Source organism: Sminthopsis crassicaudata, chromosome 2 (assembly GCF_048593235.1).
Source record: "Sminthopsis crassicaudata isolate SCR6 chromosome 2, ASM4859323v1, whole genome shotgun sequence".
Lineage (NCBI taxonomy): Eukaryota > Metazoa > Chordata > Mammalia > Dasyuromorphia > Dasyuridae > Sminthopsis > Sminthopsis crassicaudata.
In genome coordinates, this window is record NC_133618.1 from 596,504,827 (window position 1) to 596,649,005 (window position 144,179).

The 144,179-nt window shown below is 36.0% G+C and overlaps 1 protein-coding gene and 1 long non-coding RNA gene across 4 annotated transcripts; one reads left to right on the plus strand and one right to left on the minus strand.

Moving 5' to 3' along the window:
* Positions 1-16,810: 16,810 nt before the first annotated feature.
* LOC141558473 (CDK2-associated and cullin domain-containing protein 1-like) lies at positions 16,811-103,509 on the minus strand. 3 transcript variants are annotated; one of them, XM_074295729.1, is made up of 10 exons: positions 103,143-103,509; positions 90,969-91,095; positions 87,151-87,253; positions 53,917-54,012; positions 43,367-43,469; positions 36,740-36,829; positions 31,566-31,704; positions 19,877-19,920; positions 19,728-19,779; positions 16,811-19,428 (listed from the first exon to the last, which is right to left on the minus strand). In XM_074295729.1, the coding sequence occupies exons 1-9, from the start codon at positions 103,507-103,509 to the stop codon at positions 19,751-19,753; spliced, it is 1,098 nt and encodes a 365-aa protein (XP_074151830.1). In that variant the 3' UTR covers positions 16,811-19,428; positions 19,728-19,750. The 3 variants fall into 3 exon arrangements, with proteins under 3 accessions (XP_074151830.1, XP_074151832.1, XP_074151831.1); XM_074295731.1 differs by lacking the exon at positions 53,917-54,012; XM_074295730.1 differs by lacking the exons at positions 16,811-19,428; positions 19,728-19,779; positions 19,877-19,920 and adding an exon at positions 29,986-30,134.
* A 22,466-nt stretch (positions 103,510-125,975) lies between these two features.
* LOC141553756 (uncharacterized) lies at positions 125,976-127,955 on the plus strand. The gene is made up of 3 exons (XR_012485628.1): positions 125,976-126,497; positions 126,890-126,987; positions 127,181-127,955. It is a non-coding gene; the product is annotated as an uncharacterized LOC141553756 (long non-coding RNA).
* The last annotated feature ends 16,224 nt before the right edge of the window (positions 127,956-144,179 follow it).

The window sequence follows — 144,179 nt, forward strand, 5'->3', positions numbered from 1 at the left end:
CTTTAAAAAATTGTTGGTTAGTAAATCTGAAGGACATTGACAGAAAAAAAAAAAGAACTTGTATTTTTATGCAGCTCTTTCTGGAACGTACTGTATGAACTCAAGGACAGAAAGGCAGGCAATCTCAATGTAATTGCTAATGACAATACTAGCTAACAATTATATGGTGCTTATTATGTACCAGGCACTGTGCCAAGCACTTTACAATTATCTCATTTCAATCAATCAATAAACATTTGTATTCACTCGCTTTTTCTGGCTACCTGCTTCACAAATAATTCATTTCAGCCTCACAACCACCCTAGAAGCCACCTAAGTATTGTTATCCCCATTTTACAGTTGAGAAAGTAGAGGGAAAAAGTAAAATAACTTGGCCAGGGTCACACAGTAAGTGTCTGAGGCTGGCTCTGAATTCAGGTCTTCCTGATCCTAGGCTCAATATTCTAACCACTGCACTACCTAGCTACCCTCTCTGACAATTCAATCACAAGGTTTTCACCAACCCGTTCAGGGCAGGTCTCAGGCTCATGCTGTAGATGCCATGGAACTACAATCCATTTTAAATGTGCATCCATCAACAAGATGATGGCTGCAGTAAATAACTGTCTTGATTTTTTTTTTTGGGGGGGGGGGGTTGTATAGAGACCCAAGATTGTAAAGCAATTTACCCATGATCATATAGGCCATGGGTCAGAGGTGGTATTTAAACCCAGAACTCAACTCAATTTACTCTGCAATGATACCTGAAGTATCTCGCCCCCCTCCCCATGCTTTACTTCTTGCTCACCATCTCAGACCCACTATGTGGGAGAATCATAGAACAAAGTGCTAAAAGAAAAGTCATGGATGCTCAACTTCCAGAAGCAGCTAGGCAGCTCCATTGGGGCTGGACCAGGAAGACCCGAGTTGAAATTGTGTCTCAAACACTTTCTAATGGCGTGACTGGGCAAATCGCTTCGCTTCTTTGAGACGGTTTCCTCTCAATTCTGATGGAAGTGGCTCTCTTCGGCCATGAGAGGATCCAATTCAGTTCCAACTGATCAGTAATGAACACAATCAGCTACACCCAGAGAAAGCACACTGGGAAATGAGTGTGGACTGCCCCCATTTTTGTGTTTCTGCCCCAGGTTATTTTTACCTTTCTAAATCAGATTTTTCTTATGCAACGAGAACTGTACAAATATGTACACATATATTGTATTTAAGATATACTTTAACATGTTTAACATGTATTGGACTACCTGCCATCTAGGGGAGGGGGTGGAGGGAGGGAAGGAGAGGAAAGGTTGGAACAGAAGTGCGTGCAAGGGACAGTGTTGGAAAAGTACCCATGCATAAGTTCTGTCAATAAAAGGTTATAATAATGACTTTTAAAAAGACTTTCCTCAGCTGTAAAATGGAACAAAACCTCACAGAGAGGTTGTGACCATCAGATGAGGAGATCAGCCTTTAGTCCTGAAAGCTCTACTAAAATGCTACGCATTATTATACCGCAGAGAGCACTGCTGGCCTGACCTGATCTCAAGTAACAGGTGGGCTTCTTGGAACCTCAGGCTCACCTTTAAGGCCCCACTCTCTCATCACCAGGTAGTTGTAAGGATCAAATGAGACGTTTTGTGATCACAAAGCATTATATGTAAGTGACAGCAACCATTAACTGCAATGAAGGATCCAGGGCAAACAAAGTAAAATGACCTACAGCTCATACACCAAGCTAGGGAAAGAAGAGGTCCTAGGTCTCTGTGTGCCCACCTGGACTCATGTGAACAAGAGGCATACATAAAGTGCATAATTTGTGCCTGGCATTCTTATGCTCTCCACAACACGACGACGTGGGCTCCCCACAGAAATCTTGAAATGGAAGTTCTGCTCACTTTCCACCTGCAAGAACAGTGGGGAGTGAGATAAAGCCACAAGCCCGCCCACAATGGGAGCAGCCAGAACTACCAATGCGGGGTCCCTTTCCCTTTTCTCAAAGCCAACGTATGAGACCTCATTATAGTACTGTCAGTGCAGTGCCTGGTTCATACCTAGCAAGCTGTTCAGACCCCCTCCCGGGAGGGCTACAAAACGGCCAAGCTGCCCACAATGAGCGAGCTTGTACAAGCCTGCGCAGGGGAGATCAGTCATCCCTTTCGGAGCCACGAAGGATCAGACATCTTCCTCCTCCAAGTCTCCTTTTGACCCAATGGAATCGAACCCCTTTGGGGCCTAGAAGTAATTTACTTGTACCTTGCTCATCCCCTTCCTTCCCACAGGCAAGAACTTGGCTCCCAAAGAGCACTGAACTCTACAGATGCTGGTACTCTGCTTGTTAATGAGTGCTGCTGGCACGTTAGCAAAGGTGCTAATTAGTAATGCAATTTAGGTGCTTATGGAGTCCCAGAGATAATTCTATTATCAATTGCTCAAACTGCAGAAAATGGTAACTGCGTGTGCACAATCACCTTACTCCTTCCACTGAGCTTTTCTCCCAAGGTGATCTAGGGCTTCCCCTTTTCTAGCTCTCAAAAAGGTTCTCACAACTTCTCTCTCCACAGAGGTGGGGTGGGGTCCAGAAGCAGATGTTAGTCAGGAGGGGTGACTTCCTCCTAATTTGTTCTAAGCTTGATAGCTATACCCCTTTCCCTTCCTAACTAGTGGACTTATACCATTCCTTATACACCAGGTAAATAGTTAATGTTCTCTGTTCAATACTCATTCAATATTATTCAGATCTTTGCAGCTACCTCCTCCCCCCCCCATATGGTGATGGTGGGTTACTCAAGCGTGGGGACTGCACCCATACCTCACTCTTTTATCATAGATATGAGCGTAAGGCCAATCCTACCCTTCCTCCTTCGTGAAACTGGTTACAGCCACATGGCAGTGGGTGGAAGCAGAGATGATTGTCTCCCCTACCTTTCTAACAAAAGTAGGGAGCTGCTTTCAAAATTCTCTTTTCCAAAGCCAAATGATCATTATGACTCCGCAGCTTTTGGCTTTAGCATTTCATATTACCGTAGTGATTATGTATATTGTTCTTCTGGCTCTGTTTCAGTCTTCGTTGGTTCATAAACTTCTCATGTGTCCCCGAGTTCATTTATGGTTTTGTGGTACAATATTCCATCACACTTCATTATCGCAATTTGTTCAGCCATTCCCCAACTGATGGGCAATTTCCACTTTGGCAAGTAGTTTTGTACTGGGTTTTTTCCCCTAACATAAAAAGTTTTACTGTGAATATTCTGGTATTTTTTTTTCTTTTTTGGTTTTAGGGTAGGTTTTTTTGCCTTTGATCTACCAAGTATTTCCTTCTGTCTCCTTTGCTGGATCATGCCCTCTCTGGTCTCAGGGTTCTATCCCAATTCTTTTCCTTTTCCCACTTCATTCTTTATTTGGTGATCTCATCAGCTTTCATGATTTACCAACTCCATGCTAATTATATCTACCTCTGCCTCTCCAATCTCACACCTCCAACTGCCTTTTAGACACCTTGTAAACATCTTAAACTTAATTACGCCCCAGTCAGAACTAAATTTGTTCCTAACCCCACCTCCCCCATTACTGTAAAGAACAGTACAATCCTCCCAGTTCTGCAGGTTCACAATCTAGAAGTCATGCCGGACTCCTCACTGTCTCTTACTACCCCTTCATCCCCTCTTAATCTGTTAAGACCAAATAATTTCACTTTTGCAGTCTCTCTCTAACAGCGGCATCCCCTCACACATGGATTACTGTAAAAGCCTGCTTGGGGTAGGAGGGGGTGGGGATGGGGGCTGCCTGTGTCTCCCTCCAATGCAATCCATGCTTCAACCAGCCACCAGAGCAATTTTACTAAAGTGAAGGTCCAATCATGTCAACATCTGCCCACTAAACTCTACTGGCTTCCTCTTGCTCCAAGAGTAAATAAAAAAAATTTAAAAACCCTCCTTATAACCCTTTATAATCGAGGTTACAAAAAGCCCTTTATACCCTATTCCCCTCCTGCTTTTGCAGGACTCTCACACGACTCCCCCATACATACTCTTTAATCTTGCGACCGTAGTCTCCTGCCCGTCCAGGAACAAATTCCATTTCTCATATTCTGGGCATTCTGTGGCTATTCCCCACGTTCCATGTGCCCTGCTTTGTCTACTGCAACTACTGACCTCCTGGGCTTCCTTTAAATCCCAACTAAAATTACATCTTCTACAGGAAACCTTCCTCAATCTCTCTTAATATGCCTTCTCCTCTATATAGCTTGCTTTATATTTGTTTGCACAATCCTTTCCATTAGACTGCAAGTTCCTTGAGGGAAAAAGATGGTCTTTGCCTTTTATTTGTTTTTGTGTCTCCAGCACTTAGTATAGTACCAGCACACTGCCGGTATTATTAGCACAGAACAGGCACATTGTAGGTATTAATATTTATTGACATCTGAATTCTCTGGCTCTAACAATATAAACTAGGAATTGTACAAGAAAATTACTAAATTCTTTGCTAGTGTGGCTACACAACTACGACTTGAACTAATGGTCATTTTGGTTAGCAGACTTATGTCATGTCCACCAAACACACGGATGACCCAAACAAAGCTACTGAATAACAAAATCACAACATTCGTGACAAAGATTCCCAAAATGATGGGGATGGGGAGGGAGGTTGTATTAGGCAACCTCTAATGTCCCTTGCAGTTTTTTTTCCTGGGATTTTATAAACAGTGATCTAAAAAGATCTTGGCAAAAGAAATTGTTAGCTTTTTATACTTTATCTGATAGGCATAAGAGTAGTCTTTAAAAAAAGTACACAAGCAAAGGATGGAAAATAAGACCAAAATTCTTATTAAGATCCTAGAAATGTTAGTATACTGCATGACAGCCAATCCCCAATAAGAAATTGCCATTCCTTTGACCATAATATATTATCATTCCATTTCTCCCTATCCTCCATCTTCCTAACCAGTTATTTGCTTTCATTGTGGCTTCTAGTAACTTTTACCCCTCAGGTCATATTCTTACTCCATCTTCAACTCCTCCTCCTATTTCAACTCTACACCACCCTCTGCTCTGGAATCCCTAGTCCCCTTATCCTATTATCACATCTTCTCTTGCCAAGGCCTAGTTCTGAATTACTCCACCATCTGGCTGTTCTGTTTCTACTCATGAGACACTGTATAAAGCTCACAATTGTGCATTACAAATTCACAGTATCCAATCTCAACTGGGCCCTTTGCTGAAAGGCAGCCCTTTTATTTCTCCCTAATTCATTCCCTATCACCCTGCTCAATCTATCCTAATCCTTCCATCTTTAATTTCCCTCCTTTGCTTTCCTCTTAACTGAACTTGCCTCTTATTTTACTGAGGGGGAAAAAAGGCCTTTTGATGTGATCATTCTCTTCATCTAAAAAGTCCTTGACATCATCTTTCACTTTTTTTATCACACTCATGACAAAGATGGAGCCTTTCTCCTTGTCAAGGCTAATTCTTCAGGTGCCCGTGTTCTTCTCCAGCAGACTGTACCCTCAATCATCCCTCTCTTCTCCTGAATCTTCAATCTCTCCCCATCAAGGGCTTCTTTCCCTTCCTTCAAATATGCTCCACTCTGAAAAAAACAAAAACAAAACCCCATCCCCTCAAACCATCACCCTACATTTCTCATCTCATTCTTCAGCCAAACTCATTTTAAAAAGCAGTCTGCATTTCCTTCATTATCTGTTATCACTTTCCAACTTCATCTTAACTGACAACCGCTCTCAGATTACCAATAATGATCCGTTATTTGCCAAATTTAACAGTTTTCTGCATTTGACATTATTATCTGTACCTGCTGGATAATCTCTTCTGATTTGCCTTCTGACAATCCTTCAGAGTCTCTTCCATCCATCATCCACATCATGCTCCATAAATGCAGGTGTTCCCAATCTTTTATACTCACTTCATCAGCTCCCATGGGTTTAATTATCAACTCTATGCAGATCCATCGACTCATCTCCAGTCTTTCTTCTGAGCTTCAGTCTTACATCATCAAATGCCAATGGGATATTTCACACTGCTTGTTCCAGAGATCTTACATATGGAGCACTGAATTGACTCTTTACCCCATTTCCTTCTTTCAAACTTCCAATTTTTGTCAGGGGGCGTTATCTTTCAGATGTAATGTTGCCGTTATCCTAAACCCCTCATTGGCCCTTCTATTCCAGCTGAGATTTTTAAGGCCCACTGTTAATACACAAAGCTAATGGAAAATTCTTGCCATCGTCTACCTGAGAGCCAGGGTGACTTCGGAAGGGGCCGAGGAACAGCCCCTAGGGTGTTTGCTAACCAACAACTAAGGAGAAACGCTGAGTGAGCAGAAGCCCGTGCAGAGCATTGGTAGGTCTGAGCAAGGCCTTTGCTCCTGGCAGTCGCGAGGGCTGATGGGAAGTCCAAATCTGGTTGCCCAGAGAAGGGCACTAGCAGAGCACGTCCATTTCTAGACAACGGACGATGCTCTGGGACTTTCCCAGTCAACAATGGAGCCAAACAAGACTGGGCGCTCACTGCCGTGCTCTTTAGCAGATTTTCAGCCATGTTGTCAGACACCTTCGACGAGAACACGGCATCAAAGCCAGCTGCCGCATGAGGGAGAACTCTTCCACCTGAAAAGGCTACAGGCCACACCAGAAGAGGAGGAAGTGGTGGGCAAGACTTTTTGTCTTCAGACTGATTGTGGACTCAATGCGGCCTCCAAAGCGGAGATGCGCAAAGTATGGATCAACTCCCTGCTGCTGCTGCTGCGAATTCTGGCCTAACAATGAACACCAGGGAACGCAGGTCCTCCCTCCCACAGGTGTGGGGCCTTGTTACAGCGGACAGAGAAGCTGAGTGCTCTCCCGGAGGACACTTCCCTGAGATGTCCACACTGATGAGCCTGGCGCCCACGTTGACAGAGCTAGCTCAGTGTTTGGGAGGCTTCCCAGGCGAGTGTAGCAGAGGCAGGGTAGTAGACCGACTACCAAACGGTAGGCCCAAGAGCCCTCGGGCTGACCTCATCGTTGTGTGCTCGTGACACCTGGCCCACCCCACCAGACACGGAGTCCTGCCAGCCTCAGACTCTTCCTGCTGGGCTGGCCACACTGTCTAAATGCCCAAGATAAGCTTGCTGGGAAGACTTCTTTTATGGAGAACTCACACAAGCCAAGTCCTCACCTGTTGGTTAGAAAAAGGTCTCAAGAACTTTAGAATTGCTTATACCACACAGGGAGGCACTGGCCCAGCCAGCACGGCGCGCCCTCGGGGGAGCTGGCCTCTATGAGCAAAGAGAAATGGAATTAGGCCAGAAGCAGCATGAGGCAGTGCCACTCCCCCCCCCCCCCCATGGTCCCAGGGGCTCTCTGGGCACAGCTTATGCCCCAGCATCAGACCTCCTCCAGATCGGCCAGTCAGACTAACCTGACTCTAACATAGTGACGTCATCTTGGCCCTCTTCAAGAAAGACAGAGGAATACCAACCAACCACACCCCTCTAAGGGTAGCTAAATCCTACTCTTTCTAGTTTCCCAGTGGCTTCCGCCTCTGACTACTTTACTATAGCTGTCTATAACTCAAGCCCTGAGTTTCTCACCTACATTACTGCAATAAACTCCTTCCTCTGCTTCATTTCTCCCCAACCAAGCTCATTTTCTATAGCAGTGTCAAAACAATTCTCCTTAAACACTCCTCTACTCAAGTAATTTTACCTTATTGCCTCTAAAATCAAATACAAATGTCAATTAGTTTTTGAAGTCTTGGATAACCTGGTCCTAATCTTTCTTGTACAACTAGACGTGACTTTCTCCTGAACTTCACTATGCTGCCAAAATGGCCTTTTTCCCATAACTTTCATCTCCCATCTTTATATTTTTGCAATTCTATCTGAATTTAATGTAGTCCCCCTTCCAAGTCTCTTTTCAAGATACCCTTCAAGCACCATCTTCTAAATGAAGCTCTTCCAAATTCCCATAACTGCTAGTGTCTTGCCCTTCCCAAAATATTATTTAACTTTTATTCATTTACATTATTTATGCTACATACACACACACATTTTAAAATATACTATCTCCATTAAAATGCAGATTTCTAAGCAGGGATTGTTTTATTCTTTGTAATTATACTCCCAGCATCTAGCACAGAACCTAGTATATAACAGCTGCTTGATCCAATAACTTTTTTAAAATGGGGCTATTTAGCCTAAAGACAAAGTAGACAGAACACCCTTCTTCACTGCTTTGTAGAATCATGTCTGCCTATTACTCGTGGTAAGTGGGACACAGGAGTACTAAGTACTTATTTCCTCACTTGAATATCACTGTTTCTTCTTGGGGGAGAAGTACATTGACTGCAAATTGCTGTCTACTCCTGTCTCATCATTTCAGCATGCTCCCAAGAAAGCCTTCTAAGTTTTCTCTTTCTATAACACCAGCCTATGATTTCAAAAAAATTTAAGTGCAAACTACCAAGATTTTCCTATGGCCTTTTGTCAAATTCTAGCAAAGCCTGCTGCTTCTGAGTCATTTTCTCCCTTTCTCTTTTTTCCAAATCATAACCGATTCAAGAGTTATGGCTCTTGTTAGTCTTCTAGGATTTTTTTCCTCCTGGTGGAGGAGAAAAATATGAATCAATTGTCCTCTCTTGCCAGAGCTAGTTTCCAGGAGCACACTGAGGAGAAATTATCTCTGACCCAAAAAATAATATAGTTTCCTACCTCACCCTCCCTAGATAATATTCCCACTATATCAAGGCCTTGAAAGCAATCATGTAGGGCCCTAAATTAATGTGAAATCTGCAGGGTTCCTTACATATAGTGTTGCCACCCTTGACTCTTTCCCACCCTGGCAACAGCATGATGAAAAGAGATGAGGTTTAAAGCAAAGCATTACAGGGCCCATTTCAGTGTGAAGAGGAATCATGTGGAAACTCCCATGGCATTTTACTTTTCTTTGTAATGGATGCTATCAATATGAATTAACTGATATATTAAGACATTTAAATGCAGTCCCATCTCATGTAATGGCTTTGAAGTAAAGTATCAATCGTATTGTTAAAAAAAAAAAATCAATCATACAAGCCATTTTCCAATTGATAAATGGTCAAAGGATAGGAACAATTTTCAGATAAAATTAAAACAATTTCTAATCATTATGAAAAAATGCTCTAAATCACTGTTGAGCAGAGAAATGCAACTTTGAGGTACCACTATACACCTCTCAGACTAAGATGACAAGACAACAAATTTTGGAAGGGATGTGGGAAAGCCAGGCACTGATGCATTTTGGTGGATTTGTGAACTAATTCATCCATTCTGGAGAGCAAAGAGCTGTCAAATTGTGCATACCCTTTGATCCAGCATTGTGTCTCTACTGGGCTTGTATCACAAACATAACATTTTAAAAAAGGGAAAAGGACCCACATGTGCAAAAAAGGACTCACATGGGAGCCCTAACTGTAGTGGCAAGGAACTGGAAACTGAGGGGATGCCCATCAGTTGGAGAATGACAGAATAAGTTATGGTATATGAATTTAATGGAATGTTATTGTTCTATAAGAAATGATCAGCAGGATGATTTCAGAAAGGCCTGGAGAGACCTACAGAAGCTGATGCTGAATAAAGTAAGCAACAAGATTACGTGATGATCAATTCTGATGGACATGGCTCAGGCCAATTTCAATGGTCTTGTAATGGGAAGAGCCATCTACACCCAGAGAGGGGTCTGTGGGGACTGAGTGTGGAACACAACATAGTATTTTTCACCATTCTTGTTCTTTTTTTTTTTTCCCTCATTTTTTTCCTTTTTAATTTGTGTGTGTGTGTGCGCGCGCAACATATGGAAATATGTATAGAATTGCACATTCAACATATATATATTGGATTGTTTGCTGTCTAGGGGAGGAGTGGAGAGAAGGGAGGGAGGGAGAAAAATTTGGAACACAATGTTTTGCAAGAGTGAATGTTGAAAATTATTTTTACATTATTTAAAAAAAAAAAAAAGGTGTTGTCAAAAAAAAAATTGTTTTCAGCATCCCTAGTGATCAAACAAAAGTTTAGGATAGAAGGATATTTAAAAAAAAAAAATGGAAGCTCAAGATAGGAGAAAAAGATTTGCCTAAAGATCACATGAATAATGGCATGGTTGGATATGAATGTATGTTATAAAATGTCTTGTTTTAGACACTAATGCACTGTTAGTGATAATAACTGATTCGTTACCATAGATGCCCAAAGGGGGCATTATTGTGCATACCCTTTGACCTACCACTAGGTCTGTATCCCAGAGATTTAAAAAGAGAAAAAGAACCTATCTGTACAAAAATATTTCTTCTAGATCTTTTTTGTGGTGGCAAAGAGTTGGAAATTAGGGGGATGATCTTCAGTTGGGGGAATAGTCAAAGAAGTTATGGTACATGAATATCATGGTGAATGGCTTCCTACACAGAATACTGCCTTGTACTACAAATATGGCAAGTACAGGGGACTTAAGGATGAAAAGTAAAACATCAAAATTTGAGTGTAACTATGAAATAGGCCAAATGTGCTGGATTACATACAGTTCAGATTTTTTTTTTAAATGCAAGTTTAGGTTGAGAAAGTATAAATGGAATGAAGATTAGTGTAAAAATTCAAAAGGCTTTGTTTGGTTTATTGGAAAGTAGGTCAGTAGAGACTAAACAACACTTTTTGATCAAAAGAAAGGCAAAGTTATACCTAATCAAAACATGATGTGGGCTCAATGGAAATACTAAATGGGAAGGGCAAAAACTTCTTTAAAAACACAGAGAAGTGTAACAGAAAAGCTTAAAAGTTGAAGAAGGAAAGGTAGGCTAAACAAAGTTAGACCAAATAAAAAGTAATCAAGTCCCTTCTCAATATTTAGAAACAGAAAACTGGATATGATGAAACTGAAAAGGAATTAATCCAGGTGTGAAGAGCTTTAAGGAATTGGCACTCTGAGAACATACCAGGCAGTTACAAAGAAAGCAAGGGAGAGAGAGAGAGAGGGAGAGGAGAGAGGGAGAGGAGAGAGGGAGAGAGGAGAGAGGAGAGAGGAGAGAGGAGAGAGGAGAGAGGAGAGAGGAGAGAGGGAGAGGGAGAGGGAGAGGGAGAGGGAGAGGGAGAGGGAGAGGGAGAGGGAGAGGGAGAGGGAGAGGGAGAGGGAGAGGGAGAGGGAGAGGGAGAGGGAGAGGGAGAGGGAGAGGGAGAGGGAGAGGGAGAGGGAGAGGGAGAGGGAGAGGGAGAGGGAGAGGGAGAGGGAGAGGGAGAGGGAGAGGGAGAGGGAGAGGGAGAGGGAGAGGGAGAGGGAGAGGGAGAGGGAGAGGGAGAGGGAGAGGAGAGGGAGAGGGAGAGGGAGAGGGAGAGGGAGAGGGAGAGGGAGAGGGAGAGGGAGAGGGAGAGGGAGAGGGAGAGGGAGAGGGAGAGGGAGAGGGAGAGGGAGAGGGAGAGGGAGAGGGAGAGGGAGAGGGAGAGGGAGAGGGAGAGGGAGAGGGAGAGGGAGAGGGAGAGGGAGAGGGAGAGGGAGAGGGAGAGGGAGAGGGAGAGGGAGAGGGAGAGGGAGAGGGAGAGGAGGGAGAGGGAGAGGGAGAGGGAGAGGGAGAGGGAGAGGGAGAGGGAGAGGGAGAGGGAGAGGGAGAGGGAGAGGGAGAGGGAGAGGGAGAGGAGAGGGAGAGGGAGAGGGAGAGGGAGAGGGAGAGGGAGAGGGAGAGGAGAGGGAGAGGGAGAGGGAGAGGGAGAGGGGAGGAGAGGGAGAGGGAGAGGGAGAGGGAGAGGGAGAGGGAGAGGGAGAGGGAGAGGGAGAGGGAGAGGGAGAGGGGAGAGGGGAGAGGGGAGAGGGGGAGAGAGGGGGAGAGGGGAGAGAGGGGAGAGGGGAGAGAGGGGAGAGGGGGAGAGGGGAGAGGGGAGAGGGGAGAGGGGAGAGGGGAGAGAGGGGAGAGGGGAGAGGGGGGAGAGGGGAGAGGGGGGAGAGGGGAGAGGGGAGAGAGGGGAGAGGGGAGAGGGAGGGGGGAGAGGGGAGAGGGGAGAGGGGAGAGGGGAGAGGGGAGAGAGGGGAGAGGGGGAGAGGGGAGAGGGGGAGGGGGAGAGGGGAGAGGGGGAGAGGGTGAGGGGGTGAGGGGAGAGGGGAGAGGGGAGAGAGGGGGAGAGGGGAGAGGGGAGAGGGGAGAGGGGAGAGGGGAGAGGGGGAGAGGGGAGAGAGGGAGAGGGGAGAGAGGGGAGAGGGGAGAGGGGAGAGGGGAGAGAGGGGAGAGGGGAGAGAGGGGAGACGGGAGAGGGGAGAGAGGGGAGAGAGGGGAGAGGGGGGAGAGGGGAGAGGGGAGAGGGGGGAGAGGGGAGAGGGAGAGGGAAGAGGGGAGAGAGGGGAGTGAGGGGAGAGAGGGGAGAGGGGAGAGGGGGGAGGGAGAGGGGAGAGGGAAGAGGGAAGAGGGGAGAGAGGGGAGAGGGGAGAGGGGGGAGAGGGGAGAGGGAAGAGGGGAGAGAGGGGAGAGGGGAGAGGGGAGGGAGGGGAGAACAGGTAAGATTGAAGAATAGCAAAAGAAAAAAGATAGGAAGATGAAGTAGAAAAGAAGTAGAATTTATAATTCTGATTATCAGGAGACAAGAAAAAAACATCATACATTATAGGCTAATTTGTCTGTTAGGTGTTGACCAAATGAAGTACTTGATATATGAACCATATCATGTCTGTCATATCAATATAGGACGACTCAAAACAGCTTTACAAGCTTTATTTCATCAATAGGAAAATACATGAGAAAAGCATAATTTCCTGATAGAGAAATAATTAAGGACTTACTCTGAAGTAAAAGGTCACAGCCAAGGTTTTGGCATGAAGACAAACTAGAATATAACAGGGTTTCTTCTGAATGCCAGGCAAAGTATCAGATATATTAAGATTTTTTTAAAAAAGAAAAAAACACTATATAAGATCCTACAATATCTCTGTAATTCAGCAGGTAAATAACAGAAACCTCTTGCACAGTTATCCAAGTGAGGCCTGTATCATTCAATATAGAGTGGTTAGACATGTTGGGGATGAGCTAGTCCAATCTTCATATTTTACAGATGAAAAAACTGAAATCCAGATTTGATTTATTCAAAGGCACAGAGGTAGATCCAGCTTGTGCAGAGGGTATTATTCAAGTGCACTTCCTCATTCTCAACTATAGTTCTCTGCAACTGCATTTCTAATTTCCTCAGAATACCATGGTTGAAACAGTAATAGGCCAAACAATAAAAGCCACCAAATCACCAACTAATTTGAATTTAGTACGTACTTCTAAAAGAATGTCCAGAGGATTACATTAAAGTAACATGTGAGAAGTAATTTTTTTAAAATTATTAACCTCAGATCTATAATATATCTCAGAATTGTAAGCAACTATAATTGTTTTATTTAAAAGTCTGAGCAAAAAAAGATTAGTGTCATTTCAAAACAACATAAGTGCAATATTGAAAGAGTAAGTGTTGTATAAATAAAAATATGTACTCTTAATGTGGCATTTTCTTTAATAACCCTCTAACAATCGTCCAATAAAAATATAGATTGGTTATAAGTATTTACTGTCCTCCAAGGACAGATACAAAGACTTAACTATAGATTAGAGCCCCACAATATCATATAGCAAATCTCTTCTTGGGGGTGGAAAGGTTAAGTGTTGCTGTGTTTTTTAAGTGAGAACCATTGAAATAATTAATTTACCTTCAAAAAAATGAGAATGCAAGACAGAAGTTGATGCATCATTTTTCAATCAACAGAGTATATTAAAAAAGGATTCTGAAGGTTTTTAAAAATTCTAAACAGGGAGAGAAGAGGAAATAGAGAGGATAACTCTTTTATATAGGTAGCAGTTAGGTGAGGCTAGAACAAAGAAAATTTTTTTAAAGCTGTTTTCCCATGAGCTCTAATTCCTCCTACAATTATTAGAAATCTTATTTTTTCAACAGCCTTTTATTTTCAATATACATGCAAAGATAGTTTTCAACATTCATCCTTGCAAAACTGTGTTCAAAATTATTTTTCCCTTCCTTCCCCCCCCCCCTCTCCTAGACAGCAAGTAATCTGTTAAACATGTGCAATTCTTAAGTACATAATTCTACAATTATCATGCTGCACAAGAAAAATCAGATCAAAAAGGAAAAACAATTAAAAAGAAAACAAAAAGCAAGCAAACAACAACAAAAAGTGAGAATGCTATGTTGTGATCCACATTCAGTTCTCACAATCCTCTCTCTGGGTGTAGATGGCTCTCATCATCACAAGATCATTGGAACTGGACTGAATCACCTCGCTATGGAAAAGAGCCACAATCATCAGAATTGATTATCACATATTTTTGTTGTGGTATACAATGTTCTCCTGGTTCTATTCACTTCACTCAGCTTCAATCTGAAATTAATCTGCTGGTCATTTCTCACAGAACAATAATATTCCATAGCATTCATATACCACAATTTATTCAGCTACTCTCCAATAGATGGGCATCCACTCAGTTTCCAGTTTTCTGCCACTACAAAGAGGGCTACCACAAACATTCTTGCACATACAGGTCCTTTTCCCTACTTTAAGATCTCTTTGGGACATAAGCCCAGTAGAAAAACTGCTGGATCAAAGGGTATGCACAGTTTGATAGCCCTTTGGGCATAGTTCCAAATTGCTCTCCAGAAATAGTTGGATCAGTTCACAACTCCATCAACAATGTATTACTGTTCCTGTTTTCCCACATCCCCGCCAACATTTATCAAATTTCCCTGTCATCTTAGCCAATCTGAGAGGTATGTAGTTATATCTCAGAGCTGTCTTAATTTGCATTGAAATTTTCTTTAAAATATACTAATTTAACACTAAAAAGTTCTGTTTTCTCACAGGCTCTAGCCATACATAATATACTTATGTTCAAGCTTGCTATTGAAAGGCTAGATCTCATTAGCTTTTGTTAAACATCAAGCTAAGAGGCTCAAAAAAAGAGAGACCATAAAAATCAGTCCTAAATGTTCCATGTGGATTTTGCTTTCCATTTTAACAATAAGGTTTTTAATATCTTGGATTACCTTTGTACTCATAACCCAACATTTAGAAATATTAATAGTAACTTCACTTAAACAAAATATTTTATTTTTAGCCCTGAGGACAATGCCTCTCCCACAATAACCACTGAAATAATTAATTCCTCTCCAGCAGCGTAAACAAGAGAAGGAAACACCATCAGTCTTACTAACAGCAATAAAATGATGGTGGGGTGGTTTTTTTTTTTTTTTTTTTTTTTTTGTGTGTGTGTGTGTGTGTGTGTGTGTGTGTATGTGTGTGTCACTGATGATATGAGGACAGAAAGTGAAATAGAAGAGTAAAAGACCTAGTTGGAAAAGCTATTCCCTTCACAAGGAAACCAATGGATTTATGTGAAAAGACAAGGAAAGTCTCATTCCCTGTTCAGTTGGTACAAGCTGCTGCTTCATTCATGTGCAAAGTATTTTTGAGTAGTAACAAATACATGCAAAATTACAACAGAAAAGATCCACACATCAGACAATATAGGGAAATTTACATATTGTAACTAAGGCCATATGTTCACACAATATTGTTACAGAAAACCCTATATTACATAAGTATTTATTTTTCCTAATAAACCTACTAAGATCTTAGCACCACAATTCATCCAGGTTCTAGAACTAAAGATCTAAACTTTATTTTCCTTAGAAGGGAAGAGAAACCACCCTTTCCAAGTGATCTTAATATACCTTTCCAAAACCTGTTATGATACAAAGAATAGCTTTGCATTGTGTAAAACTTACTAAAATTAAGTAAGCACCATATAAATATTCTTAAAACTTTTTTTGGTAGAAGCTCATGCCAAGCTCAAGTTTCCTTGACAAGATTTTCACTTTTTATTCCTACAAGAAAAATGAGTAACATTTCCTTCTGGGTAAGGGTAAAGTGGTGAGACAAAACGATAAGATGAAGTTAGTACCAAAGGCAATCTTTAAAATTTAGGACTAATTTTTAAACAAGCAACTTTTATGGGGGAAAAAAATCCATTAATTTCATAAATTTTTATGCGACTGTCTGAAGGTCTTTTGAGGACTTTTACCTTCAATTATTTTTCATCAAGAGCACAAAGTTTAATTTAGGGAGATTTATTAGACATCTGTAGTTAACATGGTGCTGATTAAAAAAAGAAAAAAGAAAAGAAAAGAAAAAAGGAAAGAAAGTGAAAAGTATTTCAAGATCACATTTTCATGGTGACTATTGCCTAGAAAATCAATTGTAGTTGTAGTGAACAGATAAGCCTTAGACTCATGAAATTCTGGACTGGAATAACAACTCTAAAACAGAATGGCTATGAGAAATAGGCCAAGTTCTTTAACTTTTTGATATCAAACATGAAGACCATTGTGTAGCCCAATCCAGATTAAAATATAATTGGAAAATACTTAGCAATATCAATAAAACTACAATAGTTTCATACAAAACTACAATACAAAAAACAAAAAATACAATGTTAAGATGTAGTTTTCAAAGTTAACATGAGGCCCATAGGGATCCCAAGATCTAGTGGCTCATTTCCATTTGAGTGTGCTGCCACTTCTTTAAGAAACTCTCAGGCTCTAAGCAGCAGAGAAGGGACCAACCTGAACTGGCAGAAGTATTTCTTCACCTACCCTTCTACAGCATCAAAGAAAGCCCAAGTCTATTTGTCTCCCAATCCTACCCTTTTCCTACCCCTAGATATTTACTTAAGTCTCATAACAAATTTTTGCCATTACTTAACTTATCTAAACCAGTAAATTACAGATAAAAATACAGTATATAATCTTAAAATTCAAATACCACATTGTTCAACTCAACAGATTAAACAAAAACATTTAATATTAATACAGAAACAAGTTCCAAAGTATAGTTTGTATTTCTGCTACTCATGAATTCATTTCAGGAGTAGACTGGAGATGGGAACAATTGACAAATCAAAGCCAGTTATGTTGTTAGAAGAGTTACCAGTTCTGTCCTACCTTATCCTCATGGCTTTAAAAATACCAGCTCCCAGAAAAGAGTTGGATTTAATCACAGTGTAAAATTTAGAAAACTAAATGTAGACATTATGTTAAAACACACACAGTAATAAAACCATAAAAGACAGTATAAAAATACCTCTGCATTAAGTTCATAATGCAAAAACATACAGAAATTTTAATGCCAATTCACAACATAATACAGTATTTTTTTTTTTTTACAAAGGAAATTTATACATACTGTTGAACAAGCAAGAATACTACATTGTGGAAAAAGGCTTTCACTACTGCTAGGGTGCTTATGCATTCATCTACATTAAGAGGAATGTTCAGTTTTTCCTTCTTGCAGGATATTGAAGTTTACTTCCTAATGAAAATTTGTTATAACCACCTTCTTAGACGTAAGACTTCAGTTCTGTGTACTATATACAATAATATATAAAGCCCAATATCAAACTTTTTATTAAACAAAGTAAAATTCTAACTGCATGATGAAAGAATTCTTTAACACTCTAACTTAGAATGTTACTGATATACATCAATTTCTCAGGTCACATTTTGTTTCTATACGTGTGTGTACATGTGCACATATATATATATATACACACACACACACAGAGATATATCTACATACATACATGTATGTATGTGTATTATGTACAAACACACACACACACACACACACATATATATATATCTTTTTTAAAAAACAATAATTCAGCATCTATTACCACAACGTTGGTAATCCTTGGATGGTAATCTGGACCCTGCTCAAAATACTCCATAAAATTGGAAGGTTCTCTTAACCACTGATCCTAACTGGGAAACTCAAGAGCATCTTCGATTTTTGCTTTCCTAACGAAACAAGTTTTCCCAAAGTGGAGGTTTCCTTTAAAAGGATGCGTTGCTCCCCTGGATCTTTCTTTTCAACCCCGTGCCTAACTCGCCTCCCAAAAAGACAGCTGGAGTTTATGGAGGCTACATAAAGATAAGGCTTCAAAACAGGAGTGAGCAGATGAATCCAAGGTCCCTCTAAAAGGCCTCTTTGCCACTTCTGCAGTTTTTCAGAAGGTAAAAATAACTTTGACATAGCCACATAAAACTGAAGTCTATAACACAAAGCAAAATAGTCTGTTTGGACTTAAGGAAAGAGGAGATACTTTTCCCTGCCACATCTTGCAACCTTCTCCCCCTTTCAAACTGGAATAAACTTTAAAAAGAATTTGGCCAGGAGAGAATATTGTGAGTGTAGAAGAGAAAATGCTCCTTTCCCTCAGCTGGGAAAGGTCCTTGTGACAACAGTCTAACTCCACCTCCACAAAGCCAAGGTGTTTCAGGATGATATGACTACCATAAGCTAGAGTCAAACTGCTTTGTTTTGTCACGTACATTTATCACCCATTTAAAAAAGAAATGGATCAGGAACCCTACACCACTGATTCTTATTTGGATTCAAAAGTAAACTCAGAACTTCAAAAAGTGCTAGTTGTTCTGACGACCCTAGAAACATAGAAGTGGTATCAGTTCTGAGGTTCAAAAATTAACTTACTGCCATCACTGCAGCAGTCAACATATTCATGGTTAAGTGATAAAGGGAATAGAAATTTCTCCAAGAGTTGGTCCCCATTACTAATATGAACATAAATATTTAAAGCAGACAGAATATCTGACCAATCTGCAACAGATTAACAATTCCTCCCCCCTCAATTAGCACCCTGCCAGCTGAGCAGCAGTTAGTGCCTTCCTGGTTTTGTATATGACACCACAGCATCGTCAGGAAGCATCTTTGAATTTGAAATCCATTGTTCCAAAGTGCACAAAGTTCAAGGCACAGAGTGGAAAAAAAAGTGAACCAATGAGAATTCAGAATATTTATGACAAAGCAGTTAAGTAATCTCTTTTAACACACTTTCTAATGCTAAACAAAGGACCAACTCTTGAAAAGGGGTATTGTTTTGTTTTTGGACAAAAAATACTGTATTGTAATGATTTTTTTTAAGTAAAAGATATCTTGACATATGGAACTGATATATACACCAACACACTAAACAGTCCACAAATAAACAAAAAATAAGTGCAAAAAAATATTCTTCTGGTCTTTTGCAGGAAGCTGCTGAATTTGGGCTGCCGATTTTCACTGAGTAATGTTTCTCAAGATACCTGTTCCTCACAGAAGAGGTGTGGATAAAATTTACTGTTGAAAGATTGTCACCTCTCAAAATTATCCCCAGGTCTAGCAGCAACTGACTTTTTAGGAAAAATTAGAAAACCAAGTATGAAGTCCAACCTCCTCTTCCAAGTCTAACTTGGCAACAGAGCCCCTGAGTCTTAGCAGGGCCCAAGTTGGTGCTCTGGATACAATTCCAGCTCCTCCAGGGTCTCCTTTAGGAACGAAAGCACATCCAGGACACATTCACTATCTGTACCCTCTGGAACTGGCACATGCTGCTGAGCCATCTGAAAAAACATTTTAATAGTAAGCAATTGTGTACATAAAATGCCATTCAATACTACTTTAGGGGTTTTTGCTATTCCCCTAGCCCACATGACCTCCTCCCCAAATCCCCATGCTACAAAGAAGGGGTTTTATAAAAATATTCTGGATAAAACTAAATGGCACAATATGTAAGGGTCATGAGAGGTGCAAGACCACCCAGCACATAAAACTGGGTCAACATTTATTCTGGTTAGATTCTGAACAGTGCCAACTTCTTCACAACCACCCACCACCAACTTGACTACCCTATTGCAACTACCTGCAGGACAGTCAGTTTGAACTTCATGAAAAGTTGGTCCTTATGTGGACACCTGTTTCATCAAGAAACACATCAATGTTAAAACACTTCAGAACAAAGACAACATTTTTGACTTTTAAAAATAAAGAATAAAAAATGTTATTACTTACTATAAGCTAATTCTTCTCCAGCTCTCTTACGTGACTGATCACCTCTAGGAAAATAAAAACAAGGGTAAACAGGACTGGTTTACTGGCAGAGGTACAAGGGAAAAAATGTTCTTAATTATGATATACATTATCATAATGCAATGCCATCCATTAGAATATCTAGGTTTTTTAAAAAGATAAGTTGTGCCATCAAGAACATGAGGTCATTGTCAATCCTCCCATCTTCTAGTGACTACATGGCTCACCAATGACTTTAAATATATTAATATAAATACATGAGATTTCCCCTGTTAGAGGGAAAGCTCTTTGAAGACAGGGGACCATTTCTCCCTTGTCTACATATTCCCAATGCATAAAACATAGTAGGTATGACTAATCAATTCTAATCCAAGAAACAACTTTAAATCAAGATAATAAAAAGCAATATGGCCACAAACTCGGAACTTGAATCATATACATTTTAAAATATAGCCAACTCCCAATTATTTACACTTAATGGAAGGACGACGACTATGACAATTTATATTTTGCTTTGGAATTTTATTTTTGTATAATATATGACAGATTTGAATGGGATAAGAAATGTATGAATCTATTAATGCAGTGTTTCCATGTTCTCAACTTGAGTAAGCATCAATTCTGACAAACGAAGTTTGTTTTTTTTTTTTTTTTTTTTTTTTAAATCATGAATTTATGAAACAGGCAGAGAGGAGCCAACCCCCTTCTTTTCCTGGTGCTTGTTCATTTTCTCCACAAATCCTGTCATTTATCTTAGAGGTGACTGGGTTGCCAGCACTGCTAGTGATTTCTACAATTTTAGACAAATCCTTAGATCCACCAACAAGTAAACACCTGAAGGGCCATACCTGAGAAACCTATAATGAAACTAAACAAATTTTGAAATGTTGATAAACATCACCCTAATGTACCATGCCTTTCTTCAAAAAAAGAGGGGGAAAGGGAGGAGCTGGATATAGATATCTAATTTTCAGATTCCTCTATTTCTCACTTTATAGGTAAGTAAAAAAAAAAAAAAGGAAGCTAAAATTGGTAAATCCATAGTATATTAGTAGCAAAAACTGGAATTAGTCATTGCATTACCTATAATCCACGTTCTTCTGTGCCTTCATCCAGGCATTTTATGCAATATATGAAATCTCTTTTATGCTTAAGATTACTTAAGTAATGTTTTAATTTCCTATAGTAATTATTTATGAATTATTAAAGTACAAGTATAAATTTCATAGTTTTGAATTATCTCTCCAAATTTATGTATTTTCCTGATCTGAAAAATGCTAAGTTGAAAAATACATTATTTCTAATACTCAACATGGATAATTTAGATTCAAATATTATCAATGAGGGAAATTTTTCATTTATTAAATAATATTTAAAAATAAGTTTGTAAAACTCTAAATTGTTACCTGCAATACTTTGCTAACAGCCAAATCAATTTCAGCTTATTGTAACATTCTTCATAGGAATAATTCTTAACAAAGGATGTTCAAGGACCCTCCATTTGTGATATAAAGATTCATGAAAATTTTTCATTATTTCACCTCAATAAGACAATTAAAAACATAAAACAGATACCATGGAAGACTACAAATGTACACAATGTAAAAAGTCTACAAATATGGAAGAACTCTGAAAATAAAACCATAATCATTTGAACCTATCCACCTATCAAATCAATATACAACCAATTGGTATGTCATCTAACCCACACTTAGAGACAAACTATGAGCTATTCTTGAATCGTAATCTCTATTGCCATGTGGATATAGTAAGTTTTTTTTAGTTTCAATTACATAAAGAAAAATGGACCAACATATTTATGGTATTTAATTTTCTTTTATAAAATAAATTATTCATTATACGATTAGGAAATTTTAATTTACTATTAAAAGTAGTTGGTGGTTACTTCCAAGTACACCAAATGCAGGTGTAAATTAGGAATGGTTAAATACCTTTTCAAGTTGAGCACACACTTTAAAAGCTCAGAATTAAGCTTACTTTCCATTATTTGATTTCAGATGACAAACCATAGCATGCAAAGTTAATTCAATTAAAGAATAGGAAAAATTTGACTCCAGGAAAGAATAAAGAATGAAACAGTTAAATAGGAAAAATGACTTCGACTCATGATATTGTGTTTTAAAACAAGGCCAATCTGTAGAATTCTATTCACTAACATCTTTTCCAACTCACTAGCTCAAATGTGAATGTACTCACTAGCAACTAATAACACAGTATGAATCCAACAACATTTATATATTGGACAAAACACTGCAAAGACTTCTGTGGCACACTCTATTAAATCTTGGGCATAGTGCTGGATTCCAACATAATGTGATGGGAATATAATCTTAAATGAAAAAGTGGTTTGCAAAGCTGTGCAGTATAATCTTGTGGTTGGCTGAGCATAAACCATAAAATGACTGCTCATATCAGAATAGCCAGTAACAGAATTATTATTAGATAACTGTACTATATTCTTGATTTTTCTCGCTTCAGTGGATACAATTTCTTCAAAAACTGCTCTGGCCAAATAATGATCAAAAAAGCAACTGAATTTTACAGAGCATAATTTATAAGACCCATCAACAAGCTCTTAGGAGTAAAAGGGTGACTTTTGCATTAGCCTAAGTATGGTTTCTGTAAATCCCCTCTGAATAGTAGTGGGAGGATAAAAAGTTGGACTGGAATAGTTGTATATGATGACATGAGCTTATATTGCCTGTTCCAACCAAAGCACTGTCAGTATAATTTAAGAGGAGAGTTTAATCCTCACAATAAACGTATAACCATAAATTTAATTATATAAAAGCACAATTAACTTGATTATAATTAAATCTATTTTAATCTTATTATGTCCTGGAATATTGCTTGATACTTAAATTTCAACCAGAAGCTGAGCAAAGGAAATTGAGTTTTTCCAAGTAAAATAAAACTTTTAATCATTTTTATGGATGTAAAGGATTTGGTCTTAATCACATGATTCTGTTATGCATTTAAGTTGGCATTTATTCTCAGAATTTATACCTGAACAGATCTGATGAGACATTTGAACTGTGCCTAAAGCCTCCAAACCCCAAGCCTTAAAATGCCTTGTCCCAAGGACTGGAGAAATGTTCTGCACATTCACTTATGCTAACAAATTATTCTGGCACACAGCATGTTCATTCTTCAGAGAAACAATAAAATGAAAGTGCCTTGAGGACAGAGATTATGTCATCATTTACCCATCAAAGGGCATAATATACAAAGGTATTTAATGAATATTTGCTAAATGATATGGCTATACTCTTACACCACCTTCCTCACAGTTCAAATATGAAAACAAACAAACAAAAAATGTTTAAAGCAGTATAAATTATCCCCAGTCCCATGCAGTATACCTTTTATTGGCAGAAACAGGGCTTCGGGTTTAGGAAAATTACTTTTTAGCCTATGGATACTTACCCTTTATTGTGTTCTAGACTCCTTTGGCAATAACCTATATATCTCTTTCTCAGAAAAAAAAAATGTTTCTAAATATATAAATAACTAAGATTACAAAAGAAAACAATTATATTAAAATATGGTTATAATTTTTTTCCCTGAGGCTATCGAGCTTAAGTGACTTGCCCAGGGTCACACAGCTAGGAAGTTTTAAGTGTCTAAGGTCAGATTTGAACTCAAGTCCTCCTGACTTCAGGGCTCCATCTACTGTGCCACTTAGCTGCCATGTTTACAAATAATTTTTTAAAAATTAATGGTACCCAGGTTTCAAAAAAACAAAACAAAACAAAAACTACCCTTGTTTTAAGCCAGGGGTTCTCAAACTACAGCCCACAGGCCAGATGCTGCTCACTGAGGATGTTTATGTGGCCCCCCAGGTTATGGCAAATGGGATGAGGGGCGGAGACAGAGTGTGAGCTTTTGTTTTTACTACAGTCTGGCCCTCCAACAGTCTGAGGGACAGTGAACTGTCCTCCTATTTAAAAAGTTTGAGGACCACTGTTTTAAGCCATCTATAAATGCTAAATCATCAGTACATTAAATAAAAATGAGTAGACAAAAAACATAAACCAAATCATATCAATATTGACATTCCCATTATAAAAAATTAGAGACAAAAAGGAAATTTCAGCTAAATGGAATTAAAATTATATGGGTTCTCTAGATCCAGAGGAGCTGGTTGGATACTTATGCATCCAAAAGCAATGAAGAAACAGGTCATGAGACACTGCGTAATCTTACATTGGTGAAATGTACAAAAAAAGATCCACAATGAAAATAATTGCCTCCATCATCACCTGTTGCAGAGAAAAAATGAGGTTAGAAAAAAAAAAAAATACATGAAAAAAGTTGATAAGCCTCTCCATATTAAATCAACATATACTTTTATACTTTGGAATTTCATTTCATGGCTGAATATGAGGGAAAGTAACCAAAAAATCTAGGAAGCATGGTTTAAAACTAAAAAAATGGGAAAAGCCAAAGTCATATATAGAAACATACTCAAAAGCAAATAATAGGGGAGAATTCTGGAAAGATGGAAGGGTAGATTGGTAAATTTCAAGCTCTCCAGGTTTCCCCCATAAATAGAACAAATTTGTGCCTTAAGGCAAACATAGACTGGTAAAAAGTCAAGAAGACTTGGGTCAGAACAGGGGTCCTCCCAACACAACCTGAGATGATCCAAAGAAAGACTTATGGCCAGGGATTAACCCTCGTGAAGTACAAAAATGCCTATTATCTCCAAAGAAACACCAAGTGAGGAACCCTAGGTCTAGGTGGGTGTCCGGAGCCTCCCAGGAACCACAGAAACTATCAGCTCCTTATATTGTGTGGAATCCAAGTCTGAGACCAGAAAGACTGAGGACATGTTGGCTGACAACCAGGCCCAGCTGTGTCACAGAGAAGTGGCCCTTGGCAAGAAGTACCAGCACTTGCTGAGCACACTTGTGGAGGAGAAGGGGAACAGCTCTTGATAAGAAAGAAGAGCTGAGGTAAAGTCAGAAGCCCCATCCCCCCACTTCAGGATTAGAGTTATTTACATTAATACCTCTCATTTAAAAAAAAATAAAAATAAAAATGAACATGCTTCAAAGAACCCCACCATAGAAACTTAATATGGGAACAGGGAAGATGGGTTCATTTTCAGAGGACGCTGAAGTAAAAAGAGCTGCTTCTACACCCAAGAATAATGTGAAATGGCTCTCTGCCTGCCTAGGGAGAATTTATAGAAGAACTGAAAAAATTTAAAAATCAAACGAATGACAATGAAGAAAAACTAAAATAATAATAAAAACCATCCAAGAAATGATTATGAAAAAAAAGTTAACCAACTAGAAAAGGAGGTAGAGAGTCTCAAAGATGAAAGCAACTCTTTGAAAATTACAATTGGGCAAGGGGAAGCCAATGAAATTATGAGAGACTAAGAAATAAGATTATAAAAAGAATGAAAAAATAGAACAAAATGTGAAATATAAGAAAAATAACAGATCTGGAGAACAAATCAAGAAGAGAAAATATAGGAGCAATTGGATTGCCTGAAAGTTGAGACCAAAAAAAGGGACCTTGACACAAATTTATGCAAGAAATAATACAAGAATTTAACTTATACTTTTAACATATTTAACATATATTGATTGGTCAAACTTGCCATCTGGGGGAGGGGGGGAGGGGAGGAGGGGAAAAATTGGAATAAAAGGTTTTGCAATTGTCAATGCTGAAAAATTACCCATGCATATATCTTGTAAATAAAAATATATTTAAAAAGAAAGAAAAGAAAAGAAAAGAAAAGAAAAGAAAAGAAAAGAAAAGAAAAGAAAAGAAAAGAAAAGAAAAGAAAAGAAAAGAAAAGAAAAGAAAAGAAAAGAAAAGAAAAGAAAAGAAAAAAAGAAAAAAAAGAAAAGAAAAGAAAAGAAAAGAAAAAGAAAAAGAAAAAGAAAAGAAAAGAAAAAGAAAAAGAAAAGAAAAGAAGAAAAAATAGAAGAGAAATGTCCTAGAATGTCAAAACATTAGGGGAAAGTAGAAATAGAAAATATTTCTTCACCACCAATCATCACCTCAAAGAGATCCTTTGTGAAAAACACATGGGAATATTGCTGCCAAATTTGGAAAGCCCTAGATCAAAAAGAACATTTTGCAAGAAACAAGAAAAAACCAATTCAAATAAGCTAGAGCTACAATTAGAATTGTACAGAACTTATCAGTTGCTACATAGTAAAAGACAGCAGATCTTGGAATCATACCTATAGAGAATCAAAAGAACTAGGCCTACAGCCAAAAATATCATATCCAGCAAAACATAATACTGGATGAGGAAAAAAATATACATTAATGAATTTTCAGATTTTCAGAATTTTCTTTCATGCAAACCTGAACTTAATAGAAAATTTAATCTATAAGAGCCAATATCAAGGATCAATTTCAAAAAAACTCAACATGGGCAAATTGTATGTTTTTGTTGTTGTTGTTTTAACAAGGGAACTAAATACCATATGTTTAAGATTGAAATCAACAATAAGGCAGTTCAAAAGAAAGACTGGCAGTCTGATGTACAAATGAGCAAAAGAACAGACACAGAATCATTAGAAGGGGTACAAGGGGTCATAGTCCCAAAAACCTATTCACATTGGGAATGGGTTAAATAGGCAACACTAAATAAATAAATAAATATATATATATATATATATATATATATATATATATATATATATATATATATATATATATATATATATATATATATATATATATATGCATATATATGTATATGCAGGGTATAGCATCCTCCAAAATCTAGAAAGAAATAAGCGAAGAAGGATGTGTGGATGGGGAAGCAAAGAGTGAGGGAAGAAGACCCATAAGTGGAGAGAGATTAAGAAAGAGCAAGGCAAGTTAGGAGCAGAATTAAAGACTGACAAGGTAAGCGTACTTTTCAGAAGAAAGTCATAAGGCAATCATCCAAATAACATTGGAAAATAAAAAGAAATTATATTTCAAGTGAAAGGAAGTGATTGGTTACTAATGTAGAAGTCATTTACAAATTAACTCTCTACATAGTCAGACAGAATATGACACATGACTGAGACAATTTTGACCTAACCTAGATAGGTTGTTTATGTACAAAACTGAAAAATGGGGTAAAAGATTAATTTTGATAAAACATTAAATCATAGCTACAATAAGGAAACAAAAAAAGCCTAGAAACACTCGCTGTTGGTAAACACTTGATTTCTTTGTCAAAGTAAGGCAGAAGATAAAGGCACAAGTTTTTATAAACTCAAATCTTATGGAGATTTCAATGGTATAAAATTATGATTAGGAAGTAAATGAATTAGAAAAAAAAAAAGGTAAACAGATACTATAAATGGAAAATGACAAGGATTCAGAATTCAAAAGGAAGAGAAGAGTTGTATAGCAGCTTTGCAACTAGGAAGAACAACAGTTTGGGTGCTAAGTCTGGAGTCAGGAAGAGTTCAAATTCAACATCAGACACTTATTAGCTATGTGATGCTAAGCAAATTATTTACCTGTTTGCCTCAGTTTCTTCAACTGTAAAACAGAAATAATAATAGCACCTGCCTTTCAGGGTTGTTGTGAGGATCACATGAGAGTGCCTAAATCACAGTGCCTAATAGATGATATTTTATTGATTTATTCCCTCCCTCTGCTCACTCCCATCCCGTCCCCGACAGTGCAGAACTGCCCCGCTCTCATCCTACCTAAGACAAGGGGCTATGCTTTTATCACCCAGTGATACCATATGGCTAAGGGATATAAAATGTCAGTTTTAAAAGAATTTAAGGGATCACTCAAAGGTCAATGACACTGTATGTGATGGGCACACAAAGGCTGCAACAAGCTACCAAGAGAGAACTGGGCAGGAAGAAAAATGCCAGACACATATGAAAGAAGCCCAAGTAAGGCTACTGATATCCATGTAATGTCACAACTACCAGAGGTAGGCTCCTTAGGACCATGAACAGACACCCCTCTGTGGGGAGTTTAAGGTGGACATCAATAGACTTTTCTGCACAAGTGGAACCAACACCCATATTGATGAAAACCTAGAACCGTGTAAATAACAATTTTTAAGAGAATATCTAGCTTAGAAGGTACATATTTTTAAGATGATCTCTAAAAATAAATGCAAATGCTTTTGGATCATACAAGATAGTGGGGTTTTCTCCAGACCACTTAGATTCTTTGAAATCTCCAAAAACAGATTTCAGTTTAAAATAAAAGATTCCGGTAAAGCAATTTACACAAAATCCACAATTTAAAAGTAATAAGAAGCAACTACTGATTCTGCTAACTACTATTGTATAAAGTAATATAGAGACAACCTAGGAGAAATCCAGAAGTATTCCAAAAGAACATGACAAATCAAAAAGCCTGAAATCCATAATGCAGGAGGAAATGCAACACAGCTGATATGTATAATAACTTTGCTGAACTTTTTTATTCCCCTTCTTTTTTTATTCTTTGTTTGAAGAAACTTTTTGAAGGGGAGTAGAGGGATATAGAAATGAATGGATGTTAAAATCTAGATTTCCACCCCCCCAATATCTTAAAAGACTAATTTCAGTTTAATGTATTTGTGATTTCATGGGGACCACTCTACCAGGACAAGTAGCAATGCTTGCTTGCTTTCTCATGTTATCATTCCTGCCCATATCTTTCCATAAATTCTCCACAAGACAATCTATCCAATGCACTTCAGGCTCTGCTTCAGGACTTAATCTTTCACAGGTACCTGTGAAATGCCTAAGCTGCCCAACCATTTTTCCTCAAATGGTTAGTTGAATTCCTTTTCATCCAAGCCCTTTAGTATATCTTTTATACTTCTTTTCTTTTTCTTTTTTTTTCCTATGGCTGGGGTTAAGTGACTTGCCTAGGGTCACATAGCTAGGAAGTGTTATGTGTCTGAGACCTATCTTTTATACTTCTTAAGTGCATATTATGGACAATATGTTTCACGATATCTAAACATACCTTGCTCCTTCTTTTCATTGCCCTAAATCAGCTTTGATTTAAATTCCTTGAAGAGAAGCTACAATTTGTAAAACACCACATTTGTCTCATTACCAGAAAAATATAGATATTAAAAAGATTAGTTTGTGTTTCAGAAAGCAGACTAGGACTCAAGTGCTGGTAATTTCCCAAAAGTATTACAGCTGACTCTCCTATTCGATTGGAGCCCCAGTTTACTGTCAATAATGCATATGGTCAATCCATATGCAATATCACGCCAATTTTTTGTACTGATAGACACGATCTAAAAATAAGCCATCTATCCAGATGCATGTCACAATCTAGATAATATGCATTCTCCCAATATCCACTTAATTTTTTCTGTGTACATCACTGAAGTAATCTTGGGACTTAGATTCAATCTTCACAATGTCATCCACAAACAAGAATCTAGAGAAACACCTCATTATGTTTTGCAAGTAAGTGTAAATACTTAAGTATTTACTTATTAAATAATCTTTCATTTAAAAATAGTGCTATCCCTTGGCTGCTCGTTATCTCCACTGGAAAGAGAGTTGTTTTTTACCAGTTTAGGTTATCTGAGGGTTCTTTTGACTTCATGCCATGACAACTTCTTACATCAGTTAAACATCTCTAAGAAAAAGTAACTGATGGTAAGGTTAATGGTAAATTAATAATGGTAAATGATGGTAAAAGTTAATGATTTACCTGTCAATTTTTCAGAATCAATAACAAATAATATGCAATTATTTTCTCTTTATCCTTTTTTTTTAATAATGGTATTTATTTTTACTTTGCTTTTAATCAATTAGTCTGATGGTAGAGACAGATGATTTAAGAAATATTTCCCAAATCAGGAACCTATACTTTGCCATCAAATGAGAGAAATCCATTTTTTATCTGATAGCAACTCAAAATGAGAGTAACTCCTCTTTGAATTCTGGCCAGTGGAGAGTTATAACACTGCTGTAACTCATGCTACTCACTTGACAGGTAAGCAGTGAGACTTTACCCAGTCAATATATACAGACTGATAATGTAAAGAAGCAGCAGGATATGGTACGCTAACAAACAATGTAAGTGTATAGTCCTTCAACAAGCCCCCTCCAGAAACCTAAAAACAGAAGTATAGCCACCAATATCTTCATTTACAAAGGAAAACACAAACTAACCTTTTTAATATCTATATTTTTCTGGTAATGAGACAAATGTGGTGTTTTACAAATTGTAGCTTCTCTTCAAAGAGCTCACATCAGATGTTGTACTAATGAAGAGAACATAATTATGTTTTACTATTCATCACTGAAGGGAAAACATATATAACTGCAGATTTGTAAAAGAACTATTATCTCAGTCAAGGTTACCCCAAAGATTCAGGTAAACACCAGAATCTTTGAGAAGTCCTTGTTTGCAAGAGTATGTTCACCTGCAGCTCTGAAATAAGGAGTCAAGAAAGAAGTCAAAAGAGGCCATGCTCGCTCCTTTCCAAAATTTAATATCCTATCAGCAGTTGATATACAATTATTCCTTTAAAAAGAAATACTCAATCATCTTCATCTTCACTAAAGGCAAGCCTGGTTTTGTAACCATGCTAGGGAATCTTCAATTTTCTCAATGGAGGGAGGGAGGGGAGAAGGAAGGGAAGAAGGGAGGAAGGGAGGAAAGGAGGGAGAGAAGAAAGGTGAGAGGGAGGAAGGAAGGGAGGAAGGAAAGGAGGAAGGAAGAGATAGAGGGAAGGAGGAAAGAGGGGGGGGAGGAAGGGGAGGAAGGAAGGGAGGAAGGAAGGGAGGAAGGGAGGAAGGGAGGAAGGGAGGAAGGGAGGGAGGAAGGGAGGGAGGGAGGGAGGGAGGAAGGGAGGAAGGGAGGAAGGGAGGAAGGGAGGGAGGAAGGGAGGAAGGGAGGAAGGAAGGAAGGAAGGAAGGAAGGAAGGAAGGAAGGAAGGAAGGAAGGAAGGAAGGAAGGAAGGAAGGAAGGAAGGAAGGAAGGAAGGAAGGAAGGAAGGAAGGAAGGAAGGAAGGAAGGAAGGAAGGAAGGAAGGAAGGAAGGAGAAAAAATTTTTCAGGGAAAAATAAAAACACAAATCTTTTTTTTTTAAAAAAGGCACTCTTTAGGAACATTTTATTATACTGTATTTTAACTCAACTGGCTAAAATGTTACTTACCTATTTAGAAATACCAAAGTCCAAAAGTAATTAACTTCTTTACCCAATTTTTATGATTAGGAAATGGAGGCAATGTGAAGTCTGTATAAGTAAAAATTATCTTCCCTTCTGGGAATACCTACTCTAAGGGAAGCTCTAAAAAAGGATTCTTGGTCTTTTTTGTGACATGAACCTCTTTAGAAGTCCAGTTAAGCCTATGGATAGTTCCCTTCCCAGAATTTTTTAAATGCAGAAAATATGAAGAAATACAAAGGAAATCAATTACAATGAAAGACAGCAATCACACTATTTCAAAAGCAAATTCATTAACTCCAGATAAAGAACCCCTACTATGGAACTTTATAAAATGCAATAAAATCTCTTCTCTAACCTGCCATGGCACCCATTCCCTATTTTAACACACTAAAAATGTTTTCCTATCTTGTGGCAACCCACTGATCACTGATCAAACTACTGAAGAAGCCTTCCTTATACTGAGCTGCAGCTGTAGCCCTAGTTCATAAGAGTTCGTACTGAAGCATCATCAAATGTACCTTGCAAATCCGTTTTGTAAAAGGTCTCTCTGGAGTTTCTGATCTTGAGCTGCATATTGCTGAAGCTCTGATTCCACTGCAGGTGGAAGTATGTTTGGGATGAATTTAGAAAATAAAGCTGGTGCCATCTGAACCCACTCTGAAAGGAAGAAAAAAAAAATGAAATGGAGAGTTTGAGAGTTTATTTTGTTTGAAAGGCAAAATTATATCAATGTAAGCTTTAAGATAAAAGTATATCAATGTAAGCTTTAAGATAAAATAAAATTATGATTAAAAGATTTCCCTCCTCTACTACTAAATTAAAAAAACTTGCTTATCTACTATGTATATGCCACTTAGTAGGCTATCAAAGATGAAGTATTGTCATTACTCTCCAGAAGCAGGCAAATTTAAACACACAATTAAGTATGGAACAAAATAGCATGTGCAAAGAAGGACAAAATGAGAGTTTTAGTGAGAGGGACAAGGACATCTTTTGAGGAATTTTCATATAAGCAGTCATAGGGATTGTGAGTGGAAACACAGGAAAGAAGGCTATTGCTCCCTTTGTATTACCAATGGTAGTACTAATTTATTACCTGCTCACAGAAAAAGGGGGGGGGGGGGAGAAATGGTACATGTACAATTGTTGTTTAGTTGTGTGCAACTTTTCTTGACTTTATTTGAAGTTTTCTTGTCAGCAATTCTGGAATGGTTTGCCATTTCCTCCTCATTTTATAGATAAGGAATGTAAGGCAAACATCATTAAGTGATTTGCCCAGGAGCATACAGCTAATAAACATCTTAGGCTAAACCTGAACTCATGTCTTCCTGTGCTCTATCCACTGTGCTGCCTCGCTGCCTATATACAATCACATGCCCTAGGAGATGTTGGAAGAAATGTGAATCTAGACAACTGAATTTTTGTTCACTTATCTATCAGAAGAATTCACAACCCCTTTCTTCCCACCCCAATTGTTATGAAAATTATTTTACATGTAATATATACATACACACAGAGACAAACACAATCACCCTGTTCTGTATTTTTTCATATAACTTTTTCATAGAATGTAAAAGATCTTCCTTACTTCGGAAAATAGTCATGAGATTTTAAGCCATTGTTAGTTAAAACTTAGCTCTCTTTCTACTGAAAAAGAAAGAACTTTTAGGTGTTTTGGGGAGTTTAAGATAAAAGAAACAAGCAGTGTGCCTTAGTGGAATCAAAGAGCCATGGATTTAAGTCTTCTCTATGACTGACTATATGACTCTTAACTCACCAAAGAGTTACTGATCAGCATAGGGAGACAAATCTGGCTCACCAGAAGTTTCTTTTACGAATTAAATCCTAAGTTTAGATCCTTTCCTCCCTCCCCAACAAAGATTAAAGCAAATAGGTAGGATTTGAGGTTTCTAAAACCATAAACTATGTCTTATATTAGGAACTGAATCTTTGTAAGATGAATACAGTACATTACAAACTCTTCAATGTAGAAATACAGTCTTGAAAGTCTTAGCTCAATTTTAAGCAATCAAAGCTTAAAATTTTAACTTAACTTTTCAACTTTTTAAACATTTTCAGGACATCTTCTGTAATGGCTATTGCTAGTAATATAAATGTGCCAAAAATAAATTTCTCAGAAAATATCTAAAATAGCAAAGGATGTCTCAATGGGGGGAAAAATTGTTTAACAGGTCAGTTCTTGAACATCAAGTTCTCACAAGAACACTGAATCCTATTACATGAACTCCAGCATAGATAAAATAGATTGTAAAGAAATATGTACCAACATTTATTTTTACCCTAAGAGATTAACTTTAATCTAAGATTCTTTTCATTAGTTGTGTTAAAAACCACATCCAATGTAGCCATCTATTCAGCATATAGAAGTCTGAAATACCATAAAATATCTAGTTGCCTTCCAACATGAAAATATTATTCATAGGCTAACTCTCAGTAATCATCACATGACCCTTTCTAGCACTACTGTTTAATTTTTTTTTTTTTTAAGTTCAGTTCAATAAGATGTGTAACAAATTACTCAAGGGATTTTGGTCAAAAATTATCAGATATATAATCTAGTAAAAACTTCATAAAAATTTATAATAGTATAACATTAAGTTTTGTAAACAACTAGGGAGATAATGGTATACAACTGTTATATACACTGGAATATAACTGTCTGTGGGCATTAGGAATTTAAGAATTTGTAGAAAATTAGGAAGGGAAGCAGGCAGCCTTTATATTCTACATCAATCTTGATATGCTTCATGTTTAGGTTGTCTAGCACAGAAACTCCTTGGAATCCTCAACAGAAATATAATAATTAAGACTAAATGGGATGATTACACCACAGTTATTAAATGTTTTAGATTCATCCAAAGAAATATTATCAAAGTTTATAGGTTTTAAAATAGTGCTCCAAATTTTAAAAATTATTTCTAGAGAGTATTGTTTAAGTTTTTTTTTATTTTTTTAAATTAAAATAGGAATTTGCTTCGGGTAACTTCCATTCAGATGGAACAAAGATTCAAAACTTCTCAGTCTGATATTGAAGACTGTCCATAATCTGCCAGATTATCACCTTTGAAAAATCTCATTCTATTCTAATCTCCCATTACTAATTTTATAATTTATTTTAATTACTCACTGACTCCAGCTATCTTCTGTACTTTGCTCCTGCCATCTCACAAGCTTAAGAATGACCTTAATCCCACTCCACCCCTCCATTTTTTACTAGTGAAATACTACCATCTTTCAAGATCTTATTCAAACACTGCTTCTTTTACAAAGACATCCTTGGCTCCTCTTCTCTCAAAAGAGTTCACAAAATTGAAGCTGGACAAGATAGCCATGAACATCTAGTCCAAATCATAACAAAAAACAATCTCCTAAAAAACATACCCAATAAGTAGTCATTTAGCCTTTGACTGAAAACTTCCCAATGAGGAGAAACCCACAACTTCTCAAGAATCTGTCCTACTACAAGGAAATATTAATTAGAAGAATCTACACTCTTACACTCTATTTACTAAGAAGTTCCTGAAGTCTCTTCTATGAATATTCTTGGCCTCTTAAAAAAATTCTCCAAAAGGGACTGTCTTTGGAGGACATATTCACATCAATATATCTAATATGCAAATCCAGTAAAAACTAAGTAAGTGCCCATGAATAAGAAAACAATAATCATGATGATGAGGACTAACATTTATGTAGCACTTGTTATATATGCCAAACACTTGCAATCATCTCATCTGATCCTCACAATAACCCTGAGTCCTATTATTATCCCTATTTTACAGATGAAAAAACTGAGACAAACAGAGGTTAAGTGACTTGGTCAGGATCACAAAGCTAATAAGTGTCTAAGACTGAATTTGACTCCAGGGTCAGTACTAGGGACACAAAGACAAAAACTGAAGTCCCTGACTTCAAGGAGTTTGTAATCTATCAGGTGCACAGCATACATACATAGAAAAATATACTACTAAAAAGCAATCTGGACAAAAAATTAACCCCTTAGATGACTTGGGGAAGGTTGTACCTGCAATGAGTTTTGAAAGAAGCAGCTAAGAATTCTGAGAGGCTCATCTCAGGAAAAAGAACATTTTAGTCATGGTGACAGATGATACAAATGAAGAGGCAGGAAATAATGTCAAGTTCAGGAAGAGTAAGGAGTCCAGTTTGGCTGGAATGAAGCATGCATGAAAGGGAATTATATGAAATCACAATACATTAAGATATACTGGAGACATCCTAATAGGGCTTGAATCCAGAGTATGAAATTTGTATTTTGTTGGAGAGATGATAGAGATTATCTTGTGGTAAAGAGTGAATTGGATTTGCTTTTCAAATTCCTTTGGTAACTGAGGACTCTGTGTGACATCAGACAAGTCCAAACTATCTGAGTCTTAGTTTCTTTATGTAAAAGAGGATGAACAACAATGCTATACACTTCGCATCCTTACAACAGCCCTGTGATATGAGTACTCTTATCTTACAGAGATGAAACTGAACCTCAGAGGGATGCTGAGTTATCGAGTTTGACAGTTAATAAATGTCAACCCCCAGATCTGCCTCAACAGTAACAGCTCTCTACTTAAAGGCCATTTTGCCACTAAGTCCTATGACATCAGGAGCTATGTTTTATTCATTTCTGCATTTTCTATTGTGACTAGTGCAATGGTTTGGGCCTGGTAAATTACTTTGAAATGCCTGTTAAATTCAATAAAGTCTTTTGGGATTCCTGTCACATTTATGCTGCTCTTATTTCAGGACAAATATACTAGAAGAACATGCAAAAATATCCATATGCATCCATGGGCCTTAGGTACATCAATGCATTTAGAAACATTTGTTCAAAATCAGCATTATTTTGACACTTTCAGACCAGCAGTTTATATTTCTGCCTGGTAAGATAAAAATTCTATATGCAAGCAAAGAAGATGTAGAGACTCTTTAAAAGAAGTGTATCAATCCACAAAAGTTAAAATATGAAATCGAGTTTCTTCAAAGGACTTTTTTGCTACCATTTAACTTTTCCTTTTCCTAAATCCTACTTTAAAGCATAATTTTGCCTAGACCATCATTCTCATGTCACAATGATCAATACCAGAGAGACAACTAGTTTGATGTCAACAAGACCTGGGCTCCAGTACTACAGCTTTGCTAGCTAAGTGAATTTAGTTCCAGAAAATTATCTAATATTATAGGAGGCAGAGTAATTATATGATGACATTGATCGAGGGAGTTCCCTCCCTCAGCATTCCATAACCCAGTGAAATCAAAGGAATAGAGCTACTCAACCTCATTCCCACAAGGGCAATGAAAATTTAATCTTTTCCAAGTAATTACTTCAAAACTCTGGCAGTTACATGATACTTAACTTTTCTAGCCTCAGTTTCCTCATCTATAAAATGAGGACAAAATATCTCCCAAGACTATTATAAGAATCATATGAGGTAACATAGGCAAATTTTAAAAGTGCCATTTAAGTGCTGGCTAATATCTACCACTTGAACAACCTATAAAGCAGCAAATTAAATAAACACAATTAAATGACATCCTATCAAGCTTCACAGAAGAGAAGATTTAAAATACATCTTTAATTTTTTAAAAAATTAAACCATTACACTCTTGGTTGAGGGTGACTCAATCTTTTCAATTCTTTTCAGAGGAAAAAGGTAATGTTTACCTGGTCTAAGTGTATACAAGCCTTTCACAATATTTGCCATAGTTGAAGGTGTTATTTGAAATGGTGTTGACTGGGCTTCTAAAAGCAAAGCTGAAAATAAAAAGAAAAAAATTGGTTACAAAAGCTAAAACACATACTGATCCCCAAAGCTGCTGTTTAAAAGTATTTATCCTGTTTCACCTGCTCCTCTAAGAAAAGCTTGTTTAAAACTTCTACAAAAGATTTACATGTAACTAAAGAGACATTAAATTCTGACATACATGAGGGTCTGTGGAAATGTCTAATGAAAATGACCCAATGTCTACATGTTCTAGCATATGTCACATTTTAATATTATCTCTCATGTTACTATAAGTTGCTAAATCAAAGGGTTTGCATTACGGCAATAGAATATTTTCTAGATTTTAATTTTAGACCATAAATAATCTCAAAAGGTCATTATCCCCTATCTTTTCATAATATAAGTTTCCTATCAAGTGAAGTCAATAAATCATGACAAGGAAAGGTCAGAAAAATAAAATTTCCAGATTGAAATAGTTGAGTTTATGCTTTGAATGAGATAATTAAGCTGCTTTAAAAATCCCAAATGAAAAAGAAAGGAATGGTCTCAAAGTTTCCTTTTTATTAATAAGGATTTACTGAAATTCATTAACATTAATGTATTCATTATAAAAATTATTAGAGTAATTACTCTAGATAACCAACCACTAACATAAAAATTATAACTACTAATTTTCCATTAAGATTAAGTAAGCTCTTAGTAATTTTTTGGCAATTACGAAAGTATGAAACAATATGGACACTATTATTTATAGCTAGTCTTCCAAATAAGTCAATAGCAGAGTTTTACTGTGTAGTAAAACAAATAAGTTTTGAAAAACTAGCTGTATACTCTGGCATAAAATTACAAAAAACAATTCTTGATTTATTTACACATTATATATATATATATATATATATATATATATATATATATATATATATATATATATATATATATGTATATATATATATATATATATATACATACATATACACACACACATATACACACTCAAATGTCTCTGTGATCTCATTGATTAAGGAATTCATTCCAAAATAGACTGCAATCTATCTTATCTGCCTATTTCATGTTACTCAGGTCCATGGCTTCAACAAAGGCTTGTCCAACAGAGTTCATCTGATTTGCTGGAGGCCTTGTTCTCTTTGCCCTTAAAGCATCAGTGGAACACGCCAACGGCCTATCTGAAACCCTCTTCTCTCTTACTATGTGACCAGCCTTGAAAATATTTTTAATTCCTAATTATCAGTTTCTTCTTAGATATGTGCTGCAGGCACCATGGGCCTCTCTACTGCCCACTCTGTGATATTCATTTTTAGTTTTCCATAGCAACACAAGTAAAATGTGAATACTGAAAGTATGGGCTTTTGCTCTCATGAGAAGTTTGCGAACAGTAAAAGAGCTTGGCAATTTCTCTAAAGTAATCCAGCCTGCTCTCCTCTGGTTTGCTGAACAAACTCTTTAAGACATATATCCAAATACAAGTTAATATGTAAGCAATAGGTGTTCTTCATCTACTTGATCTTCCCTAGGTGGATGACTAGGCCATACTTCTTTGAATGGTTACAGAAGGTCACATGACTTCGTGCAATTAGCACAATGCTATCCAAAGACACAAATATCTGGAGGACTTCAACATCCAGAGATAAAAACCCTCCTTGACCTAGATAATGAATGCTGGATTTCTTCTACCACAATGATAAATACCTTTGGTAGAGAATAAATCTCCCTGATTCATGCCTCCCTTGATTTTTACTATCAAAAGGTCACTGCATATGGAGCAGCTAGGTGACACAGTGGATAGAGCACCAGCTCTGAAGTCAGGAGGACCCGAGTTCAAATCTGGTCTCAGACACTTAACACTTCCTAGCTGTGTGATCCTGGGCAAGTCACTTAGTCCCAATTGCCTCAAAAATAAATAAATAGAGAGAAAGAGAGAGATAAAAATCAAAAAACAAAAACAAAACAGAATTATTTCTATTAAGTTTTCTAAGAAACCTAAATTTTCTTGCTGCATAAACAGGAGATATCTTGTAAAAGATGTAATAAAGTTGTGTCTTGTCTTAACAAGGCAAATTTTTTCATAACCAACAAGCGCAATGAGATCACTCTTAAAAAAAGAAGCATTTTTTCATGAGATATGAGAAATATCTTTTGACAAGATAAGCCTTTTGTAATTTAAAAAATGCTCAAAGTGAGTTACACTTAAAGTTAACCTAATGAAGTATATCACATCCTTAGTCATTTAATTATAATTTCATCTGGAAAAAATCTTGATTGTTTAATGCTATAACAATTTTTACGGTTATATCCAAATTTAATTAATAACAAATATTCAAGAAAGTGAATTTTATTATTGAATGCCAAATGTTAAGTCATATCTCTAAAGGCTCCCCAAAACTTCAAGATGTTAGCTCTATCCTAGTAGTAGAGCAATTATCATGGGCATTCAATAAACACTGCTGTCACTAAATTGTTACTATTCAACCAAATGTTTCAGTAAAGCAAAGGTAAATGCCTGGACTGTGCTGCCAAGTTAGATAAATATCTAGATACGAAAATTACACATCTTAAAATACACTATGCTTTGGGATAAGCACAAGTTTAAAAACACAGATAAATTTAACTAAAGCCTCTTTTAAAATTAAGAAAAACAAGTACACCTAAGAATTTATTCAGTAAGAAAAGATGATAGTATTGTATAGTAAAGAGTAGTAGAGTCAAAGAATCTAGATCCAAAAGCTGGCTCCAACATTTAACTCTGTATACAAACTGTTAGTTTCAGTTCTCACATCTCCAAAATGGGAATACACTCCCTACTTTCCAGTGTGAAAGAAAAATGGGAGTGAGGAGGAAGCACTTTATAATTATGAGCTCATGGCAACATAATAAAATGGCATAAATGTGAAAGTGCTTTGAAGTCTCAATGCTTACATAATACATTTAAAATTAATATAAAAGAAGCAGTTATTAGTACTGATAACCACCAAAGATGAATTGTAAACTTTTGCTTGACATTATTTTTCTCCTTCTTCTCTCTTTTTTTCCCTATCTCATATTTCTCTTTAAGTAAACTCTTCTGCTAATTTTAATGTGCAAAATGACATCAATCTCTTTGTAAATCAAAACACTCATCTCCCCAGACACTTTCTGAAATTAGCTGATCAAAATCTTTGTATGTTTATCTTAGTTTGTCCATTCCCCAAAGATTATCACAATGTGGCTTCTTTTGCCTTATGATAATCTTAGTTCCAAAAGCATATAACTAGTTGAAACCAAAATAACTATTTTCTTTTGATAGAGAAGACAAATGTTTTAAACTGGCTAAAAAAAGGTATGATTATTCTACTCAGCCAGATATTCAAAGAATACTACAGGTATCTAACATAATATTTTTATACATGCAATCAAAGATCAGTGTTCAGAATTATTCATGAAATAAATGAAATAATTACTTTCTAAAACTCAGAGATTCAATTTTGACATTTCGTTCTGAGAATTTTCTGCACCCAGCAATATATCTTTGATGACCAGGTCTTCTACAGAAACCTCAAGCTACAAGAGAAGTTGCCAGTCAGTTGATCTGATAATCCATTTTCCACAGGAGAAAAAAAAAGATATCTACTGGCTGGATAAATATGGAGGGACTGGGGAATGTTTTAAATTCCTACTCCTAAAGAAAGGCTTATAGTTAAGCTCAAAGATAAAAAGAATAATGGATTTAAATCCATAAAACAAGAGTAGTTGTTTTTTTTTTTTAAAGAAAAATTAATAAATGTAACTGCATCACTATTGTTTAGATTATTTATTTGTTTGTTTATTTGTTTATTAAGTCGTAGAGTTTTTAGATCTGGTCACCTTTTCCTTGCTGGGTGCTTTAAAGAAAGTAAAAAATGTAACATAATTCTGCAGACTAAAGAAATGATAACTCTTAGAGACCAGACCATTTCTATAAAACTTTTATGCCTAAGAAGGAAACCAAAAAACCCCTCTGTAATAAAAACAGGTAGGTGGTGCAGTAAAGCAATCGAGGGCCTTTAAGTCAAGGATCTGAGTTCAAATATGAACTTGTCACTAGCTGAGTCTCTTAGCCTGACTGCTTAGTCATAAATAAATAAATGTATGCCCTATAAAGAGATCCACAAATTCAACCATTTGGATATGTAAAAAGAAACTGAGGGAGTTATTTACTAATTGTAAAAATTCTTTCCAACTTTTTTTTTTTTTAATTATATATATATATATATATATATATATTTTATAATATTATCCCTTGTATTCATTTTTCCAATTTACCCCCCCTCCCTCTATTCCCTCCCCCCGACGACAGGCAATACCATACATTTTACATGTGTTACAATATAGTCTAGGTACAATACATGTGTGCGAATATCACTTTCTTGTTGCACAATAAACATTAGAATCCGAAGGTACATGCAACCTGGGCAGACAGATATTAGTGCTAACAATTTTCATTCCCCTCCCAGTGTTTCTTCTCTGGGTGCAGCTACCTCTGTCCATCATTGATCAACTGGAAGTGAGTTGGATCTTCTTTATGTTGAAGATTTCCACTTCCATCAGAATACATCCTCATACAGCATTGTTGTTGAAGTGTACAGTGATCTTCTGGTTCTGCTCATTTCACTCAGCATCAGTTGATTTAAGTCTCTCCAGGCCTCTCTATATTCCTCCTGCTGGTCATTTCTTACCGAGCAATAATATTCCATAACCTTCATATACCACAATTTACCCAACCATTCTCCAACTGATGGACATCCATTCATCCTCCAGTTTCTAGCTACAACAAAAAGAGCTGCCACAAACATTTTGGCACATATATGTCTCTTTCCGCTCTTTAGTATTTCTTTGGGATATAATCCCAGTAGTAGCGCTGCTGGGTCAAAGGGTATGCACAGTTTGATAACTTTTTGGGCATAATTCCAGATTGCTCTCCAGAATGGCTGGATTCTTTCACAACTCCACCAGCAATGTATTAGTGTCCCAGTTTCCCCACATCCCCTCCAACATTTGTCATTATTTGTTCCTGTCATCTTAGCCAATCTGACAGGTGTGTAGTGGTATCTCAGAGTGGTCTTAATTTGCATTTCTCTGATCAGTAGTGATTTGGAACACTCTTTCATGTGAGTGGATATAGTTTCAATTTCTTCCTCTGAGAATTGTCTGTTCATATCCTTTGACCATTTATCAATTGGAGAATGGTTCGGTTTCTTATAAATTTGGGTCAGTTCTCTATATATTTTGGAAATGAGACCTTTGTCAGAACCTTTGTTTTTAAAAATATTTTCCCAATTTGTTATTTCCCTTCTAATCTTGTTTGCATTAGTATTATTTGTACAGAAACTTTTTAGTTTGATGTAATCAAAATCTTCTATTTTGTGATCAATAATGATCTCTAGTTCTCCTCTGGTCATAAATTCCTTCCTCCTCCACAAGTCTGAGAGGTAGATTATCCTCTGTTCCTCCAATCTATTTATTATCTCCCTCTTTATGCCTAAATCATGGACCCATTTTGATCTTATCTTGGTATATGGTGTTAAGTGTGGATCCATATCTAATTTCTGCCATACTAATTTCCAGTTTTCCCAACAGTTTTTTCCGAATAATGAATTTTTATCCCTAATGTTGGAATCTTTGGGTTTGTCAAAGATTAGATTGCTATAGATGTACCCTTTTTTGTCCTTTGTATCTAATCTGTTCCACTGATCTACCGGTCTATTTTGTAGCCAATACCAAATGGTTTTGGTGACTGCTGCTATATAATATAGCTTTAGATCAGGTACACTTAGACCACCTTCCTCTGAGTTTTTTTTCATTAGTTCCCTTGCAATTCTTGACCTTTTATTCTTCCATATGAATTTTGTTGTTATTTTTTCTAGGTCATTAAAATAGTTTCTTGGGAGTCTGATTGGTATAGTCCAACTTTTTTTAAAAGATAGTATAACTAGCTGATTGTTAGCAAGTCACTTAATCTCTGTGCCTCAGTTTCTTCATCTGCAAAAATGGAGGTAATATCTGTACTATCTCACATAGCTATGGTAAATGAGACAAAAGATTTAAAGCAATATATGAAAGTCAGCTATACTTTCTAAAAATTATTCCCTTTCATCTCTAATTCACAATATCACCATCTAATATTAAAGAAAAATTTTAATGAGCAATGGAGCTTTATGGAATAAAATGGTATACAAAATGAAAAACATAACAGAACAGTATTTATGAACTGAACAGTAAAGTCAAGTAATCTGGATATTAAACCAGGTTAAAAAAATTTAAATATCCTCAAATATTTTAAAATGTAAAATATGTTGCATGCTAATTTAGATAATTTAGTTTTATCTACAATATAATTTTAAAATTTAAAACAAAATAATATTAGACTATTCTTTTGTGCCTTTGATGCCAAGTATTGCCAGTTTTCAGAAATAAAACAAATGATATAATCATGAAAGCACGATTCTTCCAAAAGATTTAGGTTTAATCAGAAAATTTTTGTGGAACAATTTTAAAATCTCCCCAATTTTCATAAGTTAGATAGGTTTACTTACGCATTAGACTGTAAATGTGCTTTTCTGCAACATGTTCTGTAAACAGCTTTATAAGATCATCTTTTAAGTCTCTGTTAAGCTTGGTTTCTATGTAAAATTTATTCTGCAAAATAAGATAAACAACATTTAGAAGCAAATAATCATTACAATTAAGTAATTCACTAAAACAATTTTTACTTTTAAGTAACTAGGAAGGAGTGCTATATCTCCAAAAATAATTTCTACCAAAGTCATCTTTAAGTTTTAGATGTATAACTTTGTCCAACATCATGAAATAATGCTAACACCTATAAGATTTTAAGAGAAATTATGTTGTTTCTGGTTCATAGGCAATTCCATAGGACTAAAACAAGTAGAAATGAAGACTTCTTAGTAGAGGAGAAAACAGCAGAAGTTGAAACTTACAATCTTCCAATCATTCTCAAGTTAAAAAACTGCATTACAGAAGAAGAAAAGGGGGCCAGTGATACAATAGGTTAGTGTAATAGATGAACTGAGCTTGTGTCAACTTATTTAACTTAACTGTTTCAACAACATTTAGGGGAAAAAAAACTTATCCCGAGTGAGGTCTTTTCTCTCTTCCCCATTCAGTTCTCTATCTCCCTTCCCACATCCTTCAAGCTACTCATTACAAAATAATGTATTATTCTAAAATCTTTGGGCCCAACTTGAATCAACAAACTTTATCAAGATGTGATGAAACTTCTAAGAAAAACCATGCTCATCTTTTTCAAGGATGACACAAAAGCAAAAAGCCCTTGATTGATCCATATAAGAACACCACCTTCATTCTCTATGCACTGACCAAAGTACAGCATTGGGAGAATAAGCAAGAAATCTTTGATTCTGATGTGGGGAAACCCTGAAACTGTCCTGACTTAGGAGTAAATGCTTGAGAACTCTTTGAAGGAGGGAAACTCCTTGAACTCTCCTGGGAGAGGCCTGCTAGTGGTTTTATTCTGTTATCTTGATGGGACTAGTTGAGTCCAGGACCACTCTGCCTATTTAGCTCAAATTTAAGTAATCTCATTTAGCTGGAGATCTATATTTTTATAGCTCCCTATTGAGCTGAAGATTGGCTCAGGACTACTCCTAGTAAATCGTCCCATTCTACAGGAAATCTAGGCCTGGGGGCAGTAATCTCATTGGGACTCATTTCTTTGCAGAGGCCCATAGCAGGAACATGACATGCTAAAGAACCTGTCTCTCTCCTTGGCATAGCTGCCTGTGAGGACCATCTGCCCCCTGAGAAGTCATTCTCTTCTCAGTGTCAGCTTCCATTTCCCTAACAGGACCTGGCAGAGGGCCAAAAGCAGGCCTCATTCCAGGCCAAGGGATCTCTCCTTGTCATAGCTGCCAAGAACCCTCTGCCCACTGTGAAAAGATTCACTTTTCTCAGTGTTAACATTCCTCTTTACCTCTCTTTTGGGATTTTTCTGCTAGGAACTTTACCTTGCCACTGAGGAAGTCAGTCTTCCTAGCAAAGGCTAATCAATTCCAACAATAAACTTTTTTGCCAGTCTAACTTTTCGGGTTTGTAAATTCCTTTATGACAGCCCTGTGCTGCCCAGAAGGGGGTTCTCCACAACTCTCCACCCTGTGCCAAACCTCATCAATTCTTCAGTCCATGCAAATATTTCTAGATCATCTATGATGAGATTCAAAGGAAAATTCTTTGTGTATCTCTCATTTCCTATCTCTCCTGACTCCTCTGTTTATTTCTACCCACTACCTTGCCCTTTTCTTACTTAATCTATTACTTATCCCCAAGGATCCCTCCCTTATCCTCTCCTTCAACCATTTTCCCCTCACCCGCTGCATCCACACCTCACTGTTTCTGCACGCATGGGCTATGTGGTACATCCTTCTCTCCCAAACATGCTTCTCAGCAGCACTGCTGGGCCTGGAGTATCTTATCAGCAGAGTTTCCCTTAATCTCAGAAACATGACTCCCCAGCTGTGTGAGAGATGAAAATTCCTATGGCAGGAGCAAAGGCTACCTTCCAACCCAGGAAGCCACAGTCCTCACTGCTTCCTGATTCGGAGGGGCTGACCTGGAAATCTTTACACTTCACACAGGCCAAATCTCCATCCAGCAATTTTTCTTCAGGTCTTCTCTGTTTGTTCCAAGGGAGACCACTATTCTTCCCCAACTCCTATTTTTTTTTTTTTTACCACCTCTCCACTCACCATGAGGTAGTATTTTGCCTTGTTTGTGGGGAAAATCTGGAGAGCTTGGAATTTTTTGACCTATTCCACCATTTCCCAAGAATCCTCCTGTACAAAATTAACACATTCTTCTTTAAAGAATATTGGCAATTCTACTGTTAGTGTGTGATACTGTTTTCTACTAAGTACCAATAAAGGGCACTGAATAGTAAGCATTATTTATGCTCAAGCATCTCAGAAAACAACTAGTTCAATATCTTCATTTTACAGATAAGGAAACTAAGATCTAGAGAAGTCAAGTGACTTATCTAAATTACAAAGACACTAAACAGAAAAATTGAGAAAAAGCTAAGGCTATATAATCAGTCTCTAAATTCACATCTATCTTTCTATTTTTGTTTCTTACTGTTCTTAAGAGGGGACCATTCTAAGAGGTCCTTGGTTCAATATAATTACATTTTAAACAAGTGGCACAAGTTGGACACTTCTCAAGCTGCTTATTTCTCCATCATTCTCAGCCACAGCTACACAAAGAGCTGGTCATACTCTTGATTTTGCCATCAAACACAAGTGCAATGTTCTGAATTCTTGAAATTCCCCTATTCTCTCTATTGTCATTCTACCTGTCTTGCATTGCAATCCCAAACCCTGTTCTTTGTCCTCACCATTACTTCCAATCCTTCCATTTCTTTCTTTTCCAGGCCATCATCTCTGCAGTAGCTACATTTTTCCCCTTCTCTATTCTGACAACTTGAAGAACCAATCCCTCAATACACTGTCTTCTCAAGTCCTTTGTCATCTTATGGCACTATTAAACTTGCTTCACCCACCCTTAAACTTGAATTGTTCACTATCCACTGCCCTTGCTCCTACTCATTTGTTGAACAAGCAGAGAAAATTATTAAACCATGCTACACAGGTCTACTACAAGTTTGTGTTAATCTCATTTGAGCCTAACTTTGGCCAGGTAGCCTTTTTAGACCTCCCTAACTCATTCTTTCTTTCATCACAGCAGCTCTTTCAGACCTTTTCCCACTCTCCATAAGTCTCCCATGGCTTGCTCTCTCACCCTCTCAGTAGAATAGCTTGCCTCAAAGCTCATTGAAAAAATGAGGCCATTTCTGAGTGCTGCTGCTGCTTCTCCCCTCTTTAACCAATAGTTATCTTCCTCATCTTACATGAGGCAGTTATTCTTTTCCTTGACTCTAAAATAAAATCCTACAATTTTTTCCACAAGTGATCACATTCCATTCCATCTTCTCTTAAGATTGCCCTCAGGGAAGAGTCTGAGAAAATGGCAGGCTTTCCCAATTTCCCCCACAAATAGAACAAATTTGTGCCTCAGGGTAAACACAGCCTGGTGAAAAATTAAGACGACTTAGGGCAAAACTGGGGTCCTTTTGATACAACCTGAGAAGATGTGAAGAAAAACTCCGGGCTAGGATTAACCTGCCTAAAGAGCACACAGATAGCAAGTGGGGATCCCTGGGGTATCAGCAGGAACCACAGAGTCTTTCATCTCTGGGATTGTCCCCTAAGGATTTGGGAACTCCAGGCCCAGCTGAGCTGCACAGCCATTCCTGGACAAGATGGAACCAGCACACCAGGAGTACAGAAGCAGTGAGGCAGGGACACTGCTGGCTAAGGGCACTTGCAGGAGAAGGGGAGCTCTTAGTTTGTGATTCCAAGTCAGAGGGGAGAGCTGAATGGAAATTAGAGGCACCATCCTCCCACCCCACAATTAGAGGTTCTTATACTAACACTTATTTTAAAATAAAAAATGAGCCAGCAAAGAAGAACTTCACCATAAAAACATACATGGGAACAGGAAAGATAGGGGTTCATCTTCAGAAGAGAATACTTTAGTAAAAAGAGCTTCTTCTACCCCAAATAGTAATATGAAATGGCTCCCTGTCCAGAGAGAATTTATATAAAACTCAAAAAAGAATTCAAAAATCAAATGAGAGACATTGAGAAAAAACTAAAAAAGGAAATAAAAACCATCCAAGAAAAACAAGAAAATTATTGGGGGGGGGAAGGGGGAAATCAACCAGAAAAGATGATACAGAATCACAAAGCTGAAAATAACTCTGAAAATTAGAATTGAGGAAGGGGAAGCCAGTGAAGCTATGAGAAACCATGAAATAACAAAATAGACTATAAAGAATGAGAAAATAGAACACAATGTGAAATATCTTTTAAGAAAAATAACAAATCTGGAGAACAGATTAAGAAAATATAAGAATAATTGAACTGCCTAAAAATGTGACCAAAAAAAGGACCTTGACAAAATAATGTAAGAAATAATACAAGAAAACTATCCTGAAGTGATAAAACAAAAGGGAAAAATAGAAATAGAAAAAATCCACCAATTTCCACCTCAACAAGATCCTTTGTGGAAAACACATAACATTACTGTCAAATTTTGAAACCTCCAGATCAAAGAGAAAATTTTGCAAGAAACAAGAAAAAAAAACAATTAAAACATGCTGGAATTACAATTAGAATTGTACAGGACTTGGCAGTAGCTACAATAAAAAACCACAGGTCCTGGAATCATATCTATTGGCAATCAAGAAATCTAATCCTATCATCTCCAACAAAATTATCTATAATATTGAATGAGAAAAAAATGAACATTCCTTGAACTTGCAGATTTTCAGAACTTTCTATCAACCAAATCTGAACTTAGTAGAAAATTTAACATATATAGCCAATATGAAAGATCAATTTCAAGAAACAACATGGACAAATTGTCTTTGTTTTTTTGCTTTTAACACTGTTGACATCAACAACAGGGCAGTTAAAAAAAAAAGATTGGGGAAGAGTTAAAATAAAAATAGTAATTATGTCATACAAATGAGGTGCAGAGGAAAAAAAGACACAGAAGCATTAGAGGGGGGAGAAGGAAGGTTCTGAAAAGCTATTCACATCAGGAATGGGTTAAATAGGCAACACTACATATATACTATGAAGGGTCACACACCCTCCAAAATCTATGAAGAAGTAAAAGGAGGAATAGATAAACAGGGAAGCAAAGGGTCAAGGCAGAAGACAAAGCAGAGGTCCATGGAATTTAAGTAATAGCAAGGCAGGTGCGCCAGCATGCATGGAGTTATACGTATATATCTACATATGTATATTTAACTATTTCCTTTCTTAACTATAACCTGTTGGAAGGTGGGGTGAAAGGGGGAAAAAGAATAAAGTAAATACAGTGAGTAGAAGAGAATAAATGAATAATTTACAAACAAAGAAGTAAAGAAAAGATGGGCACTCATGAATATAATTTCTTTTACTAATATATACACTTTCTGGAACTGGTATTTCTTGTTATGTATTTTGAATCCTCCCTTATATTCTGTTAGGCACATGACAATGGTCTCTTTTGTCTTGTTTCACTGTGCTTTGTATTTCTTTGTTTAAACTTTTTTAAAAAGGAAAGAAAAAAATTTTTAAAAGATAGTGAGAAAAAAGACTGCCCTCTCACTACCAATGTCTTTCATCTTCAATCTTTTCCTTTTTAGTGGCTGCTTTCCCATTGCCTACAAACATTTCTTTCCCCCATTCTCAAAAAACTCTTATTTGATCCATCCTTCTCAATGAGCTACTGTTCTTTATGTTGTCTCTTCCTTTTTGTGACCAAGAAGGCTGTTTGCAATAGAGGTGCCATCACTAGTTCTGCTCCCAATAATCTTCTCTACAGTCTGGCTTCTGATCTCATCACTTCATTTAAATCACCTTTTCCCAATTTACTAACGATCTCTTAACGGCCAAATCTGGTGGCTTTTTCTAAATTTTCATCATTCTTGATCTTTCTTCAGCCTTTAACACTATCAAACACCCTCTTCTTCTTGATGGTCTCTCCTCTCTGGATCTGTAACACTATTCTTCCTGTTTCTTTGCCTAGAATTCTCTCCCTCCTCATTTCTTCCTCCTAGCTTCCTTTAAATCATAGATAAGATCCTATCTTCTATAGAAAGCCTTTTCCAATTCTTCTTATTGATCATTTCCCATTTTTCCTGTATAGAGATTGCTTATACATAAAGTGTTTCCATTCTGCCTCCCTCATTAGACTATGAGCTTCTTAAAATCAGGGACAGCCTTTTACCTTTCTTTTATCCCCAACACTTAGTACAGTGCATAGTACATAGTAACACAGTAAGTACTTAGTAAGTGTTTACTGACTGACTCTAAAAGAATACTGAATCATTAATTAATTAACTAATGTTATCAGAATATCAGAATATATCAGAATATACACCTGTTAGTAAGTTTCATTAATAAAAGGACAAAATATTACATACTGTCCATGTCCATTCTATGTTTATTCATAACTTAGAGGCTCAGCTACCTTAAACTATACAAACACCAGTAAAAAGTATCTTACTACTGAATATATAGAAGGCAGAAAGATTTAGAAAAAACTCGACTTTTAGAATTTTATGTCTATAAAACACAGGTTCAAATTCTAGCTACCAACTTAGCTGAGGCAGTTTCTTTCTCTAGGCTTTCACTGTCTCACCTATAAAATGGAGTTAAAACAGATCAACTATAATATCCTTTTCTGCTCTAAATTATATAATTCTCTAAAATATGTTAAATAAATCAAACCCACATACACATCTTTCTCTATTTAAAATTATAGTGGTACACCCAGAGATGGAATACTGGGAAGTGAATGTAAATTATTAGCACTACTGTCTATCTACCCAGGTTACTTATACCTTCGGAATCTAATACTTAATGTGCAACAAGAAAATGGTATTTACACACATATATTGTATCTAGGTTTTATTGTAACACATGTAAAATGTATGGGATTGCCTGTCATCGGGGGGGGGGGAGGGAGTGGAGGGAGAGGGGGGATAATTTGGAAAAATGAATACAAGGGATAATATTATAAAAAAAAATTACTCATGCATATATACTGTGAAAAAAAATTCTAAATAAAATTTTTTAAAAAGTATTGGGAACACTTAAAATTACAGTGGTTTTAAAAAGGTAACATGAATGAATAATGATAAACTGCTTATATTCAAATATGGGGGCATGTATATCACCTGAACCTTATCATCATCTGATCTCAGATAGAAAGTCCAATTAAACAAGACCTAAAAGTGATTCTGTTTTGTCTTGATATTAAGAAAGGAATAACAAAAAAGGTGAAGAGGACTACACTGGGGAGAAAAAGGAAGGTTATAAAAAATCATCTCACATAATCAGTATGTGCAAGTAGATTATCTATACAAATGAGGAGGGAATAGGGAAACGTCTAACTCCTGAACTTCACTCTTATGTGAACTGATCAAAAGGAGAAAGAATACATAACTTACATGCAAATGTTTACTCATATATATACAGCACAAAAATACATTTTATTCAACAAGAAAACAGGAGAGAAAAGGGAGAAGATAGGAGATTTAGAAGAAAGGTAAATGAAGGGAACAATTGAATACTAAGCAAAACAAATTATAAAAAATGTACAAAAATACTGACAATTCTTTCTGAAGTAGGAAAGAATAGTAATCTGACAGGATGCCCATAAATTGAGAATGATAGAACAAGTTACCATATATGTTATGGAATAATCATTTCCAGAAATATAAAGTTGATGAAGCAAAGTTTAGGGTTGATTTTTAGAATTAAATTAACAGAAATATTTTTCCCTAATTTTTGAACATTTTCATTTAAAGTTTTGAGGTCTAAATTCTATCTTTCCTCTCTCCTCCTCTTCCACCTTCCCTATTACAATAAGCAATCAGATCTAAGTTATACATATGGAATTATATGAAGCATTTCCAAATTAATCATATTAAGAAAAATCTTATTGTTGTTCCAATAAATATTTCAGGAAAAGAATTATTTAGTTGTATGAGCATTTTCATCCTTTCAAGTTAAACAAGTTATCCGTGATATTAATGTGTGTTAACAATAAGAAATGAAATCATTTTGTTTATAGAATTTCCAGAGGAAAACACTTCAATATATGATTTGTTTTCACTTCTGGGTTATTATACAATTAAAATTTTAATTTTCAAGGCAATAAACTTTGATGTCACTACTCATTAGTAGGAATACAATATTCTGATTTTAACAGAAAAGTTATAAAATTATTGAAGTTTATGCCCTAACAAAAAAGTGTTCCTAATTATATTCTGTAGAATAACTTAAGTGTTTACAATATTAGGTTCTCTATGCAAAAAGCACTATAGAAAATATTAAAGAGATATGACTAGAAAAAGGATTGTTTCAGTCATTATCAAGATTTGCAAGGGACAGCCAAGAGTCAGGCCATGAGCTTCATTGGAACACTCATAAAATACTAAGTGGTCAAAAAGATAGCCCTCAAGACTGTGGATGAACATCCCCTTCCACTGTATTGAAATTTTACATGAAGATATGGACAAGAATCATTCAGTTTCAGAAGGCCAGAAGAGTTGAAATTTGCAACATTGGAAGAATTACACATTATCAATGAAATAATAAGTATAATGAAGTATTTATATAACATACCCTGAGACAAACAGACACTAAGCCTTCTTTCATCAAAATAAAAACAATAAATATAAAACTTCAATTCACATTTTTAAAAAGCAAGACATTACTTGTATGCTCTTGGATCACAGACAGATCTTAAAGCTGTAAGTTATCACATTATTTTCTTAATTCCTAGTATTATCATTTATGTATATAACAGAGTTCGAAATTAAATTATAATATCTATTCACTCCTAACTCTCTCACCCAGAAATACCCTCTAGCCCTATAATCTATTTCTGATATGCCCTCTCTATGGTGAAAACACAAGAGATCACGAGTTTTAATTTATGGAAATAAAAGTATTTCCTTATCAAGAGGATATTACTAACTGTTTTGACATGTTTATATATATATTGTATTTAATTTATACTTTAACCTATGTAACATGTATTGTTCTACCTGCCATCTGGGAGAGGAGGGTGGGGGGAAGGAGAGGAAAAATTGGAACAAAAAGCTTGGCAATTGTCAGTGCTATAAAATTACCCATGCATATATCTTATAAATAAAAAGCTATAATAATTTAAAAAAAAAACCTATAAAAAAAGAGGGTATTATTACTCTGTCAACATTAACTATATCCCATGTATACATACATTGTATTTAACATATACTTTTAACATATTTAACATGTATTAGTTCTACCTGCCATCTGGGGTAGGGGGTGAGGAGGAGGGGAAAAAATTGGAACAAAAGGTTTTGAAATGCTGAAAAATTACCCATGTATATATCTTGTAAATAAAAAGCTATAATAAAAAAAAAAAGTGAATGTCGAAAACTATCTTTGCATGTATTTTGAAAAATAAAAAGCTATTAGTATCACTGTTTAAAAAAGGAAAAAACACAAAAATATTAACTATATCCTAAAATAACTAATTTTCCTAAATGAGGTGCCAACAAACCCTTAACAACATATAGGTGCTATACCTTTTCTCCCCAAAGCTGACACTCCACTAAGAGGTAACTACTCTCCAATCATTCACACAGAAAACAGTTATTGCCATATCCTTAACAGGAATGAATAAATATATTTTTTTAGTCTGAAAAAAGAGAACTTTTTAAAAATTTGACTCAACTTCTCATAAATGAAAGACAATACTAATTTGTCTAACATTCTATTAACAAAGCTCTATGAGCCACCATTTTTTGCTTAAATTGCAAGCATTTGTTTGTGTATTTTATTTAATCTGAAAACAAATTCATGACGTTGACAACCATAACTCATAAAAACATTCACTAAATCAATAATAGCTGTAAATTGGTCACATATCTTCTAAAGCTCTTTAAAAGTTATATTGTACATGTGGCATATATACATTTTTTATCTGCCTAAGTAGTTAGTTAATTAAAGTATTTTGCTGCCCAAATCATGTTGACAATGCCACTTCAATGAACAAGGTCCCAACACTACAAAATATAACCAAGAAAAAGATTGTAACTATGGCCCATCAATCAATGGGACTGGAACAATATATAAATTTTCCTTACTTTACAGCAATTGATATTATACCCCTCACTTGATACTTAGCGTTTGCTGTCTGGTATCATTTGTTAATCTACAAATCTCATCTCCTTAACTAGACTACAAGCTTCTTAAAAAAAAAAAAATAAAATAAATCAGGATTTTTAAGGATATTCAAGAGTTGTTAACTGATTATCAAGTGGTTTGTTCTAAATTCTAAAGTTGTTATATTAGCAATTTCAAAATGGGGGGGGGGGAGGAAGAGAGAAAACACCACAAATATCTCCAAGGGAAGGGTACTCCTCTCACTGATCAGATTATGGTTCTCATTTATATTTTTTTGTCAGGGTCCTTTATTTTTTTTAAATGCCTAAACTTACCATATATATGAAAAGAGGCACAATGCTCTGCAATGCTCCCATATATTGTCCAAGTGCTAAGTTAAATCTTTCAATATAGAGTTCTGGAGGGCTGGCCTGTAGGAAGCAATAAAAAAATGTGATCTTTTTTCTGGCCCAGATAGTAAGTAAAAACCTAGATGAAAAAAGCATTAAGATTATAGATATAAGCTGACCTCTTACCATGATTTGTAAAGTAACAAAGGCAAAATAGTACTGAAACTTGATAGCTGAATGAAGTGAAACTTTAGTTTTGAAGATTATAAACATTAGAACAAAAGTTAGAAAACTCTCTACTACTAAATCTGTGACAAATTATATAGTTCAGTTAAGAGACTTTAAACATATATATCATGTTTAAAAAGGTTCATTGAAAATTTGACTTCTTCCTAATCAAAAACATTTATTAATGTTTAAATAAAATATGCTTAAAAGTTCAATTATTACTGAATTGCAATACTATCTTCAGCAGCTCATCTTGCCCAACGCAGGACAGAAAGTCAAATGTGAACAAGTTTGAGAAGACTCCATACGATATGAAATCCCAAGTCATAAGCCTACCCTGTGAAATAACACCAATGCCACCTTGCATTTTACATTTTCTTTAAATATAATCCAAATACATATACATTTTCATAAAGTTCTCTAAGAAGCTCGGGCAGTCTTAACATCTGACACTAGCTATGCCACTCTGGTACAAAGATATTTCACCTGAATCTCAATGTCCTTATTACTATAAGAATGAGAATCATTTCCTTACCTCCCTTTCTAACTCATTAGGTTACTTTGAAGAAATGGCATTTGTCATTATTTTATAAATAAACAGACGGAAAGAATAGCAATGCCAAGTTGATGCCACCTGATTTGGAGGCTCACCAAAGGCCCTTTCCTCTTTAGTCCATTCAGCCACAAAACATTCACACAAAGTGAGATCAGCTATATAAAGTAGAATATATATTATTTTCTTTATTTGGTCAAAGAACCCAAATATCTTTTTTCTCATTAATCTCCTTCATAAAGAAACCTTACATTCTTTATAGTAGTAAGAAAATATAACATCTCATATTTATATAACACCCTAAGATTGTGCTAAGTACTTTTCATAATTATTTCAATTAATTCTCCTAACAAAGCTATGAAGAAGATGCTTTTATTTTTCTTTTACAGATGAGGAAATGTGGTTCAAAAAAACTCTGGGCAATCACACAGCTATCTGAAGTGGTATTCAAAACCCAGGTCTAGGTTTTCACTACAATACCACAGTCTCTTTCTGAGAATTAACTAATTGCAATCCTGTCTCCTTCACTTATTAGTTGTATGATATGGGTCAAGGCACATCCTTTGTACTTCTCTTACTCACAAGACAGTTACATGAATCAAGTGAGATTATATAAAAGCACTTCAAAAGGTATTAAGTACTAAACAAATAAGATAAATTTTATTTAAGTAAAATTTTACAATAACAAAACTCAATGCAACCAGAATTAAAGAAAATATTAGGGGGGGGGGTTGCATAAGGATTTCATAAGCACCTGATAACAAAGATGTATGGAAGACAAAAAGTTATTCCCCAGTAGACAAACAAAAGATATGAAGAAATCACTCTCCAAAGAATATAAGATTTTTATTCCTCCTAAATGTAATAATTTTGTTTGTAAGAGTAACTCTGAAGTTTTACTTAAATTCCAGAAAATTAGCAAAAACAACAAGTAAGAATCTAAGTGGGAAGAATTACTGAAAGATAGGAACATTAATACACTACTAGTGGCACTATGAATTTATCCATCTATTCTAGAAGCACATGGGAATTATAAGCAACTAAAATGGCCCAAAAATCCTATTCTTAAACATATTAAACAAGCAAAACTTAAGTCTAATGGACAATAAAATATTCAAAGAATCATTTTTATAGTAGCAAAGAACTAAAAACAAAATAGATGCCATCAACTGAAACTAAACAAATTGTGATGAAATGCAAACATGAAGGAATATTCCAATGTCAGAAAAAAATAATGAATGCAAAAACTTCTATGAACTGAAATAAAGTGAATAGAACCAAGAACACTAAATATATCAATATAATTTAAACAGAAAGAACAATTAAAATAGAAATCAAACACTATAATAAAAATAAGCTTGAACCCTCTACTTCCCAACTTCAGAGGATTATGGATGTGGAATATCAAACATACTAAGAATTAACTATTTGTTAGTTCTACTGAACTTCTTTGTTTTCTCTTCTTAATTCCATATTATAATACATAATAGTCTTGGTGAGGAAAAATATATTAAACAAAAAATAACAATGATGTAAAAACAAAAGAATAAAAAGAAAATGGAATTGGCTTGTTACAACTTAAAAAAAAAACCTACTCTTAAACAGAATATATTAAGTTTACATACTGAAATTGAAAAAAATAAATAAAAAGAAAAAAACAAAGGTTAACAATTTCTAACTAAAAACTATTTAGCAATCTTCAAAAAACTGTAAGAACAGAATGTCTTCCAATAATAAGTGAAGGAGCTTAAGAAGTAATCAAATTAAAGCTAAAGAAACAAACATGCTTTTGTTTCTGCATTTATAAAACATATAAAGATGAGCTGAAATGGTCTTTGAAATCCTTTCCCATGCTAACATTCTTCCCCCCACCCCACCCCCGGAGGCTGGGGTTAAGTGACTTGCCCAGGGTCACACAGCTAGGAAGTGTTAAGTATGTGAGACCAGATTTGAACTTGGTTCCTCCTGACTTCAGGGTTGGTGCTCTATCCACTGCACCACCTAGCTGCCCCGCTAACATTCTTTAATTCTAAAAAATACCTAAAAACAAGCCCAGTTCCTTGATACATACATACATACATACATACACACACACATATATATATGTATGTATATACATATATATACACATACACACACATATATATACACACACACATACATATATACACATACATCTCTCTCTCTCTAATGATTAAGATTCCCAAAGACTAACAATAGTTTACTCTTCCATTCAATGCAGTCTATACAAAAAGTAAGAACAGTAATAATAATTATTGATAATGTGATAATATAACTAATTAAATTATAGGCATTATTACTACATTAAATAGGGCCTACTATGTAACAAGCACTGTACTATTATATGCTTTACAAATTATTATTTCATTTAATTCTTTAAAAAAAAAACTCTTATAAGGTACATGCCATTATTTTCGTCATATTACAAAGGAGTAAACTGAGTTAAAGAGAGGTTAAGTGACTTGCCAAGGATCACAGAACTGGTGCAGTGTCTAACACCCTATTTGAGCTCAGGCCTTTCTGATTCCAAGCCCAAGGCTCTATCCACTACACCATCTAAGCTAGCTCAGGAAGCCTGAAGAGGGTCTTGTAAGAAGCATCATCATTAGTTATGGGGACAAGAATAAACAAGTCTGATTATTACAATTAAAAGTGTGTTGGGGAGATAGTAGTATGAAGTGGAATCTGATCTTAGCCCCAAATCTCAAACCAGGAACTGAAGCATCCTTTGCCTCTTTTAATATCCCCAGTTTTTAACTTGTAAACTTTTTGCTTACAACCATGAAAAATTTACCTTACAGGAGAGAGCATAATCTCAAAAACAAATACAAGAATAAAGAAAAACCAAAAGGGGCAACTTCTGAGAAAACAGAAGGGACTAAAGTTGATCGTTTACATGATGGGAGAGAAGACAAGTACACTTTTAGAACTCTGGGTCAAAGAGGTAGTTAATAAAGACCAACACACAAGGTCTAGGGGCAATTTTCATTTTTTTTTTCTTTTTAATGATTTTAAGAGGAAAGAAAAGGAAGGAAAAAGAATTACATTAGGAAAAGAAATCCATTAGTACAAATAATTGGAGGGCCTAAGAAGAGTATACAAAAACATGGGGGATAAGGTGAAGCCTTATTGGACCAGACAAAGGGCATAGATAGATAGATAGATAGATAGATAGATAGATAGATGAAGTTTGTGTAAAAAAAATACAACAGAGAAATATGTAGGAATAGAGAGGAAAAAAAGAGGCATTTAAGAGAGAGGAAAGTGAGGAAGAGAACAGCCCCAAGAACAAACTTTTTAAACTTTGAAGCATAGATCATAACTGGGAATTTTTTTTTTTTTTTAAAGAAAAAAGGAATCAAGGGAGTGCTGATGCTGGAAAAAGGCCACACAAATCATAGAACATAAATATAATGGAATATTACTGGGTTGTAAGAAAGCATGAAAAATGTAGATGAACAAATGTAGAGTGAAGCAAGCAGAGCCAAGAAAACAATATACTGTACACATTAACTACAAAAGTATAAATAGGACAATACAACATATAGACACCAAATAGTACAGGATCTAATTATGTCAAAAAAAAAAAATTAATTGAATTACATGGAGAAACAGAAGAACTATAAAAGTTGAAGATATCAATGATCACCTTTCAGACTAAACCAAATCTAGCAAAAAATAAGACAGAGGTTAGATGTGAATAAAATTCTCACAGGGGATCTTGCCTAATCATTAAATAGGAACAGAAAGGACTATCCATATTCATTAATTACGGATGACAACATTTATAAAATATGGTATGTGCGAGGGCGTTACAATGTCAAACAAATTAGGAAAAGTAGGAAAATTAAAACATACTTTACTGATTACAAAATAATTTTCTTAAATAGGCTAAATACTTTAATCCTAAATATTGTTGATTCAAAAAATAAATCAATTAAGATATAATATTAAGGGAAACAAAAAGGAATTGGGGAGGATGTGAGATTTAAGGGTCACATTTATAAATATTTCTAAATACTTTCATAACAAAATAGAAAAGACTGAGCAGTGAACCGAGCATAGACTTTTTTTAAAAAAAAAAGTTGAAAAAGCAACAAATTTTAAAACTTCACATTAATACACACAGAGAAAGAAATCAAAACAATAAATAAAATTATCAACAAAAAATCATTTAAAAATCAAATGGAGATATTTTAGTGAAATAAAAAACTTATCTAATATGACAATAAAAAATTTCTAATATGAACAAGCAAAAGAGGATTCACAAAAAATGTAGAGAAAAGGAAATTATAAACAATTTTTCTGAATCACATGCTAACAAAATTGATACCTATAAAGCAGAACATTTAAAAAAATACAAAATACCCAGATTATGTATTATTAGTTTACTGTCAGAAAAAGAAAATGAGCTCCCAAATAAAAAACCTGGGACTTGATAGCTTCACCAAGGAATTATATCAAATAATCAAAGAAAATTTCTGAGTCAAATTTTTTGCTAAAACAGAGCAAAAAAGGGTTATAAACTTCTTCTATTAAAAAAAAATTATCTTGGCAAATTAATAAGATAAAAAACAGAAGAAAAATAGAGAATAGTCCTAAATAATATCAACAGAAAAAATACTAAATAAAATATTAACAAAGAGACTACAGAGTATTTTAAATATTATATGCTATGACCAAGAATTCAGAGCTGATTCACGATTAGGGAAAGTGTGTGTGTGTGTGTGTGTGTGTGTGTGTGTGTGTGTGTGTGTGTGTGTGTGTGTGTGTGTGTGTGTAAACAGTATATTACATTATATATTAATTTTTTTAAAAGATCATATTTATACACCAATCTAAAGTTTAGAAAGTGCTTTTACATATGTAACTCACTTGATCATAGTAACCCTAGGACATAAATGTTATTATTATCCCCATTTTACACATGAGGAAACTGAGGCAAATTAAGTGACTTGCCCAGGGTCATACAGCTAGTAAATCTGAGGCTGGATTTGAACTCACGTCTTCCTGACTCCAGGTCCAGCACTCTATCCACTTCGCCACCTAGCTGTCTAAAAAACAATAAAAATTATATGATTATATAATTAAAGGCAGAAAAAGCTTTTGTTAAACACCCATTTCTGTTTAAAAAAAAAAAATTAAAATTACAGGCACAAGTGGACCCATAACAAGTAAAAGCTTTTCCAATAAGATAATCAGCAATAAAATAAAACTTAATCCAATTCTATAATTTTATATACTTCTAGAACTAAAACTGTAAAACAATTTAGGACAATACATTTTTGGACACAGGAAAAAAATATCAGATGATAATGGTTTAACTTCACCAGGGATTTAACTAAAAATTAATAGCAACCCTTCCTATCTTCACAAAAGCAGGATATAAAATAAATTAATACAAATCACCAATTTTTCTGTATATCACCAACAAATCCTGTAGCAAGAGACAGAATGAAAATTTCCATTCTAAACAAATACAAAGTATGCAAAATACCTGAGAATCCATCTACCAAGACACACAGAGGATTTATAAAAATTTATGTATAATTTATATAAAAATACAACTCACACTCTTAAAACATTTTTAAATAATTAAAACAACATTAACTGCTAATGCCTGGTTGGACTTTATCAATATAATGAAAATGACACTACCTAAATTAATTTGCAAATCCATTGCCATACCATTCAAACTATTACAAAACTAGGGGGGAAAAAACAATCTGGAGTCAAGACAAGATTGACTGATTAAGCATTTACTATGTGCCTGGCACTCTTAGGCACCAATGATACAAATAAAGATAAAAATGGCTCTTGTCCTCAAGGAGCTCACAATCTAATGGGGGAGACAATATGCAAATATCTATATGCATTCAAAATAAACAGGATAAACTGGAGGTAGGTTAATTTCAGAAGAAAGGCACTATGGAGAGGGAGTAAGAAGACGACTAAAAAAGTAGGAATGGGTCATGTTATAAACAGCCTTACTAGTCAAACTGGATTTTATATTTGATAGTAATTTAACAGGGAGCCAAAGGAATGTACAGAAAAGAGGAGAAGAAAGGCACATAGGTATGCCACACAGACCTATGCTTCTGATAGCTCAGAACTGCTTTTGTTTGAAGTTGGGGGGCGGGGGGGACAGGGGGAGGCAGGAAGAGACCATTCACACACACAATGGGGATGTAACAGTGATATTACTTTTAAAAAAAGAAAGAAAATATGAAAATCAATGAAACTTTTAAAAAATGTTCAGAAGAAAACAAAAATGTTCCCAGAAACAAAGAAGACAAACTTGAAACTCCAAAATTATCATGCTAAATTTTTCAATTATTTTCTTGATCTAGTTTCTGTAAGAGACGGGCTGAAGAAAAGGGAAAAAAAAAACTTAATTTAATGAAAAGAAAAGTGTGTAAGTAATTTAGAAAGATTTGAAATAATGAAACAGTGGTAGGTTGAATTCAGTAAGGAGAAATTTGGAAAAAATTTAAAGGACAATCCCCCAGAACCAGATACTAGTTGGTTCACATTAGGTCTGTATATTGCTAGAAAAATAAAATCAAGGACAATTAAAGAGAACTAAAGATGATCAAGGAGGAGAATAAAACCCGATGAGATAGAATCAAAGATACTAAGAAAGGAACAGACAACAATGATAATAGCTAACATCACTATAAAGTTTACAAAGAGCTTGATAAATTTTATCTAATTTCATCCTCACACCAAATCTGGAAGACAGATTCTATTACTATTTATCCCCATTTTAAAGATAAGAAAACTGAAGCTGATGAAGAAATCAAGTGACTTGGAAAGGATCACAAGGTTAGTCAAGTGTCTAAATCGAGATTTGAATTCAACTTCCTAACTCTATGTCTAGCATTCTATCCATTATGCCACCTAGCCGTCAATAAGTATAAATAAAGGCAAATAAAAGCAAAATAAAGTACAATTAAAGAATACAAATTGGCAGAATGGCTAGTGAGGCAAACTGTTAACAATCAACAGATTGGAGAAGTCAAAAGGAGGTAGGTTTTACTTTGGAGTTCAGACAAAGGAAACTGTGTGAGTTCCATAATAAATTTTAGGCAAATGCTTAGGATTAAACTACAATAAAGGAAAGGGCTGAAAAAAAAATCTCAAGGCAACAGAAAATGGGGAAAAGTGCGTGGTAACTTGCACTAATTATTTTATATTTTTATTCTGCTGTGTTCAACATGTAGTTTGATCTACTTCCTGGAGTAGGTAAAAGGTCATAAGTTGTAAATTGTTAGGGAGAATGTAAGTTTCCTAAGGTAAAAATGAGGAAGGATTCAATGCAAGAAAAAAAAAAAGTATCTGAAATGAAGAAGGAAAGATCTGACCCTTTTAACAATGTTGGATAGTAGGAGAATATTACAAAGAGGACAAAAGGAAGGAAAAGGACAGCTGTAAAATTTAAGCTTAAAAGGAAATTTTAGATCTCTTTTTGAAAAGGAGAGATCTTGAAGTTCTAAGAAATAAAAGCTATTTGTCCTCTTAAGATTGACAGTCAAAAGCTTTCAGGGTAAAAGATCAGGGTAAGAGGAAGAATTAGTAGTAATTGATAATTTCCCTATTCAGACACTGAGACAGCAATTTAAGTATATAACAATAAAAGATATCCCTTCTTAAATCCAAGACAAAGAGAACCACCTAAGACTTAGCAAAACAGATAAACCACCCATTTCTGATAATTCTGGAGTCACAAAGGACACCACCATAATAGTATTAATCAAAATACACTACTATCATGACACCTCAGCCAAGAAATTGAAGATCATGGGGCACAGATTATATTTTCCTCAACGTCATCCATTGAAACAAGAGATACAAATCTGTATCAGATTACTTCCTGACTAGGGGGAGAGGAGGAAAAAGGGAGGGAGAAAATTTTAGAATTCAAAATCTTATAAAAAATGAATGTGGAAGACTATCATTACATGTAATTGAAAAAATAAAATACTATTTATATAAAAAGACAGGGAAGAAAGGAAAAGATAGAGAAAAGGAAATACAAATGCCATTATCGGATGTAACTTTCTTAGTCAACTAATGACTTCCCAAATATAATGTTTTTTAATTTTTAAACTAAAAAGAATGCTTAAGACTGCTTCTGTGTATCTCCTAAATTACACAGTCTAGATTTCAGAGAGAAGAATGATTGTGACACTCAACAATTCACAGGAATAAAATTCAAAAAAGAATTTTAAGTAGTAAAACCCATGACCTCCTATACATATGAACAAAATCTCAAAGTTTAAGCAATGAACAAACTACAGATTCTAACATAAAGTGGAAAGAGGAAAGGTATATTACTGAGATCTCTTTGGATGAAATCACTAACTGGATCATCCCCTAGAATGTATTTCCTACTTTTGCTCTGCCTCAGAGTTCTTTTTTTATTCTTTTAAAATACAATTCAAGTACTATTTTCATGAAGCCTTTCCTAATGTCCCTGATTGTTTTTGCCTTGCCTCCCTAAGTACTTAATATATATTTGAATTTATGCTGGGGTTTTTTTCATACATACTTGTCTTTCCCACGAGAATATAAGTTCATCAACAGTACCCCTCTCCCAAGTCATTCCCCTGAATTAGATATATTCTCCTTTCCTCATATTAATCCCTCTTGATGAATCAATTCAACTCCACACTTTTTCTTGAGTCCTCTTATAATATTGCCAACTGTACTTTGCTAAGCTTCGCCTTAGATCATTCCCACCATTCCTTTTGCTCCTATAGACAATGCTATCAAATGAAGGTGGAGAAAAATCACACATCTATCCTGACTGGGTCTACTACAAATTAATGTGATGTAACCCCAACTTGGCCTTAATTGATACTAAATAATCCTTTTACATCTCCCTAATTAATCTATTATCCCCCCCCCCCTTACTACAGTGGCTCTTCCAAACCTCCCATATATATCTCCCTCTCTGAACACCTCAGCTGAGAACTGTCTCATACTTTTATAAATGCATCAGACCATCTAGTTCTATAAACAAATTTTTCTTGGAACAGATCTATTCTTCTACAAATAATAGAAAAAAAGTTTAATAAATGATTCGTTAGTAATTATCCCATACAAACAGTTGAAAAATTAAGGAGTAACTATCTAGTATTTTGATTGCAAGAGTTAAGACAAAAACTTCATGTATCAACGATTACTAAGCATAGCTGATCATTATTTGCAGATTACTTTATTTGCAAATTCATTTACTCACTAAAATTTGTAATCTTAAAATCAATATGGTGCTCTCAGTTACACCCAGTGAAACAAAAAAGTTTAAGTTACTTAATGTACAAGATGGATATACTGGCAGCTGAGATTAAATAAGGCAACATTTTTATCTTGTTTTAACTTTCATATTGCAAATAAGTGTTTTTTACAGTCTATTTAGTGCCATTTTTCAAAATTCTTATGTTTTTGATGGCAATTTCTCTATTTGAACTGACCCTCTAGTATAGTACTGAAGTGCTACCTAGTATTAAGTGAAAGAAGGCAACAAAAAGTCAATCTAAACATTTTTTATCTACTTAGTCTTTCTTGTAAAGCCAACCAGGCCAAATTATCTTTAAGGAAGCTTTGGAGTGTTCCTAAACTTGATGAAAGCAGCACAATACAATTTACAAACAAAAACGTGTAGAGAATCTCACAATCACAAGGAATCCCTTTTCAAATCCTAGATTACATTTCCTCAAGCTTAGCATCAACTATCTTTGATAGGAATACATCTACTCCCTGTTTTATGTTTTGCCCAATGTTTTTGATCAAAATGAAAGTCAGTAGTTATTTCTATTACTATGCCTTTCAAGAAATCTCAGAAGTTTACACTATATAATTATTGGAAGAGAATATTTAGCATGTTATTTTGTTCTGCTGAATCAAAAGCCTTTTCATTATCAATAATAACTACAATGGAATTTTGTATTTTCTACACCATTCAGGCAAATCCATGAAGATGAATGATAAATATGTGGTTCAGAGTGGAACTTGTGAAGTCTGTCTGTTCCCTAATACTCTTAACATTCATGATATCTTTGACATATGATCCTCAAAGTTTTTGTAGAATGGTAAAACAATAATATAGGTCAATAGTTGTTAATATTCTCTTGGTTGCCAAGTGAGTTGATATTTTTTTCTTGATATTAATAAAGTTAAATTAATCAACTCCCCAGGAAAAAATCCCCAGGACCAGATGGATTCACATGTGAATTCTACCAAACATTTAAAGAACAATTAGCCCCAATGTTATATAAATTATTTGAAAAAATAGGGGATGAAGGAGTCCTACCAAACTCCTTTTATGACACAGATATGGTACTGATACCTAAACCAGGTCGATCGAAAACTGAGAAAGAAAATTATAGACCAATTTCCTTAATGAATATTGATGCCAAAATCTTAAATAAGATATTAGCAAAAAGACTTCAGAAAATCATCTCCAGGATAATACACTATGATCAAGTAGGATTTATTCCAGGAATGCAGGGCTGGTTTAATATTAGGAAAACTATTAATATAATTGACCATATTAATAATCAAATTAATAAGAACCATATGATATCTCAATAGATGCAGAAAAAGCATTTGACAAAATCCAACATCCATTCCTACTAAAAACTCTTGAGAGTATAGGAATAAATGGACTATTCCTTAGAATAATCAGGAGCATATATTTAAGACCGTCAGTAAGCATAATATGCAATAGAAATAAACTGCAACCTTTCCCAGTAAGATCAGGAGTGAAACAAGGTTGCCCACTATCACCATTACTATTCAATATAGTACTAGAAACGCTAGCCTCGGCAATAAGAGCCGAGAAAGAGATTCAAGGAATTAGAGTAGGAAATGAGGAAATCAAACTATCACTTTTTGCAGATGACATGATGGTATACTTAGAGAACCCCAAAGACTCTGCTAAAAAGCTATTAGAAATAATTCAGAATTTCAGCAAAGTGGCAGGATACAAACTAAATCCACATAAATCCTCAGCATTTTTATATATCACTAACAAAATGCAACAGCAAGAGATACAAAGAGAAATTCCATTCCAAACAAATGTTGAGAGTATAAAGTATTTGGGAATCCATCTACCAAAGAAAAGTCAGGAATTATAAGAGAAAAATTACAAAACACTTGCCACAAAAATAAAGTCAGATTTAAATAATTGGAAAGACATTCAGTGCTCTTGGATAGGCCGAGCGAATATAATAAAGATGACAATACTCCCCAAACTAATCTATTTATTTAGTGCTATACCAATCAGACTCCCAAAAAACTATTTCAATGACCTAGAAAAAATAACAACAAAATTCATATGGAAGAATAAAAGGTCGAGAATTGCAAGGGAACTAATGAAAAAAAAAGTCAGATGAAGGTGGTTTAGCTGTACCTGATCTAAAGCTATATTATATAGCAGCAGTCACCAAAACCATTTGGTATTGGCTAAGAAATAGACCGGTAGATCAGTGGAACAGATTAGATACAAAGGACAAAAAAGGGTACATCTATAGCAATCTAATCTTTGACAAACCCAAAGATACCAACATTAGGGATAAAAATTCATTATTTGGAAAAAACTGTTGGGAAAACTGGAAATTAATATGGCAGAAATTAGATATGGATCCACACTTAACACCATATACCAAGATAAGATCAAAATGGGTCCATGACTTAGGCATAAAGAGTGAGATAATAAATAGATTAGAGGAACAGAGGATAGTCTACCTCTCAGACCTGTGAAGGAGGAAGGAATTTATGACCAGAGGAGAACTAGAGATCATTATTGATCACAAAATAGAAGATTTTGATTACATCAAACTAAAAAGTTTCTGTACAAACAATACTAATGCAAACAAGATTAGAAGGGAAGTAACAAATTGGGAAAATATTTTTAAAAGTAAAGGTTCTGACAAAGGTCTCATTTCCAAAATATATAGAGAACTGACCCTAATTTATAAGAAACCAAACCATTCTCCAATTGATAAATGGTCAAAGGATATGAACAGACAATTCTCAGAGGAAGAAATTGAAACTATTTCCACTCATATGAAAGAGTGTTCCAAATCACTACTGATCAGAGAAATGCAAATTAATACAACTCTGAGATACCACTACACACCTATCAGATTGGCTAAGATGACAGGAACAAATAATGATGAATGTTGGAGGGGATGTGGGAAAACTGGGACACTGATACATTGCTGGTGGAGTTGTGAAAGAATCCAACCAATCTGGAGAGCAATCTGGAATTATGCCCAAAAAGTTATCAAACTGTGCATACCCTTTGACCCAGCAGTGCTACTACTGGGCTTATATCCCAAAGAAATACTAAAGAGCGGAAAGGGACCTGTATGTGCCAAAATGTTTGGGGCAGCTCTTTTTGTAGTGGCTAGAAACTGGAAGATGAATGGATGTCCATCAGTTGGAGAATGGTTGGGTAAATTATGGTATATGAAGGTTATGGAATATTATTGCTCTGTAAGAAATGACCAGCAGGAAGAATACAGAGAGGCTTGGAGAGACTTACATCAACTGATGCTGAGTGAAATGAATAGAACCAGAAGATCACTGTACACTGCAACAACAATACTGTATGAGGATGTATTCTGATGGAAGTGGAAATCTTCAACATAAAGAAGAGCCAACTCACTCCCAGTTGATCAATGATGGACAGAGGTAGCTACACCCAGAGAAGAAACACTGGGAAGTGAATGTAAATTGTTAGCATTAATATCTGTCTGTCCAGGTTACATGTACCTTCGGAATCTAATGCTTATTGTGCAATAAGAAAATGGTATTTACACACATGTATTGTATCTAGGTTACATTGTAAGACATGTAAAATGTATGGGATTGCCTATCATCGGGGGGAGGGAGTGGAGAGAGAGGGGGGATAATTTGGAAAAATGAATACAAGGGATAATATTATAAAAAATATATAATAATAAAAAATAAAAATAAAAAAATAAAGTTAAAGAATTTTTTATACACCTTTGGTATATTTCTTCCTTCAGATACCAAGTGAATGGAAACTTCAATGCCTGTCATCTATATATACTTGATCCTACTAAGTAGATGTTTTCCCATCTTTGTTCTTGCTAGTGTTACCTTCTATAAGCATTCTGGCATTATACTGGAATTCCAGCGCCAGTGGCTTTATTCCTTGATTATAAAAATTGTAAAAATTTTTGTCGTTCATCCCCTCTCCCATTTTTCTTCTAGTTGTTGTCCCTTTTCCATTTGCCTCTTTAAGTACCTCAGGTTGCCTTTGCTTTCCTGGATTTTTTGCCACTGGTCTTAACTTCCACTGCTTCATGAGGTAACTACTTATAATTAACCAATATCATTATTTATAAAGTAATAATTTTTTTGTATTTGTTTTATTTAGTATTTGTGAAATACATAATTATCTGCAAAAATATTATGAAATTAGTTTATATTCTAAGCTGATGTTATCTCTGATTACATTTCTCTCTACTAGGAAGATTTTTAAAAAGTGGAGTTTTTTAAATGACTTTTTAAGACTTTTAAGTCTCCCAGTTATAAATAATGAGTGTTAGAATTCTTACAAGGTTTAGTTCACACCTTTAAAGGAGTTCAAACCTTTAAAAGAGCTCGCTCATTGGTCCTTTAAGGAGCTCCCACAAGGAGTACCCACAAGCACATTCTCTGGGAAGATATAAGGAGCCAAGATTCAGAGGGGAGAGTCAGTCTGGATTGAGTCAAGGAGAGGACTTCTTGGGAGAACTTCAGGGAAGCTCAAGGAGATTCAGAGTCAGGATTCAGTGGATTCACAAGTCCAGCAGATTCACAAGTCTAAAGGAAAAGCCTGTTCATGGACTTCCGGGAGATTCATAACTAGGATTGAATTCTGGGAAACCCACAATCTCACACTCTTGGAGACGGAGTCTGATTCATTCCCACATCTACCTTCATGCTGGTTGGAGGCTTTGGATTCAGAGGGAGCTAGAGACTGAAGCTGGCTTGAGATATTCTTTTTTTATATATATTTTATAATATTATCCCTTGTATTCATTTTTCCAAATTACCCCCCCTCCCTCTATTCCCTCCCCCCGACGACAGGCAATACCATACATTTTACATGTGTTACAATATAGTCTAAGTACAATACATGTGTGTGAATATCATTTTCTTGTTGCACAATAAACATTAGAATCCGAAGGTACATGCAACCTGGGCAGACAGATATTAGTGCTAACAATTTACATTCCCCTCCCAGTGTTTCTTCTCTGGGTGTATCTACCTCTGTCCATCATTGATCAACTGGAAGTGAGTTGGATCTTCTTTATGTTGAAGATTTCCACTTCCATCAGAATACATCCTCATACAGCATTGTTGTTGCAGTGTACAGTGATCTTCTGGTTCTGCTCATTTCACTCAGCATCAGTTGATTTAAGTCTCTCCAACCCTCTCTGTATTCCTCCTGCTGGTCATTTCTTACCGAGCAATAATATTCCATAACTTTCATATACCACAATTTACCCAACCATTCTCCAACTGATGGACATCCATTCATCTTCCAGTTTCTAGCTACAACAAAAAGAGCTGCCACAAACATTTTGGCACATATATGTCTCTTTCCGCTCTTTAGTATTTCTTTGGGATATAATCCCAGTAGTAGCGCTGCTGGGTCAAAGGGTATGCACAGTTTGATAACTTTTTGGGCATAATTCCAGATTGCTCTCCAGAATGGCTGGATTCTTTCACAACTCCACCAGCAATGTATTAGTGTCCCAATTTCCCCACATCCCCTCCAACATTTGTCATTATTTGTTCCTGTCATCTTAGCCAATCTGACAGGTGTGTAGTGGTATCTCAGAGTGGTCTTAATTTGCATTTCTCTGATCAGTAGTGATTTGGAACACTCTTTCATGTGAGTGGATATAGTTTCAATTTCTTCCTCTGAGAATTGTCTGTTCATATCCTTTGACCATTTATCAATTGGAGAATGGTTCGGTTTCTTATAAATTATGGTCAGTTCTCTATATATTTTGGAAATGAGACCTTTGTCAGAACCTTTGTTTTTAAAAATATTTTCCCAATTTGTTACTTCCCTTCTAATCTTGTTTGCATTAGTATTATTTGTACAGAAACTTTTTAGTTTGATGTAATCAAAATCTTCTATTTTGTGATCAATAATGATCTCTAGTTCTCCTCTGGTCATAAATTCCTTCCTCCTCCACAAGTCTGAGAGGTAGATTATCCTCTCTTCCTCTAATCTATTTATTATCTCCCTCTTTATGCCTAAATCATGGACCCATTTTGATCTTATCTTGGTATATGGTGTTAAGTGTGGATCCATATCTAATTTCTGCCATACTAATTTCCAGTTTTCCCAACAGTTTTTTCCGAATAATGAATTTTTATCCCTAATGTTGGAATCTTTGGGTTTGTCAAAGATTAGATTGCTATAGATGTACCCTTTTTTGTCCTTTGTATCTAATCTGTTCCACTGATCTACCGGTCTATTTCTTGGCTTGAGATATTCTGATAAGAGCTTACTGGGGAACCAAAGAGAGAGAGAGGCCTCTAAGAAAGCTAGCTGAGCCCCAAGTGAAGGAGACAAGGATTGAAGAAGAAAATAAAGGATTTGGAGATAAGATCTGGAAAGAGACAGTAAAGGACTTTAACTCCTGGCTGCATTCTAGGATTATTGAACTGAACTGAAACTAAGGCTACCTCCCCAGAAACTCCCCAAGAGACCCTCGCAGAGAACAATTACAATTTAGAGAAACAGAACATTACATTTTGTCTCCCTAACAGGTGAGTTAATATCTGTATAAAATTACATGTGTTGTCAATGTCATTTCTGCTCTTCATTAGTCATTATTCATTATAAATTTAGTATAAGAATGAATTCTTTCAATTTCATGTCATATATTTTTTCTAAAACTCTAATGTTTGTTCTAAAAAGACATTAGCCCAATTACCTCCAAACAAACAAATCATAAAAGATTTCTCCTCTGAATTAAAATGTTATCAATTTCATTTTTTGTGGTATTATTTAGTGATAATCATGGGTTGTACTGATAATTCTCTTGTTTGTTTTGAGGGAAGTAGTCATGATACAGTCATAAAGTTTTTATCACTCAGCTTTTAGTCTCTTCTAACCCTATTTCTGATCCATACTACCTGATTTATTTCTCAATAGCTTTACTTATTTCTATAACTTTGCATTCAAATTACTAACAAAATGACTAAAGATCTAATTTGAAGAGTTTTAATTAAGTTCTTCATAGGATGTCACTTCCTCTTCAAACTCAGAAATGGATATTAATCCATAAACTGCAACTATGGAGCTTAGTTAAAATGGAGGGTCATTTTATACATATTTCTGTGTACTATAATCCTACATCAATACATTATGCCTTATCTCAAATCGTTCCTTTAAAAAAAAATTTTCCTAACAAAAATAAAAGCATTTTTTTTCTGAAATGAAGTATTTGAAAAATTGGCACAAGTTTAATTTTAAGCAATGTTGTTTTTCATAGTAGCACCTAATATCCAAAAAACATTAGTAAATTTTAAGTTTCTGCAAAAAAAAAAAAAAGAGAAAGAAAGAAAAAAGAAAGAAAAGAAAGAAAAATGTAAACAGAATAAGAATATGAAGATATAAAAAAATAAGTTCCTGGGGACAGCTAGGTAGTACAGTGAATAGAGCAAAAGCCCTGAAGTCAGGAGGACCTAAGTTCAAATCTGACCTCAGACACTTAACACTTCCTAGCTTTGTGACCCTGTCACTTAACCCCAATTGCCTCAGCAAAGAATTAAAAAAAAAAAAAAAAAAAAAAAGTTCCTAACATCTTTCTACAATAAAACATTATCAATCTATTAAAATGGCTACATTTTGTAAAAATCAGCCACATCATTTAACCTATGAACTCTGCTTTTTAACCCATCCTCCAAGAGACTGCCTGAGAATCCCAAGTGTTAAATAATGGAAGCCAAGGAGGCTTCAAGAATGCCTTCCTGGCAAAAGGAAAATTTTATAACCTTTTCAAAGCAACATAATGGGTTTCAAGTTCACAAAAATAAATGTTAATTTAATAAGCTGATTTTTTAAACTAAAGTTTTCTAGCTAATATTCTTAATTGCTCCTCTACACTTGACTATCACAAAATAAAGCATATTAATTATCTCATATTTTTCCTCTCATTTTACATAGAGCAATTTTATTATAAAAGGATTAACTGTAGCTCTGTCCTTTATACTGACATCACAATGTAAGTTTAAAATTATATCCTAGATTTGTGTATATGTGCAAATGTATACACACACAAATTTATAACTTTTTTTAGAAGCAGCAATAATTATAAGATTGTTTCACTTTTCATTTTCATATTCCTTCAAACTAGTAAAACTAAAAGAAGACTGCTTCACTAACACAAAGATAAAGCCTCTGAAAAGTACTGACCTTTGAAAAGGTCAATAAATTACAATATTTTAGAATTTGGACTTCTGAATATTAAAATTATTATCAAAGTAAAAGAAATCATCTCATTTGGACATCAAATAACAGACATGGTTTGGTTACTCAGATTTATAGCCCAAATTATTCCAGTTCTGTAATTATTCATATTACATCAGTATGTGTTCATTTCATTATATATTTTAAAAAATGGTTTTATCCCATAGTCTTTCAAAATAGAGAAAACAGTTGTTCTTTATAAAATTTTTCCTTTACAATAAAATCAATCTCATTCTAAAAATTTTCTTTTATGTCCTAAAATAACCACTGATTTACCATACTGCATTTACTTTATTTGCTCTGCTTCAGAAATTTAAAACTCACATGCTTACCATCAGCAAAGATTTTTGAGCAGACCCAGACCTAAGCAATTATATTTTTTAATCTAAATTTGCTTCCTCGGCTCCCTACAGCTATTTCCAATCCATTGTCTTGATTTTAAGGCAAGATTAAAAAGCCAGGACATATGTGTTTCTCTGTAAGTCAAGAATAATATCTGAAGACATAGAATATAAAATCGCTTTCTACTTTACATACTACATATGAGAAAATATTACATCATGAGAAAAGTACACTCTCTAGAGTCATAAAATCTGGATCAGAATTCTGGCTTGGCTAGTGATCTTGATCAGGACATATTTTCTGTAGATATCAAGTTTCCTTATCCACAGAATAAGGTAGATTAAATGATCTAAAGACAATCTCTATGTTTAAATGCTACAGTTTAGAGATAATAATTCAACTACATAAGATCTGTTATATGTTGTATCTATACTGAAAATTTTGAAATGAAATTTACAAGGACGTAGGTATTATAGATAGATGTTAGCGGAAAACTCAGAAGTAAAATCTAAGTCATTTTTACAAATGAGTGAAGTGATGTTTGAAGAAAAAAAAAAAAAAAAAAAGTTGGTTTATTGTGCAACAAGAAAATGATATTCGCACACATGTATTGTACCTAGACTATATTGTAACACATGTAAAATGTATGGTATTGCCTGTCGTCAGGGGGAGGGAATAGAGGGAGGGGGGGTAAATTGGAAAAATGAATACAAGGGATAATATTATAAAAAAAAAATATATATATATATATAATAAAATAAATAAATAAATAAATAAATAAATAGATAATAAAAATAAACAGATTTTAAGATAATCTAATAATAAATAAGTTATAAATAAATAAGTTGTTCAAGAAAAAAAAAAAAAAAAAAAAAAAAAGTTGAACCAAGGTCACACCAGTAATAAGCTGTAGAAACAACATTTGAACCCAGGTTCTATGACTCCAAATACTGTAATGTGTATCACGAGTACAATATAGAACTATTGTTTTATAAAATATTGGAATACTTTTGCTTCACATAATTCACTACTTATAAAATACGGTAAAATTGACATTCATGAAATTACACAGTATTAATCCAATATTTTAATTTACCTAATTCTTGATTTTCTTATTTTTAATCAAATTCTTATTAGCAGAAAATACACATACAATGTCATTTGTAAAAACATTAAATCATAGCACTTAAGTTGCAGTATTTTCTACTCTCTAAACAATTTGCCCCATTATATAGTCGAGAGAACCTTTCCTACACATGTCAGATAGCCTTTCACCATGTAATAAGTTTGAAGAAAATTATCCTCAAACAAGCAAAAGGCAAAAAGATGGAAAATCTATTAAGCAGCTGATCTTTTCAATTTACCTTGTTCTCATCTGTTTCCACCTAAGAATTATATTTAAATATAATTTTTTTTTCCCCTGAAGCTGGGGTTAAGTGACTTGCCCAGTGTCACACAGCTAAGAAGTGTTAAGTGTCTGAGACTAGATTTGAACTCGGATCCTCCTGAATTCAGGGCTGGTGAGCTCTATTCACTGCACCACCTAGCTGCCCCTAAATGTAAATATTTTTAAATGTTTTTTATTATTTCTAATATCAGGGTGTTCAAATTTAACAGTTCAAAAATAATTTACTTTTCATGTTTTGTCTGAATTGCTTTATCAATTTGCTGTGGTAGAGAGGGAATCAATTTTGCTAAGAAAACAGTGGAGGAGATAAAAGAAAAAGAACTGAGTAAAAGGAATGTATGTATAGGAAAAAAAAATTAGCCAAGGTAAATCAACCACTAAGGTTATACTATTTAACCCAGGACCGGCTGGTTGCTCTCCAGGGCAAAATAGCAAACGTAACTGAGCACATTGAGCTGTTGGTTCAAAATTTAAGTGATCGTAGGGTGAAAAGTATCTATAAATGTTAAGTATCCACTAAACATGAGAAAGCTCTACTGCTATTTTCTTGGGGAGATACACAGATCTTTAAATTAGTACAAGGTGCATGACCAGGTCCCATTCAGTAGCACTCACCAGTTACAGTCAGATATAGGGGAGGGGAAACTGCACCTCACAGCAACAGAAGTAACTGCTAGTAGGCCCTATCTGAAAAATAAGCAAAGAAAGAATTTGGAAGCAAAAAGCAGCTGTGTGGCTCTGATCACAGGACAGATGCAAATTGGGGTTGGGGACATTGGTTCTAACCTCTTGTCCAGTAAAATGTGTATTGGAATAATCAGGGCAAAAGACTGACCAAAGGGAATTTTGTAAATGGGAAAAAAAAAAAAATTAACAGCTTGGAATAAGAGGTACGAAACTTTATCCAAAAAAAAAAAAAAAAAAAAAAAAAGCACTAAGAATTAGAATTGACCAAAGAAAAACTGACTCCATGAAGCATCAAAATATAGTTTAGCAAATTCAAAAGAATGGGAACAAGGAAGAATAAGTTAAGTATCTCACAGCAAAAACAAATAACCTACAAAACAGATCAAGAAGAAAAAAATTTAAGAAATGGATTACCTGAAATCCAAGAGTACAAAGAGCCTATACACCCTATTTCTAGAAATCATGTAAGAAAAATTTCTAGATCTCCCAGAATAAAAACAGAGAGCAATGTCAAAAGCCACTCCTAAAAGAAAGCCTTCCCTACAGGGAAGGGGAAAAAAAAACAACAGGAATATTGATACAGAAAAAAAAAAAAAAAACCAACCCCAGAGCTCAGAGGTCAAAGAATACTGCAAGCAACCAGAAAGAAAAAAATTCAAGAACCTCAAGAAGCCATAGTAAGGATTGTATGATCACAAATCACATGATTTAGCAGCTACCATTCTAAAAAAGCAAAGAGCTTGGAAAATGATTTCTAAGTTTATAGCCAATAATAACTTGCTCTGCAAAACATTTAATATAATTCTGACAGAGAAGGAAAACTGGATCTTTGATGAAAAATAGAGAGCTTCTAAGCATTTCTACTGAAAACATCAGAGCTGAGTAAAAAAAAAAAATCTCACAAACATAAAAGTCAAGAAGTATAAAAGTTAAATATAAACAGAAAATCATAAAGGACTTAAGATTAAAATGTTTATGAGAAATTTTATATATATATACCCCCCACTCTATTAGCATCAGTGTCATAGAGACCATCAAAATAGACAAGGGGAGCATGGGAGTAATTCCATTATTCTCTGATGAGTTTAAAAGATCCAAAAAAAAAACCCAGAAAAGATAATGAAGAAAGAAAAATACACTGGGACAGGGAGTAAGTAGGGGGGAAATTATCATAAATGAATGGATACACAAGTAGAAATCAATACAAGAAGAAATGAGTGGGGAGGAGAGCAATGAAAATGAAAGTGTGTGTGTGTGCACACATACACACAAGTACACACACACACACACACACACACACACACACACACACACACACACACACACAAATACATTTTACCCAAAAGAAATAAGAGGGAAAGAAATTAGGGAAAGAGGCAAATGAAAGGGACAGTAATGAACTTCCAAAGGAAAAAAGTCAGAGGACCACATGGGTTTATATACTAAACATTTGAAAAACAACTAATTCCAATACGAAAAACAACTAATTCCAATACTACCTAATTTGTTTGACTGTCATTTTCTTTCTATTACATGAATATAGTCTTGATTCCTAAATCAAGAAGAATCAAATCAGAGAAAGAAAACTATACCGAACAAAAACAACAAAAATCATTATGATGAAAAAAATCTTTAAATAAGGCACAATATAAATTCTAAAATTACTAGAAAGCAAATTTGTAATGCAAAGTTTTGCAAGGATAAATGTTGAAAACTATACATATATTTGGAAAAGAAAAAGAAAAACTAGAAAGTTCAGGAATAAATGAAGTTTTCCTTGAAATGATAAGTGACATATGTCTACAAACAAAAGCTAGCACAATCTGTAATAGGGATAAGTTCTGAAACAACAAGGGTTCATGAAATAAGAATGTCTGTTATTACTATTACTATTCAATATTTAAAAAGTGAAAAGAGAAATGGGAAATGGGGGAAATCTTTGCAACAAATATTTTTGAGAAAAAGTCTCACTTCTAATATATTCAGAGAATTGAACCAAATTTATTATAAGAGTCATTCCCCAGTTGATAAGTGGTGAAAAGATATAATGAGATAGTTTTCAGAGAAAGAAATCTATGCTATTGATCATCATGCCCTAATTCACTAATAATCAAAAAAACACCAAAAAGTACCACTCCATACAATCAGACTGGCAGAGATGACAAAAAGGGAAAATGACTTACTAGATGGATGAGAAGAAACAGACATTAATGCCCTATTGGCAGACCTAGAAACTAGTCCAGGCATTCTGAAAGGCAATTTGGAACTATGCTCCAAAAACTTCTTAACTATGCCGCTGTAAGTCTATTATATATTCTAAAAGATAAATTTTTAAAACTGAGGTGGCCCATTAAATGGGGAATGGCTCAATAAGTTATGGTATATGAATATGATGGAATACTATTATACTATAAGAAATGATGAAGGGGATATTAAAAAAAAAAAAACCACATTTGGGAAGACTTATAAAGTACACACACACACACACACACACACACACACACACACCCTGCTGGGAAAATTTGTATAAACTAATATAGTCATGTGAGCAGAACTAGGAAGACAATTTAAACAACAAGGAAATATTGTAAAGACTATATTGTAAAAACTCCACAAGGCAGAAACTGACAAACACAAGAACTAACCAATATTCTAGAAAATCCATGATGAAACATGCTATCCACCTTTAGTACTCAGATTAGATTGAGGTTTTTGGAGGGCCATAGCTAATATAAAAATTTATGTTGGCTTGACTATACATATTTTTCTTTGATTTCTTGCTTTCTCAATGGAAAGAGTAGGGAGTACAAGGAAAGGTATAAGGGGCATGAAGTCTGGCCTAGTTCTACCTTCTGACACATACTGATTGTGACTCTGGCCACGTCATTAAAACTCTCAGTGTTCTAGAACAAAGCTTCTTAAACGAGTGAATATATTTGCCTTTTCTAGACTTGATGAGGCAGAAAGGCTAAAAATGGATGACAAAAGTCAACAAACAAGATATTCTTATTATTGCCTACTTCTTACAGAATAGATACTATTTTATCAGTAGATTTGAATCCAAATATTTTTAAAATTAAAAAATTTACAATTTAAATTAAAATTTAAAATTCTACTCGAATACCTAACTAATGGGGAGGGAAGGTCTACATAATCTATATTAGTTGTATTCAACTGTTCAAAATTTTCTACTTAGTTAGCATAACAAGAATAATCTTGCTCACTATAACCATTAGAGCTCATTTAACACAAAACTCACTTTAAAAAATTTAATAGTTCACTATGTATAATATATTACATGAGAAACCTTAGGATAAAATACAATCCTTGCCCTTAGGGAGTTCACAAATTAGTAGGAAATCATATATTCAAATAAAAATATAACTTTGTGGCTGAAATATGCGTTATCTAATATGTTATCTAATAATCTAATATGCATTATGTAATTAAGCCTCAGAACTAACACTGGCAAATACATTAAAGGAAGTATAATTTTAGTGTTCTAATTAAATATTAGATATTAAGGGGAAATTTTATGGAGTGACACACAAAAGGAGTCCTGAAAGATAAATAAAATGTTCACAGTTTAAGGGCAGGTGTATCTGATGGGAAGGAAGAAGTAGTTGCCTAATTTAAAATGTCATTAATGTAGCGATTAATTTGCTTACTCTAATTTCTCCACTGTGGAGAAAAGAAAAAAAAAAAAAAAAAAAAACTTGCACATTACTATAAGCCTAAGCCTCAGGTTAGCATCCTAACAATAAAACATGGTGTAAACAAAGACACAGAAGCAGGAAGTAGAGATAAGAAGACTAGTATCACTTAGCTGATATCAGTTCATGTAAATCTTTCCAGAGTTCTCTGAAATCATCCTGCTGATAGTTTCTTAGAGAACAGTAATATTCCATAAGATTCACATACCATAACTTATTCAACCATTCCTCCACTCAGCTTCCAGTTCCTTGCCACAAAAAAAGGGCTGCTATGATCTCTTTGGGAAACAGACCAATGTAAAGACAATGATGGATCAAAGGTATGCACAGTTTGATAGCCCTTTGGGCATAGTTCCATTAATTTCTATATTCTGATTCTACTAAATGACTTCAAAGGATTAAATGACACAAAATAAAAGATCATATATCAGTGATGTATCTGTATGATATACATTCCACCTTTTCCTATGGATGCAGACATCACAACTCCTTTATGCTTTTATATACCATGCAATTTTTAAAAATTATTTTCATTTAACTTCTCCAAGGAGAATCTAATTCACTGAAAGTATTTTTCTTTTAATGTTATGAGAGTTTTAATATACCATTCTTCCTGATTTTCTACCAGTTGATTCTCATTCTCACTAAATTAATGACAACCATCTCCTCCTTCCCATCAGATATATCTACCATCATTTTTATAACACTTCTTGTTGGTAGCAGGCAGCCACAGGTTAAAAATACTTGTTTATAAGGAAGTGACACACTCTATAAACAACACTTGAGACAAGTGTTATTAGGACTAAAATAATGATCTACTATAAAAGAGCCAATACTGTGTAATAAAATCTAAGCCAAAACCAAAATCAATTTGAATTATTACATTAATAATAGAATGACATATTTTTGAAAAACTTATTCTTTTCACCAAAGTCTAATTTAAAATGTCATTAATGCTACTATTAATTTACTTACTATAATTTCCTCACTGTGGAAGAAAAAACTTTCACATTAATATAAGCCTCAGGTTAGCAATACACTCATAAACTTCCAAAACAGCAGCATTGGCAGTCAACCTTTTCAATCACACACCATGTGAAAGAAGTCACCAAGATTTTTAAGTTGTTTTACTTCAATTTTAAAATGCTATCTCAAGAAGAAAATGCCCTCAAGTCCACTACATTAAGAACTCTATGGAGTCTGAAGCCACCACAGTTGCTTTTATATGAGAAAAAATAAACCCATATCCTCAAATTGCAAAGACTTAATAGCACAACTCAAGTACATCAACCTCAGAAGTGAAGTCAACTGTTACCCCACACATTTTATATTACACATACATACACACCCAAAAGGAAAAAAGCCATATATTTTTACAGAGAATACATTATCCCCACACAGCTGAATTTTCTAAATAACTAAAGTTTTCTTTTATCATAAAAATATATTAAATTTAAACTGATTTTAATCAAAGTCTAATATATTATGTTTTACTATTTTCTTAAACAGCAACATAATTAACCTTTTCTCCATGACTCCAGATTCATTATTATGAATATCAATTAATGTATTTTGAAAACTATAAAAATATATTTTCTAAAAACTATCACCTGTATGTTAACATCAACATACACTTTCAAGGCCATAAAATGGATCCCAATAAATTTGGAGAAAATTCTAACCAAAAGCGACAAATATTATCTTAATAAATAAAAGAAGCTCTCTCATTCTCTTTGTGATTAGATTTTTCATTTTCCTTGATAATTTAGCTATTCTAATTTTAATTTAGATGGCAGACAGTAGTCTCTATCACCTTCAGCTTTAGATTTAAGAATTAAACTTAGAATAACTAATAAAATACAACTAAGCATTTTCTACACAGAAACACTGGAGACTAGATCTTTGATACCAAAGCAACAGAGATGATGAAAGTAGGCACACTCATACATAATATATTACATTTTTTCATTTTTACTCATTATTCTCAAGAGTCAGAACATAAAATTTCTACTCCAATGTCTCCTTTAGCCATAATAAAATAAATTCCTTAAAGCAAAATGAGTTAGTGGCTTCAAATTTTGGCAAAAAAGCAGATTTTCAAAAGTTCTACTTAACGATAACATTTTATCTTATTTGACACTTGTGACAAAACCATGCTATCTTAAAAACTCTTAGCAGGGAAGTAATGAGCTGATGTATCTTGAAAATCAATGGTTTATGTGATTTTGAAATAGCATTACATATTAAACAGATTACATATTTTTAAATCTTTTGCAAAGCTTTATAGTATGTTATGATCCTCCACAGGGCAAGATAGTAATGGCAAAGTTTTCCTTATTTGCTCCAATTTTAAACTTCAAATAGACAGTGCTTCTCAATTTACAAAAAGATTCAATGTAATGTTTATTATACATACATAAAACAGTGTACCTTTCCTGGACAAATAGTTATATTTTCAGACTACTTTATCTAATGTTTCAGTGTTCAGTATTCTCCACCAAAATATTTTTAGGAAGCAAGAATGAACAAGTTCATGTAGTCCACATACCAAAATGATCAAGTGCTGCTCTAGATGACACAGATAGTGATACACTAGAACCATTTGCGATTTTTATCTGACCCGCTTACTTACATTGGAATAAGGTGCTGAAAGCAAAGAAGCAGAATTGCAACCAAGTAAATAGGAAAACAAGGTAGATTTTTCTTCTCTTTTCTTTTTCTCCCACCCCTTTTTCTTTTCCCCCAAAACTCCTGACAAGCTTTGGCAAACAGAGACAGGGAAGAGGGTGGAGACAGGAAAAGTACACACAGAGAAACACAAACCAAGGGACAGAGATAGAAAAGAGAGAGAAGAGAAGGCAAGGAACAGACACTGAGATGATAGAATAAAGACAAAAGAGACTACTTTAACTACTTAAGAGACTACTCTTTCATATAATACTTAATAAAAAAAAAAAATAGTCTACGATTTTAGAGATCATTAATTAGTATATATAACAAAGCTAATAGCCACTCTTCAGTTTAGCAAAGTGCAGTAAAAAAGTGTGCAGAGATCATAAGATCTAGGTTTGAACTCTACTGTTTGAGTAGATTAACCTCTCTGAGTCAGTTTCATCATGTCACCTGAATTTATCTATATCACTTAATTATTCTGAGCAAAGTGTTTTGTAAAACTTAAAGCACTATATATAAATGTGAATTTATTAAGATCATTTTTAACTAAATACTCAAGCATTGAATTTTTAAGAGTCAGAATGTAACAACAATTAATTCTACCTTATTTTGTAGAGGCAAAAACTAAGACTCACAAAATAGTATCTTGCATTAATGGTCACAAAGCCTGGATTAGAACCGAAGTGCTTCCTAATATATACTATACTACCAAACTTGGACCAAATAACATTATAGCTATAGAATTTTCAACTTCATGGAAAATAATCTAAAATTGAATTTTCAAGTAAACTAGGAAAATGAAAAAAAAAAAAAAAAAAAAAAAAAAAAAAAGAACATGATAATATTAAAAATAACCAAATAGTGTAATAATAAATGTTCAGTGAATAAGTAACTATCAGTTTCCACATTGATTTAAAGAGGACAAATAAGTTATTTTGAAATATTCACAATCTAAAATCTTTTCAAGAAAAGCCTTGTGAATACGTATCTTTGCAAAAAAGTGCCACTAAGAGGAGTTTGTATAGCACTCTAGTGCCCTCTAACTGTAAGAATTTTTTAAAATATGCCCTTATAATACATAAATACACACATATTAGACTTACACTGAAATCCTAAATTCACTGTTAAGATTATATACAGGTTTCAATTCAAAAGTCAGAATAACAATGTATAAGTATATCTAATGTGACAACAATAAAGCTGGAAATTTTAATGTTCTATAAACTTTATAAGAAAGCATGTCAAACTATATTTTACCTAGCAGTTTTCAATTACAATTTTTATACACCAAAGCATAGAAGTGTATTATTGTTTTTGAAATATTTCATTCACCGATATCTAGAAAAGTAGCAGTTTTGACCATTATATTTAGAAATTTCTCTTGAGAAGCAAATTTATTGAGTTTATATAAGTCTAAGAAATAGCTGCTATAACAAAAAAAGACAATTAAGTATCTAGTCATAAAAGCCAACATTCTCACTAAAATTAAGTTTGGAACTGTTACAAAGTTTCCATTAATCAAGTAAAAAAACAGTGCAAAACAACTATAGAGAGAAAAGCACATTACATAATCTGTAGAAAAAAAATAGTAGTCTTCTATAGTTGGTATAAAGTAACTGAAGACTACAAGGACTATTTGGGTGAGTAGATACTAGGAATAATCAAACTGTAAGGCTATCTCCTACCTAAAATATAAAGGCCTCAGAGATAATCAGGAGAATGGAAACAGTCCAATCAGAGACATAACAAGAGTGGGTGGATCATGTTTTGCCAGAAGGGGAAATGTAGAGGGTGTCAACAATACTATCACAGGATATTCAATACCATCCACTCACACTTTATCCCCCCTCACCCCACATACAATGAACTTTCCAGAAAATAAGCTCCTTCCTGGTTCCTAGAAAATGGACAGTCCGTCAACAAAGAAGAAACCTTGAAGAATCCTGAGGTGGATTACCTCAGGCGCGCGCGCGCGCACACACACACACACACACACACACACACACACACACACACACACACACACCTGTTACAGACTCAAAAAATGCTAGTTAACCCTTCTGCTCTAGAGTACACTGACTATTCTTCAAGTACTAAAATGCTTCCACATCACCAGCCTGAAAATTTTAAATACTGATGATATACAGCAATAAATAACTTTTCAGAAAGCTAAATTACTATAATACAATGTAACTAACACTGGGGGGAGGGGGGAGAAATGGTACCTGACTATCACTCAAAACTTCATTGTGATAGCAGCAAAATAATGTCAGAGTTTAAGTGTACTCCTCACAGCAGAGCACCTTCTCCAACTTATTATCTGAGATGTTGTATCATGTTCACTGATAATGAACATATTTTATTTAAGTAAAGATTTTTCACTGTTTTCTAAATACAGTAAATATTGGAAACTAGAAGGCAATTCATACCTTATTAATTTTTTTTCCCAAAATACCATAAACAATGAGAAGGTTAAAGGAAAGGAAGATGGATTTGTTAAGCAACTACTAGGTGCCAGACACTATATTAATCCTTACAAAAACCCTGGGTGAGAGGTGATAATATTATACCTATTTTACAGATAAAGAAACTCAGGCAGAAAGAGGTTAAGGGATTTGCTCAGGGTTACTGACATGTATGAGGTCAAATGTGAACAAGTGTTCCTGATTCTAAGTTCCATGCTCTCTCTACTGTACTACCAGGTTACCTCTAATCATACTGCACCGCCTAGATACCATATTTCATAATAAATTCTAAATGGATCTATAATCTTTATTTAAAAAACAGAGATATTAAAGATGATTACAAAAGATAAAACGTTCAATTTTACTTGGCCATTTTCACACAATTAAAAGGCTTTTCACAAAATTAATACAATTGTTATTAGAAGATAAGTAAATTGGAAAAATATCTTTGCAATAAATACTTCTGATAAAAGCATGATAATTCAAGATACAAAGGGAATTGATAGAAATATATAAAAACAAGATAACTATCCTTGAATAAGTGGAATAAATAAGTGGAAAAAGGATATAAATAGCCAGTTTTCAAATATGAAAATGTGAACCATCAATGACCACATTAAAATGCTCCAAATACCAATTAGGATAATTAGAAATTTAAAAACTTTTAAAGTTCTGTCACATACATATCATACTAGCAAAGATGACAAGGAAAATTCCAAATGTTGGAAGAGCTTTGGAGATCAGGCACACTCATATAATACTGGTGAAACTGTGAATTGGTAACAATTTAATAAAGCAATTTGGAACTATACCCAAGAAATCACTAAAATGTAATCATTGTTCTAAGCCCAACTATCACTATTAAAGCCCCCCAAAATAAAGGAGCTTATATACAAAAAAAAAAATTTTTTTTGGCAATACTTTTGATAGTAGCAAGAAGTAGAAACAAATAGGTATACAATAACAAAGCAGGATCACAGATTTTAGAAATAGCATAGTCCTCTGAGGAAACTAAGGTTAAAAGAGGCTGCTTGAACTACCCATATATACCTGACTCAGAAGAACAGAATGGATTACTACACCAAAGTAAATGACAAATATTAAAGAATCTTTGTTTTCCTTGACTATAATTTCTTGTCATAAGGGTACTTTTCTACTGGGTGGAAAGAAGATAAGACAGCACTGTGGCTTTCCATGGGAGGACCCTTGGGAACTCTTGAGGTCCTCAAGATTCTTATTATTATAATTATTCTTATAATTATACTAAGATGCTTTCCTTTCTAATATGATAAATATTGTCAGATATAATCTATATAAACAAAAGTTTTTTGGGGTCCTGAATTTTTAAGTGTGAAAAGATCTTGAGATCAAAAAGTATAATAGCTACAAAGTTAATGGTAGTGCCTGAGATTCAAACAAAAAAAAAAAAAAAAGCATTTAAAAACACTTAATAGAAAACAACAGTTCTAAGGAGACAAAATAGGGAAATTATATTACAACTTTGTTTTCTATATATAACAAACTATACATAAAAATGTCATGATTTCTTATGTAATATCCCACTTTAGTTCATATATTGAAATGTTTCTTGGTGATAAAATGCATAAAAAAGAAAAAAAAATTGATGAAGATGGGAAGCAATGTTACACAATAATATAAAGAGTGCTAAATTTGGAGTCAAAAGGCCTTGATTTAAAATCCCAAGTCTATTAAATTGCGTGCATACAATTCTTAAGATTAAAAAGTTATCTTCCTTCTCCAGATTCCACTATTGACTCTACATTTTTCCTACTAATGCACAAGATGCAAGTTCTCTCAGATTCTAACTTTACTCTGAAAGTTCACTCTTTTATCCTGCAATCCCTTCTAGGCTCAGTCCCTCCCAGAACTTCCATTTTATTACAACCTTCTTCAAACCACCCACTTATTGGGTTCCTATTATTTCTCATCCTCCCTCATTAGACTATAAGCTCCACAAGAGGAGGGGATGTATTAATGCTTGTTTGTATTACCAATGCTCAGCAGTGTTTTTCACATAACTGGAGCTTAAATAAATGTTTGATGATTTGTTTTTTTCTTGAATTGCAAGAGCTGCCAATTCTTTTTATGGTAAGTCATAGTGATGTGTCAAAGAGGGTTCTCCAAGTATATACCTAATGTATCAAAACAAAATGCACCAAACTTTAAAAAAAAAAAAAAAAGCAATGAACTAAACTAAGATCCCTTCTGATGTGGGCAGTAGCCCCCTTTAAGATTCCTTTTCTGATCTCCAACCCCTTTTGGGACTGACCTTTGATGATCTAGTCAAAACCACCTTTTTGTATTCCAAGGGGAGAGATCCGTATCTGAGCTAACTTAGGCTGTACTCAGCCCCCATTCTAATGATCTGCTCAGGTTTCCAACCCCCCACCTGCCCCTCGGGAGTCAACCTGAGACTCCATCCATAGGCCTCTTCAAGCAAATAAAACAGCCAAGCTGGAATCATCTCTTTGCAGAGGGTTGAAACATGCAAGCACCATGCTTTGCATCCCAGACTCTCTGTCCACCACTTTTGGTGTATTTCTTCCTCTATCTAATACCTTTTACTAACCAGACTTTAACCTTACTTCCAAACCCTACAATAAATCTCTTTTTATCAGTCTAGATTTTCGGGCCTATAAATTCATTTACAGGGGACTCTCACGCCACCACTAGACCTCATTTAACTTTGTATCCTTGCGCCGAATCCAAAGGGTTACAGGGGAGCTCCATTTGACTCCCTGTACCCCAAACCTGCCATTAGACCTCAATTAATCCTAATTTTATCTAGACCTCCTCACCTTCTATCTAGAATCTATGATTCAATGTTGATATAACTAAATATAACTTATTCTCAGAGGTATTTAAGGAAGCCATCAACTTCTAATACAGGTTAAAAGAGAGATGGAGGAAGGGGGAATAGAAAAGGGAAGAAGAGGGAACAGTTTAAATGCAAGGTATGGAATTATAACTAAAAATAATAACTAACCATTATAATAGCATTTATATAGCACTTTTAAGATTTACAAAGTCCTTGACAAATATGTCATATGATCCTCACAAAAATTCTGGGGAAAAAAAAAAGGTGTTATTATTACCCTGTTTATTTAAAGATAAGGGAACACAGGCAGAGATAAAATGATTTGTCCAGGGTCACACAGTTAGTAATAATTTAAAATGGGATTTAAACTCAAGCTTCCCAAGTCTAGATTAAGCCCTTTATCAACTTCATCACCTAGGTACCTAGGTTTTTTTTCTTTCTTTCTTTCTTTTTTTTTTAAATAAACAAAACATAACAACAAATGTCATTTAAGACTCTATTACAAATCTTGGACTACAGGAAAGGGGAAGTAGAAAGGGAGAAGGAAGAGACTCAATATAAAAATCATCACAATTTATATTTCAACTTTTAAAAAGAAATGTACATCTCCAAACCAAGAATCATATGGTTTAATCAACTTTGAAAGTCTTAATAATTATGTAAATTGTGAACTATTCAATGAACTACTTCCCTAAAGCCATAATACACATGCTACTCCATTTGCACAAAACAGGTTTTGGGGGGAGGGGTGGGAGAAGATCAAGGAATTCCTTACCTGCAGCTCCTTTGAGACTCTCTCTAAGTGGTTAGTTATCTTTTTAATCAGATCATTATACATCTGTTCGGAGTGCTGCTGGCAAACACATTTATACACACAGCTGCAGAAAAACAAAAAACTGCTTTTACAGTGAGGTACTTACAGCAACTTAAATTTAATGCAACTATGCAAATGCATTGTAGACAAAAGAAAATTGAAACTTAGGGGCAGCTAGGTGGCACAATGGATAGAGCACCAGCTCTGAAGTCAGGAGGACCCGAGTTCAAATCAAGTCTCAGACACTTAATAGTTCCTAGCTATGTGACCGTGGGCAAGTCACTTAACCCTAGCCTCAGAAAAAAAAAAGAAAAGAAAAGAAAATTGAAACTTTAAAAAACTGGCCCCTAATAAATAGGTTTTACCTTTTGCCCTCAAGTAATATTCAATTATACCAAAATGTTTGAAAGATAAAGTTAATATCACCTATTTAAAAAATATTGGCAGCTGTGCATAATCAAATGGGAGTGAGGTAGAGGAGGGAGAAGAAGCATTATAGATCTGTAATTGTCACTAAGAGGCTTGATTTTTTTTTTTTTCTTTCAAGAACACCAGAATAGTATTTATGACTGTAACTTGTAGTTAACCATTACAACATTAACTATTACAAGCTTTTGAAATACAGTAAGATCTTAAAATGTCTGTTTCCAAAGAAAAATGCATTTAAGTTCAAACAAATAGAAATGCTAGGAAATCTCTATTTCAAAATTGTCCATTTCCCTCAAAGCTCATTTTAACCAATATGCAGCTTAAAAGTTACCTTATTTTTTACTTTACAAATTAAATATATAGCTGTTTGTGAGAAAGCAGTGTTTAACACATTAGTATTGGTTCTGGACTTTAATTGTTCTTCAGTATTTCAGTCATGTCTCACTCTTTATAACCCCATTTGGGGTTTTCCTGGCAAAGATCCTAGCATGGTTTGCCATTTCCTTCTCCAGTTCATTTTATAGACCAAGAACTTAGGAATAGGATTAAGTGAATTGCCCAAGGTCACATATAAGTTGTTTAAGGTCAAATTTGAACTCAGGAAGATGAGTACACAACATAACATACCTAGTTGTACATTAATAATTGTATCTTTTTGTAGTTTTTCGGAATCATTGTCAGTTATCACAGTTGCTAGCAATACTTATTCTCCATCACCTCTATCACCTCACCATTTCTAGTAAATCAGACCATATGTAGCTCTAACAAGCATAGTCCAGATGAACAGAATTACAGCAAACTTTTCATAGAGGAAAAAAAAATATCAACATTTCTAATGCTGCATTTCTCCAAGACTGAATACATAACCATTTCCCCCTTTGATTGTACCTCCCTCCCTATGCCAATTTCCATAGTTCCCTTTTAATTATTTTCAACAGTAGTATTCTCAACATCTAAAATCATCTGCTCCCTCCTTAATCCCCTACATAAAAGCAGCTGACAAATTCTTTCAATTCAACACCACCAACAGTTACTCCAACTATTTCTTTCATTTTACTTTTGTTACTACCAATCTAATATAGGTCCTTATGTTATCCTAGGAAAATTGAGTAAATTTCTAGATGATTCTCTAATCCATTCTCCATCCCTTGACAAAGGAAACTGTTCCCTCCTGGGCTCAAAAGCTTTTAGGGATTATTTCCCACTGCCTATCAAACAAGATACAAATTTCTCAGTCTTAAATTTAAAGTCCTTCATAACTTAAGTCCAATCTATTTGTAGTCTTATTTCATATACATTAGCTCTTTAAACAGTTTGGGCTAGATTATTCACCATTCCCTAATCTCAATTTACCCATGACCCCTACATTCTTAAAAGATTGGGCCTATTTCTAAAATGCCTAATCTTCAGTTGTTGAAGTCCTTCCATTCCTACTTAAGACATAAACACCACCAAGAAGCTTTCCCTGTTCCCTCAATTAAAAATGAGACCCCTCCGGTTAAATTTCTTATGTCATTCTGTAGACATAGAATAGACACTCAAACATTTAAGTGCTTATTAATATGTTCATGTCGCATACCTCTTAATATAAGTTCCCCATTGGAGGGCGTTATGTTAGATTTTCATCTTTGTATCACCTTAATCATATTAATTAGTTGCTTAGTAAATATTTATTTAATTGAATGCTATTTTTGTGAGTTCCTTTTTTTTTTTACTCATATCTAGATTGTTAACATTCTAGATGGCTGAAATGGAGAGGAAGGGCTGAATCTTCATTTCAATATAAAACATTGCACAGTGAAAAATAACTATCAAATTTTTCATACAAATTGTTTTTAAATTATATCCATTATACAACATGAGTTGTGGTTATAAAGCAACCTTTCTTTCTTATAAAGCAAAGTGCCCTGACATCAGCTATGCTAGACACTGCTAAAATAAATTACATTATTTTTTCTAATTTCACATGAGAACATAAAGATATTAAAAAGGACTAGTCTGGGGCAGCTGACTGGAGTAGTGGATAGAGCACCAGCCCTGAAATTAGGAGGACCTAAGTTCAAATCTGGCCTCAGACACTTAATCCTTCCTGGATATGTGTCTCTGGGCAAGTCACTTAACCCCAACTGACTTAAAAAAAAAAAAAAAAAAAGGGACTAGTCTGAGTCTCATTAATGGAGGAAGAACATAAGTAACATGTGTAAAAGACAACAAATCTTTGGAAAATGAATATAGCTGGAAAGTATTTAATAGAAACATAAGGCTGAAAGACAACAATTTCTGACAACTATCCTTGTCAGCTATGTAAGAGGGTGATTCCATAGTTGAACTACCAAGAGTCTGGAAGCAAGATTAAGTTGGAAAGCCACTAGTGTTGGACTGGCAAAAATGAACTGAGATTCTTGGCAGGTGACTAGATCCAAATGGTAATACTAAGCTTCATGGTGACTTCCTTGAAGGCAAGGACAGTGTTTCCCCCTTTTCTATATCTCTAGAGTTTAGCATAGTACCTGGCACAAAGTAGGTGCTTAATAAATGCCTACTAACTGAATGTCCCTTAGACTCCTACTCTTTTTGTCCTTGCCTACCACATTGCCACCCTGAGAAGCTTCATTTCTGGAGTTCTTCCCCCTCTCCTCATCAGTGTCTCTAAGTAACACCATTTTAGGTAAAATTCCAGCAATACTTCATTTCATTCCAGCCCAAACTATCTCCAAGACTTCTTGTCAGTAGTAGTATTACACTTGTACAATCTCTTCTTCCCTTTCCTCAGCCCACCTATGTATGGCCTTACTCCATCAGAATATATGATCTTTGAGGGTTGCAATTCTTGTTGCTTGTATGGTTTCAATATTCCCTAGCATAGTGCCTGGCACACAGCAAACATGTTTACTATCTACACTAATATTGTGCAAGCTAAATCAGATACATGTTTACACAGCTTAGATAGAATGATGTCCCTAATGGCTACTCCTATAAATCTGGGTATAAACAGCCTGGTTCTTGTTCCCTTATGGGCTAGATAGAAACAAGCTTCCTCATAACAGAAAAATCGTCAGCCATCAGATAATTCACTGTAAAGGGCACTAAGATTTAAAGAGCTTCATATCTAAAGAGAAGAGTATGATATCTTCAAAAAGGAAAAGATGAAACCTTGGTTGAAAGAATTCTGACAATACCTTTAAAAAAGACTGGGTGAGTACTAAGAATAACTGTGGTTGTGGAGTTGACCTAATACTCTACTTATATGCATTAAAAATTAAATCACATTTAAATTACAATTGGACCAATAAATGAATCATGTTTAAAAAAAAAAAAAAAAAAGTCCATTCCTTTAAAGATAATCTTACCTGTATATCTGTTCATATGATATAGGGATATAGTCACCAGGACTCTGAGTTAAAAGCTGATCTATGGCACCATCCAATTTTGGCCAGTATGTGCTCTTATAATCTTCAATAGTTATAACATTCATTACTAAAAAAAAAAAAAAAAAGTCATGTTCATCTATCATACTTAAAACAGTGATCCAATTTCATTATAATATTTTAACTATATCTGATTTACTCCCCAATTTTATACTTGTCCTCTATCACCTAATCATGACTTCATTTCTAATTGGCACCCCATTTGCCAAAAAACCATTTCAACAGAAAATAAAAATTTCCCAGTCAGTAATTTAAACCAACCATCAATTTACAATTTGACAAGAATTAAACATTTCATCTTTAACAATGAAAGTATTTGGCAAATTCAGCTGATACTACCAGTTTTTCTTACTCCTTTTCCTAAAACTTCAGTACCAGTAAAATATTCTCAAACTCCAGTGCATAATCCATTCATTTCCACTAAGAATATACCGACAGTATACTTTAAAGCTGAAAAGACAAGATCAAATACCCCAGAATGAACCCAATCTGAGTAGGACTGTGAGACTAAGTGCTTGGAGAGGCAGCTAGATGGCACAGTAGATAGAACAATCAGGATTCAGGAGGAATCTGAGTTCAAATCTGACCCTCAAACACTTAATACTTACTAGCTATGTGATCCTGGCAAAAATCATTTAACCTCAATTGCTTCATTGAGGGAAAAAGGAAGAGAGAAAAGAGAGGGGAGAAGGAGAAGGGAAGGGGGAAGAAAAGAGGGAAGGAGGAAGAAGGGAAGGAATAGAGGAGAGAAAGGGAGGAAGGGGAGAGAGGGAGGGAGAGAGACAGACACAGAGACAGACACTAAATGCTTGTGATAATTTAAAGACACATTTTAAAGACTGTCTGAAGCAACTTTGTGGCCAACACTCATAGAAGGGAAAATTTCCATAAGAAAAGAATAATCCCTCTAGATGTAACAGTTTCACTTAAAGCTCTCATTACTTTTCTAAAGTTTTTTTCACACTGATACAATTCTAAAAGGTGATTCACTATTAGCTCCATTCCAAAGATGAGTTGGCCAAGAGGCTAATGTCCAGAATGAAACTATGAAAAAGAGAGGGATAGCCCAAAATCTCCCATTTTATAATCTACGTGAGAATTAATGAGACATAACAAGACCTAAAACTTAAATATGGAAGAGTTTTTTTGAGGAAGAATATAAGGCTTTTAAACCAAGAAGCAATGTAATGAAGTTCCATTATAACAGTACTGATAAGTTTTTCATTATTAATTTGACAAATATGGCATGATTTCAGGGACACTTCCAAAATTATTTTTAAAAATAAAAGCAGGAAGTATAAGTGAAAGTTGAGAACTTTTGTGGTTATTTCCACAACTAACAAAAGTTGTAAGATACTTAATAGATGATTTGTACTATTAATATTTTTAAAATTTCCTAAGAACTAGGAAACCAATTTGGTTGGGCCACATTTTCCTCACCAGCAAAAGAAGGTTAAACTAGGATTTAACAACTTCCTTCTTAGGAAAACCATCAATATTTATCATGGGGGGGGGGGGTGAGAGGGAATGGGAGGTTATCAGAGCAGCAGAACTTAAAAATGGCAAGTATCAGGAGTACCTACAGGGAATGAACTAGTTGATGAGAACAATATTGCTACCCAAAGGAAATATGTATAGTGAAAAGAAAAAAAAAAAAAAAAAGGCATAATTTATATGATGAGAGAATTAAGTTTTAAAAATTAAAAGAGACTCTTAGCAGAAGTACAGAGTTGGTGATATGATTTCTGGGACAATTCTCTCAAACCTCTCAAGAATTTTTTGATTCCTGAATCTGGATTAATTATCAAAACCACTACTAAAAATGTTAAGCAATGCAGATGCAAGCACAAATCCATAGGGCACTCTACCGGAGACATCCTTCAAACCATTACTTTAGTGTAAATATTAACTTAGTTCCAAATAGCCCTAACAATATTACTGGTGCTCAAGAAGAGACTCAAATTATTTTTTAAAATCTAAGAGCTATACCTTGATCCCAAAAAATATACAAACCTGGTCTGACCTATTTTTTGATGCAACTGTGCTAGTACTTTGTGGTAACTATTCCTTTAGTAAATACCCACAAAACACTCTAACAGGATTATATAGAATTTAATTGAAGTCAAACTCACCAGCCTACAGTTTGTCATTCTTTTATGAAAATTAGGATATTTGTAATCCTCTATTCTCAATATTTCCTTAATTCTCCATCATCTTTCAAAGATTGAGTAACCAAAGATGAGATTGGTTCAACAATCCCATCTGCCAGCTTTTTTAATACTTGAGGAAATAGTTCATCTGGATGAACTGAGTTTATAGATCTATAGCTGTTCAGTGTTTATATAGACATAGATAGTTTTAACACTAAGGCCTAGAGATGTTAAGGACTTACTCAAAATCATAAGTAGTGTCAGAGTTGAGGTTTCAACCTAGGTCCTGACCCCAGACCAAGCTTTCTATTATAGTATCAATCCACTCAATTCAGCCTAAGTGTTTGCTGACAAGTTAAGGATTGCATACTAACTGCTAAAGGATAAAGCAACCATGACATTCCCAAAGTGGTCTGGGTTAAGATAAGAGTACAGGAGCCATCACCTCCCTACCCTTCTGTTATACTTCTCTGAATGTAATTTGAAATCACATTTACCTTTTTGAGCATCATATTGCACTCAATGAATTTATAAGTCTACTAAACTACCCCTCAATCTCAATTGCTATCTATCCATAACTCCCTTATCTTGTATTCATGAAACTGATGTTCCTAAACCCAAGAAAAAAACTTCATATTAATTCCAAGAAAATTTCTTATTAAACTTGGCTTAATATTCTAGCAGAAGTAGCAATCATTTTCACAAATGGAGAATATGGATAATAATCCATACAGAAGGATGCCTGTGGGGCCTATGGATTTCATTTTCAAATGCAATGTTATCTATGTATTATTACATTTTTATTTATTTGGTTAAATAGTTACCAATTACATTTTAATCTGGTTTGAGCTGTAGTAAGGAGTATTACAAGTAGGTATATGTGACACCTCTGTACTTTTTTTTTTTAATTTCCAAATTTATTTTATTTAAAGAAGCAGGATATGCAAAAAGAAAAACAAAAAAACAATACAAAACAAAATGAAACTAAACAGAAGAGAATATTGTCATATGCCCAGTATTACCCAGGGAGGATTCAAAATATACATACCAACAAATATCAATTTAAGAAAATTAGTATTAGTATTATAGTAGAATAAATTATATTCATGAGTGTGTTTTTTTTTAACTTCATTGTAAATTTTTCTTTAGTTTTTTGCTGCATGCCTTATTTATTTTATTCTTTTTTCCCCCCACTTTTCATCCCTCACCATCACCCCTAAGCAGGCTAAGGATATTTTTATATATACATATGTAGATTAATACAAACACACACACACACACACACACCCCTCCCTTTCATTCATCCCCAAGTAAACTACAGTTAAGATATATTTATATATACATATGTAGATATATACCAACATACACACACTCACATACACAAGTCTTTCTTATCCCTGCTGACCCTTCCATTAAATTCTGCTCCATAATTTGCCTTGACCCAAAGATCTCTCCCTTGTCTTCTTCCCCTACCCTTTGTCTCCCATCCACCTATTCTTCCTCTCTTATTTCTTTATAGATTTTGGATGGTGCTATACCCTTCATGGTACATAGGTAGTATTGCCTATTAAACTTATTCCCATTGTCAGTAGTGTTCAGAACTACAAGGTATACTTTCTTGTCTGTGTTTATTCTTCCTCTGCATCTCATTTGTATGACACTATTTTTACCTTAACTTTGCCCCAATCTTTCTTTTGAGCTTACTCAATTGTTAATAAGTATATATTTCTATATATATAAAACCAATCCATATAAAACCAACAATTGGTTTTTCACTAGTCTATGTTCACTCTGAGGCACAAATTTGTTCTATTTGTGGGAGAAATGGGGAAAGCTTGAAATTTATCAACCTACTCCCAACATCTTCCCAGAATCCTCCCAACACCTCTGTTCTAACCTGTCAATATCTTGACGTATAAATATTAGTTATAATTAAGGTAAGTAAAAAAGTATTATTGCAGTCCTATTTCAAAGAGGGAGATATCTAGATATTTCAGGTCTCCTCCTTCCCACTATAGCATATTGCTATAGGGTTGTAAGTTACTTCTCTATGTCCTCAAGAATTTTTTTTTTCCCCAGATGGTCTATAAAATACTCAAATAATACTCTACTTATGCCTTCACTCTTCTTTATTCAAATGATCTGTACCATTTTTTCACTTCTCTGTTCCCTAGATTTCCATTAAAGTCTTACATCTCTTTAATGCTACTACCACATTACTATCATGGGTCCTCATTCTAAAGTTCTACACTTAAAAGGTCCAATTTGTGTCCCTGCATTAGTATCTCTAATTACTAATACAATATGTAGGATATATTTGAAAAGTATCCTGTCAATAACTTGACTTATTAATATCCATTTCTAGCTTTTTCTGTTTAGTCATCTTTCAGATTGTCCAACTTTTCATTAACTCCTTTTTGGGATTTTTGTGGCAAAAATATTAGGGTGGTTTGACATTTCCTTCTCCAAGGTATTTTACAGATAAGAAAACTGAGGCAAAAGGGTTAAATGATTTGCCAAGAGATGCATAGCTAGTGTCTGAAGCTGTATCTGAATTCCAGTCTTTCTTACTTCAGACTAGGCACTGTGCCGCCAAATAAGTCACTTTCACGGCACATCTGTTTGTTGAATATCATCATGCTAAGAACCTTGACAAAAATAACTTAATTGCTCAGTAAAAAATATTACTTCTACTAGATCAAATAACAAACATTTATTAAGTGTCCACAAAAAGTGGTGGCATGGGATATGAATACAAATCCCCCCAAAAAATCCCAATTCTCAAGGAGCTTATATAAAGCAGATATTTATATAATATTAAAAGTATGGTTTGTTTCTAGTATATTATTAGATGACATTACACTTATCACTGAAATGATTCAGATCTGAACAGTAAGCATTTATGATAATAAATTTGGAAGTGGGTTGAGTTGGTTAAAATATATTTGGTATTTTATGAGGTTTTAGAAATACCAGATTGCTAGTAATTAGGTAACAATTAAAATATAATTTATTCCAACATAAATAAAAGCATTCTTGAACTCCCATGCAACTTCGGCAACCAATGCCAAATTAAATGTTTATATATCAGTCTAAAGCATACATACATCAAGTTGATGCCATTCAGACTAAAGTAGCCAACTAGTTCAGTCCTGTCTAATAAATCAAGTTAACATGGGAAAACAATGAGGACCCATAATATCTTTTGGAATTGCCTACATTTTCACAATTTATCAGCTTTAAATTTTAAAAGAACCAAAATGGTTAAGCAACTTTAGCACAAATGAGTATTAAACTCAGAAATCATAGAAAGCTTTAATTCAGACTTGATTTTAACTATGGTAGTTAACTCATTGGCATTAATTCATTTATACCAATCTACTCAATCTCAGCAACTCCTCAAAGCCAGCCAGTGGTCACTGCTAAATATTCCATGAAAAACTAATGATATAAATCCAAATTTTAATCTTTGAAATCTTTCAAGTGTTATCAACATGTCTCATCAGGCAATGCCTAGACAAGTCTAAACAATCTGAAATGGAACTTCAAGTAAGAGTTGCAAAACCATGCCTTCTTTCTTCATGGCAAATGGAAAAAAAAAAAAAAAAAAAAGGAACAGGGCATCTGTAAGTTACTTTTAACTGTTTTGGCCCAGGCAATATCATTTCATCCTTTAGTCATATGTTTTAGATTTACATTCCCCTCTCTTTAAAAAAAAAAAAAAAAAAAAAAGAAAGAAAGAAAGAAAAAAAAGTAAAGTAGCCATAATTTTCAAAGAGTCACCTTAAATACACAAAGGGGTATGGTAATTTTAATAACATTAGACTCCAAGACAAATTATTATTAGTCCCTAATATTAAACAGGCTCATCCTACACAAATCCTGTCACAAATGGGAAAACTATCCAGCTCAATTCTATTCACCTCTAACAAGGCACTTAGGAAGCTGGACTGACTAGGTTCTGAGGTTCCTTTCAGCTCTAAATCTGTGATTCTTTAATAATGTATTAATAATGTACCAGGGGGGAAAAATAAGTTTAGTTTCTGCCTTGGCTTTTCTGATTGCAAATAAAACCTCAACTTCTCTCTATCTTCGCTTTCTCAATTGTAAATAAAATCCCAACAGGCTGGACATTTCAGATCTCTCATCCAAGGGAGAAAACCCACCAAGACAAAATGAAAGATTATATGTTAAAGACTTGAAGGAAATAAAACTGCCTACATGACTCAGCAACAAATTCAGAATTATTAAGTCAAAAAAATAAATAACATAAGTTCATGAGCTTTAAATTCAGAGGCCATTAGAAACAATCATGACTAGACAGTGAACAAGTTCCTCACTCCAATATGCTTTGCACTACTCTAGTTTGCCTTCTTAAGCAAGACTGAATATTAAGAAAAATGTTTCAGGAAGTTATGTAAAGGATAGAGATAATGGAAGCTGGATAGGATAACAAGGCAAAATGAAGGTTAGAGTAGATGACATCTAAGGCCTATTCCTAAAAGTCTGGAGTGGTAGCACTGAGAATAGGAAGGGTTAAATTTGACATATTTCAAAAGTTAGAAAAGTCAAATCCTATAAGACATGTTGGGGAAAAAAAAGGGGGGGGGTGGAGGAGGAAAGAATAATCAGGAGGTAGCAGTGTACAGAAAAGTGTTAGATTTGAAATAAACTGAAAAGACTATGTGACCACCTAAGGTCCCTAGCTGGGTCTAAATTCATGATCCTGTACCTCCAAGATTTCTAACCTGGAAGACTAAAGAAATGGTAACTGACCACTGAATACCTAAGAAAAACTAGTTTCTAAGGAGACAAACAATTTGAAAAGACAAATTCTATTTTGTTTCTACGTTTACCCAAATCTCAAACTCTTCAAGTAAATCATGCTGCAGGTTGCTGAAAACATTGAATGGGAGGGCAGAGGAGGGAATAGGAGATATAAATTTAGGAAATATCTACAGAGGAAAAAAAAAAAATACCGACAATCAAGAAACAAGAATATGCTCTGCAGCTGTAATTAAACAATTCCCTCCACCAACTTTAGTATAACTAGGTAAGGTTTTAATAGATAATGGCTATAGGGCTTCACAAAAGTAATAAATTACAGAATATAACACATCTTCTGGACTCTAAGCCCACCACTTTACCTGCTACCAGACTGCTTCTCATGAGCATCTCATGGTACTTTTCTCAGGCCTGTTCTCTTGACCTCTCTAACAACAGCTAGCTAACCCACTCCACTTTGAAACTTTCTTCTCACTTGATTTCTGGGGTTTTATGTTTGCTTGGTTCTATTTTTTCCCCCAAACACTATAGAATTTTAAGGAATAGATTAGTCAATAGTTTCTGTTGCCACAGAGAAGTCATGGGGAATGAAAAATAAGAAATGTCCACTAGATTTATGAAGAAGAAAATCAGTTAACATTTTTAGAGAAAAAAAAAAATCAGTAGAGTAAATCTACTTCAATATATGTAAAAGAATAATAGTTGTATTTATGATTTATGGAAGGTTTTTGGTATGGAACTTGAAGAAAGTTTCTTCACTTCAATACTTCGCATATTTTCTTGCTCCAACATATTCAAGGCACAAAGATTAAAAGATTTTAGCCTAGATGTTGTCAAATTTGTCATATATTCAGAATCTTAAACATTGAAATTAATGTTTTAAATTGTCTTTAAAAATCTACATTACTTCAGTTTCTTTCTGATAATGAAAAAATAAGTTCTTTGACATTTATAACACAAGATGAGATTCACAGATGCATCTAAGAGTATGCCAAGTAAAGGGGGAAACAAAATCATGTTTGTCTACTTTCCACATATTTAAAAAAAAAAAAAAGTCCCATTTATTGTTCTTTCTTTTTTGCCAATTTGTAAACCAAATCAAGGCAGATATGTTGATAAATCCCAAGGAAACAACAATAGTTAGAAAAGTAGGTTAAGAAAGACTATTCTAAGAGGTGTCTTTGTTTTTGCTTTTTTTTTTTTTTAATTTGGTAGCAGTATTAAATATAAACATTCTGGACAAGGCAAAATCCTTGAGTTTAACCTAAAGACACAGTGCAATCAAAATGTTTCATAAGATGAAATGAAATTTTAAAATTTGGCATAGATATAATAATTATATACATATTTCTTCTTCAAATTCCTTTATCCATCTCCATTTCTGCCCCCCTCCCAATGAAGATAAAAGAAGTACATTTATATGAGCTCTGGGTCCAAATTTAACTGCTACTTAGTGATTCTGAGAGAGAAAGAGTATCTCTTAGGGCCTTAGTTTCATCTGTAATATACAGGGGCTAGACAACATTTACAAGATTTTTTTCCATAGGTAAAATGTAATCTACATTTCAGAAATAGTCTATAATTATACTAGCTACTTAAAAGTATTTAATAGACGATCCATACTACAACCAACTTTTTAGAACTAGAAATTGCATTGCAAACATGCTCTTGTTCAGTCTTTTCCTTTATTGTTTCAGTCCTAACTTAGGTAAAGAGAAGTCTTGGAATTTGAGAATTTGTTTCACTAAGTGTTTTTAAGAATAGAAAGCTGCCTAGGATAGGTTAGTCTACCTCTTTCTACAGCTGGCAAGATTATCATCTGTTTACCTGCTGGGAGCAAAGTGGTAAGGGAGAGGAGAGGGGGAAGTTGGAACATAAAGGCAAATACAAATATTGAACACTGTCTTTACATGTATTTGGAAAATAAAAAATTATTGAAAATACAAAAATTTAAAAATATTTATCATTTAAATTCCTCTGGAACAGTTACCATACAACACAACTATGCACTTCTAAAATTATCAATATGGCTCTTTAAGCTGCAATGCAGTAATGTAAAGTAAACAAAATCTCTATGTAGTAGTTACAGCAAAAGCATAAAGACTATCAAGACCTCCACTACAAAGGTTCAATTTAAGAACATACTTGGCAAAAATAATAATAATAAACCAAAAGTTTACTCATCATTTGAATTGCTAGAGATTTTATACTTGAACTATAATAACTTCTTATTTTTCATGTTATCAGTTTAGAAGTGACAGTACAGTTAAGTTGGTGGGGAAAAAAGGACGGCAATACATCATTAGGCTAAGTCAGGCAGAAATAGCTTCAAATCCTACTGGATAGGCTTAGTCCAGTTCACAAACCCTCAGTGCCCCCTGGCAACTAAGACTAGAAGGTGCTGAGAAACTGCTTATTTACATCGGTAGAGGGAGTTTTCTGCAGTGAAATCCACAGGTCTTGTCCAAAATTAAATAGCAATTAAGCTGGACTTGGACTAAGTCCTGGCTCTGCCATTTAACAGTTGTATAGCCTTGGAAAAGTTATTTCAACTCAAATCTGTTTCATGTATAAAATAAGAGAAAAAATAAAAATAATGGTACTCACTATTTCTTGAGACTATGGTAAGAATACACAGTTTCAAGTGCTTTGCAACTATAAAGAGCTCTATAGAAACAATTAGTGACAATTTTTTGAAGAGTAAATTTGGAACATGAATTTGAAAAAGTTCTCTAAGCTGTAAGACTAACTATATTATGAAACATCTTTATATACCCAAACTCCACTGCAAAAATAATTGATGTTATCTACAAAATCAAATCTGGAAACTTAGGATCTTAATGAGTTCTCTGTAGCTAAAGTCGATCCTTCCATCTCAGAATACAATCAAAAGAAATCAGACCATTTTTAAGTCAATTTTTACAGTCATGCCTGAAGGGACAATGCAGTAGAAATTCTATTTGTAAGGAAGACTAAGCAGGAAAAAAGTGAATGAAATTTACACTGTAAATTGACAAATCTCAAAAGTCAAAAATTCACCTAAACCAGAAAAGCAACATATGAAAATCTTTGATGTTAGATATATAAGGCTGAAAGCAGTCAAGCTAGCAATCTATCATCTAAATATTTAGGTTTCAATAATATGCCAAATGTTGGAGTGAAAAGGGAGTAGGAATGGTTATGTGGTTAAGAAATGGTTAAGGAATGTTTAAGAAAAACCTTCATTATGAGACTGGCAGATAGAAATTAACATGATAAGCTACAGGTCAAGGTGAGTCCATAGAGCTTAAAAATAGGGAAAGTGGACCTTCTGCCAACAGAAGTGCATCTAGCTTTTCCAGGCAGGTTCATCAGGTCACCTCAGAGAAGGGCTTTTTAACTTGGTGACATGGATCTCTTTGGAAGTCTGGTGAAAACATGCATAATCTTCTTAAATATAATCTTTTTAAATGTTTAAAATAAAATAAAATATAGAGAATTATCAAGAAGACCAACTATATTGAAATATAGCTACCAAATTGGGGAGGGGGAGCTTGTGGACCCCAAGTTAAAAATTTTTGTACTTAGTTGGCATAGGATAACCAACAATGTCTTAGAACGGAGAATTTTTTCAAACTTAACCTTTTTGAAAAGGACATTTATTGTGGCACAGCTCCAATGGACTAAGCATGCAAAAAACAGTCTAGAGCAAATTATCTTATAATGCCTATATATAAGAACAGCCACCACACAAACCTGCCATCTATCAATCAGAAATGAAATGCAATCTTAGCAAGGGTTTTAAGCAATCTGTGAGACAAACTGAAGGAAAGACAAGCGTCCATTAAGGTCTGTATGCACTAATTGGCTTCCTTGTAAACAGATCAACTTCCCCTACAAAATAATGTGAAGAAAGATTATTCAGGACAATGACAAATAAACCCAAATTTCCTTGAATTTTGATCAAATTATTTTCAAACATCTTTTAATTAGAAAAAAATTTAATGGAATCAAAAACATTCACTAGCACTTGGTTTTCATTTATTAACTTTCTTGCCAATTTAAATGTTTCTCATATTAATAACTAAATATTAAACATCAAATGAAGCTTTTCTTAGTTCTTATACAAGTCATCCGTCCAATCTTCCAAGCAGAAGTGCTGACCTGGACCTTAATAATAATTCAAGGATAAACATCTTAAGTGCCATCCTTTTCCACCCCACCCACGAAATGGAAAGCCAAATTAGGTATCAACATTATCTTCAAGTGACAAAAAGCAATGGGATACATTATCCTCCAATAAAAATTTGCATAATGTTATAATTGGATACTTTGATTCACCCTAATACGTGCTCTGCACAGCAAATTGGGCAATTACTAGTACAGCTTGACAAAATTAGTCACTGAAAACTTCATCTCAAAGTTGCTTTACCAGAGTGAAAAGCAAAATTCCTTATAATAATGGGGGGGGGGGGGAAGTGCAAAAAAACCACATAAATAACCTCGTCATGACTGAAGTCTTTGACTTAGAAAATCACTAAAGAGAAGCTTTTTCAACTCTTAAGAATCAACTTGCTATTTCAGCAATTTTAAAAATAAGTCGTATGACGTCTTAGTTCAGGATGAAAAGACAGGTTTTTCTAAGGCGGAATAGGCTCACAGGGCTGAGACAGAGCACTCATCCGTCAGGAAGTTTTACATTCTGTAACAAACTTCCAACGGGAACAGGTGCTGGACAAAGTTCCCTTCAAGAAGGCCGCCTTGGAAGCGGAGATAGGACTTCTACCTGCCAGGGTCCTGTCGCAGCTTCCCGCTCACACAAAGCCCCGAGCTCCGCAGGCAGCCCGCCCCGCCAGAGGCCGGGCCGGTGTCCCCGGATATGCCGCGCCGCTCACACCCCGGACTCGCAGTTTCGAAAGGGAAGAGCCCTAGAGATCCTCCGGGGTGCCGCCGCCTGCTCTCCTCCCCCACCCCGGGACTAGAAGAGGGCCGGCTCTGCCCATTTCCCCCTCCCTGGCGGGGGTGGAACTCTAACAGGGGAGCCAAGGAGAGCACCGAGAGCCCAGAGCTGTTCCCCAAGGCGGCCGGCGGCCGGGGGCACTATCCCGGCCGGCGGAGGCAGGAGGGGAGGGGGATCGGCGGGACCAAGACCAGAGGAAAGCGGGGGTGAGAGAAGACTCACAGAACTTGGAGGTGGAGGTATTGATGTTGATGGTGGCGCTAGGGGTGGGGGCAGTGGCCACCTTGGCCGCGGCCGCGTCGCAGCTCTTCATCATCATCATCGTCACCCCGTTGGCCTCCGGCGGCGGCCCCAACCCTTCCTTGGGGGCCTTCCTCTCGGTGGCCGCCGCTGCCACGGCCAGCAGCTGCACTCCCGGCGGCTCCCGGGGCGAGGAGGAGGAAGAGGAGGAGGGCGGCGGTTGGGGCGGCGGTTGCTGCCGGTAACCGTCCATGGCGGCCTCCCAGTTGTTGTGGTTCTGGTCGTCCATCATCGCCTCATAGCCGCCGCCGCCGCCGCCGCCCTCCTCCTCCTCCATGCTCTCCTCCATGCCTCCGGCCCCGGAGTGCCTCGCAGGACTCCCCCTCCTCCCGATACTCACAGTCACACACTCACAGCCCGCCGCCCTCCCCTCGGTCCCTTTCCCCGCCTCCCGTGACACCTGCCGCCTTAACCCAGGGGCCGGGGGCACCGCGGCCGCATGGCAGCGCTCACATCTCCGGAGACTGCAGAGGGACTGGGGGACGAGGGAGAGCGAAGAGGAGAGGAGGGCCTAAGAGGGAAGGGGAGGCGGAGGAGAATCGGGGAGACCGGCGCTAGCTGCCGGTGGGCGTCCCGGGCTCTCCTCGGGTACAGCCAAGCCGTAAAGTGCCGAGTGCCGCTCACGACATTTTACAGCAGCTCCCGCAGGGCAGTGAAAACGGACCGAGGGGAAAGCAAAAGAAGTAAGGGAGGAGGGGACCTGTCCCGGCAGAACACGTGGTGCGGGCGGAAGGGAAAAGAGGAAGAGATGGTGAGAGGGGCGGGGCCTCCATCGTCAGTTCCCCCCCCCGGGGTGCTATTGGCAGGAGGATTGCCAGGGACGCAGCTAAGCGATCACGTGTTGGGGGGAAAGGGTGTAGTATTGATTCAGCGAAGTTCTGACTTTCAATGGCGCGACCAATGAGGAGCTCTGTAACAGGTGACGGAGGAAGTAAACTGCGCTTGCGCAATTCTTGGGCCGGAGAGCGCTGTAGAAAGTAGGTGGGCTTGATAGTTTCTGGCTTCCCTCACACCGCCCCCGCCATGGTTGCCAGGACAACGCAGCACCTGTACAATTCACCCCCTGGAGAGCCCCAGGTAATAAAACGGCCTGTTGGGGTCGGTGAGCTCCAGGTTTGCTTTGAAACTTCAGGAGATCCATAACTCACTTCCTCTTCGCTCCATCTCCCCGTGCAGATTGCAAAGCACCGCATAAAACCCTTTCCATAAAACACCTTCCCACAAACCCCGTGGAGAGAGTTGTCCATCTGACCATCCTCTCCCGGTTACAAGGACGGCTCCATAACGTGACTTTATAGATTACAACGTCTGTTACGTGAGGGAAACGTGTCGTCTGTTATGAACTTAATTTATCCTCTTTTCTTCCGAAGTCCCGACTTTTTCTTTAGGCTCCCGCAGAGCGATGTGGGGTTACATCTAGTTCTATTGAGGGAGGAGACTGAATCAGATTCTAGTCCAACTAAGGAGATGTCCTGTTTCCTCAAAAACTGAGGTCAAAGGGTATGAACATTTATCAAAAGGACTCTTAAGTGATCCATGTGAGCAGTGCTGAGGTTTCACTCCATACCCTGAAAATTGGCCAGGATAACCAAAACATGGAAAGCAATGAGCGTTAGAGGGGGGTGAAAGACGGGCACAAGTAACTATTCTACCCAGCCCGGTGCGGAATTATGCGAGAACGGTTACGAGGCTGTCTATGCGTTTTGACCCAGCAATCGCACCGCTGGGCACAGTCACCAAAGTTAGGGACATGAAAGAGAGAAATGCTGGGGGCAAGCAGTATGTGGACTAAGGAAGTGAGAGCGCCGTGAGGCCGAGGGGAAGAGTCCGGTGTAAGAAACCGCAAATGAGTCAGTTGGGCCGGAATGCCGGAGGATAGTAAGTCTGGAAGGATCGTTGGGAAGGAGATTGTGCAGGATTTTAAATGCCAAAGACAAGGATGTTGGTTTTATTGCATAGCCAGTGGAAAGAGCTTTCTGAGCAAGGGAGTGACACAGACAGGGGCTTTACTATCGGTCTGCTTATTCTATGGAGGGGGAAGATCGGAAGCAAGGGCATGTCTCTAGGAAGGTATAAAAATGTGATAAGGGATGGAGATACAAAGACATTAAAAAAAAAAAAAGGCAAAACAATTACTTCCTTCAAAGAGCTTACATTCTCCTGGGGGAAAATAACATGATCATACATGAGTTAATACAACATATATTCGAATTTTATATATGTAAGGGTGTCATGCCTGCACTGTAATTAATGTAAGAACAGAAGGCTCAGAATGTTCTAGTCTCTCAGTAGATTAAAGATATAAACTAGTTTTGGGCAAGTCCTTAATCACTCTGGGAAGAACAAAATACTTCCATCATTGGAAAAAGGTGATATCCCAGGATTTATCTTGTGAGTGACTAAAGGAATCAAGACACTCTGGGCCTGTATGTAACACAGTAAGCCAGTGTAGTGATAGAACACCTGGAGCCAATTTAGCAAGAGACAGGACCTGGTCCTGGAAGGGTTTTGGAAGCAGCTCTAACGCCAGTTCCCTCTTAGTTTAAGGTAAATATTGGGTTGAAATGAGGCACTGAAAAAGCATTCAACAATTAACAAAGGGGATTTACTTTGCCTTAGCACATCAAGAATATTCAACAAGGATACAGTGACTCTTGGTTTCTCTGGCCATGGCTCTTTATTGTCTCCATCTGGAAACATATTGGGTCAGTAGGTTATCAGAGTATGGTCATTCAAAAGGTCTTAGGCACCCCACTGTGAAGCCCATGTTCCTCGCATCTGGGACTTTTTATACTCTTAGATGGCCAGAAAGCTTCATCAGGAAAGCTGGAGCAGATCAAGTCTGAAGGCCAGCTTTGTTCTGCTATAAGGACATTAAATTAATTAATTCTGCTATAAGTACATTAAATACAAAGTACTTTGAGGAAAGAATGCATTCAAAACTTGGGGAATTAGGAAGGGCTTCTCATAAAGGAAGTAGCCCTTATGTTCCTAGAGGAAAAGATATGGAGGGGAGAACATCTGTCCATGTAAACTCCAGGTCTGTTTTTCCCAATTCCCACTCTCCATTGAGAAACTGTGTTCCTAAAGCTTGCCTCTATCTTCCCATCAAGATCCTAGAGGACCTCTAAGAAATCAAGGGTGATTCGATCCATTAGCTTGAGCCCCTACCAAGATGCTTTTCATAAAGATAATCAGTTGACAATAAATTGTCAGTCATTTATAATCACCTTTAGAAATAGATATACACTGAAGTGGTATAGTAAAAATCAGTTAATACAAAAGGTCCCGCTAAAAGTCTGTGATATATTCAGACTAGGACAAAGTAGACATGCTTAGAAGACACATGTGACAAATGCACATTTCCTGGTTGCTTGACAAAGTTTCCCTTAAATATGAGTTTCTTTGGTGGACTTGTTATGGAACTGTGAAGCTGAAGTCCCTTCTGTCCTTTGCTTTCAACGTAGATGCTGCTGCCAGCTGATCCGAGGACATCACTGGGAAGATGAGAAGTTCAACATCCTCCGAATCCTTCAAATTTCCCAAGAGCTTCCTCCAGCCAAAGTGGGGAGGGAGGAAGGACTTAAGCCAAAGCCAAAGAGGGGTCCTCCCAGCCCTCTAAGAAGTTCCTTCTCAGGGGAGTTGGGTAAATGCTACATTTATCCTCAACTTTCGCATGAATCTGGTTCTAAGTAACTTAGCAGTTCTGAATGATTACAGAAAATGTCCAGTTTTCCGGACCTCATCAGAACATGTACAATGTCAATTTGAGGGACTTTTTGAACTTAATAATAAAAGCCAGAATATAGATAGCATTTGAAGGTTTGCAAAGTGATTTACATTATATCATTTTATCTGGGATAACAATAACCTTTGGAGATAGGGGCTATCTAGGTACAGATGAGAAAACTGAGGCAAACTAAAATTGACTTGCCCCAGATCACACAGCTAATGAATGTCTGAAAGTGGATTTGAATTCAGGTCTTCCTAGCTCCTGGGCCAATACTCTACCCATAAGATATATGGGCTAAAATAAGGTGGGCTGGTTTTGACCCCTCCCTCACAGTGCATGGTAGAATGGGAGAGACAGTATTGTATAGAGCAATTGCACCAGGATGGTACATATGAAGGTCAGTGCTGTAAAAATCCATCTAGAAAGAAATAGAGCAACCACTTCGTGAGCAGCTTTAAAGTTCCAGTAAAGTAATTTGTGCTTTATCCTTGAGTCAGTAGAACATTTCCTGGAGCTTTTTTGATCAAGGGGATGTTTTAAGAGTTATCATTTCAGCAGCTTTGTGGAGAATGGATTATGGAGAAGAACTTGAGGCAGAGAGACCGAGGAGCCTGCTTCAACAAAAAGATACAAATGACAAGGACTTAAATTGGAGTAGGAGTTATAGGGATGAAAAAATGGGGTGGAATCAAGATCTAACAACTTATTGGATGTGTGTGTGTGTGTGTGTGTGTGTGTGTGTGTGTGTGTGTGTGTGTGTATGTATGTGTGTATGTAGCTGATTGCAAGGATCAGGAATTGTCAGGGATGATTCCACAATTGTAAACCTGGGTAATTGAAAGGGTAATTTTTTTTGTTTTTTTTTCCTCAATAGTATTTTATTTTTCCAAATACATGTGAAGATAGTTTTCAACATTCATTTTTGTAGGATTTTGAGTTCCAAATTTTTTTCTCTTCCCTCACTTCCCTCCTCCCCAAAACAGCAAGCAATCTGATATAGATTATACATGTACAGTCCTTTTAAATATATTTCCATATTTGTCATGTTATGATCAAAAGGGAAAACAAATCACAAGAAAGAAAAGGCAAACAAAAAAAATGAAAATATTATATTTCGATCCACATTCTGTCTCCATAGTATTTTGTCTGGATACAAACAGCATTTTCAAGGTGATGATACTCTTGATAGAAATAGGAAAGTTGGAAAGTAGGAGAGGATTTATGGCGAAGATGAGGAGTTCCATATTAGACATCCTAGATTTGAGATACTTATGGGGGCATCCCTGTGGTCCAGCAGGAGATTGGTGATATGGCCCTGAAGCTCAGGTGAAAGATGAAAGTGGACTATGTAGATTTGGAAGTCAGCTACATAGAGATGACAAATCCATGGAAGCTGATGAGATCACCTAGATAGAAAGCTATAGAGAGTGAAGGGAGGCACTCGACCCCAAAAAAGAGAGTCCCGGCTAGATTCCTGGAATGTATCAAGGAGAGGACACAGGACAGATGAAAATCCTGCAGAGGATACTGATACAGATGAATATTTAACAGTTCAGAAGAAAACCATGTTAGATCATTGACCTGAAATGCCAGACAGGAGAGACCATGTCAGTGGTATCAGATGATGCAGAAAGATTGAGAAGGAAAAGGACTTAAATAAGACCAACCCTTGGTAATCTTGGCAACGAGTCTCAGCTCAGTGATGGAATCAGAAACCAGCCTGAAAAGGGTTACAAAGAAGAGGGGAGGATGAGGAAGTTCAAGAATGAGCAAATTAGCTGCTTCTAAGAGTTTGGGCTGTGAAAAAGAGGAAACATGAGAGGACAAAGTCAGGGGAAGGCATTCTAAGAATGAAAATCTAAGCATTTTTGTAGGTAGCAAGAAAGGAACTAGTGGATATAAGAAATTGAAGATTAGAAAGGAAATGATTGAAGCCAAGTCCCTGGAGAACATGAAAAGGGATGGGATTGAGGGCACAAGAAGAGGAATTAGCCTTCTCTGAGACAAAAGCAAAGGAAGAGAAAATGGAGCATGGTATTGAAGGGATAGGAGTATAGAATTGGGGAAAAATGGGATAAATGCATAGTAAATAGCCTCCATTTCCTCAAAACAGTATGATAGAAGGTTCCCTGCAGAAAGGGAGTTATGAGAATTTTTTTTTCACTCGAGAAAACAGACCCCACAGACATGAAGCAGTTTGGCTGGGGCACACATATAGACTGGACTAAAGCCAGGACTAAAATTCTTCAGCCTGATATTTAAAACCCAGGGCCTCTCTTTCCTAATACAACCTATTCTTTTGCTAATCCCTAGGTTAGGCTGATCTATTTTATTGTCTCTGGGAAATAATCTTGCTTAAACAAATATTTCAAGGCACCCTGCTGCCTTTGCTCCTGCACACTAACACTCATGCTATCCATCTAGAATGCCAGAATTTTTAAATTATAGCTTGAAACTGACCTTGGTCATGAAATTTCCCCCAATACTGTTCCATCACTGATCTTCCCCTTCCTCTGAATGTATCTTAGTACTTAGATATGTCATTGTTGCTCCACCAACACGCAGTTATTTATGTAACTATATATACCACACATAGATATGGAATCTACCTGTCACCTGTGTCTCCAAGAAGCTGTAACCTTGCCCAGCAGCCACACCCAAGCAAACCATCTCGGCAGACTGGATAAAATGATCCTCAAGTCCTTGGTGGGTTAGGGGATTCTCTACCTAAGCATGTAAAGACTTGTCCAGGTGAAATGGGCAGGTGGGAACAGTTTGTTTCAGCAGCCACAAAAATGCTTTGCGCTTGGCCCACTGCAATCCCAGGCCATTGCCAGGCTTCTGTGACTGGACTTTGAAGACTCAGGCAGAGAAAGTGAGAGGGACAACTTTGTGCAGATTTCCCATACTTAAATTCAATTTACTGGCCATTGATCCTCTTCAATACAAAGAATAAACAGAGGCAAAAGGAGTGAGATTGGAATGCACTGGGAGAAAAAGAATAAAGGGAGAAAATTCAGTTAGCAATAGTAATTGTAAAAGGAATTTTGAAGCAAGTTTCTCTAATAAAGTCTAATTTTTCAAATAGAAGGAACTGAATCAAATTTATAAAAATAAGAACCATGCCCCAATTGATAAATGATCAAAAGATATGATCTGTACCCAAAGGATTATAAATTCATGCATTTTCTTTGACCTAATAACATCATTCCTAGGCATAAATACCAAAAAGAGACTTTTTAAAAAAGGAAAATGACCTATATATACAAAAGACATTCATAGTGACTTTCTTCTCAGGGCAAAAAAATTGGAAATGGAGGAAATATCTATCAATTGGAGAATGGCTCAATACACTGTGGTATGTTTGTGATGGAATATTATTCTATGGGAAATGATGATGAGGATGCTCTCAGAAACAAAAACCTGGAGAGGCCTCCATGAACTTAAGTAAAGTGAAATGTACTGTATACAAAATAACAGCAATGTTCTGGGGTGACTAGATGTAAATGACTTTGCTATTCTCAGTAGTACAATCATTCATGACAACCTTGAAGGATTTATGATGAAAAATTTTCTCCATATCCAGAGAAGGAAATAAGTCTGAATACAGATTGAAGCATTCTCTCTTTCTATATCTCTCTTTTTTTAAACTTAATTTTTCTTGAGGGTTTTTATTTTCATTAGGGTAGGAGATCTATGTTTTCTTTCACAACTTGACTTTTAAAAAAAATGTTTTGCATAACTTCGTATGTGGTTTCTTAACTGTAGGTGGGAATAAAGGAGAGAAACTAAAACTCAAAAACATTTAAAACAAATGTAAAAAAATTTTTAAATGTGATTGGGGAAAATATTAAACAAATCAAATACTAAAAAAAAGAAGATATATAAATAAAAAGAACACACACCTTACATTTGTTCCCTAATTATTGAGTTTGTGTCATCTCTTCAGTTATACTAGTACTGTATAGTACAATGAGAATAAACTATTCATTTTTTTATTATAGCTTTTTTCATATGCATGGGTAATTTTTCAGCATTGACAGTTGCAAAATCTTTTATTCCAATTTTTCCCCTCCTTCCCTCCACCCCTTCCCCCAGATGGCAGGTTGACCAATACATGTTAAATATGTTAAAGTATATGTTAAATACAATATATGTATACATGTCCATACAGTTATTTTGCTGTACAAAAAGAATCGGACTTTGAAATAGTGTACAATTAGCCTGTGAAGGAAATCAAAAATGCAGGCATATAAAAATAGAAGGATTGGGAAGTCTATGTAGTGGTTCATAGTCAACACCCAGAGTTCTTTTACTCAGTGTAGCTGGTTCAATTCATTACTGCTCTATTGGAACTTACTTGGTTCATCTCATTGTTGAAGAGGGCCACGTCCATCAGAATTGATCATCATACAGTATTGTTGTTGGCCTTTCTGAAATCATCCTGCTGGTCATTTCTTACAGAACAATAATATTCCATAACATTCATATTCCACAATTTATTCAACCATTCTCCAACTGATGGGCATCCAATCAATTTCCAGTTTCTGACCACTACAAGGAGGGCTGCCACAAACATTCTTGCACATACAGGTCCCTTTACCTTCTTTAAAATCTCTTCGGGATATAAGCCTAGTAATAACACTTCTGAATCAAAGGGTATGCACAGTTTGATAACTTTTTGAGCATAGTTCCAAATCGCTCTCCAGAATGGCTGGATATATTCACAATTCCACCAACAATGTATCAGTGTACCCAGTTTTCCGACATCCCCTCCAATATTCCTCATTATGTTTCCCTATCATTCTAGCCAATCTGACAGGTGAGCAGTGGCATCTCAGAGATGTCCTGATCTGCACCTCTTTGATTAATAATGACCTGGAACATCTCCTCATATGGCTAGAAATATAAACTATTTATTCTTTATAAACACTTCATTCTTTTAAAAAGGAAAAGTAATACTTGTCTAAGAGTCAGGATGCTTTCATTCCAACTCTGTCATTAACTGGCTAAATGACCTTAGGCTTTCCTAACTTTTTAAACTTTTCTAAATCTCAGTTTCTTCATCTTTAAAGAAAAGAGTTTGGTCAGAGCTAATTAAACTTTTCCGATCTTGATTCTCCTTTGCCTGAGAAATTTTTATATAACCCTATTTCAAATCTGAGTCCCAGTGTTTCTGGCAGGGATTCTTATTTCCTTCTTTGACACCCCACAATGTACTAAAACCAAAGAAAACATTCATCAGAAACATGATAAATTGAAGAGAAACTTTTCGATATACATATTTGAAGTAATACTAGAAATAGGTTCATTCTTTGTATTTGTATTTTGTGCCTAGCATTGTATAGGTTATATAGCAAGAGCTTAATAAATGTTTCTTTATTGCTTTATTATCATAGTAGCATATAGTTACTTATAACTTATTATATTAATGTAAACTATAGAAAGTTTGAGATTCTTTATCCCAATTCCTGCTCTCACAAATGAGTTTCAATCAAGGCTACATCTTTCCATCAAGGTCATAGGGATACGAAGACAAGGATGATTCTCTAAAACCATAGGCTTGAGCCCCCGCTAGTATGTTCTCACTAGTATTATCTTTAATAATGAATTTAGTTAGTCAGCCTTAAGTAGCTACCAAAAAAAAAAAAAAAGTTCTAAGAACTTATAATACATTTTCCCACAAATACACAATATAATTCAGGAGAAAACCTCAAATTTGGTATATGTGGTTGGAAATCCTCCCCTCTTCCCCCATGCATGGGATACACACCATACCATACAAGGTGGATTCTTTTATTCTTGGGCTTTTTGTAAAACCACTGTGAACCTACATTCAGTCTGTCCCTTAGCACCAAAAGTAAGCATTGCTGTCAGCTGAACTGGGAAATGCTATTAGGATATATATGGAAAGAAGTCCAGATTATTTTCTGGACTCTTTGAAACTTGAAATGTCCTCCCAGAGATGAGAGAAAATGGAAGAGTTTTAGACTAAGGCTCAAGCTGAAATCCATCCCTATCCCTGCTCCACAAAGTTCCTTCTCTTGCTTGTTTTAAGTCTTTAATGACTGGTTATAAACTAGCTTGATAATGTATAAAAGATGCATGGAGAAACCAAGTTTTCTCAACCTATTTGAAAGTGATTGCTGTGTAGTTGTTGAGGTTGAAAAGGAGACCCCAAAAGGTTGGGGTCACAGATGGTGTCACAAGGTATCTCAAAAAATTTTGCAGGCTTGAATCCATCTTCAAATCAAGGGGCAAAGTTTATTGTAATTATAATGCCAATTGAAGCAGGCTAATTTCCAAAAGGATTTAGCAAAGAACCTGGAAAAAAAAAAAAGATAAATTCATAAGACAAAGTTAGAGAAACCAGAGCTTCATGTTACTTATTTGCTAATCTTATGGCTTACAGGTAAATTTGAGGGGTAGTCTATTCACTATTGTTTCAGGAACTTGGCTGTCACTGACCAACAGATTATTTATTTGACAGTCAACAATGTTTGTAGGACTATCCTAAGGCCAGAAGAATTTAGAATCATTGGCAGACAGATTGTTAGAACAATAACACTCTAAGGTCAGGGACATCGGGATCACAGCTATATTTCCCCTAGAAGCTGTACCCTACCTATCACAGTCAATTCAGTTTCAAGGACTTTTCTCATTGAGTCTAAAGTCTGTGATTAAGATTGATTCTTTGGGCATCTTATCACTTTAAGTGTAGTGGAATAACTTGTTAGAGTAATTGACTGAGCCCTGATAAGCTCCTTCTGAAAAGCAACCAGCCCTTGTGGAATAGTATCATTCCTGGAGTTAGAAAACTTGGATAGAATTCCTTGTGCTCCCATTTGCTGAGTGACTGCTATGGACAAGTCACTTAAATTCTCTGGGTTTGAGTTTGCTCTTCTCTAAAGTGGGAGCTACACTATTTAAAGTGTCTCATAAAGTATTATGAATGTATATGTGTATACATGGAATTGCATGTATGTGATATATATACTACATAAATGTGAGTTATTATTACTTAAATTTCTTTACTATCATTAAAGAAAATGCATCTATTCAGTCTTTCATTATCAGAGAGAATTATTGGATTTGGGGGTTTATTTGTTTTTCTTTGCTTCTCTTTCAATTTGTTTCTTCATTTTTGGTGGAGAAAAGGACTATGAATTCAATTTCCTATGTAAAGAAATCAAAAAAGCAAAAAGAGTAATACAAGTTAAAACAAGTAACTCTCACATTTTTAGGATTTCCTGTATTCTCTTTTTCATTGAAATTTTATATTGGCCCTAAACATACTGTGCCTCCATGGTGAATTACTATTTTTCTTATTTTAAAAATATATCTTAATTTTTTTTAATAATTGCTTGTCAAAATAATCAGAAGGTAAACATGGAGGAAGTGTATTTGTGTATATAAAGGAAACAAATGATTAGTATTACCCCATATTGGAATGCCCTCCTTCCTTACCCCTCCTGAAATCCCCAGCTTCATTCAAAGCTCAGTTCAGGTGTCTCCTCCTACACAAGGTAGTCTTTGTTGATCCCTCTAATCATTAATACTCATTTCTACTTGAATTTACTTCATGTCTTTTATATACTTTGTACTTATTTATCTCTAAGCATGCTTTATCTTCCCAGTGGAGTATAAGTTTAGAGACAACCAGTTGTCATTTTTCTTGTATTTCTAGTGCCTAGTACAGTGCTTTGCACATGATAGATCTTTAATGAGTATTCATGGAATTGAGTTTTAAATTTACACAATGAGACTTTTGTTCCTTCATAGTGTTGCTACATGAATCTGTGACTATAAAGAGAACTAATGACATTCAGAACCATTCAAATTGGGCCCATTCCAAATTCATTTTGTCTAATCTGAACTGGATTATGGACAGAGTGCCATCATTTTTGTATTTATTTTATAGATTCTGTAGCTAACTCTTATGTGTTAGTCTAAATTTGATCTTTTTTTTGTCAAGCCCTTAATTCATCTTTTCACTTTCTCCAGTAAGATAACCCAATCTTCCAGTGTCAAGTTATTTTTTTTTTATTATAGCCTTTTATTGACAAAACATATGCATGGATAATTTTTCAATATTGACCCTTTGCAAAAACTTCTATTCCAACTTTTCCCTTCCTTCCCTACACTCCCTCCTCTAGATGACAGGTAGTCCCATACCTGTTAAATACAATATATGTATACATATTTATACAGTTATCTTGCTGCACAAGAAAAATCAGATTTAGAAAGAAGGTAAAAATAACCTGGGAAGAAAAACAAAAATGCAAGCAGTGTAAATGTTATGTTGTGTTTCATACTCATTTCCCAGTGTTCTTTTGCTAGGTGTAACTAGTTCTGTTCATCACTGATCAATTGAAACTGATTTGAATCCTCTTGTTGCCGAAAACAGTCACTTCCATCAGAATTGATCCTCATATAGTATTGTTGTTGAAGTGTATAATGATCTTCTGGTCCTGCTCATTTCACTTAGCATCAGTTCATGTAAGTCACTCCAGGACTTTCTATATTCAGCCTGCTGGTCATTTCTTATAGAACAATAATATTCCATAACATTCATATAACATAATTTATTCAGCCATTCTCCAATTGATGGTCATCCATTCAATTTCCAGTTTCTACCCACTACAAAAAGGGCTGCCTTAAACATTTTGTGTAAAGTTATTTTTTAAAATTTATAAATTTAGAATAGATGTGAAGAATAAGAAAATCACATCATTAAGCAATAGTATCTTCACTGCCTTAAATACTATAATATTAGATATTAAAAATCCACCAAAGTCTATTCCAAGTCTTTATCATGGAATGGAGATGACTTTGGGTTCTCAAAAATCATGATGATGGAGCTTAAGGATCAGCAGACCTTACCAGTGAGGAAAGAATTCAGCAAAAATTGATTGTGTCCTGTGAGGACTGTTCTAGCCAGGGTCCAGAGAGCCTCATCCCTGTAGGAAACTAGTGATGAATCTGCCTCATTATTAAATTTAAATTATTAAGCAAAAATTATTAAGCAAAGATATTCTGTAGTTTCAAAGTCAGCCTAATGAATCAATATGAATTTCTTGAGTTTTGTCTTTTTGTTTTCTGACAGTGTTAAGCTGTTTTTTATTTTATTTTATTTTGCAAATTATTATCTAAGCTAATAAAAAGTCAAAAGAAAAGTACATGTGTAAAAAAGAACACTTTAATGATTAGATCCATCCATCTGCCCCACCAGTCAGGCTTCATTTTTTCCATTTACTATCTCTAAAAATATTCTCAGACTTTAATAAAAAGCAAATTTCATGATTTAAAATTTCAGCTTTCCACAAACTCTCCTTTCCATGCACTCGCTGGGATGTGAGCAACAAGTTACACAGCCCAGAGACTGACAACCAAAAGGAGGAGGAGTTTTAAGAAGCCCTGCTATTGCTTTCTCTGAAATCCTCCTCCTCCCTTTGACTTCCCTAATCTGTTTCTGGCTCCACTCAGCCAAGCCCTTGTGGAGGACTTCCATGTCTCCTCCCCTCCCACACGAGCCGAGTCTCGGCCATTTCTCCTTAGAATTCTCTCTCCCTTCTGGGCCCTCCTTCCCGGGTTCACTGCGCCCGTCCCCTGTACTCACCCCTCACGGAGACGCCTGCGCTAGCTTCCTAACCAGTCTTCCCACCTGCAGACTCGGCCGTCCACTCCATCTGCCACATCCTGCCAGCTTAATGTTTCCTCATGAACACGTCTGATCATGTTACTCTAAATGTCTAAATGAATCCCATTCCCTGCTAAAGTCACCTTCAAGGCCTACCCCATGATTAGGTGCTGCTGCTCCCCTCAGAGGATTCTAACTCCAGACCAACTTTCCTATCTCCATACTTTTGTTCTTTCTGACCCCTGGGCTTAGAATGTTTCCACCTCTACCTACAGACTTTCTTCTAATCCATTAAGACTCAGATACAATTCCATTTGCTCTGTGAAACAAATTTTCCTCCATCTTGCTGCTAGAAAGTATCTTCCCTTCCTTGGACCTGGATTGCTCCTGGGTTGTCATTTTGAGAAGTGGCAGGGAGATGTGATGGATAGAGAGTTGGGCCTACTATACTTGAATAATCCTGGACAAGTTATATAACTATTATTGGTCTCGATTTCCTCTTCTATAAAATGGAGTAATAATAGCACCTACTTGTGAGAATCAACTAAGATAATCATTGTCAAGTGTAATCATAGTAAGTGCTAAATAAGTCTTACTTATTATTACTTAATACTTTTGTTCACATTTTGATACATATGTTTATATTATTTTATATATTATATATAAAAATAATGTATTTATATATTATATATTAAATAATGTATTTATATATTATTTATATTTATATGTTAATTAATTTATTTACATATTAAAGAATAAAGCATTTATCTTAAGCTTTTTTAAGTTCCCCTAACCTTAGAGAGCTTCTATTGTAACAATCTGTCAGTGGTTCTAAAGTCTGCTTTGGAATCTGTGACCCTGAGGTCCCCCACCCCCAACCTATTGTTCTAATAATCTGTCTGTCAACAAACATTACCGTATGTTGGTCAGTGATAGCCAATTTCTTGAGACCACTCCTGGGTTCTACCCCTAGGCCATAAAATTAGCATTGCAATGAACTTGAAGAACTAGATAAATGTGTCTCCTTGCTTCTGTTCTTTGCTAAATTTTCTTGGAATTTAGCCCGCTTCAATTGGCTACAATTACAATAAACTTTGCCCCTTGACTTGGATAACAGATTCAAGCCTGCAAATTCTTTTGAAATACCTTGCAACACTGGTCTGTGACCCCAAATCTGTGGAGTCCCTTTCCAACCTCAACATTGGGTGGCCAGGTACAAGGAGAGTCTAGCTTCCCCTGGCTTCATTCCCTCCTTGTCAAAGTAAGGCCCCCATTTTTTTTTTCTACAGTCCTATGGCTAGGACACCCCAAGCCACTGGGAGAAGACTTTTACGAGTTGAGCTCCGTGTTCAGTAAGTTTTCCTTCACTGCATACTTGGAAATTCTTACAATTTTATGCAAAGTTCCTAGGGACTTTTGCCACCTTTTCACCTTCTCTGAGACACCAAAGGAGACAAAATATTATAGGATAACTTTTGGCAAAATTTCATGACGTTTGGCAAAGATGAGACAATCTTCTTTCATATTATTCTGTGTGTGTCTGTGTCTCTGTGCAAAATGTCTGTGTCATGTTTGTTCTGTGAGCTGCAAAGATTTAAAATGCAACCAGCAAGAAAAAAACCTATCTTGTAATTAGAATGCTGGGAAAATTTCTTAAAAAGCCTAACTTTTTTCTATGGACTTCAGCTCTGGCCAAGCTAGGGGCTACACAAAGAAGTTAGCTAATTAAAATTAAAATAATATCTAAGCAGATACTCAAAATTTTGAAAGCAATGATTAAGAAGTTTGGCAATTAGTCATTTTAAGATTGCAAGAACAATTCCTGAAACATTGTGGATAATTCCAGGAATTTACCCCATTCTGAAAGAAAAGAAAAAGGAAAAACAAACCATATAAACAGCAACTTTTTGCCAACCCTTCCTTGACTTTATTTTCCCCCTTCACAGAGTTGGGAGAGCTATCAAACAGCACAACCCATGAAAACATTAAAAATAGTTGGAGTGGGCAACTGCGACACAGTTTCTCTCATATGGGGACCCTGAACAAACCAAGGTTTTTAAGACCCTGAAAACTAAACTAATTTCTTGCCTGGCCTTAGCCCTACCTAAAGCCTTTTAATTCATTTCCCTTAGTATGGCTTTGAGTAAACATCTATACAGTCTGCAAATATATTTTTCATATTTTGCACACTCATGGAGCTATATGGAAAGAAAGGGGACTTTTGATAGCAAAAAATTCTCTTATTAAATATGCAAAGGGAATTCTACAACTACTGCAAGATGTTCATGAACCTAGAGAGATTTCTGTTATATTTTGTAAAGGACAGCAGAAGGGAGATTCACTTCAGGCCAAGAGGAACAGGCTTGCAAATTCAGCTGCCCGTGCTGCTGCCCATTTGCCCCTGACTATGGCAACTTTAATTCCCCAGCCCTAACTTTTACACTTGTTCATATAGTTTAGAAAGGGCGTACAACCTTTTCCCCTCTAGGTAGTTTCAAATACCCTTAGGCCAGTTTCTAATCCCAGAGACAAGTCAGTGGGAACTTTTTTTGGCCTATACCAAGCTACCCACTTGGGAAAAAATGCTCTCCAATCCCTTGTGAAACCTATCTTCACTGTTCACAAGCTAGGAGAAACAATTAAACTTAACTGTCAGGTCTGCTCAGTTTGTGCCCAAGTAAATTCTGAAAGGGCTGTTAAGCCCCCCATCCTGAAGCCCATCTGGATGAAGGGTGCATATTTGGGGAGACTAGCAGATTTTACATACATACCCACCTCTCAAGGGCTTCAAATTGCTTTTGGTTTTTGTTGACATCTTTACTAATTGGATAAAAGCCTTCCCTTTCAAGACTGAGAAGGCTCAAGAGATATCAAAGTATTTGCTCATTTCTTGCAGAGGGACAATGGCTAGGCCTTCACTTCTAATGTAACTCAGAAGGCTGCTAGAGGCCTGGAGATGACTTACCATCTCCCCTCTCCTGGAGGCCTCAACCTTCTGAGAAGGTGGAGAAAATGAGTCACATCCTCAAATGATTCCTTCCTAAACCAAACTGGAAGGGTTCTCCAGCTGGACTCATGTTTCTAGAATTAAAAGTGCTGCTCCTGTTACTTCTTCTCCGTCAGACATCCCTGAATATTCCTATGAAAGGACCTGAAACTACTCTTCTGCAGGCTCCTGGAAACCCTGGAAACTGGATAGAGAAGGCTGAAATTGTCTGTGTCCTTCTCTTCCTTATTCCAGCTTGCTTTCTTGTTATTTTCCACTTTTTCCAGGTGTACCTTTTACAACACTCCAAGGATGAGAGTTTTGTCCCTAGTATTTTCTCTCCAGATCTCTTGGAGTCGCTCTGTGGCCTCCCACCAATGGGGCAATAACTCCTTGGTCAGGCTAAGGAACTCTGTGAGCAGTGGAGACATTCAGAATTGTTGGATGTGCCTTCAGCACCCCCAAGACAGCCCACAGATGCAACCTGATGCTTTATTTGCAAATGCCCCATTTCAAATGTCACCATTCCCACCCTGGATGCTGCCCCATTTGTACTCTCCCCTCCCCCCCACCCCGGGGAAATAACTTTAACCAGACTATTCCCTGTCTTCTTGCTGAAAAGGATCTCTTACCCACATGATAAATATAAGATATCCATTCCAAAATTACTCTGGCAAACTCATAATGTTTCCACACCATTTTCCTTGAAGCGTCTTCATAATCTCCTGAGAACAAACATTCTTATTGGTAGACTTATTTCCTCCAGGCTCCAAGATATGAACCTCCAACTATTTGTTCACCCTGAATACCATTGGCTAACTGATTCTGGCACCCAATACCCTCTGGATGCTACTGCTGCTGCCATCTTTAAGTCCCACTCTGGACCCATTCTGGAACCCACTGGGCAGGGCCAGCTGGTAAGGGAGCTCAAAAGTAGGGGAATCTAAGGGCCAGATGGAATGCACCTGGCAGACCAGGTCTCCTATCTGTCTAAAGATATTCTAATCAATATCTCAAAGGTTGTTTAAAGATGCACAGAGGTTCAAGGATAGACAAAAGAGTTCCAGCCTCACAATCACTCAATCCAAACAGAATAGTCGGGAATTGGTTATATCTGATATGGATTCTTTGTGACAGGGGAAGATAGTTTATTCCATGAAGACATGGGTATGGCGTCTCATTTCAACTTTGTATTTCTTTCCTCCAATAATATTTGTGGAATTGAATTGAACTAAAATAAAGATATTTTACTCTTTTAGACTATTGTAAAACCCACTTACTTGTTCTTTGTGTCTAAAGTCTCTACCCTTTAGGTCCATCAGGTACTTTGAGAAATGGATGGGCATTTTGGGTTTCCAGTTATGAAAATTAAATTGGAGGAATGAAACAAATTAGAAAATTGAAATCCTCATGGACATCAGGGAATAATCAAAGGTGAAGGTTATCTTCCTCAAAAGAATGTAATCTTCCCCCTAAAAGAATGCCCCTTCCTTGGGGGCAGAGACTTTTTAATGAAGGACAGTGTCCTGATATTTGAAAGGAATTTTTTGTTCTCAGCTCTTAACCCTCCTCTACTACTCTTCCCTCTTCTAGAATATAAGCTTCTAGAGAGCAAGGACTGGCTATGTAATGAAGGATGGATGGGAAATTGTCAGGCAGAGACTTGTGCTTCAGTGCACTTTTGTAATTTCAAAGGTGTGTCTACTCACCTTAGGACCCTTTCTTGTAATGTAAAATAAATCAATCTTGCACTCAACAGTAAATCTGTGGAGTTCTTGATAAGACAGGTTATTTCTTACAGATACCAAACTGGTATTCTTTTTTTCCCCCCTCAGGCAATTGGGGTTAATTGACTTGTCTAGAGTCACCCTGCCAGGAAGTGTAAAGTGACTGAAACCGGAATTGAACTGGAGTCCTCCTGATTTCAGGGTTGGATGCTCTATTCACTACACCAATTAGCTGCCCCTAAATTGGTCTTCTTACAGGATGAATTTTGCTTATGAACCTCTATTGCCTGCCTTTTATCCCTAAGTTAAAATATAAAATCTTTAGTTTAACAACTGTGGTACATGTTTAACACATATTGGATTACTAAAGGAGGGGATAGGGTAAGGGAGAGAGAAAAAAATTGGAACACAGGGTTTTGCAAGGGTGAATGTTGAAAACTATCTTTGCATACATTTTGAAAATAAAAAGCTTTTTAAAGAAAACCAAAAAATAAAAAAAAATAATAATTGTGGTCTTTTTCAATTTGATTACTAACTGCCATTCCAGGCACATTATTTTCCATCTATTCTATATTTGTAGCCAACCTATAATGTTTGCAGTTGCCTGTATGTAAAGCTCATCTCCCTCCTTCCTCCTTTCCCCCCATGTCTGGAATCCTCTCCTTAAGAGAATGGCCTGGCTTCCTCAAACAGGCCTATCCTGATTCTCCCAGTTGCAAGTGCCCTTGATGAGGAAACCCCAAAACTCTTAAAAAGAAAAAACCTCCTTGGACCCTGCCTCAGGGAAGGGACTCCCTAAACACAAATAGTTTTCATCTTTGTTATCTGGCTCAGTCCTGAAACCCATAGAATTCAATTCAAATTCTAATCTGGGTTGAAATCCAGCCCAGAGCCAACCTGGGACTTTACCCACAAGCCCCTTCAGCTTGTCCAAAGCCTCCTATTATAAAAGAGCCAAACTGGAGTCTTCTCTTTGCAGAGGTCCCAAACATGGCATCCTTATGCTTTCCATGTCAAAGGATTTCTGCACACTGGAACCATTCTGGCTCTGGTGTCTTTCTCTCTCTTTACCTAACACCTTTTAACCTTACTTTCAATAAATCTCTTTTATCAATCTAAGATTTCGGGTCTGTAAATTCCTTTACAGGGGACACTTGTAATGAGGGAAAGGAAAGGGGGAAACCCCATTTCTCGGCACATAGATAGTAAGATAATCCCATGAGGCGCAGTGTCCCCTGTAAATGAATTTACAGGCCTGAAAACCTAGATTGATAAATAAAAGATTTATTGTAGAAATTGGAAGTAAAACTCAGTTAGAAAGACGCCAGGGCCAGAGGTGGCCGCTGGGCGGGCAGGAACCCTTACATGGCTGGAAGGATACCATGTGTTGGGGGAAGGGCTCCTGCAAAGACAGCTTGTTTCTTTTCTACCTAGAAGATGATGGGCAGTACCCCCCAAGTTCTTGGCGGGCTTTTCAGTTAGCTCAGATCAGGTGAGGGCTGGGGGAAGCTGAGCTGATAGTGGGGCTGGGCCTGGATATTCAAAGGGTGCCTTTGACCAGGATTTGTGAATCAAGGCCAGCCATGGGTTGGGCAATTAGAAAGGAATCTTAAAGGGACCTCAACCCCCATCACTTGTACCCCGCTACTAGACCTCATTTAACTCTGTATCCTTGCACCAAATCCAAAGGGGTTGCAGGGGAGCTCTAGTTGACTCCCTGTACCCCGAACCTGCCACTAGACCTCAATTAAACCTAATTTCATTAAGGTGCCCCTTATCTAGTTCTCATCACCCTTACTTTTGAAATGACTTCCTATTTGGTTTGGTTTTTATTTTGTTTTTATCCCCCATACAAGTTCCTAGAGGCCAGGACTTTTACTTTTTTTCTTTGTATTTATGATTCCCACTTTACCACAATGCCTGGAACAAAGCGGAGATTTAATAAATGCTTGTTGAATTGAATAAATGACTTAATGAATGAATAATCATTATCCCAAACAAGCCAGAAAGAATTCATTTGAGTTACAGGTAATTGTGAGAAACAATTTAATTAATTTCTTAATCTTTATTATTACTATTTTATATTGACATTTCATTCAGTAAAAGAATTGGCAGGGGGCCACTTAAAAACAAGATCTTTGGTGGTGATAAAGATAAGAGACAATAAAGAATAATCAGTAAAATGAAAATGTGGGTGTGTGTTTTAAGTTCATTGAGATGATGAAAGTGCCTACTACATTAACTGACAAAGAAATTATTTATAAATAATACAATTGGAAACCTGATGCTATTGGAATGATCTTGATTAGAAGATTAAAGGAATAAAAGAGTGAATAATTCAACTCTCAAAAGCTCCTTGTGGAGATTATTACTTACAATTTATACATGTAACCACTCGGGGGAGCATTTTCTATTTGGTCTATTTCTTTTTATGTCAGGTATTGTTTGTGCTCTCTTGATCATAGTGTAAGACTGTTCCCCAGCAGAGAGAAGATAGATAAAGACTCAGATCTCTAACTCTGAAAAACAACAAGAAGAAAACCCTTCAAAGTGAGGTCTTCCAATGGACTAGATGAAATAGATCTGCATGTTAAAGAGAGAACAAATATAAGCGTCAATCAGAAATTTATCCAAGTGGTACATAGGATTTCTCAGAGGATTTGAGTTTTTTAAGGTGATTCTTTTAATTCCTGGGATTGAAAGGAAGGAAGGAAAAGGGGGTGAAGAGAAAGAAAGAGACAGATAGACACACACACACACACACACAGAGAGAGAGAGAGAGAGAGAGAGAGAGAGAGAGAGAGAGAGAGAGAGAGAGAGAGAGAGAGAGAGAGAGAGAGAGAGGAGGGAGGGAGGGAAGCAGGGAGAGAGAGAGAGAGGGACAGAGAGACACAGAGATAGGAAGAGAGAAAGAGAAACAGGGAGAGGGAGAGACAAAGAGAGTGTAAGTACATATGCATTTATGCACTTATTTTTCTCCTAGGTAAAGATGCTTGTAATAATAGTGCTCATGTTCAATTGTAGTAAATATGTGTTAATTACTTGCTAAATAAAGAGATCTGTGATAGCTAAGGGAGGAGATGGTTTAGGTTGACGACCAAAGCCATTGTTATTCAGCAATCAATGGTAGCTAAGAAAAACAATGGTCTGTGATACTACTGGTACCTAAAATATGTTTAACTCTGCTGATGTCACACAAGCCTAGAGAGCTGACTCCTAGTGGATAATCAATACAGTCAATGTATAACCTTATTTCTTTATTTCTCATATTTATCACCCAGATCCCTTTAGTGTATATCCCAGACCCAGAATCATAGGATCCAGAGCAGGAAGGGACCTGTTAACAATTTGCTACTCTTCTTTTGAAATATATTTGTTTATATCCTTTGACCACTTATCCATTGGGGATGATTCTTTGTCTTGTATACTTCTGTTAATTCCCTAGAGATCAGGCCTTTATCAAAGACATGTAATGCAAAGCTTCTTCCCAGTCATTCATAACAAATATCCCTCAACAGGAGCTGCAATGTCAAGGGAAAGCCAATGCTACTTTGCAGCTTGCAGCTTGGGATCCAGTGACAATTGGGCTATATTGCCACCATACGGACATTGGCTCAAGACAGTTATACTCTGGTTGCCCTTAAAATAACCAACTATTTAAAAATGAAGATAATCAAGGATACATTCTACCCTCAGCAAAAGGGGGGACAATTGTATCAAGTATTTGTTAAATTCTCACAATGTTTCCGCGATAACTTGACTAGAAGGGTCAAGAACCTTTACACTCAAGCTTAATTTAAAACAGCTCCTCAATCTGAATTTATAACATAACCAGTCTTTTGAATCTCTAATTGTAACTGAATTAAATTGTCGGTTTATTTCATATAGGGTAACTGATAGCACAAAATAGATAATACTTTGTGAGGACTGAAAGTGATTGGAGTATCACTAGTGAAATGCAGTCAGTGTTGGAATGGAAGGGACTGCCAGCAGAGGGAAAAGGTGGGAAAGTAAGGCTGGAAAGGTAGTTTGGAGCCGGATGCCGGTCGCCTTTGGCTGCCAGGCTGGGAAGTTGGGGCTTTGGTGATCATTAGGGACAACGGGGAACCTAGGTTTGCGCTGAATCTAGCCAAGTGGGTGGAATAGTTTGAAGGAGCAGAGTAGAAGATGCGAGCCTGGTTAGGAGATGGGAGCGTCCCGCGCGAGTAGCACAAGTCAATATCCCCGGGGATTTGTGAAATTTCAGGCAGGACCAAACCTAGCCAAATGTGACGAGCGCCCAGACTGCAAGAAAGCCATCAGTCTTGAAGCACTCGTCCGCGCGGTTTGAGGGCCTGGTGATTTGTTCCTTGCAACCGGAGAAGAATCACGAGTTCTTGTGTTGTTTTGTATTTACACCAAACCACGAAGTTGCTTACTTAGGAGAGCATCGGCTCGCTCATTAGAACAGGGCGGAAAATCCCCGCATGCAGAACCGCAAGGCCCTCTCTTATTGGCTCCTGCCGCCAGGGGGCCTTGGAGCTTCGCCTCTGAGAGGCGGGAGGCCTTTCTGCAAAAGCGAACTGGCTACATTATGCAACATGCGTGCAATCTTCCTCGTGTTTATTTCAATCTGCGGCTTTTAAACCCCAGCCGCGGAAGGCGCCTCACACAGATTGCCGCGCTGAAAGGCTAGCTGCCTGTCAAGGCTCTGGCGCAGGCAGCTCCTGCCCGAGCAAAATGAGTTGGCTTCATTTCCCGGCATAATGCGCACCACCTGTGTTCCAGAGGAACGGAATTGGCAGCAATTTGTTTTCATTGAGGCCGGGCTGTCTATTTCATCCCCGTTCCTATCGCAAGTTTCGCTTCCTCGCGAAAGCAGGGCAGCTTTATGCGCTAATGCAATGTTAGCCGAGCTGATAGCGCTGCAGTCCAAATGACCTGATTTCTGATGCTTTGCCTCCTGCTTAGCAGGCGGTGCCGGCTCCGCCTCGGCTGTCTCATTATACTCGGTGTCGGAAGCTCGGATCTCCGGGACTTTGGACAGGTGCTGTCCCCCATGACCGGCGCGACGAAGAAGCCTAGCCAGGCTCCCAACCTTGCTCGCTCTGGGCTGTCTCCGGCAGCCTTTCTCCTTTGGGGAAGAAGCCCAGAATCTCAGATCTGAAAAATACCCCAAGGAATCGCCTAATCCTACTCCATTTTTCAAAAAGTGAGGCTCAGTGGGAATTCACTTGAGCAAGATTACAAAATAAATCATCAGCGGGGTTAGAACGCGACCCTAAGGTTTCCTGATTCCTGGAACAGGATTCCTTTCCTCGGCTGCAGCTCTCTCCTTCCCTGTTATCTCCTAATAAAACCTTTCCCACTCACCTCCTCCATTTGTCTCTCTACTACAAGGAGGACTTGTTTGGAAAATTCCCTACTTTATCATGCAGATTCCCTGATTCCAGAATCCTTCAGTGCGTTTCATGATTACGCAGTGCTTCTGATTTAAAGTGTACCTGGGGTTTAGAAAAGCAATTTAGGGACTATGAAAATAACCGTTTTTTCTTTTTTTCTTTATCCCATGCCATATCCACTCATCATTTCTCTTACTCCAAGCATACTGGAAGGATTGCTCTAGGAAATCATGCAGTGCAACAGCTCCTGCTGGGGGAAGGAGCCGGCCATTTTGTTTTTATCAACCCGTCAGCAAAATGGTAAGAAACCAGAGGAAAGGTGTATTTTGCGCTAAGTTGTTGCTGACAAGGTAAGGGAATGATAAAGCTGAGAAAGACTTCTACTTGGCCTTGGGGGTAAGACTACTCCCAGATGCAACTGGATATCTTTCCTTTAACTTGTGGAGAAATCTAATTTTCTTCTTTTTTTTTTTTCCTTTCTTTTTTATGTAAGGTAAAGAGAGGAAATGATAAAAGACTGCCCCTTGGAAGCTCTACTCAGTATCCTGGCACCTTGTCATTCATAACACACTCTATGTGAGTTCTCTGTGTCCTATATTAATGGCCTTAATTTGCACAATTTATCCTGATGTCTTATGAGGATGAAAGGGGTTTGTGAATCTCTGACTTGCTCAAGTGTGGTCCTGTTGGAGCTATCCCAACAAAAAATCCTAAAGAAATAGAGGGTCAGAATCAGGGAACCCTTAAACCCAGCCCCACCAGTGCCCTAGCAAGGGTGAGCTAGACGCCATCCACACTTATGGATAAAACATCACAGATTCCCTATCCCGTCTGTCCTCTGGGTATCATGGAAAGACCCAGTTTCCTAATGATTTGATAAAGAACAGACAACCAAACCACAGCCAGAGAGATAACACTCTAAAAAACTATTATATTTACTAGGTGATTACTGATGGGGGTTGAGGCCCCTTTCAAGATTCCTTTCTGATTTCCCAACCCCCACGGCTGACCTTGATTCACAAATGCTGGTCAAAAAGCACCCTTTTGAATATCTGGGCCAGCCCCCATTATCCACTCAGCTTCCCCCAGCCCCCACCAGATCTGAGCTATCTGAAAAGCCCACCAGAACTTGGGATACCGCCCACAAAGCCCCTTTTAGGTATAAAAGAGCCAAGCTAGAGCTCTCTCTTTGCAGGAGCCCTTCCCCCCAACACATGGCATCCTTCCAGCCATGTAAGGGTTCCTGCCCACCCAGCAGCCACCTCTGACCCTGGCATCTTTTTAACTGAACTTTACTTCCAAATTCTTACAATAAACCTTTTATTTATCAATCTAGGTTTTCAGGCCTGTAAATTCATTTACAGGGGACACTGGGCCTCATGGGATTATCTTACTATCTTAGCGTCGGCCAACAGGGTTCCCCTTTTCCTTTCTCTCATCATTACTAGGAAAATGGGGCAGTTAGTTGACCAGTAGATAGAGTGCCAGGTCTGGAGTTAGGAGAACCTGAGTTCAAACATAGCCTCAGGCACTTCCTAGCTGTGTGACCCTGGCAGGTCTCATTTTCCTCATCTGCAAAATGAGCTAGAGAAGAAAATGGCAAAATGCTCCAGTGTCTTTGCCAAGAAAACTCTAAATGGGGCCACAAAGAGTCAGACATGATTGAAAAACAAAACTAGAAACATAATGAGTATCTTGGGGAAGCCCCACCAACAGCTGAATTACAAAACACTGTGAAATCTATGTAATCAAGAGAAATCTATGGACCAAGTTTGGAGATGGCTGTATTCACTAGTGGTTCCTGATCTGAGCATGAGTAATTTTAAGGTCCCTAGAAAAAAGCTAGGAGATAGGGCCAATAGCATCAAGACCACAATTAGTGGTATATATTTGCTGACCAGAGAAGTGTGATCGCCTGATCATAATATGAGCCTTTCCTTGACTAAAGCTTCTGGAATTTTATGATGGAAGCCCCTCTCTGGTCTGGCCCTTTTATTCTAAACAAATATAGTCCAAAGCACCCTTTGAGGTGCTTCTTTAATTTATTTTTAGTGTTTTTTTTCTCACTATTTTCTAGCTTTTTCCTCTAAGTTTTTTAATGTCTAAATATACTAAACATAGTATTATGAGCAAACCAAATTATATAGAAACTACTTTTATCTTCCTAACACAAATATATATATATATATATATATATATATATATATATAGGACATTAAGAAAAAGAAGTATTGTAGATATTACTATTCTTCTTCCTTGCACTTCCCCCATATATTTATATACTTATTTATTTATATCTGCTTCAGTAGCTTCAGAGTTTCTGTAAATTTCATATCTATTTATGAGTAAATGAGAATGTTTAATGGGTCCCCAGATGGCACAGTGATTAGAGCATTAGGCCTGAATTCAGGAATTCTAATCTGGTTTCAGACACTTACTAGCTGTATGGGCAATTCACTTAATCATTTTTGCCTCAGTTTCCTCATCTGTCAAATAAGCAGGAGACCAAAAAAAACCCAACAACAACAACAATAACAACAACAAAAAAAACCCCCCAAAAACTCCAATATTTTTGCCAAGATCCCCAGATAGAGTAATGAAAAGTTGGACAGTACTGAAAAACAACCCAATAACAAGAATATTCAAAGGAAAGGAAAGATTAAAAATGAGATATCTAGGAGTTGGCAGGTTGTATTTTCCATCCTTTCTGATCTGTCCTAGACTTAGCACTAGAAGGGACCTTTGCAAAATCACCTAGTCCATCTCCATCCTCTCACAAGTGAAGAAATGAGACCCAGAAATTACCCACAGAAAAGATTCAAACTCAAATTCTGTGACTCCACCTTATGTACCAGGCACTATCCCCTGGTTGTAGCTGTAGAACTCTTTTTAATGGTTATTAAAGGAAGGGCTAAGAAAGCACCCTCTGCTAAGATGACAGGAGAGAGGGATATCATATCTTTTGAATTTTATTTTGAGAGGATTTTCATCATGCAAATACTCTGCACATGCAATGTCTAAAATGAGTCCTGGTATGCCTTTCTGCAATGATGTCTCTCTTTGACCCAGGCTTTGGATTATTAGCCTAATCAGTAAATGAAGGGGAAAAAAATCAGTTAAAATAAAATCCTTTCACAATGGTTCCTTCAACCAAAGGAAGACCTAAAGTCAATTAGCCCTTGAAGTAATGGAAGTTGGCTAGATGGCACTTGCCATTATTAAGTAAACAGTACATTATTAGTGGTTGGCAAGATGATAAAAAAATACAAAGAAAAGCAAATTAAGGCCACAATGGTGATTCTTCTGGTGGCAATTAACATGCTTTTTTATAAAGCAGCAGGTAAAAGCTCACTTACTCAGTATGATGTTTCACATTTCACCTCAGTAGAGAACACTTTAAGAAAAACACATTAAAAGAAAATTAGATTTAATTTAAATTAGCTGATAATACAGTCACTCATCTACGGGTAGGATTTTGTTGGATTTTCTTTTTAATGCCCCTTATAGTAAGCAGAAAAGGGTTAAGCCAAATTATTGTGCATAGCATGAAAAAAATAGGAGGATGATCTGCACCAAAAGGGGGAAATCTTTGTTTGGGCTGAATATACTTTCCAGGGTCTTCGTGTATATGCTAAATAGGATTTGATCCATGAATAGGTTTCCTCCATTTTACTTAGAGTTGTTTTCTACCTTCTCTTTATTTAAGGAGCTCTACTTTAGATTTCTTGAGGCTCATTCTTTCCCCTAATACTTCAGTCATATCCTAGTGACATTATTTGAGGTTGGAGGAAAACAATAATTCTACCAGTCTATTATGAAAACATTTCCTGAAATGTTCATAGTAATAGCAATATGCATCAAACCAACAAGCATTTACTAAATAGGGACTAAGTATAAGCCACTATACTAGGTGCTACCTGGCATATCAAGATCAATGACATTGTGCCATAGTGGGAAGAACATCGAACTGGGAGGCAGAAGAACTCTAGCTGCAGCATTCTGGGTCCCAGGTTCTTCATCTATACAATGAAAAGACTGGTCTAGATGTGATCTCTAAAGTCTCTTCCAGCACTAAGAATTCCATAACCATATGATTCATTGGCAGTTATTCCTGTCTTTAAAGAGCTGTCCTTCATGACATCATAGTGACTTTTTTGAATCATTGTAAGTAAAAATCAATTGAATTCTGCTTCAAATATTTCAGTTTTACAGAGTGGAATTGGTCAGCTGAAAAACTCTTTCCCTCCTCCCTTCCCTTCTTTTCTCTTTTCTTCTTTCCTTCATTCCTTCCTTCCTTCCCTCCTTCCTTCTTTCCCTCCTTCCTTCCTTCCTTCCTTCCTTCCTTCCTTTCTTCCCTCCTTCCTTCCTTTGTGCCTTCCCTCCTTTCCTCCTTCTTTCCCTCCTTCTTTCCTTCCGTCCTTCCCTTCTTCCTTCCCCTTCCTTCTCCCAGTACCATCAAAGAGTAGCCATGATTTACATATGCTTTCTGATCCCACATATGATCCCATGTATTTTCAAGAAGACTGCCCACATTTAAGAAATAGTCTAACATCAGGAGACATTCCTCTACACAAGATAAATGTCTCACTGCAAACAATGACAATGTCCTTTTCAATGATCCTCAAATCACAGTCAACCTACATTGATGGACCCCAGAGCCAGAATGGTCCAAGATAATGTCATTTCTAAATCAAACCATTAACACAAGAATATGGCAAATAGCTCAAACTTATATAAATTTAGGACTTACATAGAACAAATCAGAATGAATCCATCCAGATTGTAATTTTGGTTAGGCAAGATTCTGCACTCTATGCAAGGCAAGGCATTACTAAAGCATAGATTAAGAGACACTTGGTAGGAGAGGTGGCCAGCTGATGCTAAAGAATTACCAAGGATTTTCATCCCCATAAATCTCTATCTCCAATGCCATTGTAAAATGAAACATCCTGGTTCTTTCCTTATACATTACTCAATACAATTTAAAAAGCGCGAAGTGCTCACTATCATGGTAGACCACAATGCTAGACTCTAGGGTAGATACAAAGTTTTCATAAGAGTCAAATTATTGCTACCTTTTGTGACTTATTTCCCTCTTTAAGGCAGCATGAATCTTCACTTTATTCTGATATTGACTTGCATAACAGAATTGTGAAGGGAGCACTTATAAGTTTATAAACTTTATATGAATGTTTTTTGTATTTGTATTTTGTATTTTTTGTATTTGTATTTGTATTATAGAATCATAGATTATAAGACCGGAAGGAAAGGAACCTCAACCAACTAACCCAACCTATTCACTAAAGAAGGGGTTCAAATTTGGGCGCCACTAATCCCAAAATGTGTCTATAAATAAGTTTCAAGGGAGCCATAAACTTGCTAAATTATTTTAATTATACATAGATATTATATTAATTTATATATATATATATATATAAAACACAAGAATTTATAAGTACACACATATGTATATAAATGTACATATATGTGTGTGTGTGTGTGTGTGTGTGTATGTGTGTGTGTAAAGAGAGAGAGGCTCCATTTTTTCAGTATTTTTCAAATTTCACTGACAGCAATTCTTACCTGCTAGTTTCTTCAAACCTGAGGATATAAGAGGTCTGGTCTAGGCTACTTAGGATGGTCTTGGACATCACAGAGCAAGTGCTTGGGTCACTTGGCATAGAAAGTCTCCCTGAATTTGGGTTGTTATTTCCCAGTCCTCCTGTGTGCCAGTATCTGCAACAAATTCTATTGCTTCTTGTAATTGAGTCCTCTCTTCTCTTACTCTATTGAATTTTCCTTGTTTTCTACTTTATTTTGCTAATTATTAAAATGTCTTTTGCTTTTAACTTGGTCAGATCTGATGAAAGGAACATTGATAGAGATTTGTGAGCTTTGATTTTGAGTGGATACTGACCTACAACATGCTATGAACCCAACTAGCTTTAAAGAGGTCCATGGAGTCCAGGAAAAAAGTGTTGAGACCCCTAGAGAAGAAAAAATTTTCTCAAAAGACACAGAGGTGTAACAGATCTAGAACCTAGAATTGTAGTGCTCTGATGCTCAATTTTAAATCTATAATTAGATACCAGTTTGAGGGGTTTAACAGTTTGACAATGTGATTTGTCCCTGGCCTTTACTTTCTACTTCTCCCTCTTCCAATGGCACTGAATGACCGACCTTAAGGACTTTTCTGAGAACAAATCAGTGAGCAAAAAGACTGATTTTTCTTTTTGTGCAAATGCCACGATAGATTAGCACAGGCTTCTAAGAAGCTCCTTAGAATGACCTACTCCAGAATGTCTGTGAGCTGATGTCTTTTGATAATTCTCTCCGTGGTTTTAACATGCCATACAGAGCTGCTGAAATGATAACAATGATACTGTTGATCATTATGGGATGTTCCTATCACCATGGATTTAATGATAAAATATACTGGATGAGTGTTCTCTTTATGGACTTGGCTGACAAGATAAGACTCTCAGATGAAAAGGCAACCAATTCTGTTTCATTCTTCTGTTTTTAGCCCTAGGTTCCTTGTCCTTCAAAGTAAGGAAATAATATTTTCAGCTGCTACTTCTGTTACCCTTGGGTGTCAGTCAAGTTGGCATTTAAATCAACAACAACAATAATTCATGTTTCTATAGCACTTTGAAGTTTACAAAGTGCTTCCCTGACTATTGTTCTTTGACAGACAAAGGGATAAAGACTAGACTTAGGATTTCATTAGTATAGGGAACTCCCAGGGGAGGAAATTCCACCTATGCAGGTGAGCAATCTCTCTGAAACTCACAGCTTTAGTTGTCATTGAGCACAGATGACAAATATGAAGCACATTGGCTACAAGCACCAGCAACACTTCTGGGTGTAGTGGCAACCAGATTAAAGTGTAATTAGGAAATATTTAACAAAATAAAAATCCAATAAATATATAGATAACATTGCATGTTAAAACCAAGCCAATTGGAAACCCGCAGGGATCTTTGGGTATGAATTACTGGCCCCTGTTCCCACTGGAGTTTGACACCACTGTCTTAGATCCCGCGGTGGTTAAATGACTTGTTCCAGCATCACAAAGCCAGTATGTATCAGAGGTAATCCTTGAATCCTAATCTTTTGGCTTTAAGGCAGACTATAGCCACCCCAGAGAAGCCACTCTGCTTCTTTCTGGGATGTGTATATACAGAATCATATGTATATAAAAACACATGTATATATGTATATCAACATGTATTTATATGTTGGTGTATATGTAGGCAAAAATGTATACATATAGGAATACATTCCTATAGATGAACATGTTTATACATAAGACTGTGTCCATATAAACACATGTATACCCATATGCATATTTTGTGCATGTGAACATATGCATATAGGTATGCATATATATACATAATGTTGATTAATATATATATATATATATGTATATATGCACATATATATGTATTTAAATATTCCTAAGAAGCCCTATGTCCTGGGGAACAGATGATGTCAAATGATTGACAAAAAATTCACCAAGTCACAGAACTTTAGATTTAGAAAGGAACTTAGAGATTTTCTAGTTCATTCTTCACTTTACAGATAATTGAAGTGATTTTCCTATGGTCACATAGTGAATGAAGCACTTAGGTGACCCTGGTGAGAGAACACTGAACCCAAAGTCAGAAAGATGAGTTCAAATAAGGCCTCAGACAATTATGTGACCCTGCATGATCCACTTAACCTCTCTCTGCCTCAGTTTCCTTGTCTGTAGGTTAGGGATAATAACAGCATTTACTTCCCAGGTTGTTGTGAAAATAAGATAATATTTGTAAATTTCTTTGCAAACTTAAAAATGCTGCAAAATTCCTAGCTTCTGGTAGTAGTAGTTGGAATTAAAATCCGCTCTCTGGACAAAGTTCATTTCTAAGCAATCTTAGTTAGAAATAATTAAAGGAAATTATACATTTTCTTTCTCTGCCCTAATTATTTCCTCCAAAGAGCCAATTCTTCTTTTTTTGTGGTAAGCCAAATTTTCTGCCTGACAAAATATTGAAACAAAATATTGTTGCCAGACTCAGGGCAATAAAATGAGATAAATGGGAAGAAGAGAAAGAGAAAGCAGGAAGCAACTCAAAATATAAGTTTTTGAGATCCTGTAAGAAAAGGAAATAAATTTTTTTAAGATCTATACCATGAAATTTAATGTGAATTGAAAGACCACAGGTTTTTCATCTATTTAGATTTGATGAAGAACTTAGAAATCTTCTGATCCAATCTTCACTTTATAAATAAGGAAACTGAGGCTTAGAGGAGTGATTTACCTATTCTCACATAGGAAATATAGGGTTTGTACACATCCTCAGAAGTATAGGTTTCAGGTTGTTCTTGAGGAAATGTAGCCATTTTGTCCCTTAATACATAAAGATGATTAGATAGCTGCTTTTATTATTAGGAAAACTTACCCAGCTCATTCTGTTTTTTAAATTGTACCATAACCCAGATTAGCTATTTCTTCTCCCTGGGTCTGTTCCATTTGTGGCAAAGCAAAGGGATTGGGCTAGGTGATCTCTAAGGTCCTTTCTAGATCTACCAATTCTAGGATTGTGGGATTAGATCATGGCTATAAACTTATCAACCATTCCTAAAAATGTTACATGGTTCTGTGTTGAGTACTGCCTTGTTAAAACATAAATAAATAGGCTATATTCCACAAGATATGCCCCCCACCCCACTTTCATCATTATGGAACTTCAAGGGGAGAAAACAGCAGTTTTTAAATCTAATTTAATTTTTTTTCATCCAAGCCTTCCTCCCAGTCATCTCATCTTGCTAATTAAACTCAGTGAATACTCCAAGGAGCTGCTGGAAATGAAAATGAAGCCTTTTGAAGTCCCCACCATCACCACTATCCCCCCAAAATGTCAACAGGCACTTATTTCATTATTCTCCAGCAAGTTGGTTTCAAAGTGGCAAGCATGCCGAATAAATAAAACTCATCACCTATTCCATTCATTAAGCGTGCTAAAATCCTCCCCATCTGGCAAAATGGACCACAAGCCTTGCATGAGATCTGGAGTCTCTTAGCCATTTTGCCCAACAGCTAGCCAGGGATGCATGTCCTGCTGGGATGATTTATATTTATAATTTGTATCATGAAAGTTTTTTTTTTTTTCAACAAAAACGGTATGACTACCTAACCTTCCCCATAGGCTTCAGGTAATCTCCTTCTGAAACAGAAACCCAGAGATTACCTCTATCCCTCATGATTTAGATAAGTTAAAATAGAAAAATTCTGATTTTCCATCTTTTTCATCATCATTTGCTCCATTCTGTATGGAGAGGAGTTGGAGCACAGAGGCAAGGAAATGGGGTTACAAGCAGCCAAGCTCATAACACAGTGCCTCCAAGGACTCAAGTCTCCCCTTTTAGCCCACTCTCACTTTCTCTTGAACTATTACTTTTAAATATACAACCAAAGACCAGAGCCCTCAGCCTCCACACTGATAAGACTCAGTCCATTACAGAAACATCCCAATGCTCATTTTTACTTTATCAAGGTCATCCATGAAACATGCAGCAGCAGACTCCAGCTCCCTAATCAATCACTTTCACCTTGAATACACTTTCAATACCACTAATCCTCTCCTTGTCTTCTCAGTTACCATATTCACAACCCTTGGGCTGGCTTCCCAACCATATAAACCAATACTCTTGTCCCTTCGCTGCCATGGGACAGTGGAAAGATACCCAGCTCTAGAATCAAAGGTTTCCGGTTTAAATTTTGCCTCTGCTTCACAAACTACCTATGTTAGCTTGGGTACTAAATCACTCATCTTCCCTAGTTTCTCATCTGTAAAATAAGATATTATTAATATAATATATATTAATTAATAAAATATTATTAATATAATAATATATGGTAACATAGTCATGTGTTCTTGGAATGAACCTATGATCTGATTCCTTTCTACAAAATTGCAATTTCTTGTTCCTTCTTGTAGTTGCCTCTGGAATAGTAAGAAATGGAGAATAATCTGATTGTAGGAAGGACAATATCTACTTCCATCTTCCCTTCTCTACACAGTGTCTCCAGAAAGAAAGAAAATCAAATGGGTCAGTTAGACATGGATTATTTTCTTTTTAAAAAATCATATTTTCCTCCCAATTACATAGAAAAACAATTTTAACATTTTTCTTTTTTTTTGTAAAAAATTTTTAAAATTTATTTAAAAAAAAAAGTAAGAAAAAAAGAAAAACAGAAAAGAAATACAAAATAAAATAAAGCAAAACATAAGAGAACATTTTCATATTCCCAGCAGAACATACATAAGGAAGGGTTCAAAATATATAACAACAAATTACCATATCAAGAAAGTATGTATATATATATATATATATATATGTATATATTTTAGAAGAAGGAATATTCATGAGTGTCCACCTTTTCTTCACTTCCTTATAAAATGTTCTTTTGGTTCTCCGCTTTATTCTTTTTCCCTTTTATCTCCCACCACTATCCCAAGCAAGCTACAGTTAAGAAAAGATATATTTATGTATGCATATGTAGATATATGCATACATTATACACACACACAAGTCTTTCCTATCCCTGCTGCCTCTTTAATTAAATTCTTCTCATTAACTTGTCTTGCTATTACTTAACCTCCCTCCACCCAAAGATCCCTCCTTTATCTTCTTCTCTTACCCTTTACTTCTCCATCTGTCTATCCCTTCCCCATTATTTCTTTATAGATTTTGGAGAGTGCTCTCCCTTCATAGTATATACGTAGTGTTGCCTATTGAACCCATTCCCAATGTGAGTAGGTTTTCAAAGCTATGAGCCCTCCTCCTCCTCTAATGCCTCAGTGTTTATTCTTCCTCTGCAACTCATTTGTATAACCTGATTACTATTTTTACTTTGACTCTGGCAATCTTTCTTTTGAGCTACCCTATTATTAAAATGAATCTTACACATATAGCTTACATTTTCCCATGTTAAAAATTTGTCCATGTGTAAAGTTTGTCAATGTTAAGTTCCTTAAAATTGACCTTTCATTTTGACTCTTATATGTTAAATTTTCTATTAAATTCAGGTTTGGCTTATAAAAAGTCCTGAAAGCCAGCAAGTTCATTAAATGGTCATTCTTTTCTCATTCAAAGTTATAGATAATTTTGCTGGATATGATATTTTTGATCACAGCCTAGTTCTTTTGATTGTTTGTAGATTTTATTACAGGACTTGTGGTCTTTTATTGTATTGCTGATAAATCTTGTAAAATTCTAATCATAAGTCTGGACTATTTGAATTGGTTTTTTTTTTTTTTTGCTTGTTTCTTACAATTTTTCTCTTTGATCTTTAGGTTCCGAAATTTGGCAATAATATTTTTGTGTGTTTTTTCACACAAGATCTCTTTAAGGTGGTGATTAGTGGATTTTTTCTATTTCTACTTTCCCCTCATGTTATGTTACTCCAGGACAATTTTCTTGGATTATTTCCTGCATTATTGTGTCAAGGTTCTTTTTTTTTTTGGTCACAACATTCAGGCAGTCCAATTATTCTTATGTTTTCTCTTTTTTGATCTGTTCTTCAGATCTGTCATTTTATTTGTTTCACTGTTCTATTTTTTTCATTCTTTATAATCTGTTTTGTTATTTCTTGATGTCTTATAACTTCACTGACTTCCCCTTGCCCAATTCTAATTTTTAAAACATTATTTTAATCTATGAGACTGTGTCTCCTTTTCTAGTTGGCTAACTTTTTTTTCCCCTTGTTTTTCTTGAATTGTTTTTCTTTATCTTTTTGTTGCTTTCCTCAATGTCTCTCATTTGGTTTTTTTTTTGTTTGTTTGTTTGTTTTTTGCTGAAGCAATTGGGATTAAGTGACTTGCCCAGGGTCACACAGCTAGGAAGTGTTAAGTGTCTGAGGCCAAATTTGAAGTCAGGTCCTTCTGATTTCAGAGCTGGTGCTGTATCCACTGCGCCACCTAGCTGCCCCTCTCATTTGATTTTTAAATTCTTTTAATTTTTAAATTTTTAAATTCTTTTAATTTTTAAATTTTTAAATTCATTTAAATTTTTTGAGTTCTCTAAATATTCTCTGCACAGAGAGCTATTTCATGTTATTCTTTTGGGTAGAAGCTTTTTTTACTTCACTGTCCTCTGAAGATGAACCCTGGTCTTCCCTGTTCCCATAATATGTTTCATTGGTGGGATTCTTTCTTTTTTGCTGATTCATTTGTTTAAAAATAAGAGGTATTTCTGAAGTACCTTTAATCATGGGATGGGGGGATGATGCCTTCAGCTTCCCTTCAGCTCTCCACTCTGACCAGGAACCCCAAACCAAGAGCTCCCCACTCTTGCAGGTGCATGCAACCAGTAGCATCCCTGCCCCACTGCCTCTACACTCACCAGATGTGGGTTCCTTCTCACCCAGGGCTGCATTTCAGCAGCACAGCTGGGCCTGGTGTTCCCAATGTTCACTAGATTCCTTCCTAGATTCAAACTGGGACTCACCTCAGGGCTCCCTACTTGGTGTTTCTAGCCCTGGAGCTAGCCCTGAGGTGTTTGCACTTCAGACAGGTTATTTCCCTGCCTGGAGTTTTTCTTCAGATCATCTCAGGTTGTGTCAGGAGGACTCCTGTTCTGTCCCAAGTATTTTTGATTTTTCACCAATCTATGTTTGCCCTGAGGCACAAATTTGTCCTCTTTGGGGGGAATTGGGAGAACTTGATATTTTCTAACCTACTCTTCCATCTTCCCAAAATCCTTCGTCAATTTTAACACTTAAAAAAAATTGAATTCCAAACTCTCTTCCTAGCTTCCTCTCCCCTCCCTGAGGTAAAATGGTAAGAAATCTGATATAAATTTTACATGTACATTCATGTAAACCATATTTTGATATTATTGTGGAATGATAGGAAAAAAGAAACAAAGAAACAAAGAAAGAAATAAAGAGATAGAGAAAGAGCAAGAGAGAAAAGAAGAAGGAAGGAAACAAGGAAGGAAGAAAAGAAGGAAGGAAAGAAGAAGGGAGGGAAGAAGGAAGGGAGGGAGGGAGGGAGGGAGAAAGGAAAGAAGGAAGGGAGGAAGGAAAAAAAGGGAGGGAGGAAGGGAGGGAGGGAGGAAAGGAGGGTGTGAAGGAGGAATTTCCACAAATATCATGCTGCACAAGAAAAATTAGACCAAAAAGAAAAAAAATGAGAAAGAAAACAAAAAGCAAGCAAACAACAACAAAAAGATGAAAATACTATGTTGTGATTCACATTCAGTACCCACCGTCCTCTCTCTGAGTGCAGATGGCTCTCTTCATCACAAAATCATTAGAACTGGTCTGAATCATCTCACTATTGGAAAGAGCCACATCCATCAGAACTGATCATTGCATAATCTTGCTGTTGTTGTGTACAATGTTTTCCTGGTCCTGCTCATTTCACTCCGCATCAGTTCATGTAAGTCCAGGCCTCTCTGTATTCATCCTTCTGGTTATTTCTTATAGAACAATAATATTCCATAACATTCATATACCATAACTTATTCAGCCATTCTCCAGCTGATGGGCATCTGCTCCGGTTCCAATTCCTTGCCACTATAAAAAGGACTGCCACAAACATTTTTGCACATGGTGGGGGGGGGTCTCTTTCCCTCCTTTAGGATCTTTTTTATAAACCCAGTAGAGACACTTCTGGATCAAAGGGTAGGCACAGTTTGATACCATTTTGACATAGTTCCAGATTGCTCTCCAGAATGGTCAGATCAGTTCACAACTCCACCAACAATGCATCAGTGTCCCAGTTTACCCACATCCTCTCCAATATTTATCATTATCTTTTCCTGTCATCTTAGCGAATCTGAGAGGTGTATACTGGTATCTCAGACGTGTCTTAATTTGCATTTCTCTGCTGATCATCATTTTTTATAGCATAATAGTATTCCACAACAAGATGTTCAGCCAATCACCAATTCATGGATATCCCTTCAATTTCTAATTCTTAGCCACCATAAAAAGAGTTCCTATGAACACAAATACAAATAGGTCCTTCTTCTTTTTTGACCTCTTTATGATACAGACCTAGTAATGGTATTGTTGGATCAAAGTTTTATGGCCCTTTGGGCGTAGTTTCAAATTATTTTCCAGAATGGTCGGATCAGTTCACAACTCTGCCAATAGTGCAGTAGTGTGCTAATTTTCTCATATAACTTCCAACATTTATCATTTTCCTTTTCTATCATATTAGCCAATGTAATAGGTAATAAGATGGAAGCTCAGAATAGTTTTAAATTGTAATTCTTTAATTGGATTATTTTCAAGTATATCTAGGAACCAGGCAGTGGGAAAAATTATTTCCTCTCTACCTGAATGATCACCGAAATTATTCCAGTAATTACTTCATTTCTTTATTTTGCACATCTGATGGATACATCCATATGAAGCAAATGTCTTTCCGTAGAAACTCCAGTGTCTGATCCAGCATTGTTTCTTTGCCTTCTTTATTTTTTAAATTATTTTTGTTACCATATCATCTATAATTTTTATAGTTTTCTAATCTTCAACCAGTCACACTCCTGCTCTAAAGCTTACCTAGTCAATGTTTTTAAATTGCTTATTGTATGAAGCCTTAGAACGGGTTAAAGGTTTGACTGACTTCTCCATATATATTCAATTTGGGAAAATCAGCATAACTCTCTGGGTATCAGCCATTATTTATGAAACAGAGATGAATACCTACCCTTTATATCTCACAAGGCTGTTGTCAAGCTCAAATGTGATAATTACCTCTAAGGTCTGACATTTAATTTTTTCTAAAATTGGCCCCTTCTTACCTTTCCAGTCTTTCACATTGCCCATTTCTTATTCTTTTCAATCCAATAATAATGGCCTACTCTTGTCTCCATACCTTTCCACTGGTGGTCCTTTATGCCTAGAATACAACTTCTTCATATCTCAGTTCTTGGAAATCCTGGTGTCTTTCAGGACCCAGATCAAGTGCCCCCTTCTTTGTGAAGACTTTCCTTGTTCTTCTAGTCACTAGTATATCCTTCCCTGAACCACTCTGTATTCACTTCAAATATACACTATATTTGTAGAAGTATACATATATTTATATGTATATGTATATATATATATATATACATATGCACCACATACACATATAAAAATATAAATACTTATTTATATAAGTGGCCATTGTATCCTCCATTAAAATTTCAATCTCCTTTCTCTTATTATAGGGTAAGCTCCTTGAAAGTAGGAACTGTCTTCAACCTGGCTTTGTATCCCCAAAGTTTAGCACAGTGCCTTACACACTGTAATTATTTAATAAATATTTATTGACTGATCAGCTCTTTTAGGATCAGTCCTTTTAGGACAAGGACTATTTCATTTGTGTCTTTGTATCCTCACTGCCTTAACACAATGCATAATATAATAAATACTTGATAAATGTTCATTGATTGATTAATGAATAATTTTACAAACCATAAAACCCTATAAAAAGCATTTTATTATAAATAATATAAATTATAAATAAATAATATAAATATTAGTATCTGTACAATTGGGCAGCTAGGTGGTGAAGTAGAATGCTGGACCTAGAGTCAAAAAGAACTGAATTCAAATCTCTCTCAGATAGTTACTAGCCATGGATACTAAACAGGTCACTTAAACCTGTTTGCCTCAGTTTCCTTAGCTGTAAAATGAGCTGGAGAAGGAAATGGCAAACCAGTCAAGTATTTTTGTCCCAAAAAAAAAAAAAAAAGAGATCATAAAGTCCATGGGATCATAGACTTAAATGAATAGCAACAAAAGCTACATAATCTACTTCAGAAGTAGCATGGAATGGGTGACCAGAGACCTGACCTCCAAATCAGGAAACTATTTCTTACTTAATGGCCGTGAGACTCTGGGGAAGCCATGGAACACCTTAGTGTCATAGGCAACTCTAAATCTATAAATTGCAGAGCATATTCAGATCTTCATTGGCAGAGTAAGAAGCACCTAACACCAAAGCAACACCAGTTTTGAACCCAAAATAAATAAACAAGTAAATAAATAAATCTATTGAGAGTCATAGGTTTAGAGCTAGAATAGAATCATCCAATACAACTTTCTCATTTTACAGATGAGGAAACCTTGGTCCAAGGAGCTGGAAGCCCAGGTTCTCTGATTCTACATCTGATGCTCCTTCTTTTTGTTACATCTTGCTATTCCTGTTTTCTCCCCAAACATATGGATGTGGCCCATATAATATAACACAGGGTTTTGTTAAGGACCATTCCTAAATGAAGGGGCAGGTCAATTCTCCACAAGCCTCCACAGCTGTGAATCATATACTTGAAGGAGTTGCAAAGCAGCTTTCGAAGATGTTCCTTGTGGATTGGGAATGAAATAAATTGGAGGCAAGAGGGAAGAGGAGAGAGGTCAGACAACAACTGCTTCTAAGTCTCCTTGTATCATCATCATCCTCTTACATGAAGAGATCTATTCTACAGGTCTGAACTAGACCTCGAACAGCCACGGCAGGTGGCTCCCATATTACAACAGGGTTTCTCAAATTTTTTCTACTCATGACCCATTTTCACCTGAGATATTTTTACATGATCCCAGGTATATAGATATAAAATAGGTATGCAAAATCAAACATTTACTGATAATAAATCATAATTTCACAACCCCGACATTCAGTTACAAGACCTTATATGGGGTCACAAACAGTTTAAGGAGCTTGGATATAACATACCCTAAAAGAGTTCATTGGGCTCCCAGGTGGAGCAGCTCAGTTCCCCAGAAACATCTACATCAGAATAAACCCTGCTGTACAGGTGCAGAGACACCTGCTGCCACTGAATAAGCAGTCTGTCTGCCTTGGAATCATGATGAGAGTTAACCCCTCAAAGACACATTTGTCATCTTTGGAATTCAGAGGCTCAGTGCCTCATTATTCTGATGATGCTCTGAGTGTTCTCCAGCCCAGGAAACCTATGCAATGATACTTCTTATTGTCATCACGTCTGCAGGAGATACCAACTGTATGTGGAATTTCTAACATGGAATGGCAGAGCTTTGGTGCAAAAATATATATAGTACTGATGGCTCTGGATAGTAATAACTTCTGGGGGTTCATGGTTTACAGGGAAGATGTTCCTAATACAGTTAATATCTACACTAAAGCTTCTTAAACTGTGGGTTGCAACCCCATATAGGGTCACATAATTGAATGTGGGGGGTCATGAAATTATGATTTATTATCAGAAAGTGTTTGATTTGTATACCAATTTTATATGTCTATATATACCCAGGGTCATGTAAAAATTTCTTGGGAAAAAGGGGTTGTGAATTTAAGAAGTTTAAGAAGCCCTCTTCTACACCACAGAATTAAATGATTCTTATGCATAATCACCATAGAGTAGAGCTGAAAAGTACAAATATGAATTTCCAGAACATCAGATATGGGAAAATTAATCCACCAATCATTTATTTAGTGCTTATTGTATAACAGATATTATGCTAG

Coding starts and splice junctions, on each gene's coding strand:
- LOC141558473 (XM_074295729.1), bottom strand. CDS start 103,509: ATGGAGGAGAGCATGGAGGAGGAGGAGGGCGGCGGCGGCGGCGGCGGC. Junction 91,096..103,142: donor TACCTCCACCTCCAAGTTCT/GTGAGTCTTCTC, acceptor TTTTTTTTTTAG/TAATGAATGTTATAACTATT. Junction 54,013..87,150: donor GAGTCTCAAAGGAGCTGCAG/GTAAGGAATTCC, acceptor TGCTTCCTACAG/GCCAGCCCTCCAGAACTCTA.